The sequence below is a fragment of the Rattus rattus genome, chromosome 7 (genome assembly GCF_011064425.1).
Source record: "Rattus rattus isolate New Zealand chromosome 7, Rrattus_CSIRO_v1, whole genome shotgun sequence".
Lineage (NCBI taxonomy): Eukaryota > Metazoa > Chordata > Mammalia > Rodentia > Muridae > Rattus > Rattus rattus.
Window position 1 is genome coordinate 14,055,060 of NC_046160.1, and position 144,179 is coordinate 14,199,238.

General features: G+C 41.9%; 1 protein-coding gene and 2 pseudogenes across 1 annotated transcript; all 3 read right to left on the reverse strand.

Annotated features, from left to right (window-relative positions):
- Window positions 1–68,608: 68,608 nt before the first annotated feature.
- Window positions 68,609–70,463, reverse strand: LOC116905611 (annotated as a pseudogene).
- Window positions 70,464–70,559: 96 nt separating this feature from the next.
- LOC116905673 lies at window positions 70,560–71,533 on the reverse strand (annotated as a pseudogene).
- Window positions 71,534–86,602: 15,069 nt separating this feature from the next.
- Window positions 86,603–118,776, reverse strand: Qpct (glutaminyl-peptide cyclotransferase). The gene is made up of 7 exons (XM_032908880.1): window positions 118,445–118,776; window positions 107,212–107,358; window positions 100,444–100,722; window positions 93,845–94,021; window positions 91,945–92,044; window positions 90,400–90,516; window positions 86,603–87,200 (listed from the first exon to the last, which is right to left on the reverse strand). Exons 1-7 carry the CDS (start codon window positions 118,565–118,567, stop codon window positions 87,055–87,057), a joined length of 1,089 nt encoding a protein of 362 aa, XP_032764771.1. The 5' UTR covers window positions 118,568–118,776; the 3' UTR covers window positions 86,603–87,054.
- Window positions 118,777–144,179: the final 25,403 nt, after the last annotated feature.

The window sequence follows — 144,179 nt, forward strand, 5'->3', positions numbered from 1 at the left end:
AGACACTAGGTGTGACCTTTCTCCTCCATGTGTATATATACATACAAATGCAATTCTCTCTCTCTCTCTCTCTCTCTCTCTCTCTCTCTCTCTCTCTCTCTCTCTCTCTCTCTCCTCTTTACTATGCCACAATCAGAAAGCAAAGTTCCTGCTACCAAATGGCTTTTTATCCCAAAATCGATTCAGGCAAATACATGCAGTCTATCCCGTACAATCTGTTGTCTCCATACAGTGTGTCCAAATGCAATATTACCCTGAAAGTAACCCAAAGGGCCAGATACTGTTTGGACTTCAGGATCATGTTTCTAGGATGATGGGAACATAAGTGGATCCCAACCCCCAAACACATACCATGGTCTACACACTATAAAAAATTTATTAGGTGAGCCCACTTTAGGGTCATGCTCCATTCTTGAGCTGGCAGTGATCTTGGTCTCCATCAGGAACAAGTTGACTTAAAATACAGTCCTTGAAAGGACTTACCCCAGACCCCCAGGAAAAAGAGCTTGTTGGCTGCCAAGCCATTTCAAGAGAGAACTCAGTTGCTCTGGAAACAGGTCTTGACAATGGCTGTGTGTGCCAAAGGGCTGAGCTTGCAGAGGGCACCGGGTTCCCGCCTCTTGAGTGATCTGAGGGCTTTGCTCTCCAAACAGATGACTTCATTCTGACAACAATGCTTATTTTCTGAGGAGCTGCCAGCTCATGCACATTATAAAATAAATTCTTTCATTGACATTGGAGGGACAGGAAATACAAACACTGCCTTTATTAAAAGTATGTGAATTGGAAAAGGTAAGCTGGAAAAGAAACAAGATTTCTCCAAAAAAAAAAAAAAAAAAAAAAAAAAAAAGAACGGCGGTAACTATGGAAACTACCCAATCAGCAACTATTTCATCAGCTTCAGTATTAAGAAAGTGTGTGTAGCTACGCACAAATGCGTTATCATAGGGAATCTTACCTCAGTTAGAACAAGGTGTCTTGAAGAGTAGGCTCCAGTTGTCCACACTTTCTCCTCCTTTATCCCTGTAGCTCTAGCTCCACTAAAGGAAGAAGAGACAGTGATCCTCACCAAAGGCTCACAGTGCTTTTGAACCCCGTGTCACCATCCTACAAGGGATACCAAGGACACTGTGAAAGAGTAGGCAAGGAAGAGTCTTGTAGAGCTTCTCTCTCCCCTCAGAGCAACCAGGGACACAATGGATGACCTCTTCTCCCCAGTGATGCTTGGCATAACACCCACCTGTTAACACATTTGCAAAATGTAGAGAAGATGGTTTTGCACATTGTTAACTCTAAACACATATGACATCATATAAATTCCAAACACATGCACCACTTTGGATGACTTCCTTTGTGTCAGAAGACTTCACGCGTCTTCTGGGGAATGTCCAGACAGTTTATATCCAGTCTTTCCTTGGCTCCTGTGTTTACTATCCCTCCATCTTCCCTTCCTTCATCTTCCTACTCCCCTCTCCTCTTCCCCCCTCACAATGATATCAGAATGATAAAAGTCACTATTAACTCGCAGATTTGACCCATGGATTTGCTGACCTCTACTCTACATTACGTCACAGAGGTTCTGACACCTCACACTTAAAGGATGTAGGCCAACGCATGCCATCCAAACTTCAGTCAAGCAATAACAAACATTCAGAGTCACTTCCAATTAGGCTAACACAGTGCATCCAGAATCATTGTTAAATCCACCTACATCACTGAACACAAGCTGATCCCTAACTATTCTATTCCATGCTATTTTAACTGATTCACTTGGGATTTCTTCCAACTATACCCTGTACTCCTAAGTAGGAAGTGAGCAACTGGGGTCTACCTGTGCAGGGTACCTGCCCCTGGACCTTTCTTATTTCTCTGTACCACTTCATACTTGTCACAAAGTAAGCATTTATATTCTACTTTCCCTTACGCCATAAAGCTCTACCTCACTGACAGGCCCAGAAACATATGCCAGCTTAGCATACACTGAAACCAGGTGCAAAAACAAACCCTTCCTCCTTTGAACTGTTTTCCTCAGGTGTTAGCCATGGTGATGAAAAAGCTAACAGCCAGTTTCCACACTAGTCAATCATTCAGTTTTCCTGGATTCTCTGTGGTATCTTTCCAGGCCACATTTGTGTTCAAACTCCTGCCCCTAAGAGAACCTGACTTCACCTAACTTCTGAGGCAATGAAGAGGGAGTCTAATAGGGAAGATGGGAGGATAAATTACTTTTGCATGATAAAAGGCATAAGGCAGGATTCAAATGTTAACCAATCTTGAGACCAGAATTTGGGATATAGAAAGGTCTATCTGTAGAAGTGCACCTCTTTATAAGCTAATTCAAAAATGTGATTTTTTTTTAAAGTATTTGGGACAGAAGTACATGGGTGGACAATGCTTCTCCCATAGCACATGGATTATGAAATTAAAATGTCAGTTCCAGATATCTGACACTTTCCTATGAGTTACTTACTTCCCTGTGAGTCTAGAAGGCCACAGGGAGATCACCCAAACAACAGACTATTGCCACAACTTTGAGTTGCCCACCATAGCTAAAAACTCTACTGCTGAAGAAACAACACACGTTGGTTGAATGATAGAGAGAAGTCAAGCTACAGATTGCCTGGAAACATCTGTGCCAGCTAGTTGTCCCAAAGAACGAAGCCCATCTGCCAGCCACTGGAGTGGAAAAGCCATCAGCGATATTACCTAATAATAGACCCTATATGCAAAAGTACTGATCTACCAGGCAAGATGTGCTTCCAGGTACAGTGGTGATATGACTATTAGGAGGTATCTCACTGTTTTCTGAATGAATGTAAGGAAGGCCTGGCCCTCAGAAGGAAATTCATCCCTAAAGCCCATCCCTTATGAGGGAAACCTCCTAGTGTGTGTTACTTTTTTATTTTTTAGATAAATCGGCATTTTGTTTTACTGCCTTCTAAATGTTTCTCTTTATACCCATACATTAGTGTCACCTTCACCTTAGTCAGAGAAACTTCTACAGTAGCAACAAGCACCCAAAAGACTCATAACGGGTCGAGGTGCTGGGAATAAGTGACTGTGCTCAGCCGTACATTTGCCATCCGTAGCCACCCTTCATTGGCTCAGGGAATATCACAGAAGAGGTGTCAGAAAGAATGTAAGACCCAGAGGGCAGAGAGCAGCTCCGTCTTCTGGACAAGGCATGGTGTCACACCCATGAACCTACAGTAGCCACAGTCACATGTATGCAACCAGTCTAAGATCAGTTGAGTCAACATTCCAGCACAATGAGGGAGGGTGCCATGAGGCCCCACCCCTAGGTGGGAAGTTATGGTAGATGATAGCTACCAGGGTAGGAGTAATGATTTTCTCTGAGGTAAGACTGCTTGTAGCTGGTCATGCTCTGGTGGATGGTCTCACACCCATGGCCATGCAGAAAGCACTAAATAGACTCTGAATTATAAAATTTTTAAATTTTCTTAATAAAGGAAAAGATACAAAGTTTGGTGCAGGAAGTTTGGGGGGTATTAGGGTTGGATTTTATCATAATTGGTTGTCTATACATGCATGAAATTGTCAGAGAATAAATAAAAATATTCCAAAATATTATGTTTCACTAGTTCTATCTCGATATTAAACCATCACATAATTTATAAGTTATACACACACACACACACACACACACACACACACACACACACACAGAAACACATCTCAGAACCCAGAAGGCAAAGGCCAGTGAATTTCTATGATTTTGATGCTAGCCTGATCTACGCGGTCAGTTCCAGACCAGCCAGGGCTACATGTTGAAACTCTATAAAAATAAGAAGAAAAAAATAAATATACCTTTAAAAAGCTAAGATGGACAGATAGATAGATAGATAGATAGATAGATAGATAGATAGATAGATAGATAGATAGATAGATAGATAGATAGATATAGATAGATATATAATAGATGATTAGTAGATGGGTAGATAGATCTTCCCAAGCCCACCCAGCTAAAGACTCTGATCTCTCAGCAAACAGTCTTGCAATGCATGATGGGAGTTGGGCCGAGTCAAGAGACTTCAGGCTGTTCTTTGGTCTATTTCCAGTGCAAACAGGAAGCAATGGACTTGCTCCAGTTCCAAACTGCAGCGCTTTCAGAGGGCGGAGATAGTGGTGATGGGTCTGTGAGGCCTGTCTGTGTATCACTTAGAAGCCAGCCAGCATAGCCGACCACCTGCCAGGACGTGGTTAGCACACTGATGTGGGCTGGTTCGTCAGCCAGGTACCACGGCTCTTTCTAAGTCCAAGCTTCCAAACCCTAGGAACACAAAACCACAGGGCTGGCCAGGAGACTCTTCTCCGAGTGCCACACGAATGGCTCTGCACAAAGTGGTCGCTGGCAGTTCAGCGTAGCATAATCCCTTCTAACCAGAGATGTCTCTCCTCCAGCTGTTTCGGGTTTACCCTCCGTAGACAGGAGTAGAGTGAGTTCAAAATTTCAGGTTATTTTGATGTTTGTTTTAAAAAAAAAAAAAACCACTTCAGCCAAGGGAAAAATACGTCAAAGTAACTCTAAAAATCTAATTCTCTTCTTGAAAATTCTTAATTTCTCAACGCTGAGTTAAAATAGTTTTGTTAGCTCATCAGTCGTCAGATCATACAGGACTAGGAAGAGTAACAGAAAAAGATTGTTTTACTTTGGCTAAAAATAGAATTTTATAAGGTCTATTGAGTATATAATATAGTGATGAGTACTAGATTCGTGTTCTTGCTGGAAACTGCTTTTTTTCAATGGAGCAATGTATATGAGAAAAAAAACGTATTGCCGGGCGTGATGACACATGCTCGTAATCAACACTAAGGAGGTAGAGGCAGGAGGATCAATAGTTCTGCTTTATCCTCAGCTACACAGAAAATCCAAGGTCAGCCTGGGCTACATCGAAGTGTGTAGAAAGAAAGAGAGGAGGGAGAGAAAGGAAAAAGACAAAGAAAGGAGGGGAGAGGAGGGAAGGAATTACTTTCAAAATGGGCTTCAACAGTACACACAATTCAGGAAAGAAAGGAAATAAATTGTGTTATGTGCTACAACATCCTGCTTCATACCTGTATGCTAAATAAGGAACAAGAAAATGAAATCCAAGTAGACCACAGAGTCTCTGGGAATTGAAAAGACAATGAACTGTTTGGAGAAACTGAGGCAGCTTCAACATGCCAGGCAGAGCACCAGAAAGAGAAATTTTATATTGGAAGCAAGCTCCAGAAATCTATGTAGGGGGCTCTAGGGTCTGTGGCAGGATTTCCACTTCTGCATCTGTGTGGTTAGAAACTGTGAACCAGGCAGAAAAGAGCTGTATGTGAAAAACATGACCAAGGATCTGTGGGCTGAGTAATTTCTGTGAGGCATGCAGATTCTAACCCACAGTGCTAAAGACACCGCACGGAACAAGCAGAGCATTCAGAAGGCACCCAGCAGTGCTAGGGCTAAGCTAGGCCACAATGAGGCGTCTGTGGGCCTACACTAAAACAAGCCTCCAAGAGAACAAGCAATCTACACACGACTTGACTGTCCGGCAAAACCCGCAGAGGAAAGTTCCAATAATTGATATCACAAAGGGATGCTCCTTGTCATGTATCTTATACAGAAAGAAAGTAGTCGATTAAAAAAAATAGGAGAGTAAAATGGGACCTAGAGCCAGGGGAGAGCCGGTCAACAGAAATGTACACATAAACTACAAAGGTGATGATTCGCAAGTACTGTGAGAGTCATATTACACACATCCAAGGACTTAAAACACACCTAGTAGAAATGGAGACATTGGAGACAGCAAACAGACATAGGAACAACATGTAACAGGACCTGAGCCTTTTCAAGTTTTAATGAAAATGGAAAAACCTTTCGGATCTGAAAGCAGCACTGCTCATGAAGTGTAAGTATAAAGAAAAATATTAGGGCACATCATAGGAAAATTGCTCAGATCTAGAAACAGAATAGTGGAAGGGGGCATTACAATACAGAAGGACGAAGTAAACTGTGACATCACAATGGAGACACAGTGACACTGACAATGACCATGGCAGTGACATCATGGCAGAGACACTGACAACTATAGTGACATCACAGCAGAGACACAGTGACACTGACACTGACAACCACAGTGAAATCACAGCAGAGACACAGTGACACTGACAATGACAACCACAGTGACATCACAGCAGAGACACAGTGACACTGACACTGACAACCACAGTGACATCACAGCAGAGACACAGTGACACTGACAATGACAACCACAGTGACATCACAGCAGAGACACAGTGACATCACAGCAGAGACACAATGACATCACAGCAGAGACACAGTGACACTGACGATGACAACCACAGTGACATCACAGCAGAGACACAGTGACATCACAGCAGAGACACAGTGACACTGACAACAGGAGTGACATCACAGTAGAGACACAGTGACATCACAGTAGAGACACAATGACATCACAGCAGAGACATAGTGACATCACAGCAGAAACACAGTGATATCACAGTAGAGACTCAGTGACACTGACAATGACAAGAGTGGACACAGGTGACATCCTAAAGTGCTACAGGAAAAGAAAGAAAACATGAACATCCATATGCATCAAAACTATTTTTTAAAATAGAAGCGGGGGATGGGGAGAGAATAGGTTTAACAGGGAAGGGGGATGACATTTGAAATGTAAATAAATAAAATAACCAATATTTTTTTAAACAAAAGCAAAATAAAAATATTTTTAGACAAAAGTTGAGAGAATCTCCAATGGTCAAACCTTCACTATAACAAAGCACACACACACACACACACATGCACACAGGGACACACACACACACACACACACACACACACACACACACAAACACTGTAGCAACGCCCCCAAAGAAAATGTTACCTCATGGATCCTCAGATCCACAAAAGTAATCAAGAAGCCCAAGAACGGAAAGCGTGGGAACCTGTACAGAGATTTCTTCAAAACATCCATGCAGCAGCTTCAGAGACGGCTCGGCACTTTAAGAGTGCACGCAGCCTTGTCTGAGGACCGAGCACAGAAAGAGGAAGGCTGAAGCCATATTGTTAACCTATCAGCTTTTAGTTTCATATAGGCTTAGGCTTTTAAATTAGATTACTTAGGATTTAATAGTATTTATTTTATCTTTATTTATATGTGTGTGTCCTCCATGCATGTGTGGGTCATGAGAGCCAGAGAGGACATCTGATCTCTTAGGGTTAAAGTTACAGACAGTTAGGAGCTCGCCAGTGTGGTAGATGTGGTGCTGGGAACCAAATTCAGGTCCAGCATGGTGCTGGATTCTACAACTATTTGAAAGGTTGCTCAGAGATCTGAGGGGAAAAAAATAGAACACATTGTTTTTACCATCCAAAAAATTAATAAGACTGTTAAAGACTTGCAAATATTAAGAAAGTCACATGACTGCTGGACACATTTTATGATCTGCAAGTAACATGTGCATGCCTTGTGTGTACAAACACGACAGCCACCAGGAAGACCTGAGAGAAGTCCTGATGGATTTTTAAAAATTGAAGTCATACAAGGCACAAATGTTGGCGCATAAATATTCATGTCAGCTTTACTCATAATTGCAGAAATAATACGAACAACCTAAATGTCAGCCGACTGGAGAATGGATACATAAATTATAGCATGTCCAGATATTGGATCATTATCATACACAATAAAAGACCTGTGCTACAATAGGACCTTAAATTTTCTCCCCCGAGAAAGCGAGTCTGTGACTCGGATCGACAGAAAGGCAGTGAAGATAATGTGTTATTGCTGAGTGAACTTAGAAAAGGGAAGTTCCCTTGGCCTCTCCGATAAACACTAGGGCTTCAAACAACCTTTCAAACAGCCCCAGAATTGGGCACCATGTTGGAAGGAAGATCAGATTTGCCAAATGACAACATTTGACACGACACGGTTTGGGGGGTTGGGAGAACCCACCAGTCAGTCTCTACCAGCCATGGGCACTTGCTTTTCTAGACTACAGCCATCTCCTTACTACAAGCCGTAAAGAAGCCTTTCAGCCACTGTAGCTTTTCCCAAATGCCTGACCGACAAAACCATTGGCTGGGTTGGCATGCAGTAATACCTTAAGCATTGCAGTGTCACATTTGAGGCCAGCCCTAAAGTCAACAGAAGCAGGAAGTGGACGGTCACTGTCCTTTTTAATAAGTGGAGGCCTGCTCTAGTCTGGTCTGACTGATCCATGGAGCACTCGACACCCCTTTCCCTGGAACACATCGTTGGTGTACATCAGCTCCCTCCTAGACGAGTAACATTGTATTCATCTCCACCAAGACAGCCCGTTCCTTTACAGGAGTGGTTAGATTCAGGAGTAAAAGACATTTCTCTTTTTCTGGGACTTAGTCTTTTTCTGGGGCTACTGGGGAAAAAAAATATTTTACTAAAAGACTATGGTTAAACAATGACCTAAGCGGGAGGTACATCTGAAACATGGGCTTCTTTCTTTCTCAGTGGAGACTTGTGATATTCCTGTAAGAGGTGGCTCTAGACCAGGCACTGGTCCAAACAGATCTGAAAAATAATTCCAGAGCAAAATACATCAATCTCATTGCATCGGCATGTTGACGGTGCAGGCTGAGCTCCAGAGGGAACTACTCGCTGGTAGGAATAAGTCCTTCCACGGCAGAAAATGGGCAGAGTGCCTTTCCCCGATCAAACGCCATCCAAAAAATACAACCACAGGGACACACACACACACACACACACACACACACACACACACACACACACACACTCCCCTTTCTAGTCAGGAAAAGAGTACAAATAGAGAAGTAAGCGTGTGCCTGTGTTTACTTCACAGTGGGTGTTTATTTTCCAGTTTCCATAGGAAATAATTGAGCTAGTATTATCTTCCAAAGGTAAATACTTTCACACAAACCTCCCTGAAACTAATCCCTAGGCCAAGATTCCTGCTTCGGCCTCCTAGTGCCCTCATGCCACATCGTGGTCCACAGCATAAGAGCATTAACCCAGAGGAATGACCTGGCTTCTTCCCCAGACTTCCTGAAAGTTCACTCATTGTGTGTAATGTTCAGTCCCACTCTGGCCAGGTCCTACTGCTTGACAGGAGAGATAAAAATCAAACGGGAAGCCAGAAACATGAGGAGTCCAGAGATTTGACCTCGGTTTCCCTTGACCCCGGTCACTCCATGTAAAGTTTAACTGGATCTTTTCTGGAAAGTTCATTAAGTCCTGGACCGGGGGCGGGGAACAGGGGGTGTTTTGTGATATATTTCTGGGGACCCTGTGAGCTTTGTGGTTCTGGGGCTTTCGGTAGTAATTTTCCCAGTGTTGTTTATTGGGTTTTCTTCACAGCCCCAGTAAGTTTTCCCTTTAGCAAAAACACCACCTTTTAACATCTTCTCACTACTCCTGGAAGTACAGATATCTCAAGTGTGAACATAATAGTCACTATAAGGTTTAGGTTTTGTTTTTCAACACAAAAGCCTTCACTTTCTAAGCACTATCCTTTCTGGCAACACAGCAAACTGCTAACATTTTTTGAAGGGACAGGTCTAGAACCTTCTCTCATCTCCAAATCTCCAACAGAGGGATGTTTATATAGGCCTCTGGCTTAGAGCCTAGAGGCCTGGACTTCCTTTATCTGCCACCACTTCAACCACATTTTCGCCTGGATAAATGCATAGAAACAGAGAGAAATGTGGCCAGCTATAGACTCACACTTGTAAAAGAATAAGTCATTCAAGGTAGGATGAAAATGGACCTGAAAGGGATTCATCTTCCTGTTCTCAACAGGAAGTAAATCATGTGGTCATTAAAGGTCAAGGAGGTAAAATTGTTAAGCCAGTTAGAGAAAAGCTAGCGAGTGCTGTTTCCATCCTATGAAGCACACATTCTGATTTTTCTCAGTGTATTTACTAGAGAGGAATTATAATAAGTCATAATAAGTCTTCAAGCCCTTGTGTGTCATTACAACATAAGTGTCAAAAGCCAGCAGACCCACCAAAAACATAAACGGTATTCAGGAAACTATTCGGAAGATAATAAAGAAAAGCTATGCTCCACCAAAATGTCCAACAAAGACAAAACCAATGAATGAAACAATCTATTTAATAAAATATAGGGCAATTATTCTAATTCTAACTATAAAAATCACATTGTACCTGCCACAGACCCAAAGCATCCTGAGTTTTTAGCATACTCTATTCCACTCATTTGTCTCAAGGTCCTGTTCAGGAAGTATCCCTATATCCTCCTTGGAGAGTTAAACATTCACAACTATTCATTAATTCAACAAGTTTCCAGTATATCAGTGCCATATGTTGTTAATAATAACAATAACAACAACAACAACAACAATAATAATAATAATAATAATAATAATAATAATAATAATAAAAATTGTTTTGAGACAGGGCCTCCTCTCTTATATAGCTCTGGCTGTCTAGGAACTCAAAATATAGACCCCTCTGCCTCTGCCTCTGCCTCTGCCTCTGCCTCTGCCTCTGCCTCTGCCTCTGCCTCTGCCTCTGCCTCTGCCTCTGCCTCTGCCTCTGCCTCTGCCTCTGCCTCTGCCTCTGCCTCTGTCTCTGCCTCTGCCTCCCAAGGGCTGGGATGAAAGGTGTGCACAGCCACAACCAGCAATATTCTTAATATAACAGCATCTATCATCTGTAATTTACTAATAACCCTTGACTCGCAGTCCCAACTCTGCCACTGGATGTGACTGTGGAATGACAGTTGGCCTCTCCATTCATCAGTTTCCTTGTTTGTGGGAAATGCTGCTAACTTTTCTGAGAAAATTGTGCAGAAAGAACAAGACGTCACAAGCTAAGTGCCCGACACAGAGCTTGGGCCTTGGGGACAAGTATTGCTTTTCATTTCTCTTCAGCGTAACACTATAAAGGGTCTGCCTGCACTCACCTATTCACAAACGCACAAAATCAGACACGATTTGCATGCCTACAGTACCCTAGTCTCTTCTTTCTGTATTTATAATATGTGACAGAAATTATGAAGCCTCCTTTTCCACTGAGACCTTTTGCATACAGTCCACCTCCTTATACTGGACTGGCAAATGCACAGTATGACCTGAAGAAGAAGGGCTATTCATCAAGAACCGATTGCCTACTTGCCACTGACCACATTGCTATCCCCATTTAAAGGTGAAGAGAGACTTGGAATGGTTAAGTAACTTGAACTGGATCTCAACTAAGTAAATGACAGAACCAGAATATTTGGGCCTGCTCAGGTCTAAAGGCCACACGCTTTCCCTTTTGTTCAGGCACCAAGTTTAGTTTCTTACCACAATGTCATGAACTATGGTTATAAGAAAATGAGACCACTGTTTACTATCTGTCATGGCTAGACTTTAAATCAAGCCTGAGGATCTAAAACTCATGACCTCTAAGTCTTAAATAAAATCCCACTTGAATTAAAACAAAACAGTGGAAAAATGCCTTAGTCCTAATATTTGAAAAATCCCCAGAATGTGAGTTAGCAGCTTGATTCTCTTGATGGAATGTCCCTGTGCTGAAATGGACGGAGCTCTGTGGTTATCAGAACAGTCAGTTTCCCTGTAGTGGAATTCAGGATTCTAAAAGCCGTGTACTATCTCTTCCCAGTAACCAACCATAGTTTTTTTTTTCTGATATAATTATCCCTGGAGAGAGTTTATAAACCTTTTTCCCAACAGGACGACCAATCCATACTGGGGTCAATTTTTAAATGGAAAAACAAATTTGTTTCACTCTCTTCCGTTTGTGAGTTGTGCAAAGCACAGAAAAACTACTTTGCTGTGCCTTTCCTGGTCTCATGGACGCTTTTCCAAAGAGTCATTTGCCAAGGCCAAGCTCCTTTGCTCTTTGGTAGAATGAGCAGCTCCTGTCTCATGTCAAGCACTACTGCTTAATGCACAACACACCTGGCACGGCGCCAGGCACAGTGCCTGGCATACAGTGACCCCCTCCACAAAAATGTGTCCAATGAATTAGTAAATAAAGTCTGTCTGCCTAAAACAACAAGGAATCAAACACATCTCATCTTAACTCTTCACCCTAAGCCTGGTCTTTCTTTGTCCAGAGCCTACTACTGCTACTACTGCCTGACACCTCCCAATCTAAGAGCCAAATGTAGTCTTGGGTTTCCATTTGAACATGACAGATACATGGTATCTGTCTACCCCATAGGCCCTAAAATGATCAAATTGGTGAGAGGGCCAGAAACTGACAAGTCACAGTAGATGTCCTGTGCCCTTGAAAATGGGACAGAGAATGTATCAAATTTCCACCCCTGCCCACAAGCCAATCACATGGGGAGCTTTAAAAAATTAACTTTCCATCTCACTCAATTTAAATTGCAATTTCTAGGACATAGAAAGGAGCATGTTATTTAAATATCTCCCTAGTAATTTGAAAGCATAGCAAAGGCAGCTAGGACATGCCAGAAAGGAGACACACAGACCCATATAAGCAAGACAGAGGATGAACTTTGTCCTCCTGATAGAAAAGTAAGAGAAACAGAAAGCCCACTCTGGAAAAGCAACTGATGCTTTCCAGCCACAATGCCCTTCTCAACTCTAGTTCTCAATGCTATGTAGGCCCCGCCTTCCCTTCCCTCCTTCCATAAAGAAGGTTGGGTCTTCCTGTTGGTGAGGTAATGGGGACTTGCCCCGGGTGCCCTTTACGGACCATGCTACTCACCAAACATCCCAGCTCCAATCTCCACAGGATTGTGCTGTTTCCAACCTCCTATCTTGTCCTTGAAACTGGAGATTCCAAGCAGTAAGTCCCAAAGAGCCCTGGTGGATTGTTCACAAGCATGCATTTTAGAGTACTAAAGGCAGACTGGGAACAGAGTAACTAGAGATCCAATCATCAGAACTGCTCCATCCTCCGTGTTGTGAGAGTCATTAAATACGAAACAAAACAACATGTCTCTTAGATCCAACATGGTACAGAAAATACATTCAAACACAAATATACGTTCAAATGCATGTTGCAAAAAGGAAGGTAGGACTCTTCTGACCTATTTTGCTTTCTATGGCTGTGATGAAACACTCTGACTATAAGCAACTTAGAAGGAATATTTATTTGACTTGTACAGTCAAGTCGCAGTCTACCTTTGAGGACTGTCAGGGCAGGAATTCAAGCAGAAACCATGGAGGGACAGTCTTTGCTGGTTCACTCAACTACCTTCCTTACAATAGCACAAATCCACCTGCCCAGGAGAGGGTACCCCTCTCCCCAAAAGAGTGGACTGGGCTCTTCTTTATTCATTATCAAGATAATCCCTCACAGATGTGCCATAAACCAACCTGATAAAGACAATTACTTAACTGAGACCCCCCTTTACAGACAATTCCAGCCTGTGTCAGGTTGATAAATGAAAACTAGGACTAAACCTCAAGTCGCAGCCTCATTGCTGTGCACTGAACGTTTATGTTCCTCTACAGTTCCTCTGCTATAAACCAAACTGCTTTAGACTTGGATGTTAGGTATCCGAGAAAAGTAAAGAAGGTTACGTACGGGCCTAAGAATGGGGTTTGCACAGATACAAGTAGAGGTCTACAAGCTCCCTTTCTCAGCTGCTACCCTAGTCATGCTAGGGCACATCGGGAAAGCAGCCGTCTACAAAACGGGAAGGAGGCCCTCACAGAATCAATGCTGCCTGAGTTTAATGTTCCACTGCTAGCATCCAGATCTGGGGTCAGGGGTGGGTGACAAATAGCTATTGTTTAAGCCACCAGTCCAGGGCATTTTGTTATAACAGACCACGAAGGTTCAGACACCAACCTGAAACAAATCCCAATACCCCCAACCCTCAGTTTCTGATGACAACCTCTTCACCAACATCAAATGAGGCAACATAATGTGTTTGTTTGGTTTTGCTATTGTTTGGGGTGTTTTTTGTCTTATCTCATTAGGTAGCTGGTCTTGATCTCCTTCTATAAACCAGACATCAATCCACTGGGCTGTGACCCCATATTTTCATGCTTGCAGGAACCAACCACTTACAACACATATTTTTATTGACTTGTTTACATCTGTCTCTACTGTCAGACTCCAAACTTCTGCAGCCAAGGGCCAAAGCTCACTCATTCGTCCTTGCACCCCTGATGCCAAGGCACAGTTAGTGGCCAGGAACTAACCACAGAGCGTTCCTCAGGTGGCGTTAGATAGCCATTCTCTGTGTAACACCTCTGTACCTACTTCCGTTCCTGAGCATGGGGCCGAGCTAGCTTTCGTGTTTTTCTAACCTGCTAGGGTGTAGGCCCTCAGATGGTAGAGACGGCATATTATCTTTACTGTATCCCTACTGGGTGGTTCAATGCCTAACACCTAGTAGGAATTCTTTGAAAACTGATAAGAGGGAGAAAATTAACCATTTCCTAAGGAATTCACGTTGTCGAATTTCTCCGCTCACAGCTATACTGTATTTAGCCCGCCATCTCCAGTGGAGCAAACTGAACATGACTTGTCCTACGTGTTGTATTTTCGCAAAGCTCCTAAAAGGTCCCAGTCATGCAGCTCTTTATTCTGTTGGAACCACAAAAGTATCTGAATGTACCATTTGATTGTACAAATCAATATCACTCCCCAGAGAACCAAGACTAGTCATTTATACCAATGGTAGTTGCTATGCAACCACCATCCCCACCCCCACATCCCCACCCCCAGGCTTAGTTATTAGATCCAGGACTAAGGCAATGACTTTTCCCACCTGGGAAGGACAATAGTTTCTAAGGGGAAAAATACACCATTATGCAGTTTCTCTCTCTTCTTTGGAAAAGAAATCTAACCATATTATAAAATGGTATGCATATAAACATTTGTATAAATAAGTGTATTTAGCTACTGGACTCTAAACACACATTTATAAGCATTTATATTATATAATTTTATATAAACTATGTAATTGCTATACATGTATTTATGCTTATTAGAGAGGAAGTATTTTTTTTTCATTCCAAAGAAGTTGCAGAAAGATAACTTGTTTTGTTTGATTTTGCTGTGTTCCTGGTTCTGGGGATCAAACTCCAGGCCCCAAGTACACAAGACAATCATCCTTCCTTTATCGTCTTTTGTCTCTCTTCACAAACACAAACTTTTAAAGTAAATTACTACTTTTCTGGATGCAAAAGAAAGCCTCAGAACGAGATAAAATTTAAGAGAAAAGATAAGGCCACATCAAGTGGCCCTTAGAAGCCATGGTTAGCTTTTACTGTGTGGGCTTCCAGATGTTTATACATAAGAACATTTACATGTATAAAACACCAGAGTGGAAACGTGTACATACATACTACCACTCTTTTACTTCGAAACTTCCCAGCATTCCATGGATGTCTTTCTGGATCAACATATGCTATCATTTTTGACACTTTTTGATAGGAGTGTGTTTGAATGTATCACAATGCGATTGCTTTTTTGTGGCTAAATTCTTTCATTCTGATGAACAGTTGTGAAAACGTTGCAATGCATATTTCTCTAAACTTCATCTGACTGTTTTAATCAGATTTATTTTACATTCTAGATCAAAGACTATACACTTTTATTTGAATTAGTGCAATTTAGAGCACTTCCAAAATTTTTTAAGCTAGTAGTGTGCATTTGCTCCCCAGAGAAAGATAACACAAGTTTAGTCAAATTTTGGCATAACTTAAAATTGTTTTAAAATAGTAATTAACAGCTTTTGAGGAACCAGTATGATAATTTTGGTTTTCCCTTCGTTTTGCTGTATAACAATACAGTTTACATCCCCCGGTCTGGGCATGCCGCCAGCACTCCTCTTCCCACTATAACGCTTCCCCACCCCCCCACCCCCTTTGCCTACTTGACTGTTTCATCAAGCACAAGAGGTGGTAACCAACTTCCTTGTGACCCAAACTCTAGTTCAACAACTTCTGCTTTTGCTTTTTCTCAGTGGGGCGATTATCAGTGTGTTTCCACAATCCCAACCCATGCCCAATGCTAAGAGGATATTCACTTCAGTTTTCTCACAAGTACACAGTAGTTTTGTTTGTTTGTTTGTTTCTAATTTAACCTACAGCGAGCAAACCGTTGCAACTAATTGTTAGTCATTTTTCATTGAAGAGGTGATGGGCGGCCCACGGAATTCACGCAACAGCCCAGAAGGTTCTCAGTCAGAGCTGGACCTGACTGGAAGAGTCCTGACCTGGCTCAGCTCTTAGTTTGCTTTATAATTTCAGGTATAAGATCTTGGATATTTCTTTTCCAGTCCCTCCTCTTCAATATGGGGATAAATCCTATACCACACATAGGCGTCATATACAAATAGACAACACAATGGACCGCTGTGCTTCGACGTGGCTCCCAATGGTGATAATGGAAGATGTTATCTTGAACATGTGCAGCCCTTTTTATTCCCCCCCCCCAGCAACCCTTAGTGCCTCAGTCATGGGAGGGATCAACTAGGGATAAAGAAGGAAGGAGAAAGAAAATTGGCTCAAGGTGCGTTATTATCTGGATGAAGTAAGGAAGCCTGAACTGCCCAAGCACTAGAGCTGGTTCCTGGTCGTGTTATTCTATGCTTTTAAACTCCCACACACACTCGATCGGCTGCCAAAGCACATAAACCTCTTTGAATTACACTCCTTCTCTTACAGGAGCAATTGACTGCAGTTGGATGTGATTTTCCTTTGTTTGTTTTAATTTATAGATGACCAGGAATGCTGGCTTGCCTCCTTTTATTTAAACACCCACTGTTCTTCTATTAGGGTTGCTCACTCTTCTGGGGTCTTAGTCTTCTGGTATTTTTTAACCCCTCGAAGAATAGTTGTGGTTAGAAGTTGCTCCAAGAACAGCCCAAGATCTCTGGGCTCATTAAAGACATCCACTAAGCCTCAGACTGTAGCAATAAATCACTGATCCAGGAAGGGTGACTGGGGTGTGGAGGGCAGTTCGAGAGCCTACCGTTGGCTCCAGAAGGGCTTCATGGGTCTCCTTCTAGGATGACAGCCCCTATAAAGGAAAAGGGGTTGGGACATGCAAAAGAAAGGGACGCACCTGTTCTGTTGCAGACCTTGGTGGCAGGGTAGTGAGAGAAACAACTGTACTCAAAGAAAAGCATGCAGGCTATGTGTGTCACCTAAGAATCCCTAAGAGTGGCTTCTCCCCATCAGACAGGAGCTCTCAACTGAAGTCAATCAATATGGCTACATCACAGCACTGAGCAGAAGGATGGAGCGGAATGTGGATCTTTTCCTGACGTCACTATCGGCAGGAGGACTATAGGTCTAAGGCTGGCATTTCCCAAAGTTGTCAAGGTCTGTGTACCACAAACTGAAAGAATGTGTAAGAGAAAATGACTGTTCTTTCTCTTGAAAACTGGCATGTATTAGTGCCCTGAAGTCCTGTGATCCAAAAAATGTGTTGATCTACAATATACCATTTCTCAACTTTGCTTGGCCACCATTGTGGATGATCATGTACAACACCTACTAATTAATGTGCACCAGAAAGCCCTGACTCATGGAGAGAGAACAACCTTGGGCCCTTTCCATCCTGTTTGGTCTGAAGAGAAAGACCAAGTCACTTCCACAGAAAATCTTGCTCTGCTTCCTAACTAGAATAAGACCGATGTCCCACGAACTTTTAGTCCCTGGGTTGGGGACAATCTTATTTATCTCAGCTATTTCCTTGCCTCCCAAGGCCACATTCCACTGCCTCTCAGCTTTCTCCTGCCACATCCTCTGAGGGAAGGCTAGCCGAGGGCTTCACACAGACTCGTGGCAGAGAGCAAAACAATTAAAGTGGAGATCAGCCAAAGAAATCTGCAAAGCAGATGATAATATCAAATATACATTCAGCGCATTTTTCTGTGGTTCTTAAATGGAAAAAAAGACTTCTCCACTTTTAAACCTTCTGTTCATAATTTTTAACAAATGGACTTCTTGGAATAAGCGCATCTAGAGACGGCAAGGGAAAAGAGTTGTACATAAAAAAAAATAATAATAAGTTTTAATTAAAGAGAATATCCTAAAGAAAAAGTACCAGGCAACTTGCAAGTCTCAACGAAGAAATGGCCCTAAGTCTATTTGGGAATTTTTTCATAGTGTATTACTAAGTTATTAAGCAAATCACAAAACAATATGAACATTTTGTGACTGCAGTAGACTTGGTGTTTGTTGAGAGAATAACTGTGCATAAAAGGAGAACGTAGGACTGTACCAAAGGGGCTGGACAAAGGGCTCAGCATTTAAGAGTAGCAGCTACTCTTCCAGGGGACACTGGTTTGATTTCCAACGCATACACGCTGACTCACAAGCATCTGTAACTCAGTTCCAACTCCTTCTTCTGGCCTCTACAGACACCAGGCATGCATGTGGTGCACATATAGACATGCAGGCAAAACATCCATGCACATAAAATAAAATAATAAATATTTAAGAAATTTAAAGAATCGAATCAAGAGATCTTTTTCCTTCTTCTCCTCCCCTCCTTCTTTTTGTATTGTCTAGTGGTTCTCAAATAAAAAATGGCATTTACAAAATGAAAGTAATCTTCTCGTGTCCATGTGTGAACTCATGTGTGTTCACATGTGTGTAGACCCAGATGCATGTGGAAATGTTTGTGTGTGCATGTGTGTAGGAAGGTCAGAGGTTGCTGTTAGGAATTTTCTTTGAATGCCCTTTCACCTTGTACTTTTGGTGAGGGGGCCTCTTAGTCCAACCCAGGGCTCATTGATACAGCTAGTCTTCCTAGCCAGCTTACTCTACAGAACCTCTGTCCCTACCTCCAGTGTGCTCCTTAGTGGCTCTGGGAATCCAAACTGTGGTCCTTTAACTCACATGGCAAATGCGTTATCTGCTAAACCATCTCTCGGGCCCCTGTGTTAGCTAAGAGTTCTATAGGGGAACAGAATTGATAGAATATATATAATATATATATATATATATAAAATTTGTTAGAGGAGCTTACAAACTGTCGTCTGGCTACTCCAACAATGGGTATCTCCCCCAGGAAAAGGCCAAGACTCCAATAACTATTCAGTCCACAAGACTGGGTGTCTCAGCTGGTCTTCAGTCTATGTTGGAATCCCAAAGATGTAGGGTCTAGTACCACGAATGTCTCAGCAACAGAAAGATGAACTTGCCAGGGAGAGTGAAGGCAAGCAAACAAAAAGCAAAGGATTCCTCCATGTCCTTTCCTGTCGCTGCCACCAGAAGGTACAGCTTAGATTCAGGCTTGGTCTTCTGACCGCAAATGTTCCAATCAGGAAAATCCTTAATGTGCATGCACTGCTGCTTGGGTTTTAGTTCATTCCCAATGTAGTCAAGTGCATCCAAGACCACCCACCAAGTGTTCCAGTCTACCACCCATGTTATCTGTGTAAAAATATTCAAGCACTGTGGAAGCAGTCCTCATATACAAGATGAATCATGACAGCAGCTGTAGGGACCAGGAGTCTTAAAGGGAGGGACAATGGCCTCCATAACACTTAGTGTATGATACACATAGTAGGATGCAATATTTGCCATAGATAAGATAAACAAAAAAGGGTCAACAGCAAATCATGATTCTAAAGACTGAAGACAACCAGTATGTCCTAGGCCAGAATAAAAAAAAATTTACAGTAAGTTTCTAATCTTTATACCCAGTACAAAGCCACCATTGCATCTTCCTGGCATACATCCCTACTTACCAGCTAGAAGCCCAGACTCTTTTTTAAAAAAAAAAAAAAAAGTCGGGTTGGGATTTAACTCAGTGGTAGAGCACTTGCCTAGCGCAAAGGCCCTGGGTTGGTCCCCAGCTCCGGAAAAAAAAAAAAAAGACAAAAAAAAAAAAGTCCTTTCTTAACCAGCTCTAAAAACTCTCAGGACTGTAATTTAAGTGTCTACTATGTGGTAGGTCTTTGGAATGAATTCCCAAATGGGGTCGTAAATAAGGAGGTGGGAAGTTGTCACATCTACATGACTGGGATTTGACATGACTGGGGGAACCAAGGAATGAAGAAAAGAAAGACACAGAAAAGCTGGGGTTGCGTGGGATGTACTAACTCTGTACAACAACCCAGAACCTCAGCTTGTTGTGGGGAGATAGGGTGGTAGCTAATTTCAGGAGGGGTCTCTGTTGTGGGAAATACTCTTAGGGTGCAGCCATAAGGGTAGAGGAAGCTGGGGTAGCTTCTTTGTGTACACTGTCAAACTAAGTTCACACTTAGACAAGAGGAAGACTTTGCCATCCTTCTGAGCCTCACACAGGCTTTGCCACTGTCTGTGGGTGTGATGCATTGATGTCCTTGGCATGGCCCACGTCAACAATATACATCCCCTCAGGACATCACCCACTCCTTATACATCCACTCAGGGCTTCCTTGACTCCTGCAGAAAGTCACGCACATGATGACAGCCTCCACTTGCCCTCTACTCTCCTGCACTACTAAACACTTTCACTTTGTCACCCTCAAGCCTTGAAGCTCCCCAGTTCACCCACTCCATTTCCTAACCCCACAACAACTACTTCTTGTAGTTCCCAATTAATCTCTGCTCAAATCATCCCCGCAGTGGTGACGTATCTTCCTCACTATCCACCCCAATGTTCTGGGTTCCCGAATGAAAGACCACACACACACAAACAAACACACACACACACACACACACACACACACACACACACACACACACACACACAGCCCTATATCTTAATATTCATTAAGCAGCTTAATGGCCAGGCCACTTCTTAAGCTCCACACAGCTAACACACTCCCCTCTGATATTCCTGAGTTATTACTTATCTAATCTATAGACCATTCTTGCTGCCCTAGACCCAGTCCTGCAGCCCTCCTCCGCCACAGTCCCTGACTCTTACATGATTGCTACCCTCTCTCTTCTGAATTTCTCAGGTCTGGTCTTTACTCCTTTCCCAACATGGTGGCATGGCAGCTCAATCTACTTCCTCCTCTCTCGGTCCCTGGCCCGGGAATCCTGAAGTCCAGCCTCTGTATCCCTGCCCAGCCATTGGGCACAGCAACTTAATGTACCAATCAAAACCAACTGGGGACAGGAACGCTCAGCCTCTTATTGAGGATTCTCATGCAATTTGGGGGACCCAGTTAACAAAACACAAGCATTAGACCAAATCCACGACACCACACGGGTCATTTGCAAATGTCTGCCCTTGCTCTTCCCATGTCTCACCCCACAGTAGAAACAAGCCAGTGAGTCCCTCTGGTTCTCGCGCTGTATCACATCCCCCTCTGTTAGTATATGGAGTCGGATGCTTCAGGGACCAGGGGATTATAAAGAAATCCTCATGGCAGTGTAAGGGGGCTTGGAGGGCCAGGTCCTGACTCTAGGAAGGACAAGTTCACCTCATCTCTGAACTCCAATATCATGCTCAACCCTGAAACAGGGCCCAACATGCCAAAATTCTTCACACAAAATGATGTCTTAAATCAGATTTTGCTCATTCTGGCTCCCTTCAGACCACCCCCCCCAAGTATCTCAGAAAGTTAATACATGTCAAAATTCCAAAGAAATAGACAACGTTCACATGTTTTTCCCACAAGACCCTTAAGCTCCAAGCAAAATGAAAACTATAGTTACATCTTGTTCCCTGAAGGTGTACAAACACGCCCGACTTCCTAAGACAGAAGTGTCAGTGTTGGACACAGACACAGAGGAAAATGTTCCCAATTCTGACCTCCTCTCAGCCCTACAGAGGCAAAAATCCCTGTCATAAAAATCCAAGTAAGGGTTTTTGCCCCAAATTCACACTGAAGATTGGGAGATAACTTAGTAATCTCCTTTACAACACACACACACACACACACACACACACACACACACACACACACACACACACACACACACCATGTCACAGATAAAAGGAAAGGGAGGGGGCTCATTGTCAATAGCCAGCCACAAAAAAAATAGTACTTAAGCTGATTTTTCAACCTCTGAATTCTAATTCAGCCAAACGAGAGACCAAAAAATGGTGCTGAAATGATGTAGTATAGACAGTTGACCAACTTGGTCTAAGCTCTATGCTGGGTTTTCTTTTATAAATGCCACTCACTTTAGTGTCCACACTGCACAGATAAATTAGCTGAGTCTAAGGGGCCTGGAGAGGTGTCAGAAGGGCTGGCTGTGCAAAACACGAGGATCTGAGCTCAAATCCCATGCATGTAAAAATGTGAGACACCACACACACACACACACACACACACACACCTGTAACACTAAATTTGGGGAGGCAGAGACAGAAGTTTCCTTGGGACTTTATGGAGAGCCTTCCTATACACTCAATGGGTCCCAGGTTCAGTGATTCTTTCTCAAACAGCAAGTTAGAAAGCAATAGAGGAGAGCACACAGCATCAGATGCTCAAGCCAGGCCCAGTGGCGCTCTCTCTCTCTCCCTGCTGCCTGCAGATTTAGAGGTAGAATTCGGCTCCTCCCGCACCATGTCTGCCCTCACGCTGCCATGGTTCCCACCATGACAGCAATGGACTAAACCTCTGAGCCTGTAAGCCAGCTTCAATGAAACGCTTTCCTTTATAAGAGTTGCAGTAGTCATGGTGTCTCTTCACAGCAAAAGGAACCCCAACAAGACCTTGAGTTGAGCTCTGAAACTGAGAGCCAAATGAAACTCCTCCTTCCAAACTTAGGTTGTTACTGTGAGGTATTTGTTGCAGCCAGGAAACAAGGAAGGAGTACCAGGATGTAGCCAGGATTCCAATAAGCCAGTTTGGCTTTACAGCCATGTTTTTGCACTCTAATTTTTCTGGGAGCCAGAGAAGGAGGAGGGGATAAAAACTCTTATATTAAAACATAAACAGTTATTTAACTGATGAGTTTCTAAAACTCTAGACTGAGGGAATAATTGAGGTCATTCAGTGGCTAAGAGTGCTTGCTGCCTTTCCATATCAAGTCTGTAACTCCATCTCTGGGGATCTGATCTCTGGCCTCTGAAAGCATCTGCATTCGTGTGCACACACACACACACACACACACACACACACACACACACACACAGAGAGAGAGAGAGAGAGAGAGAGAGAGAGAGAATTTAAAAAAGATAAAATATTCTAAAATCAACATTTTTAAAATCCTGAACAAAGGCGCTAAAAGACATGCTATGAGGGGAAGCCCAAGAGTCTTCAGCCCTACACAAAGAACTACAGGCAACTAAGGAATGCTGAGAGCGGGAGACATAGTCTTCCCCTGGGAACAGCACACCACAGTTGGGTATCCAATACAAAATGGTCATCTCCAACACAGGTAACTTTATACAGACCTAGCAGGTTGTACCTATATGCTTAGGAGTGTGTATATGCATATGTGTGTGCACATGTGCACATGTGTAAACATGCATATGTAATAATTAAAGAACAAGGGGCCTTGAATTTGAATGAGAGAAAAGGAGATGCATGCATTGGTAGCACGGAGGAAACGGGGATGGAAAAATGATGTAATTATAATCTAAAAAGATGAAAAGAAGTGCAAGAGGGAGGATGAATTACCAGGATTCCTGGAGCGGGATCAGATTACCAGGAACATAGAAACGAATTCCTTCCTGCCCCAACCAAACTGCATTCATGTATTTTTTTTTCTATTCAACCTATTTGTCTATTCCAAAGAATATTGTTTTTCTGGTTTTGATGATTGGAGCCCTTGAGATGCACGATGAAATTATGTTTCCCATTTTTTGGTAAAAGGAGCAAAGCAAGGACCTGGAGATATACGCTGGAGCAATCTCCTTGGAAGGAGTCAGCACGAGTAGATGGTAAACATTTAAAGGGGAAGGGGGGTTGTTTTAAATAGTAAATCAGTGAGTCACTTCTAAATTTAAAGAAAACAAAATTGGAGTTGAAGAATAAGTAGGTTTCCAATTGGCTGTTGCCATTTTTCTTTGAAAAATAAACATTTTAAAGAAAATGATTCCAAATAAAGTAATGTTCTAATTTCTCAAAATAGCTGCAATATTTCACCGGTCACATAGAAGGATGACAGAGGGAGGTCCCGTTACAGTTTGAATGTGTATGTCCACCATGCAAGTGTCTGTTCCCAGCTACTGATGTTACTCATCCAAGGGCAGGCCTTTGAAGGTTAGCGCTCAGCCAGATTTTGGCCTGAGCTCACTACATCCTGGCTGACCATGATGTGAATAACCTACAAGCTCCCACGATCACCATGGTCTCACTGCCATGAGAGACTGTGTCTCCTAAAACTGTAAGCCAAAACCTCTCCTTCCTCAAGTTGCCTTTGCTAAGTTCTCTCTCGCTGTGAAGAGAGAAGTAATCACACAGAGCCTCTGAGGTAGAAAATGGTTCTAGTTGGATAACTCTTGAGGAAAAAAGATACTATGCCTACAGGTTATGAGAATATTTCAAATACCAAATAGCAATTTCTAAAGAATGGACAAAATGCCTTTTAGTCATAGGTAAAGAATCTTCTTTGATTCAAGAATGGAAGAAAGCACCAATTAATTCATCTCTTACATAGACTATTAAAAGATAAGATACTTTTGTGAAAATGCATTGGTACTCATACTTTGTAACATGCCACATATTTTTTAATGAAGAAAGATTTAAAGTTCTCTAACCTATTTTGGCTGAAAAACACACATATAGATTTAGGGTCCTGCGTCTATCTGTGATGGGAGATGATTATGTGCTGAAATGGCAGGCGTGTGCCACTATGTCTGTTGCCCTGAGTATAGTTGTAATTCTATCCTCATCGCTTCCTGTATCTTAAATGCTTTCTTCATGTTTAGAGAAGAAGGCCAACATGACTTTAAGTAGCACAATAGCATGTCATCGTGTGAACATTTGGTAATTTACTAATCCTCGAATTTAATATTTGGGTTATCTCTATTATGCCACTGGTATAAATATATATGTATTAATATTATAAGCTACACATTTTCCTCACCTAGGTTTTTTGATAATTACCAAAAAATAAAATTACCCAAAAAATACTTTTAAAGTATTTGTTTTATTTCCTATGTGTCTGCATGTATGCGTATGTATCACAAGCGTGTCTGGTGCTCATGGTGGTGAAAACAGGTTGTTGGGAATTGAACTGAAGACCCCTGTAAGTGCTCTTAACCATCCCTCTGGCCCCAAGAAATTTTAAAATAATTAATAAAAGTAGAATTATTGAAGTAGTTTTCAAGTTTTCTCTTTTGTTTTTGTTCAATCCATACTTTATTTTTAAAAAATGCAGACAGTCTAAAAATAAATAGAATAAAAAGAAAATTCTTCCTACCTAACCTCCTTGACACCCCAGAACTGCTACTTCAGTTTTGAGTTCAATTCCATTCTTTCACTTATTGCTTCTGTTAAAATTTGGCTTTGGCAATCATATTTTCAATTTTCAAAAACAATGTCATATTCTCTGAATGATTCACAGAACTTAGGAATTACAATAGTTAGAGTTTTATTATATCAAAAGCAGACAAATGAGAGCTAGCCAAAAGAAGAAACACACTGGACTAAGTCTGAGGAAGAAATACTAACTATAAAACATAAAATACACTCTCTCAACAAATGAACTTTTAAATGACATTGGACTAAGTCTGGAAAGGATCCCGGTGTGAGGCTTCTGCTGTCCTCAGGGATGCATTAGCCTCTTGTCACTTGAAGCATATTGCCCACCAGAGAAGCTAAGCCTCACTTCAGTGTCTAGGCTTTTACTAAGGTTCTATTGCATAGGCATGGCTGATTGAATTATTGGCCGTGTGATGTGATATCTAGTCCTCTCATTCTCAAGGATACGAGTGAGATGGGGGTTAGGTGGCTCAAAACACAACCCTCTAGTCCTGTGGTTGGTCTGTTTGGTGTGGCAAGCCCCCATCCTAAGTTAGCTCATTAGCATACACTGCAGCCTTTGGCCAGAGGAGTCTGCCATGAGCAACAGCAGACGTGTCCACCACTTGGGAAATTCCTATGATATAGAGGTTGTCTCCCAGTAACTAGGGATAAAGTCTAGCCAAACCCTTTATTACACACATAAATTAAATATCATATCAGTATATTACAAAGTTGTACACATTAGATTATTTTATTGTAATCTCTGATATTTATAATCTATCATGAAAGCATCCATCTATTTAACAAGTAACATAAAATGTTTAATTTACTTTAGAAAAACTATAAAACATAAAATATACTCTCTCAACAGATGAACTTTTAAATGACATGTATTTGAATAGGGCCCAAGTGTTTATGAAACTATACACTACATTTAACTGAGTGTCATGGTGGTTTTTGTTTTCTTAAAGTTGTTGCAACCCAGTCTTAAAAACCCTATGCTTTATATTTAAAAATTAAAGAAGTTATTGTTATGCTTTTATACTTTAAGAGTTATAACAAGAGTGAAGGGATTTTCATATTGTTTGGAAGTGTTTCTCTAAAATAATCCATCTCAGGGTCTTTAATATTTATATATCCAAATACACAAAAAGTTAGTTTGTTATAATCATCAATCTATTTCTTCTTTGGAAACACTAGCATTATAAAACTAATACTCATGTTTCTATTATCCTGTTGGCAGTGATGGAAACTCATGAGAGTAATAAACTGTCTCAACACAACACTCCACTCTACCAACAGTGGAAATGTAGTTGAAGTATTAAAGGGCTATCACGCGGATCCATTTATTAGTTCTTCATAAATTAAATGAACTATATCTACATCCTGCCAATGTCTTCTTGTTCTTGCTTATAGAGATTTCCTTATTAATCAACTTTATTTATATATAATTAGGGTACAAGAAGCTTGAAGTGTGTTGTAGCTGATACTGGCAAAGCCTACAGGAGCCTTCATATGCTAATGTGTTCCTGATATATCTCCCACTCTCAAGCTATGTACAACATTTTATTCAAATGGCAACTCGACTCTATCTATGCTGACAATCCCTGCCTCTTCGCGCAGCATTTAGGGCACTGACATCGCTGATATGCACTTAGCTTTGCAGTGACCTCAGAGACACCGAGCTGAGACCTCCAACGATGCTGGCAAAGGGAGATGCTGTGAATGTTAGCACTGAAAATAACTGCAAAGACAAACACATGAGCATGCACACTTAGGAAAACAAATGAGGGAGATTCCAATAAAATTTAACAGAATGTTTGAAACCTCAATAAATTTGGGGAGAAGAAAACAGCCATGAGCTCTCAAGAGGACAAAATCCACTTTGTGTTGTGGCCATCTGTGCATGTTTCACTCCCGCGTCACCACCATCATCCCATCGGCTTGATGGGTTTACTGGGTTCAGGAACCTTTCACTAGTAAAATATTTTTGTTTTACAATTGCTTGATAAAACTAGGCAAATAAATTTCTCATGAAAATCCTCCGAGCTAGAAATTCTAAAGGGACAAGAAAAAAAAAAAAAAGATCAAAAGCCCATTTTTATTCTTGAATTAAAGTTGCACAAAACCATAAATCAGGCAAAGTTCTCCTCCTGAAACCACCAGAGCTCACACTTTTACAGTTCTGTTAAATATATAGCCCAAATATTTCCTGTTAAAAGATTCATATAAATGGATAACTGATTCATTGAAACAGAATTTCCTAGTTCGTTTTCTTGCTAATATGCATTTTCCAAGATAATTTGATGGCTAGGATATGAATGGCATTTTTAAAATGACTTAACAGTCTATTTTTACTTTTGTTCAAAAAATTCTATCCATTTTTGAAGGCCTTAGTTCAGACTCACAACTTTCTTGGGCTCTCAGATTGTTCTAGCCCACAGTCACCCCTTAGTTTGTTCAGTTTTAATACTGTCTCACCTAACCCATGTGTTTGATATTGTTTGGACACCTACACTTGTAGTTCACTGTAAGAGATGGGTATAAACAAAGTGATGGGTTGTCTATGACTCTCAAGCAATCATATGGGTTGGCTGATACATTTCATCAACAGGTCAAGAGCAATTTGAGTGGGATTGTTGTAATAGCAAGAGTTATCTGTATCATATAGGACAAATTTCTCAACAGGGCATTGTCAGTTATCTCAAAGGACACAAATAGCATATAAATATAAATGCAGACTGGCCATGGAGGGGGCTTTTCCACCTGTGCCCCAGTTCCCCAATAATGACTCAAAAGCTTATGATTTATTAATAAATGCCCAGGCCTTTAGCTAGGCCTGTTCCCTGACTAGCTCATAACTCAGTGATCCCTTTTGTACTAGTCTATGTCTGCCGCATGACTGGTCCCCTCTCCTCAATTTCATACTACCAACTTCCTCTGGGTCCATACGGTGAATCACCCATGCCTATTTCCCCGAGTTCCTCTGCCAGATTTCTCGCCTTCTGATCCTGCCTCAGCTTACTGGCCATCTGCTTTTTTTTGACCAATCAGAATGTGCTTTAGTCAGAGCAAGAAGGACAGAGGTACATCTTTCCACAGTGGTTATAAACATCCTTACAGGATAGAGCTTGAAGGACAGCCTCCTAATAAACCCAACACGCTTTCGTTTAACTCGGTGCCATATAATAGCCTTTAGATCGGTTATGTGGGACCTTGAGTATAACTCCCCAGTCTTAGTGCTGAAGTCAATACAAACAAGAAAAAGAGCTATGAGTTTGAATGTTTAGTCTCAGTAAATTCAATGGTCTGGTTGGTTTTTTTTACAAATCTACCCTGCCCTGCTCCACTGAAAAGCCTTTATTCTGTTATAGAATGTGTATAGCCTCCGGGGTGAACACCCTTGTGAGAACCAGCATAGGAAATGCAGCCATCGAGCATATGAGATGCAAGACATAAACTCTAATCTCTGAAGAGGAACTCTCTGTAGGCCCTAACGTCACCGACACCTCAAAGGAACCAGGAGAGGGGGTAAGAATAAATGGTAAAACTTAAGTTCCCTCTCAGCTCCATGCCTAGTTACTATTTTCAGACATTATGGCTCTGGAGGGATTACTAGCTGAGAGCATGCAGTCCTTTAATAAATAGGAGATCTCACTTAATATACGAGTAGAACCTCCATCCTTTCTATGAATCAGATGGAACACGCGCGCGCGCGCGCGCACACACACACACACACACACACACACACACACACACACACACACACCACACACACACACACACACACACGCCACCTCTGTACTTTGGAGTCATCAAAACACTCACTGGCAGAAATGTCTCTTGGCTTCAGCCTAACTCCCCCAGTAACATGGTTCTACTTGAAATGGTGTATAATATCCTATCCAGTTCTGTCATTCTGAACTTAACTATCCATCTCTCCAGGTAGATAGTCGAATTATTCTGTGTGTCCCCTCCCATGGTCTTCCACATCTGGAGTGAAGGTTGGGCCTCTGAACAATGTTAACACCCTTTCTCTGTTTGCACTCACCAGATTGTTGACCCTAAGTTTGTGCCAGGAAATATTTCTTATCTCCATCAAAGCATGATTTATCTTTAGCTCAGACCCACCCTTTGAACTCCAGACTTGCACAAAGTAGCCAACTCCATTTGGATATCTAGTGGACCTCACACACTTGTTCCTTTGAGGTGTGAGTGCTTGCTGACCTCATGCAGAATAAGTCTTAAGCTTATTTTGACCTTCAGCCTCTATCTGTCTCAACCTCAGAAAACTCACTGTCGTCTAACTTCTGCCCTCATCACCCTGGAACCTTTTCTAAACAAAGCAGACAGAATCGTCCTTTCAAATAAAATTCAGGTCGTGTCTCTCGCATGTCCAGACCTTGTGCTTGTATGATTTTCTCACCTGATCCATCTTCTACCCCTTTCAGAGGAAAATCCCAGGCCAGTCTCGCAGTGAATCACTCCCTCACCTCCTTTCTCAACTTCATTTCCTCCTTCACTGTATCCCTATACAGTATTCTCTGGCAAGCTTCGTGAACTTAGTAAGCATGCTTTACTTCAGGAACTTTGCACTTTCCCTGCTGCCTTAAACAGTCTTTCCCCAGATAGCCATGTCCCCACTTAGACATCCACATTAGACACTATCAAAAATTGTTGGCCAGTGAGATGACAGGGTAGATAAAAGTGCTTGCCTTGCAAACCTGACAACATAAGTTTGATCCCAAAAACTCCACGAGAAAACTGTGTTGCATGTAGCTTTTCCTACCCTCTCTAAGGTCCGGCAATGGACCATGCTACCAACCCCCACCCACATTCCTTAGAATTCAAGGATAAAAAACAGACACACATGTTGCTCAATTTCAATTTGCTTTATTGGCTCAATTGTTGGGCAGTATAAATCTCCCACAGCTAATGTACTCTCCCCAATGCTCTTAATTTAGCACCCTAAATATATCCTCAACTGTTGTTGCTAAGTTACCTTTAGTCCCAGTTCAACATCCCCAACTGACCACCTGTAGAAGCTGCCTGTGGTCACTCCACCTGAGATCTCTCACATGGCTGATTGACTTTTCTCCATCCCAACAACGGCGAACTCTCTTCCCATTTCTCTGCCAGCTTGCCTGTGGGGACCCGGAAGTCCTGACTATCCTTCCATCCAGCAGTTGGCCCATGGCATTTTTACTGACAGATCAAGAACCAATTGGGGAACAGGACCTTAGCATCAGAACCACCCCTACAAAACTGGGCGTGATGGTGCAACTATAATTCCAAAACTCATATGTCAAGATTCAAAGCAGAGATAGGGAAGTCAACTGGAAGCTCATGATTAGGTTCACATTTCATACATGAGAGCAGAACAGTCACAAGAGAGACTCTGCCGCGCTAAGGTGTAATGAGAGAACCAGCTCCCAAAAGTTGTCCTTTGACCTCCACATGCACATCATGGTATGTGCAGCCCTACATCCACACATACTGATCACATACAAACACATGTACATACTCACAATGAAAACTAAGTAATTTTCTAATGAAAGTTGAATCTCCTAGTCCCCTAGAAATCCCATTTCCCTCTTGCCCTTTTCTCAGCATGTGTAACCATTTAACATACTATATATATACTGTTATTTATTATTTATTTATAATAGTGTCCTCTTATCTACAGTCTCACTTTCCATTATTTCAATTTATCTGAGCCAACCACAGACCAAAAATATTAAATGGAAAATTCCAGGAACAAATATTCATAGTTTTAAATTGTACACTGGCTTGAGTAGCATGGTGAAGGCTCATATCATCCTGTCACACCTGGGACCATTACCCCCTTGTCCACTGTGTCCATCCTGCCATACCCTCACTACCTATCTATTCATCTCCAAGCATTCATCTCAGTCATCAAATTAAGTTGTCCCAGCACTGCAGAAGGCAGTACTCAGTACTTGCTGTAGGCAAGAACTCCTAACTTCGTTCAATAATGGCCCCAACATACAACAGTAATGTGATGCCAACTCACATGTTCCAAAGAAAAGGGACAACTCAGAGATACACAAATACACTACAAATAAAGAAAGGGTGAAGTGATGGGGAGGAAAGCAGGATAAAAACCACATTATTTAACTTTTATTATAATATATTGTTAGGGTTGCTCTATTTCAGTATTGCTATTGTTATTTTCTTGTTGTGATTAATTTATAAGTTAAACTTTTTTCACCAGTATGTTTGTATAGGAAAAATACAGCATATGTAAAGTTGTGTATTATCATGATTTTAGGTGTCTTGCTGTGGCTGTTTTGGTGTGAATCCCCTATAAAGAATAGAAAGCTACTGTGAATATTTGCTTATTCTTTCTCTCTACCCCATCTCTCTATCTCTCTGTCTATCTATCTTTCTGTCTCACTGTGTGTTTCTGTCTCTCACACACATGCACACACAGTAATTCTAGGTGACTTAGATGTTTGCTCACTGTTGTGTCCCTAGTACCTAGATTTTGCCTAAGCACACAGTAATCACCTAATACTTGCCAAAGAAACCAATGAATTATCTCAGTTGGGATCATGTTTGTGAGTTATTGATGAGAACTGAGAAGGAAACTAATCACAGTTTATATGTTTGGTGTGCACTACTCACATCTTGTTTTCACAGCCATGTGACTATCACTAAGTACACATTGATAGATGCCACATAATTCAGCTTCCCAGGAGACGGGCATTGTACATGGCAAAAGGAAGTTTGTATTTATTCTCATTACACTGTCTTTTGGACACCAAAAGTTTCTGAGAGTTCATTTGAGCTTCTCTGGAAGGCATGATGGGCAAACCAACTTTGAGCAGTTTAGGAATTCTATACTGGGTAGGCCAAGTCTTCTCAGCACCCCAAGGACCCAGCCTGTCATCACCATATCTGGCACAAAGCAAAGAACTCCAGAGCCAGAGTTACTTGGAGTTAAATTCATCCGTGATTGAGCACCTTCCTTGTCCATGTCTCTCCAGGACCAGAGGAAGCCAAGAATGTGCTGTCAGCTTTGTGTGGTACTAGGAGAATATGTGAGTCTGTCCTCACATGCAGCTTTGGTTTCCTCATTGAACCATCTTCACATGGTGTACAGACACTGACAGGATATTGGCTTAGATTAAGACTCAGCTGTTGAGATTTTGTATTACAGTGTTTTCTAAAGGAAATGTTCCCCCAGGCCTGTGAGTTCTCTGGAGAAGTCTGCATGAGATGTGTGCCTTAGGCAGAGTTTATAGTTTGTTCCACACATGTGGCACAGCTATCTGTTTGTGTAGTCATGTTCTCCTTCACAATAAGGACAGCACTGGCTTTACCTTTCCTTCTCCAGGATCTGATCCAGAGCACAGGACTCTGCTCAGAAAGCCTGTTGCTCTTCACCCCACTTCAGACAGCTCTCAGAGGGATTCCTGTTCCTTTTTTGAAATGAAATGATAATGGTATGTATTTATTTATGAATATTCATGAATAAGTGATGATTAGTAGATTATTTTGTTTTAACAGAAGAAGAAGGAAGCTATTACCCTGCATTTTTCTTACTCAAGTTCTCTGATAGCATAGCTCAACTTCTGGTTTTCACCATCACATGGTAAACAAGTATCCCCCTACAACTCAAGTCCTTGAGGTGAAAAAAGGAGACAGAAATATAGTGGACATTAATCTTAAAGACAAAGTATTAAAAACACAATTTCATGGTGCTTAAGTAAGAATTTTAGTTACAAAGTTTGAAAGTTATAAGAAACTATTAAGCAACTGAGTCATGGGGAATTATGCACAGTAGTCAAAAGTCAGCATATAGCAATAGAATCACATTGGTTTCCAAATACTGGCCCTGATACTGCACACTTAGTGTTCCAGACCAAGTCATTTGACCTCCCTAAGTCTCAGTTTCTTTATCCAAGAAGTGGAAATAAAAACATAGCCTACAATTGTTGCTTGTCATCAAGAGCAAATGAAATAAAATCTATGAAGAGCTTACTTAGCACAGTGCCTGTGTGCTGTAAGAGCTCAGCGAGGCATGGTGATTGCTGACACTGTTAGTTGCCTTCTTGTTAATCAAGCCCTCCTGAATCTACCATTCAGTCTTTGCCCCAGGTCTAGCTTCCATCTAAGCTCAGAGTATCTCCATCTTTTATGCTATGGCTACACTCTCTTCTCTAAGGACATCTGTTAATCTTGTGCTTCCATTGACCCAAGGAAATCCTAAAAGGTAACATCTTCTCTCATGGCTTTAGGGGCAGGTGCTTCTCTCTCCAGTGGATTTTGACCATCCCTCCTATATTCTACCTTAAACTCTGCCATGTGCTGAACTTGTTAGTTCTAGCATCAAGGCTTATGCCCAGCTTAACCACAACATTTTCCCTCACTTTTTAAAAAGAGAAAGTTTCTTTATTCATTTTTGGTGGGTAGGGGTTACAGGAAACATGAATAAGAATCATAAAGAATCTCCACACATCCTATGAAAAACCCGTTTCTAGCTTCCCCATTGTTAACTTCTTGGAGGGCATCTGCTATAACGTGTGCCAATATTAACACATTGTTTATATTACAGCTGTTTTGTTGAACATTCCTTCATGCCTATTTTGGTCCATTCTTTCCATGGATAGCCCTACTTCCTCACTTAGCATCCCTTTCATTTGATGGCCCTTCCTTCTAATATTTGCTCATATTCCATCCAAGTTATTAAGCCTGTGCAGTCTCCTCACTAGCTTCACTGTACAATATGTTCTCAAGGCCATCTCCACATTTGAAAACAATACAGTCTCCATGTGTGTACATTTAACACACTACTTGCCTGGCTTAACCTACACTGTATCTCTCTTAAAGAAGCCAACCAATATATGTTCCTCAACAAATCTAACCTAGGGAAGAATTCATAAGGAAAGCAAGTTGCTGCCTTTCTCACCCTCTCCTGAGAACTGTTCCACCTTATTCCATATTCGCTGTTTCTCTTGGCCCCAACATATCGAAAGGACTAGAAACTAAGATCCTATGGCTCCCATAGCCCCTTTTCTTTTCAAGACCCCCATTAATTGATTAGCCCATTAGTCAATGATACAACATCTGAAAAATGCTCTAAATGGGCAAAGAAAGGTCTATTGGTGTAAGGAGATAATGGAAGTGTCATCATCAGAAGTTGACATTTCACTCTTCTATTTCCCTGTTACACATGCAATTGATATTGCATGGAATCTCAGCCCAGAGTCGTCCTCCTAGCAGTCAACCATCCCCTTACTGATGCTTTGCTTGGATTGATCACCAACAATCAACAAAACTGGGAAGCTAAGGCCTGCCAAGATCATAAAGTTAGAAAGCTGATGTTCAGGGACTCTGTTGCTTTATTTAAAACTTTCATATCCAATTTACTGATCATGAGTTTCAGGCCAATGACACATTTAGGCTACAGCAATATGAATCAGTGTGACTAGTTTTAGTAAAATATTTGTGAGTATAGACCAATTCAATGACTACATTTTGCTTATTTACATGACAATGGCGATAAACTTTTCAGCCATCCATCAGATGCTTGGACGAATGTGTTCCTATATCAAACTATCATTTTATTTTTCTGATTCATAGGAACTGGGTTAGAAAAAAGAATCTCTGGCACAATTTTTCAAATCACAGAGGGGATTTACTATTTCCTCCCAAGTTAAAATGCCTCTAGGATGTATGTTTAACTGCATTCTCACCCCATCCCACACTGCACAGAACTTACAAGCCCCGGTGGAGAACTCCAGGCCAATTTTATCGTTAAATAAACTCTGGAATGCCCCAGGCAAGGTCGTTAACTTGTCTCCACTACAGACTACACATCCAAATAGCCACCTCCCTTCAATGGGTTCCCACAAGGGCCAGGGTGTGCTCCATACACAACCCCTAGCATATGGGACAATTAGACCATTATATGTGTATCAAGAGCAAGCAGCCAGCTCAATTCAGTTGTGTACATAGAGATGAAAAAATAGGCCACCAAATATAGACTCCTGAGACAATTTATTTGTCTTAAAAGTGTTTAAGACATACAAACAAGCCCCATCAGGTCATAAATGGTTGGCTTTGTACAATTATTACCACACAAGTCTGGAGTGTATTCTATGTACATGAAGTTTAAAGACCTTATCATAGGTCACACCACCCAGGTGGCCTGAAAAGAGCCTTGCTCATTGTATCCATGACAACCCAAGAGGTTAAAAACCCACCCAATACTCTCCTACTCATTGTGCATTTAATAATTCCAATCTTATTCTTACTCAAAACATCATTTGAAATTCCCATCCCCCCAATAAGATATGGGAATTAATAAAACTTCTCAAGGTTCTTCTTATCCAATTCTGATTGATAAAGGAGAATGGTTGCCCAGAGGGGTTCACTTTCCAACTTAAAGAACTCTATTTTGACTCTATCTTTACAGTCACCTTGCAATCCACTATACCTTCACCAAAATAAATGGCTCCGCAAACCTATAGGGGTGGGTGGGAAATGGGGATAATGAAAGAGGGGAATGAGAGAAAGACGAAAAGAAGAGATAGAAGAAAGAGGGAGAGTTGGTTTAGAACCTAACTTATATTCATTTGCTTATAGCCTGTCTTTTGGTGGTGGGAGAATCTCCTTTCCCCACCCCCATGTGCCTACCCCCACCCCACTAAGAACCTTCTCCTGTCTGTCAGGGATCATCTATCCATCCTTAACTCCTGCAGGCTTCACATGACGTGTCTTGCCCCTCACCCTCTCCAGATAAACATAATACCTCTACCTGTTATTCAGCACTCCTGAGGACTGGGTCTTAACCCATAGCAGAATAGGGGCTCCACTGCTCTGTTGAACTCAGAAATCCAAGGCAGCTCCCAATGATGAGAATGATAAAGTGGGGTATGCACAAGTACAAAGGCCATCTGAGTGACAACTGTGAACCTCTCTCAGTGATAAAAACAGCAAATATATAGAACCATGGAAAGGAAATGGAGGATTTAAAAACATGCATGCATAGGAATAAGATTGAAAAATCAACTAACTTTCTATTAGGGCAAATTGGTGTAGGTGGCTGGAAGGAGTTGAATGCACCTGCCCTCTACCTCAGAAGATAGTCCAGCTGCCAGACAGCTCCAAAGCCAGAATAAGGCAAAGTGAGACATACAATGCTTTTGTTCAATCTCCCACAATGCTGGCAACCTCCAAGGGCCCAGTGGAAGCAGTATTCCTGTTATCAGTCTTCTACTATTTCTTCTGTGTTGAGAATCCGATTCAATCCACCTCCTCCTCTTCTTCGCCTTGGCAGTTTGCAGATGCTATACCTTCATGGTAAAGAAAGAGAAGAAATGTGTACTCCACTTCTCCCAAGGCAAGCTAAGACTCAGGAAAAGTCCTTGAGCTGGTCTGACTTCTGTTCCATAGATTCTCATCTGGTTTGTTGAGGTGATAACCAGGAAGCAGTTATACTTAACTGATTAAGAGACCCAGTCTTTAGTTTACATGCTCTCCAACATACTAGGAAGGCAAGCTCGGATCCAATTCTTCTTTTTTTTTTTCCCCCATCTTAATTAACTTGGGCATTTCTTATTTACATTTCTATTGTTATTCCCTTTCCCTGTTTCCGGGCCAACATCCCCCAACCCCTCCCCTTCCCCTTCTATATGGGTGTTCCCTTCCCCATCCTCCCCCCATTACCGCCCTCCCCCCAACAATCACGTTCACTGGGGGTTCAGTCTTGGCAGGACCAAGGCATCCACCCCTTCCACTGGTGCTCTTACTAGGATATTCATTGCTACCTATGAGGTCAGAGTCCAAGGTCAGTCCATGTATAGTCTTTAGGTAGTGGCTTAGTCCCTGGAAGCTCTGGTTGGTTGGCATTGTTGTTCATATGGGGTCTCAAGCCCCTTCAAGCTCTTTCAGTCCTTTCTCTGATTCCTTCAACGGGGGTCTCATTCTCAGTTCAGTGGTTAAACCACTGAACTCGGATCCAATTCTTAACCTGTCAATGCTTCAGCCTCCTCAGAGTACAGGTAACAGCATTTTTGTGTCAGTAAATTGAGATAGAAGAGAAACTACCATAGTTTTGGGTGCTAAGTAGATCACAAGAAAGATAGCCATCTGAATTGTAATCATTACCACTTTTACTGCTGTGGTGACAGCACTGACCTTCACCCTAAACTCTCTTGTCACCTGAGTCTGGTTTATCCTTTCCTTCAGTTTCTGTCACTAGATGAAAAGGCAAATGTATCTATCTATCACTTTGGGGAGCTTTGGGGAAGATGTTCTGTCCTCAGTTCTCAATGGATTTAGAACAAAAGAAACTTGCAAAGCTTGAGAAAATATGGAAAAGCAACAAAAGGAAGAAAGAAAGAGGGGGGAGGGAGGGAAGGAGGGAGGGAGGGAGGAGGGAGGGAGGAGGGAGGGAGGGAGGGAAGAAAAACAAGTCAAGCACAGATTGTTCTAAGGTCTCTGAAGCTTGTGCATCTCCTAGTGGCCACCTTTCAAAATAACTGAAAGTTTATTCTAAACAGTAAAGAGTTAGAAAAATAAATGCATCATGAAACTCACAGGCAAATGAATAGAGCTAGAAAAGATCATCCTGAGTGAGGTAACCCAGGCCCAGAAAGACATACATGGCATGTAATCACTTATAAATGAACCTTAGCCATAAAGTATGAAATAGCCATACTCCAGTCCACAGACCCAAAGAAACTAAGTAATAAGGAGGGCCCAAGGGAGGCGGCTTGAATCTCACTCAGAAAGGGAAATAAAATAGAGATAGGAGATGGATGGAGGAAGGGAACTGAGTGGGAGAGTGGGATGAGGAGGGGAAGGGGTTGGGAATCAATTGTGAGGAGAGGTGCAGAAGAGAGACTAGAAATTGATGAGGGGCACTTATGGGACTTGCCTGAGACCTGGGATGTGGGAGATGAGGAGGAGTCTATGTGGATGACTTTAGCTGAGACTCCTAGCAGTAGGGAATATGGAGCATGAACTGGCCACCTCCTATAGCCAGTTCTGACTTCCAATGGAAGGAGGGGGACATCAACCCATTCACAAAACCTTCAACCCAAAAACTGCCCTATCCACAAGATGCACAGGGATAAAGATGGAGCAGAGACTAAGGGAACAACCAACCCATGACTGCTCCATCTCATGTGAGGGAGCCAACCTGACACTATTGATGATATTGATGATTGTCTGCTGTGCTTGCAGACAGGAACCTAGCACAACTGTCTCCTGAAAGCCTCTATCAAACAGCCAGAAGATGGAAACAGTTGCAGAGACCCACAGCCAAACATCAGGCAGAGCTCAGGGAGTCTTGTAGAAGACTAGGGGATAGAAGTGAGCAAGTTGGACGGGTCAATGATACCCCAAGAAGACCCACAGAGTCAACTGTGCTGGAACCATGGGGGCTCACAGAGCCTGGGACACCAATCAGAGACCATTAAGGATCTCCTACACATTTGTGGCAAATTTACAACTTGGTCTTCATGCGGACCCTAACAAATGGAGTGGGGCTGTCTCTGACTCTGTTGCCTGCCATTGGATTCCCTTCCCTTAGCTGAACTGCTTGGTCAGGCCTCAGTGGGAGAGGATGCACTTAGTCCTGCTGGGACTTGATGTCCCAGGAGATATGGTACCCAAGGACTTCCCCTTCTCTGACAGAAGGCCAATGCCATCTTGGCCCTAGTGCATCAGACCATCTGAGGTTCCGAAGCACCCATTATGGAAAAAAGAATTGTCTTGCTGGGACACTTTAATTTTGTTCAGGTGTTCCTTTGTGTCACATCAAGATTATTCTGTTTCTAACATCCCTAAAGCATCATTAAGGAAATTGAGAGCAAACCAATTCTCAACTCCAGCCTTTGGGTATGTCTTAGTTCAGGCTTTTACTGCTCCAAAGAAACACCATGATCAAAAATCAAGTTTGAGGAGGGCAGGGTTTATTCAACTTACGCTTCCATAGTGCAGTTTGTTTACTGTCTAAGAAAGTCAGCACAAGAACTCAAGCAGGGCAAGGAGGAACTGATGCAGAAGCCGTGGAGGGCTGGTGCTTACTGGCTTGCTTCCCATGGCTTGCTTAGCCTGCTTTCTTATAAAATCCAGCACCCAGGGGTAGCACCACCCATCATTAGCTGGGCCCTCCCGGATTGATCAGTAATTGAGAAAATGCCTTACAGCTGGATCTCAGAGAGACATTTTCACAATGGAGACTCCTCTGTGATGATTCAAACTATGTCAAAACCAGCCAGGATAGGGTGCAAGAGTCCACAAGGCACATGGTTTTTGTAATCCTATATTAGTCCTGAACTAATTTTAGTGTGTCCATGTCATTTGAGGCCAAGTATTGACTATTTCACTTGAAGCAACATTTCAGTACTCAAAAAATGGACTTTGGAGCACTTAGGGGGTTTAGGTTTGGGGTTAGGAATGTGCAAAGTCTATTAAAGGACTTTGAAAGGCAGAGTCTGCAATCCTCCAGGGGTCTGTCTGAGTCTAAAGTTCAAATTCAAGTCAACATCTGAGTTGACATATTTGGGGAAATTGTATTTTAGCCCACATTTTAAAGCTTCAGGATCATAACAGACTGGCCTCAGTGCTGTGGACCACTGATGACGCTATACACCATCGTCAAAAAGCTGTTCCCCTCATTGCTGAGCATAAACAGAAGAAGGAACTGGTGCCCCACTATCTCATTAAAGTCTGAAGAGTGGACAAGCCTTCAGAAATCTAAAACTTCTACTAAGGCCTACCTTTTAGAGTTTCCACTGTGCTCTAACAACACTACCCCAGGAAGCAACCCTTTAGTGTACATGATTATTAGGCAACATCCAAGACCCAAACAAGAGCAGGTCCCAAGCAAACCTAAAAGAAAGTGTCTTGAGTGGCCTTTTCAATGTCTTGCCATAATCTACCTTCTCCCCAGCCCCAGGAAGAGGAGGCAGCAGATAGGACTGTATTCTCCCCCAGGATTCCTTAGCTTTGGAAGTGTGCCCCATGAGGCAAAAGGGTAACTGAACAGAGTAAGGGTTGTGCAAAGAACTTGGACTTTAGACTCAGGCAGACCCCTGGAGAACTCCATCCAGACTGTCTTGCGAAAACCTTTAAGAAAGATTACACTCCTAATCCCCAAACCTAAACACACTAAGTACTCCAAAAGTTTATCCTCATTAGTTTTTCTCCCTTCTTCCCCTGATATGGGAGAGAGGCAGGTGAGTTTGTTCTGCCTGGTTACCTTAGCTGTCTAACCTTCCTGGAAGCTTGTACCTGCAAGCTGCCTCCCTTGTGGAACTCAAGCTCACCTCAAGTGAGAAGCTCCCCACTCCATCATCTCTCACCCCATCTTGACGGTACGCTGTGAGATTTTACTCTTGGAACGTGCTGTCCTGAAATACAACCATATAACTGGATAAATACCTGTCTTCAGATTCAACATGTATTTGCCTACCAAAGAGCCAGGCTCCTGTTTGAGCAGAGATGGAGACAATGACAAGAGACTGTGTAGTGAAGACAGATGAGTCATAGTAGGGCTACCTGGATGCCTACACTTCATTGGTCAAGGATTCCGGGCCTAAAAGAGATCCAACTGGGTAAGGCGATCTGGATCTTCCTGGGTTCCTATAGGCAGGATTAGTGATCTCTGCTTTCCTTATTTGACTCTAGACTCTGCAAGGAGGAAGCCAATGTCTGATCCCTCTTCTCCAGGAGTCTAGCAGCTTTGTGGTTCACCTAATCTCTCATCTGCATTGATAGTTATCAAAGACCTGACTAATTCACTATTCTGTGATGCAAAGAAGATAGGGGAAATTCAACAATATTTAACCGCTTGATCCAGGTCATTGAATTAAACTTTTAAGATGTCCGTAAGACAGAAGTGCCCTATCAGACTTTCATACTTGTCATTCATTTTTATATGTGTCATATTTAAGTCAATTATATGAACTGAGAAACGTACAGATCTTAGATGGAATTTTACTGGTTAAAAAAAACAGTATGAAGGCAAATGAATGAATGGATCTTTGTTTCCTCAGAAACTAGGTCAGTTGGCCACTAACACATAGAAGGTGGAAAAAAAAAGAGACAGAAATTAAAAACTGGCTCAGACCTCTCCTGAGTCACTCGCCTCTGGCAATGATATGTTCATGTGTGACAAAGTGCCACTGTCCCCATGAGGAGGAAACAGCTATACCCACTCCTGCCAGATGGCCAAGACAAAGTCCAAACTAGGAAAGCATCCATGATTTAGGGCACGCATCCATCCCAGGTGCCCTGACTAGAGTCTAGAGGACATTTGGGATAAAGGACATGTGGAATGAAATAATTCCCAGCAGAAATATTTTATTTTTCTTTTAGTATTGACCCAGTACTAGTGTGCCTGGTCCCAAACTCTCCAACCCACAGAAGGACATTGATCCCTCCTGTTTAACAGCAAATGCATTCAAACCACACCTTACCCTTTAAAAAGTAAAAAAAGAAGGGTGGGGGGAGTCTTAATTTTACACTCCCATCAAGCTTTTCTTTACCACCAAATTTAAAAGAAAATTTGCCTGTCTCTGACTAAATTAGAACTAAGGTTCATTTAAGTCATTATTCCCAGGGATGACATTCACAAGAGTTAACAGCTAAAATATCATTAACCCAGATGGAGTACGCACGGCCCAGAGTGGCAGCATCCAGGCAGGGCCAGTGAGGCTGTGCAGGGGGCTCCAATGAGCAGCAGCGCCTCACCAGCTCTACAGGGTTGATCAGTGAAGCATCCAGCCTAAGCTCAGGACATGAGAGCTTCCTGCTTCCCCGTTGCCTTACAGTTCTTGTCTCAAGTCTTCAGTCTCTTGTTCTGACTTTAAAAACCTAAGAAAAGTCATCCTTACTCCGTTCTCCTGGCTCCCACTAACAGTCCTGAAATCCAGGGTCACCATGGAGCACTCCCCCTCTCTCCTCAGAAGCCTCAGACCACTCGAGACTGGGATTGTTGAATCATGTGTTCTAAAAAGACATATGGAAGTCCTGCCCCATGGACTTCCAAATGTAGCTCTGTCTGTAGGACCGTTGCATGTAGTGCGTAACGACGAGCCTGTACTGGAGTAGATCGGGCTTCTAATGGAAGTGGTTCCTTCTAAGAAAAGAGAAACTGGGGTACACACGTAAGATGGTTCCAGAACAGGAGCGGGGAACTAGGGCACTGCCGTAAGACACAGAACGCATGGGCTACAAGAGCTGCGAGATGAAAGAGAAGGCCTTCCTCTCTCTGCATTCACTCTCTTCTCCACCTCTGCACATGAACAGAATTCATTCACATAACTGTAAAACCCTTTACAATTGAACAGGAAAAGCTAGATCTCTCTTCTTTCTTTCACCTGCTTCTAATGGTTCCTTGTTTTACCCCCTCAGAATCTCCTCAGACTCCCTTGGACCATCACCTCTCAACCTAAAACACACCTCTCTTGTATTTTGAGATGCATGAGAAACATCCCCATGGGCTTATGCACTTGTCCCCAAGTTGTTGGTACTCTGCGAGGAGGTATCGTCTTACTGAAGGAAGTCCAGGAACGTCACTAGGCATGGTTTAGGGGAGCTTACGGCCTCACCCCCTCTTCCTGTCCACTCTGTTTTCTGCATGTGGGTGAAAATGTTATAGCTAAATTTCCTGATCCAGCTGCCTACTGCCATGCCTCCACTGACCTGATTGGTCCCCTTCCTGAACCATAAGCAAAAATAAACTACTCCATAATTCACTTTTGGTCATGGTGTTTTATCACAACAACAAAAAGTAACTGGTACCAAGCTAAAAAGGAAAGTCTGTTTTTATTTTTTAATTAGAATATGACACATTTGACAGCTCCATGTGATCCTCTTAGAAATGCATTGCATCTTTCTTTAGAATACTTTACTTGAGGGAACAAGAGGTAACAAGCCAAATGCTATAATTCTGCTGTAGACACTCAACACTAACGTTTCTGGAGAAATTTAGCCCTATCTGACCTCTGCTCATATTTCATTCAGCACTGCAACCACACCATTTAGACATGTTCTAGTCATTATTTTATAAAATTAACAATTTTTAACTAGTGGCCATAGGTAGGTGTGAGTGATATGTAATCTATAGATAATGTTCCTACTAAAAGTTACTTTGTACACTTATTCACAGCATGCCAGGCCTGAAAGTTTAATCTGCATGTATAACCTATTCCAGTGATCTTGTTATTCCCACCCGGTGAGAATAAGACCACTACCACAATTGTTGAACCAAATTTAAAGCAAGCTTTACTGAATACTACCCCAGATGATGGAGAGTGGCCAGGTTCATACCCAGGATTCCCAGAAAATGGTCACAAATTACATTAGTCTGGTGCTTATAAAGGCAAAACCCACAAGACTATGTACTTTCTGCTTTTGTCCAACCAGGAGCAAGCACACATCCTGATGTACTTCTGGCCTACTTACCACATACACGATCAAACACACCCTGTGCACTTGGATCAACCAACCTTATTTGCAGAAGTGGAAACACAAGGTTTGTTTGGTTACCTTCCGTGAACAACAGTCCTCAGCATTCCAGGAAGTTACCCATCTCTTAAGTACAGTAACTAAAATTTAAAACATTACTTTAGCCCTCATAATCTCCAGATTAATTTACTTACTTTCTTACTAACAAAAAGAGAGCATGTTTTCACACTATGCAATTATACGTGCATGTCTATTGACCATTAAAGAATAGTAAGCTTAAAATTTTAATGAATGAAACTGAAACTAAATATAAATACTAGCTCTCTTTTACTTTGCAAGGATCATTTTTGAAAACCCCTCTTTAGGTTCCATTAGCTTACATAAATATTGAATGTTGATAAAGAATAAAATATTGAGTTACTTTGACAATTAATACATGGAAGTATTCAAAAAGTGTAATCGTATATAATATTATGTATATAATCCATGAGAGTAGAAGCGAAACCATTTGGGGGAACACTGGACTAAAGGACAGGGAGGAAGGAGAGAGTGGACGGGTACTGTGGAATATTCTCAAAATACAAAGCAGACTTGTATGTACGTGTCCTAATGTAACCCAGTGCTATGTGCCTTGAACATACACTAGTGATAACATCTGCATATAAAGATAAACAGCCTTACTTACGAAACTAAACTTTATGTTATGGAACTGGATGAAGGGAATGCTCTCCAGCCTTTCAGGCCCTAGGCCTAGGACTCTTCTCTCTCTAGTACAAACACTCTCCTGCCACCATCTCTTGTGTTCACACATCCCCAAACCACAAAATTAACAAAATAGAGACCGTATCCATACCAGCTTCAAAAGAAACTCAACTGGCTAACTGTGGTGCCTATTAGCACACCAAGGCACCTGCTGGCCTCCGGGCTTTCTCGTCAGGCTCTCTCAGTATCACAGACACCTGTTATAGAGTTCATGCTAGCATCCTGACTCTTCCCACCCTTACCTCCACCCTAAATTTCTCCAGCACATCCCCTTCCCTTCTCCTAGCTTCTCATTTCTATATAACCCTGCCATTTCAGCCACAAGCTTTCTTGGCACTTTCTTTTTGTCTTGGTCTTTCACTCTCCCTGTCTCTCTTCTTGTGGTCCAGTTCAGTCTGATGGCCATGTTCAACGTAGTATTTTCTCTGTCTGCTCTGGGCTCTTTCAGATGTACCTCCCTCATATCTACAATAAAAACCTTCCCCTCAACCATACCTTGGAGTAGTCATATCCTTACTTTATAGAGCCAACAGATCATAGCTTCAACAAGAGCTATGTAGAATACCATCAAATTTTAAATTTCAAAACCCTATGGATTTTCAACAAATAGAAACAGTAGTCAAATACTTAAAGATTGGAGAAAATATAGTATAATAGGTAAGGTTACAGGCTTAACCTACCTTGAGACAAAAGGGATGATTCAAAATGTTGAGTCATTTCTTAATATGCACACACAAGCAGAACACTCATAATTTGACATATGTCATACATACCTATGTAAATTTCATAAGGTCATTTGTAGTCTACACACAGTAGGAGTTGAGTCATTTCTTAGCTTACGCACACAACTAATGGGCTCGTATGTTTAGGATATGCCATATAAACCTTATGTAAATATCTCTGTGTCTAATTTTCTGCATTTACTATGTGCCTTTTCCAGATATTAGTAAGGCCTTTGATTAGAGACTTTGATGATGACAGGTCACACACTAGGATTATAGGCTTTGATGGCAGCTCTCATTTTCTGAGTGTTTGATAAGCACCTTGCAGACATTATCTCACCCAGGTTTCCAGGCTTGTGTTTCCTCACCCATGAACAGTAATTATAATAACTACCCCCACAGAACGGTTATTACCACCAAGCGGCTCGCCCAGGATCATGCAAGAATCGTGTGTCAGAGACAAGACAGTCAAACTGCTTCGGACTTCACCACTCCTGTACCATCAGGAACAAAGACTTTGCTTCCCTTGAATACAAAAATGGCCTCCATTTGTCTTTTCAACAACTCCAGTCATTTTATTACATCTTCTTTCATCGTGGCACAGCAGATAGGAAGAAAGGATGCTGAGTAGTGATCCACTCTGCTCTGGTCCCTTTTTCTCTCAGCATCGTCAAATGGTCTTTATCAGGGCTGAAAAAACCGAATAAATCACACTGGTTCTTCTGGCGGAATTCGGAGTGTATCGAGAGAAACAAAACAGTGAAGCGGATGGGGTGCCCGTTAGCACTTCCATTCTTAATAAGGCTGTGATGAATGAAGAATGAGAGAATGAGAGTGTGGCCTCCAGAAGCCTCTAAGACCTAAGGGTCCACTAAGGAAATTATTCCCAACACCACTCTCCATCTAGGACCGAAAATTGCTGCCCTACTCTCTTTCCAGGAAATGAGTCCACATTATTCCAAATATCAATGATTCTACGAATAGTAAAACACAATACAACAAAACATTAATAATAGACTAGCTATCATTTATATTAATTTAAGTCTACTCACTGTGAAGTTTCTAGAGAAAAACTAAAGTCCTCCAGTTAAATTCCATTATAAATTAAAGTCGTAAACAGTGAAAAGTCCAAAGAGATTCCAGACTAGACCCAATTTATCTTATTCTATATACTAAATAACAAAGGAACCCTCCAAACCTTAGCTTCATGGCAAATATGAGGTTTTTGCCATAAAGATAATAGAAATATATATTTGCCATATATATATATATAAAGGTAATATATGTGGCAAATATAGATATATGTATATGCAATATATTTTGCCAAAAAGGTATGCATATATATGTAAATATACATATATAAACACGTACACATATACACACCTTTTGTGGAAATATATATATACCATTTGTGGCCTAAAGAAAGTATATGGGACAAAGCTGAAAAGAATACATTAAGCATTTCTTCAACTACATAAAAGCTGAGCTGGCAAGAGAGTAACAAAAATTTTTCATGGTCAAAGGTATTTTTGGAAGATGTAGAAATCTGCAAGAGAGCTAAACTTTGAAGCCACCAGCTGATCCTTAGACACATATTGCCCTGTAGTCACCTAGGACTTCAGCTTTGACAACTAATGAAAGCAGCAAGGCTAAACTCTGAGGCAAATGAGGTGTCAGGTGGAGGAGTCCTCTAAAGAGAGAATTCTGCGAAGTCTCACAAGGATCTCCCAGAAAGGAACATAACTATTACTTGTAGACAAGAAGGATAACCAAAAAGCGTCACAAATTGAGTCTTCAGCTGGAAATTTTACTGTGGATATGGCCCAAGAAAACCCCAGGTTGGGATTTTAGTTTAAAGTAGTCCCAAGTTGGTAGTGTCACAAGTTGCACAGAAGGACCAAATGCAAACTCACTCTTAAGGAAGGCAGTGGCATGACCAAGGCCTGAAAGAATTTCCATGGATAAAAGTTCTCAAGAGTATGAGCTCATGCTTTTTCTTAAAAAAAAAAATCACAAATATATATATATATATATATGCATTAAAATAAAACCAAGGAAAAACTATGACTAAAAGACGTGACTAATAGTCGATTAAAAAAACACTGTGCTAACTTGATCGTGTAGTTATCATAGGTATTGGAGCTATCTTATACAAAACATAAACTATATGAAACGTGTTTATGGAGTGATCATGCTTAAAATTATAGTAAAGTAAAAATCCGGTTGAGATTTAGAAATTAGAATTTAAGTTTCTAAAAATTAAAACCAGTGCTAATTAGAGACGTGTGATTTAATCATTAAGACTATTAAACCAGGCATGATAGTGTATGTCTGGAATCCCAGAATTCTCGAGGCTGAGAGGAAGATAAAAAAGTTCAGGGTTCCCCTGGGAAACAGTGAGTTCAAAAGCAACACATCAGATCAAACATGAGCTCCAAAGAATAGCCGTACACTGGTAAACCTGGAAAATGTATCCACAGTGCTCACAGCCAGATGAAGACATGTAAGTGTACAAGCCCAAGAGATATGGGGGATAAGAAATAGATCCGGGGCAATAAGATGGTCCTCAGGTCACGTGCTTGATACACAAAACGGATGAGCTGAGCTTGATGCCTGGAAAAGTGAAAGGAAAGAACAGACTCCACAAGGCAGTCCTCTGACCTCCACACACATTACACACACACCCCTACACTCACGTGTGTGCACGCACACATCACATACATGGCATACACATGCAATAATCACAATGAATGAGAATTTTTAAGACTAGTTCTTTTGTATTTTGAGATGATGTAATTGCCTCATTTCCCCCTTCCCTTCCTCTTTCCAGACGCTTCCATGAACCTTCCCCTGATAACTTTCAATTTAATGGCCTTTTCTCTTCAATTGTTGTTGTGTATCCTAAATGTATAACTACAACTTCAGTCCTTATATTTGTATGAATGTTTTCAGGGCTGATCGCTAGGTATCAGATACCTAATTGTGCTCTTCTCTGGAGAAGACTATTTATTTCTCCTACTCCTCTTTACACCCCCTGGTTGCCTGGAATTCTCTGTGAGGCGTCCTGAGCTTCCCATACACGCAGGTCAGCGTGTCTATTCCTGTTGTTCTTGCTCAGCTCCTGCTCGGGCAGTCGAGTTGGTGAGACGTGGGTGTGGCTTCTGACATTCCTAGGAAGCACAGTCTCACAGCAAACTCCCTGATTCTCCAGATCTTCCTTCTTTTTTTTCTCCTTTCCTACTTTCTTCCTTCCCTTTTTTCTTTCTTAATTCTAATACCGATTAGTGCTGCTCGTTTATACGTGGGTGTGGCGCCATCCACTGAAACATAGAAAACTTACCAATAAGAGTACACCAAACAACAACAACAACAAAAAAAAACAAAAAAAAACATGATTCTCTGTCCCCTCAGAGCATGTGCCTACAGCTCCCCATTAAAGGCTGGTGCCTAGATAATGCCTTCCTCACCTAAGCCAGAATTTTGGCTGGCTAGATCTGGTGCAGATCTTGTGCGTGTACCATCGCTGTGAGTTCATGAATCTAACAGTCATGTCGTGTTCAGAAGACAGGATTTCAAAGCACTCTTTCCTCTCTTCTGGCTTTTTCATTCTTTCTCCTCTCCCGGGATGTTCCTTGAGCCCTGGCCAGGGGTGAGGGAGCTCGTGGTTCCGTGTTTAGCATCACTGCTGGGGTGTGTGAGAACTCAGCCTAAAATGGGGTCCCAACCAAGGTGAGAAAGGACCCCCGCTGAGGCTGAAGCAGGTTTTCCCTAATTCCTGAGAACCCAAACTCCACTGGGAAGTGTAAGTTGGGAAGAGGGGTGTGAGGGCCAGCAACGATGAGTGTCCAAGAATGCAGAGGGGTCTTTGCAGAAACTTAGACGGTAGGACTCTGTAGGACAAAAAGCCCAACCCCCGGCCATTGCACACACGCGCGCGCCCACCATAGCAGTTCTTGATGAAAGAGACAGACCTTGCTTGTCCAAATTGTTTATTGATTGTGAAAATGAATGCATGACACAACTTACTCAGGGTGGACCAGAGATTAAATACCTTTTGCAGAAAGGAATGTTCAGAAAGGGAAGCCTTTTGACTGGGCTGGCCCACCTAAATACCTCACTGGCATGGAACACTGAGTGCTACTTGACTAGTGGTCACGATCTTCACGTGGGGTGTCATGGTCTAGGACAGGAAGTGGGTCAGAAGCAGATGAAACACCTGCCTGTCTCAGACATGAGAATACCGGGTTTCTGAATCTGTTCAACCTTTCCAGTTTTTGTCTGTTGACACGGTTCCACTTGCCCCACAGGAGCTGGTATCAGTATTCTACTTTGGAATGAACACTCAGCTTCCTCTACGTACTCTGATCAGTTCAGCATCTATGCACTGATCGGTGTCCACTGAAAAAACAAACTTCCCTAACCAAGGTTGAGAACATCGCAGCTCTCTGAGTATAAATGTGAAATATTAAGGCAGCAATTTAACAACATAAACCTTCAGATAATAACAACAGCAGGTTCTACTCTGGGGCCTATGAGTTCCCTAGCCATGGGCTTTTGGCCAGGACTTCAATACCGAGGAATGAAATTCCTTCTTGTAGAGAAGGCCTCCAATCCAATCAGAAAGTGGTTACGCCCTCCATGTGGTGTTTTGAATAAAAAATGTCTCTCGTAGTCATGGTCATTTGAACCCCTGGTTCCCAGTTGGTGGCGCTATTGAGAGCGGGTTAAGTGGTTCCACTTTGCTAGAGGAAGTATGTCATGTGGTTTAAAAGTTAAACTTCTCCCTCTACTTCCGGTTATCTCTTTCACATTCTGTGTGTACTTCCTGATCCAGCCACCAGGCTTGCTGCCCCGCTGTCTTTGCTGCGTCATTGTGGATGCTAACCTTCTGAAACTGTAAGGCAAAATCAACTCTTCCTTCTATTCGTTACTTGCCCATGTGTTACCACAAAACCAGAAAAGAAGCTAGGACACTCCCTAACAGATATACCCATTACACTGAGAGGCAGATATTGCCTGGCCAGTAAATTCTGTGGAAGGCAGAGTCAAGCTCGGGGTGAAACCACTGATGTCTTTTAATCCCCCGGTGTCCTATAGAGAACCTTCCAGCACTATGAAAGGTAGCCAGGGGAGGGGAGTTTCCCAATCCATTTAAGAGTAATTTCTTTGTCTCTGGCAGATAGATATGGTGTCTTCATAAATAAGATCTTACCACATTAGACAATACAGCATACTTACATAATCAATAACTGGTACCTGGAGAGATATTTTGGTATGGTCAGGAAAGATGACATAGGAGATATAAAATATATGATAAGAAAGGTTGAAAACATTGACAAGCCTTTAATTAAGGCAGAACTGGATCCAGATGTAAGGAATTGTGGGTCAGTGGGGTTGAAATTGCAGTATGGTAGGGCTTGGGTGTAACTTTCCGCTAACCAAGAATCATGGACGCGCAGGGGTTGACTTCACAGCAGAGGAGATCCTCAGTAAAGAGTTTAAAAATGCCTTAAACTGCAGTATGGCCAATACCACAACAAAGCTGAGGGCTTTTCTTTTTTAATGGAGGATATAATTTTATTCCCACTATTGTGAGTTCTCTTGCTTAGGCGAAGTCCCATACAAACCAACAAAGCTAACACATGTCAAGGAAAATTATCCGAAACTTAGCAACGAGCCAAGAAAGAGAGCATGCTCTCTTTATACTGGTCAGGGATTATCTAGAGAAATACATCTGTATTTAACTTTCTATTTACTCCCAGTCAAAAGCCCATACCTTGTTATATGCTAATTTCCAGCAGTGAAGAGAATTTTAAAAATTATAGTTTTATCATTCTATGGGTCATACATCATTTTCAACTCTAATCCAGAAATCTCATTATAACATTCTGTTAAGAAATGCTGGTTAATACCTAGTTTCTCCGTTATGTTAAAAACCATTGTACATGCTATCCTGTCCTACATTTGCCCTACATCTTTGTGAGCTGTGTTTTTAAAATTTTGGAAAATTATCCTTTGATAAGATGAACTCTTGGGAAGTTGTTAGGGTTTTCTTTACATAAGTAGAGTTTTAACCATGCTTTAAAAATAGAGAGAGGTGTGTTGGTTATTCATTATAACGTCATGGTAAGATCTTACTTATGGAGACACTACATGCCATCTGCAGGAGACAGAAATCAATCTCAAACTGGTAGGCAACTTCTTCCCTCTAGCCAGCTTTCCTAGTGCTAGAAGGTTCTATGCGGGCTGCTGGGTGTGTGTGTGTGTGTGTGTGTGTGTGTGTGTGTGTGTGTGTGTGTATTGAGATATACTCCAAACAATGTTTTTCCCATAGACCCTAGTATTTATTGTGTAGTGTTTAAGTGTGTAATGTTTATGGTATTCAAGGTGCAGGAACATATATCACATTAAAGGAAAATGTCTTTATTATGTAAGGTGCCAGAAAGAGAAGAAGGCATTTTTAAGATAGTGGCAAAAAAAATGTACAAGGGACCCCCTCAAGACTCAGTGAATGTTACAGAAGAATGGACAGGAAGAATATAAGGACCAAAGGAGGGGAGCATGCAGGATGAAACACCATCTTCAGGACACAATGCAACCAATAGACTCATTAACTCACAGCTGCTATGGTTACCTAGACAAGCACTGACAAGCACTGGACAAGACTGGACCATTAGCATTCCAGCATGGCTCACAAACCTCATCACTAACAGAGAAGCCATGGACACATGATGGGTTGCTAGGGGAAGAAGTGATTTTTCTTAGGCAAATGTGGCCACTGGCAGATTACCTATGCTTTGATGGCCTCAAACGCATGTGTATATGGGAAGAATTAATTTTGGACTCTACATTACAAGAACTTTTTTAAAGAAAAAGACATTCTGGCATAGCAGTGCATACCTTTAATTCCAGAGGCAAGTTGATCTCTGTGAGATTGAGGCCAGCATGGTCTACATAGCAGTAACAGCCAGGGCTCCATAGTGAAACCCTATATCAGGAAGGGAGGAAGGAAGGAAGGGAAGAAGGAAGGAAAGAAAGAAGGAAAGAAAGAGGGAGGGAGGAGAGGAAAGGAAAGAAAAAAGAAAGCAAGCAAAAAGAAAAGAACACGAGGATGGGAATGAGATATATTGGTAGGGTTCAAATAGAGTGGGAAGACTGAACCGAAAAAGGGAGGCATGTAATCAAGATACATTGTATAAAGTTGTTATTTTTAAAATTATGAGATGTAAGACATATACCTAATAGAAAAACATGACAAACCTTGTAAATAACTGGTCTACTATTAAAGAAAAGACTGTGATAAGGCGTGGTAAAGAATGTTTAAGAGTATAACTTCTAATAGATTATTTCCATATCGGGGTTGGACATACCTGTTAGACAAGAGGCTCCTTTGGTGAGACCTGAGACCTGCATTGTCTGTGGTTGAAAGGGTGTGTATTTATAATACAGTTGGAGGGTTTCATTTGGAAAAGCAGCAGTAGGACATTCTCCTCTAGAGCCTCTGACTGCTACAAGTTAGATTTACAGTACTAGGCATGACCCTGCCTATTAAGCAGGTCTTAAATCTAAAAGGCACCTGTCAGTTACCCCAAGATCTAAGGGCTACAACTTCATCATTGGGGATATCATCATATCTTGCCACTGTTATGGATTTATACTTTTAGCTGGGTGTAATGGTTGCCTTCCTTAGACAATTTCTTCCAGTACTGAGAGATAGTCCTCAGGAGACAGCCTCTGGATCAGATATAGCCAGATTCCTCCAGGTCCTGTTTCCAAAGTGTGCAGTGGTCTTACCTTCAAGTTCTAAGAAGCGACCAAGGGCAGTAGCAATAGCCTGTATTATTTTGGAGGTCTCTTAGACCCTCTCAAACAATAGCACAAAGGGAGATCTCCCTTTCTGCCACAGGGGGCGGGGAGAGTAAAACTATATTTCATATGTAGAAAGTGGTAAGGAACTAACATCCGTTTGAAATGTTCTCTACATACTCCCATTTTAAACAGTTCGTTCTCCAGCACGTGGCAATATTTTGAAGACTGTGGTCTAGGTGATAGAAATAGCTTGGTAGTAACAGACCTTCAATGCCTCTACCACAAGCTCCTTCTGCCATAGACTGAATTACAGCCATGGCTTCACCACTATAAGGGTGGAAATCTCTCTGAAATTATGAGTTATGATCAATGTTTCTTCCATACATTGTTCTATTAGGGACTATCATAGCAATGCAAAAGTAACCGATCAAAAAGTTTGCGCCAGAGAAATGGCGTCATTGGTAGACTTGACCTATGCATTTCTTGAGCTTTGGGTACTGCTTTGTGGGAAGACTGCCAGATTTATAAGGAGAATCCAGAGCAAAAAGTTAAGCAGAAGGGAGAACGTGAAGAAGACAGGGAAATCTGAGTGTGGTTGAAGTTGCAGACAACGTCCTAACCTGAGAAAGTAGTAGATAAAGTGGCCCGGGACTGTCACCCAGATACTTGGAAGACAGTGTTTGAATGCTTACATGGCATCCATGAAGCCTTTGGCTCTGTCTCCAGAACTGTAAGACTTGTTTTTTAAATAAATAAATCTTAAGTTGTAGAGTGAGTGCTAGAGACAAAACAGAGCTTGTTGTTAAGAGATTGACGCTGTCGAGGAGTGGCCCAGCACTGTACCCTGGGGTAGTAATAGAGGACAAGACCATTTCCATCAACAGTTGAAGGATGTAAAACTGTAAACTCATTTTCAAGACTTTCGTCTGAAATGAAAGTCCCAGGGAAAGAAAGCCTGACACAAGAGAGTCTTCCATGTTCCCGGTTTTACAAGGACGCAGAATGCCAGAGTTACATGGAGACTTATCCCAAGGATCATGGGGGGAAAGCCAATGAGGCCAGACAATATGTAATGGGATCAGATTCTCTGACCTTCCAAGAGTCTCTGAAGGCCTGGATCGAGCAATGGAAGTGAATCCTAAGTTTGAAGTGGACACCCAGAATGTAGGAGATGCCAAGAGCATGGAATAGCGACTGAAGAATGCTGCTCCCCAAGTGAATCTGCTCAAGAAAGAGGTCGTGTGTGCTGCAAATAACAGAAATGTAAGAGCGGCGCTGGGATAGGAATGTTTGCTCTGTGCTACTGTAGATTAGATTTATATAACCATAGGAAATAAAATAATAAAACACTCAAAATAAAGTATAGAGATAATGTTTACAACCTTGTTGTAAGTTGGCAATAGATTCTTAGGGCACTGTGTGAGTTACTTTTTGTTGTGATAAACTGCCATGCCCAAGGCAACTTATATAAGGAGTTTATTTGGGGTTTTGGTTCCAGAGGATTAACACTGTATTGTAGCAGGAAGGTGGACCAGTAAGTGGCAGCCATGACAGCAGGGACGGGAAACAGCGTTTCCATCTTTGAATGCAGTCCTAAAGCAGACAGAGAAAACTGGAACTAGAACAAGGCTTTAAGCTCTCAGAGCCTACCCCCAGCGACATACCCTCCAACAAGGCTTCAACCTCCTAAACCACTCTAAGCAATGCTACTAGGTGGGCACCGAGTATTCAAATACGGAGCCTATAGGGGTCATTCCTCATTTAAACACCATGGACATTAGAATCAAAAGAAGAAAAATAGGTGTCAGCCTTAATTCAAATTCCGAAAACTTTCTCTTTCAAGTATTGTCAATAAGGTGAAAGGAGGCTGGGAAGATGACTTTGTTGGTAAAGCGCTTAGCATGCATGCCTGAAAACTGAGTTCAAGTCCCATCACCCACATCAAAAATGCTGGGGCTCAGTAATATATGCCCACATTCCCAGTACTGGGGGAGGAGAGTCAGGAAGATCCCTAGGGCTTGCTGACTAGATAGTCTATCCAACCCCACGTTCCAGCTTCCGTGAGAGAGCCTATCTCAAACACTGCAGTGACACTGATACAGAAAAGCATGCACGTCAACCTCTGACCCCCATTCACATGACACATACACATACACTGCCCAGAAACAATTCACTGTAATTGGGGAAGCACCCTCAAAGATGGGCGGGGCATTTGCAACTCATCAACTTCAGAAAATATATTCAGAGTAAGTAAGGACACATTACTGGACAATGAAGAAAACACATAGCCCAATTAAAACTAGGGCAAATAGGGCGTGGTGGTGAACACCCTTAATCCCAGCACTCAGGAGGCAGAGGCAGGAGGACCTGTGAGTTTGAGGCCAGACTGTGTGTATATGGAAAGCCAGGGCTACATAGTAAGATTTTGTGTGTGTAGGGGATGTGTGTGTGGTGTGTGTGGTGTGTGTGTCTGTGTGTCTGTGTGTATGGGTGTGTGTGTGTGTATGTAAAAGCAGGCAAATATAATAGGCAGTTTTATACATGATAATCACATGATGATGCCAACCTCACAGGGTAATACTATTTCCGATCTATTAGAACAGCTGTCATTAAAGTGATAGGTAGTAATGGGTGTTGGTAAAAGCGCAGAGAAACTAAAATGGTGTGTTTTTTAGAAAACAATCTGATAGTTTCTCTGAAACTCTCAGCTGTTAAACACATTATCCAGCAGTTTTATTTCTAGGTATACCCAAAAAACAAAACTGAAAACATGTATGTATAGAAAAACTCAGAACAAGTGTTCAAGATGATAAATGGACAAAAATAATCCAACATCCATCAACTGATGAGTATTGCGTAGCCGTACAATGAGATACTGTTCAACAATGAAAAGCAAAGCCACTGATGCATACTACATACTGTATTATATAATAGTACACACTACACACTGTACTATATAATAGTACACACTACATACTGTACTATATAATAGTACACACTACACACTGTACTATATAATAGTACACACTACACACTGTACTATATAATAGTACACACTACACACTGTACTATATAATAGTACACACTACACACTGTACTATATAATAGTACACACTACACACTGTACTATATAATAGTACACACTACACACTGTACTATATAATAGTACACACTACACACTGTACTATATAATAGTACACACTACATACTGTACTATATAATAGTACACACTACACACTGTACTATATAATAGTACACACTACACACTGTACTATATAATAGTACACACTACATCCTGTATATATAATAGTACACACTACACACTGTACTATATAATAGTACACACTACATCCTGTACTATATAATAGTACACACTACATCCTGTACTATATAATAGTACACACTACATACTGTACTATATAATAGTACACACTACACACATGTATAGCTATGTGCTTAGTAAAGAAGCCAGACAGTAAAGATTACATATTTTACCATCCTGTGTCAATTTCATGCTTATTGCATGTATAACATTTATACTGTTAAAAATGGAATATCTCTAGAGATAGAAAAATATGTTATGTAAGAGATGACCCTAAGTAATGACTGCCAGCAAACAGGCAAAAGAGAACTCTTTGAGACGATAGAAATGTCTCTAAAACAGGAATTGGTCTTCTTCTAGTGGCTTGTTTCCACCAGCCAGGCCCTACCTTGTACCTTCACAGCCTTCAAAACAGGAGCCTGAGGGACTTCTCAGAGTTAAACCACAACATTCCACCTCAGGGACCCAAACCTCATGACTACCACAGAATGGAAAATACCTTCAGTCTAGCTTTAAACGTGTTAACAGTCCCAACATTGTTCAAAAAGTCCAAAGTCTCTTCTGAGACTCAAGGCAGTGTTTTAGCTATGAGTCCCTGTAAAGTCAAGGAGAGAGTTACGTGTTCCAAACCTACAAAGCACAGAGTAAACAGTTCCATTCTAAAGGCAGGAATGGGAGGCAGCAAGGAAAGGTCAGACCACACGGGTTGCACAAATGAACAGATAGACTAAGAAATCATAAACTGAGCAACTGCAATGGGCAGACTTCTGCTGTTTATATGAATAGGCTATTTATGGATAATTAAAAAGAGAGACATACAATAACATTACTTGGTTGAATATTATTCCTTTTTGTCACCAATTTTGACACAAGATATGACACTTAATACTGTTAATATCTCAGAGAGTCACCTCCATTCTGTGAGGCAGGTATAGTTATACCCACTCTTTGGAGGTAGAAACTGAGGCACAGAGCTTAAGTAACCTGGTCAGTCTCAGAGACCATCTGTAAGTAGCAGGAGTACAAGTCAATTTCAGGTCTGACTAACTCTAAAGCACAGAACCAGCCTAAATGCTGCACTGCTAGGCTAAAGAATGAACCAGGTATCAGCTAATAATATTTTTCTGGCAAAAGAAAGGAGTGGTTGCCTAGCAACAAAGCTCACAGTTTCAAAACACACCGTCTGGTCTCTGTAAGGCTAGACCCAGAGTTTGAAGACCTTTGTTGCTGTCCTAAGACAAGTGATTTGAACACTCAATCCACACAGGTCAACCTATCCTCCCTAGCCATGACTTCCAGTTGGTCCAGTCAATCCCGATGCAAATGAAATGGGCATCTACAGTTGGTATGCCCACATGAATATCCCAGGAAGGTCTTCTAAACACAGGTCTTAGGGACCCATGCCCAGATGGTTAATAGAGAGCTTCGGTATTGTTTGTTTGTTTGTTTATTAACAAACATGGGGAAATTATTAAAGTCGTAGATTTCGAAGATAAGTGTGCCTGGGGCTGGAGAGATGGTTCAGCAGTTAAGAGCACTGACTTCTCTTCCAGAGGTCCTGAGTTCAACCCCTGCAACCAGCTGGTGGCTCACAGCCATCTATAATATGATCTGATGCCCTCTTCTGGTATGCAGATGTACATACAGATAGAGCGTGTGTGTCTGTGTGTGTGTGTGTGAGAGAGAGATCTTTTAAAAAAGTAAGTGTGCCTGGATCTAAATTCTGCTTCAGTGTAGTGTGCGCTCGTCAACTTACTCATCATTGTGACAAAACACCATAAAGAAACAACTTAAGGGAGAAAAGACGTGCTGGACTCTAGATTTCAGAGGTATTGGTTCTCTGTGGCTGGGAAGGCATGGCAAAAGCTGAGTAGACACCTTGGCAGGCCAGGAAAGCCAGCAATAGCTCGGCTTGCTTTCTCTCTTCTCTTCTTATTCCACCTGGTTCTCCAGCCCATGGGACAATGTCACCCACACTCCGGTCCATCATTCCCTCTCAGTTAAGCCACCCTGGAGACACCCTTACAGGCGCACTCAAACGTGTGCCCCAGTGACTCTAAATCTAACCCCGTCAACAACGATTAACCATCTCAGTAGTTGTACCATGTTAACAAGTTACCTCTCCTTATTTAGGAAAGGGGGCTAAAACAAATATCTCTATAAGTTATTATGAATTTTTAATTATAGGATGCTTCCAGAACGCATCCATTACGCAATAGCAAAAGTCTTTCCCCTCTCTGCGCATGCGGGCCGGCGAGTGTATGCGTGTGTGCTGCGTGCGTGCTGCGTGCTGCGTGCGTGCTGCGTGCGTGTGCGTGCGTGTGCGTGCGAGTGCGTGCGTGTGCGTGTTCGTGTGTGGTGTGATACATGTGTACACATTTCCTAGAGAGTCTTGCTGGCTGTGCTGATTATATTTCTCTCAGTAGCAGTTCAATAGCACATAAGCTTCTGGGTTGGATAAAATCAGCAACACATAGGAAAGAAAAAATAGCCAGGCCCTCGGGCACGCAGGGCTGTGACCCTTGGGAGAGACTTCAACATTCAGGTTTTAATTCTATTAACTAACAACACATTCTTTCACAGTCCTTCAAAGATGATCCTGAGAATAAATGGGTAAGAAGCTGCGAGAAGAAACATGAGGCAAAGACGACACCTACTGGCAGCCTGAGGTCCATGCAGAAAGTAGTCATCTCATAGTTCAGTTGCCCTAAACCCAGATAAATCCCAGAAGTACCATAAGACAACTGTCATCCTCTTACATGTGAAGTCTACTGTCAAGGAAACAGATATCTGGACAAAGATATATATGCAAAATTTTATCATGTATTGTCTACTTAAAAAGTAAAATATTAGAAATACAGAGGAATCACTTCTCAGCCTTTTGGCTAAGATCAAGTGTAGAAATACAGAGGGAAATTAAAATAAATGCACTTGGATTTATTCATACAATGGACCTTCATGGAGCCATTAAAAACTGTTTTCAAATCACTTCATTAGCATAAAATGTTCTTTAAAATAATTAAAGCATATTATATGAGGAGAGTGTGGATAGGATAGTGGCTGACGATAAAAATCTCTATAAATACTAAAGGATGATTCATGGAAGGAAATCTAAGGCCAAGAGCTTGGTGGCAGAGTGCTTGCCTGGTGTGCACAAGGTCTGGGTCCAATGCCCACCTCTACAAAAGAAAAGGAAAAGAGGGAAGGGGAGGGAAATATTACTGTTTTCTTATTTCTACACGTCTACACTTTTCAACTTTACTGTAACAGGTACATTGCTTTAGAAAACCTTAAAAGGTCATATGAACTTTTGTGAAGCAAATGACTTCGATGACTTTTTTTTTAAAGAACAATATCTATAAACTAAGAATGAAGGATCAGTGTTGAAGATCCGGGGTGGACTACTACAGCTCGGCCTCTGGAGCCCCATCAGAGGCCAAACCAAAGCAGAGTCTGGTCTTCATGGAGGTGCTAACAGCAGGCAAAGTTAGGACGAACTGACGGTGAGAGCAGACAGATGAGGCAGCATCAGCATCGTTCCTAGGAAGCAGGTCCCCGGGGAAGTCCTCACATGCCAGAAGCTGCCCCTATTTGTATCATCTGTGTAGAGGCTTTTCTTCCACGTGGCTGTGATTAAAAAGCGTGCTCCCTGGAGTAAACGAATCCAACTCTGTCTCTTCCGTGAATATCTGACTCATTTCTCCCATGGAGTGTGTCAAGGTCCTGACTCTTACACACACCAGCAAGTCACTCCATCCCCTGATCTCTACCAGTCTCACTGTTAAACGTGACAAAAGCCTTTCAGCTGACCTTCAGTGAGTACCACCTTTACCTGAAATACCATCCCTTGAGAGTAACCCCAACCAATTCTAGACTAACCCTGTCAGAATGGTTATCACTAAAATAACAACCAAAAAAGCTGGGAGGCATGGTATACAAGGAAAATGCTAAGTTCTGTGACTGTTATAGAAAGCGGGATGGTGTCCTTTGCCTTACAGAAGCTTTGCAGTTTTATGAGATCCCATTTGTCGATTCTTGATCTTAGAGCATAAGCCATTGGTGTTTTGTTCAGGAAATTTTTTCCAGTACCCATGTGTTCCAGATGCTTCCCTAGTTTTTCTTCTATTAGTTTGAGTGTATCTGGTTTGATGTGGAGGTCCTTTATCCACTTGGACTTAAGCTTTGTACAGGGTGATAAGCATGGATCGATCTGCATTTTTCTACATGTTGACCTCCAGTTGAACCAGCACCATTTGCTGAAAATGCTATCTTTTTTCCATTTGATGGTTTTGGCTCCTTTGTCAAAAATCAAGTGCCCAGAGGAATGGATACAGAAAATGTGGTACATCTACACAATGGAATATTACTCAGCTATCAAAAACAATGACTTTATGAAATTCATAGGCAAATGGTTGGAACTGGAAAATATCATCCTGAGTGAGGTAACCCAATCACAGAAAAACACACATGGTATGCACTCATTGATAAGTGGCTATTAGCCCAAATGCTTGAATTACCCTAGATGCCTAGAACAAATGAAACTCAAGACGGATGATCAAAATGTGAATGCTTCACTCCTTCTTTAAAAGGGGAACAAGAATACCCTTGGCAGGGAATAGATAGGCAAAGATTAAAACAGACACAGAAGGAACACCCATTCAGAGACTGCCCCACATGTGGCCCTTACATATACAGCCATCCAATTAGACAAGATGGATGAAGCAAAGAAGTGCAGGCCGACAGGATCCGGATGTAGATCGCTCCTGAGAGACACAGCCAGAATACAGCAAATACAGAGGCGAATGCCAGCAGCAAACCACTGAACTGAGAATAGGACTCCCATTGAAGGAATCAGAGAAAGAGCTTGAAGGAGCTCGAGACCCCTTATGAACAACTATGCCAAGCAACCAGAGCTTCCAGGGACTAAGCCACTACCTAAAGACTATACATGGACTGACCCTGGACTCTGACCTCATAGGTAGCAATGAATATCCTAGTAAGATCACCAGTGGAAGGGGAAGCCCTTGGTCCTGCTAAGACTGAACCCCAGTGAACGCGTGATTGTTGGGGGAGGGCGGCAATGGGGGAGGATGGGAAGGGGAACACCCATAAAGAAGGGGAGAGGGAGGGATTAGGGGGATGTTTGCCCGGAAACCGGGAAAGGGAATAACACTCGAAATGTAAATAAGAAATACTCAAGTTAATAATAAAAAAAAAAAGAAAGAAAGAAAAAGAAAACGGGATGGTGGTTTCTCAATAATTGCTAATATAGAATTACTATATGATTGATCCCAGCTATGTTTTTTCTAGAAATGTACCCAAAGAAGTCTAAATCAGCATACTACAGAAGCACTTATCCATCCATGTTTATCGAAACACTATTTACTATCACAAGTTATGGGACCAGATTACATGTTCATCAACCAATGAATAGTAAAGGAAATGGGTGTTGTGCACATATACAATTTTATTCAGCCATAAAGAATGAAGCCATGACATTTTCAGAAAAATGGATGGAAGTAGAGATGATTGGAGAAATAGGTTAGAGACAGATTTATTATAAATAGTGTGTGTGTGTGTGTGTGTGAGTGTGTGTGTGTGTAGGAAATAGACTAGAAGAGGAAAGGGGAAAGAGATAAATAAGAAAGGACAGAAGAATACAGGAGACATGAAAGAGGAAGGAACAAGTGTTGAGGGGAGAAGGGGGAGACAGTTGTGGATAAATGAAAACAAAGGGTGCAATGTGTTTATGAAATTCACATTGAAACCCGGTCCTTCGTTACCACATGAAAATTAACAAATAGGAAAGAAAGCGCCTCGCGCAAGGTCGTACTCATGAGCATCTTTCATGAATAATTCAGTGGCAGATACTTATACACACTGTTTTTAAAAGTGTTATTCACCCCATTAAAATCCTGTGAGTGAAAACCCAATATCCACGTGAGAGAAACGAAATGTAGCCTGATCGATTTTGAATGTGTTATTTTTTAAGATGTTTTTATTTATTATACAGCACTGTAGCTGTCCTCAGACACACCAGAAGAGGGCATTGGATCCCATTACAGATGGCTGTGAACCACCATGTGGTTGCTGGGATTTGAACTCAGGACCTCTGGAAGAGCAGTCAGTGCTCTTAACCGCTGAGCCGTCTCTCCAGCCCTTGAATGTGTTTTATATTGGAGAACCAGGATTTGAATTCATCCGCAAGTCCAAAGGTAAAGCCCTTGAACACTACTCTGAATGGCTGCACAGGTTTTAGGCAGAGCATGAAGTTTTGCAGCTGAGTATATCAAGGTCCAGAAAAGCACTGTGACTGGCCCAGACAAGTAACAAGAAATGCCACCGACTTCACTTCCAAGGACAGTGAGGCCCACTGTCTAGTCTTAAGCCGCTGCAGTTCCTTGTTCCAGGACCTGCACTGGGGTTTCTGTTTTCATTTAGCACCACTTCCCTTGTCTGGTAACCAGAAACTTGAAGTCCACCCTGTTATTCAATGGTCAAATTACATATTCTATGTACTTGGTGAACCTTTGAACTTCTGTGGAAACCGAAGGTCTACACAATTGAGTTTCCACCACTGTAGGAAGCAGAGAGTGGGAGGCAGGACATCTCATGTAGGAAGGGACCACAGTCATGAGATAGGAAGTCCCTCCAAGACACTGGAGGTTCCCAGCTGCATCATCGTAATAAGGACGCCTGGTGCCCTTTCCTCTCTACCATATCCATAAGGTCAAGTTCTAACTGAGACACTGAACCGGGGAAGTCAGCAAGGCACAGGGCAGTGAGAATTTAATCAAGGGGTCTGAGTCCAGAAGCAGGAGGATGGAGGCAATTTGAGCATTCCTGATGGCTGTGGTCTTGAAAAGGCTGATGTACTCTTCATCCACAACGAAATGTCATGTCACCACTGCCGTGTGTCTACAGTACATCCAAGACCAGAAATAATTCGCCTACACATTTTCTCCTGGAACGTCTCACTTTTCCTTCCATTTTTTTAATATCTACATAGGGGAAATGATTTTAAGTATCTCTTCCATTATGAAATATTATTAGCCTCTTGATAACTAAGGCAAAAAAAAAACCCACCAGAGTACTCTAAGTCATATCTGTTCATAAGATCTACATAAGAGGGTGACCAACTGTCCTTTAGTGAGTGCCTTTTTGCCAATGACAACAGCCCCCAGAAGGCTACTGAATCACCGTCATGGTCTACAGTGTCCATTCCAGTCTCAAACGCCCACACGACTCTACTGTCCACCTTTCATTTGTGAGAAAACCCTTGTGAGAACGTCCCTGATTGCACTGCAGTTGACTCACTCATCTGGCAAAGCTCTCAAATCAGCAAAGCAAAGGCCTCTACTCCAGGAGTGTCAACATATATTTTACAAAAAGGCAGATGGTTTAAGTTTAAATTTTAAAATGAAGCTTTGTTTTCATTAGTAATTAATAAAACTTAATTTAATTTTTAAATTAAAAATAAAAATAATTAAATCACGCAGTCCGTTAGCATGGGAGATAGGATAAAGAAAGGATGGGAGACGGAGAAATCAAGGTCTCGGTTTTAAATACGGGCCTCAAGGAAGTTTGAACAGCAAGATTACATTTTCTGATAAGGCTCAGAAGTAAATAAATAAGTCAAGAAGTATCTTGCTGAGGCAGAGGAAATAGCTTGTGCAGAGGGTTGGGTCATGAGGGATTGAGTCATTTTAGCAGAAACGTCTAGCAAAGCTTTTAAAGACATCACTTAGAGGGTCTGAATAAACACCCAAAACCGTGGGCACTATGACGGAGTGTCTTGCCATCTCCTATAATCATGGAACATGGGTGGTTAAGGTATGAACCTAGAATTAACTTCTGCTAAGAGGAAGAATTGAACTCAGGGTAAAGGGCCTGGCCAATCGAACTAGCGTGTGCAGCCCATACCAGTTGCAGGGTTGGCTTAGATACAAGATGTTTATAGCATCCTCAAAAGTCAGTTCGGGAACTGCTGAGGACACAGTAACTGTTCTTCACCCCTCTGTTGTTTGAGACATTTGGGATATAAATGTAGACTCCTCCACAGGGCAAGAGAATCCATTCCCCTGTCATGTAAGACGTGAGGAGTAATTTGCCTTCCCTGTAGATGCGAAGGAGAGTTTCTTTTCTGGTTTGGTCTGTAGAGTCAGAGTGAGTCAGGTCTACACAGCCAGCAACAGGAGCATCAGACTTGGGGCAGGTCTTATCTTCCCATGCATCCTTATCCTGAGACGAGACTAGCATACAGCTTACTCTGGTGGCATTGTTCCCGTTAAAGGGAACTACTTGAGCGTGTGGCCATCCTGCCAACTAGGTAGATTGTATTTTTAACCCATTTTACACAAGTATTTATTTTTCATAATCAGTTTTTTGTTTTGTTTTGTTTTTTGTTTGTTTGTTTGTTTTTTAGTGTACCTGTAATGGTTTGCACATGCTTGGCATCCAGGGAGTGTCACTATTAGAAGGTGTGGCCTTGTTGGAGGAAGTGTGTCACTGTAGGGTGGGTTTGGAGACCCTCCTCCTAGCTGCCTGGGGATGCTTAGTCTGGCTTCCTTTGAATGAAGATGTAGAACTCAGCTCCTCCTGCACCATGCCTGACTGGATGCAGCCATGCTCCCACCTTGATGATAATGGACTGAACCTCTGAACCTGTAAGCCAGCCCTAATTAAATGTTGTCTTTTATAAACCTCTCATTGGTCATGGTGTCTGTTCACAGCAGTAAAATCCTAACTAAGACAGTACCTGATTTTAAATATTAGTTTACATTAAATAAGCTTTAAGTTTACTTAAAACTTGTTTTGAGTTACTTGGATCAGGCTTAACTTAGACAATATATACAGACTATTTAATGAGCGGAATAAATTGGTTCTCCCTCTAAGCTTGTCTCTGTACTTAGGATGATGACAAACATAGTTTTTAGTCCATTAAGGAATTTGATTATTTATAAAGGGACTGATCATTAATTTCTGTGTCTTATTTTAACAGATTAACAAGTAATTTTTATAAAATTAGAATTTTGTAATTTTTACCTCTGTTGAGTCTTAACATTTATAACTTTGACAGGGTGGTGGCAGTGCATTCGGGAGGCAGAGGCAGAGGGATATCTGAGTTTGAGGCCAGCCTGGTCTACAGAGTAAATTTCAGGACAGGCAGGGATACACAGAGAAACCCTGTTTCCAAAACCATAGAAGGCTTCTGTGAGAATCTTTCCCCAACACCTACAAAAAAGAATCAGTCTAAGCGGAAGTGTAGTATGTAGTTTTAAGCTCTACCCACCTTTACTCCAGGAGGTGATTGTGCTACCTGCCCCCATCCAACTTCCCTTGAATCCTCGGACAAAAGACACACACAGTTTGTTCCTTTTCCAAATGCTCCTTGGCACAATTGCTGGGCACTGCTCTCTCCCACTGGAAAAAGCGTACTCTTACCAATTTCTTTTCTCCAACTCTTCACCTGCCCTTAATTTTAGTCGGTAAACTCCCCTGACCACCTACCTGTATGAGCAGCCTGTGTGTCCACTCCATTTTAAGATCTCACATGGTTGGCATATTCTTCTCCCTCCAAAGCATCGCAAAAATTCTTCTCCCTTGCATCTCTCTCCTCCTCCAGGAGCCTGGAGGTCCCACCTGTTCCCTCCAGCCAGCAACTGACCCACGGCTTTCTTTACTGACAGATCAAGAACCAATTGGTAAATAGGACTTTACCATCAGAACCACTCCCTACACTTCACCTTTTCTGTTCAGTAAGAAATAAAAAAAGTCTCCCAGACATAAATTGAGCAAAATCATAACAATCATGTAAGTTATACAGTATGATACACAAATGACATTCAGTCCATCATGTTGGACAATTATATAAAGTATTCTACCATCATTCCTAACTGAAAGAGTTATCATTTTATCCCTAGATTATGTTTAGATTTTAGCCTGTAATGTCACCTGGAAACCTTGTTATCCATTCTATAAACTCTCTCTCTCTCTCTCTCTCTCAATGTTAAACAACTTGAGTTTGAATATCAGACTAAAATTAGTCTTCAACTTTCCCCATTGGAAATCTGAGAAGGGCTTAAACATTACCTGGGTATATAGGAACCACAAAACATAGTTTCTCAAACAATTGTAGAGACGGTTAACTACCTGGACAGCCCCATGTTACAGCATAGTTTTCAGCCTTCTGGCCAAGGATCATCTGACAGACCCCTGCAAAACAGAATTATTGAGGACTGCTTACCCTGTGCTGGCAGAGCCAACAGTTGACTATTCTACAAAATGTGTTCTTTTCCTGGACAGTATTTAGTCTGCAAATGAAATAGGCCATTTCTGCCCAGTGGCTACTTTGCCACGATAAGCAACCACACTTGGAGGTGAAAATGCTCAATTCTTTGAAGCAAAAAGGGGGGTGCTGTCAGAAGCAGCTATATATCATTGTCAAATGATTAAATAACATTAAATGTTACATTTTGTGGATTAAGCATACGTTTGCTCTCTGGCCCTTGACTCATATTGCTTAATCATACAAAACCAGTTTGTAATAGCAGTTGTAGAAGGACTGGACCTACACTTTGTAGTCTTAAATGAGTTGCATAAGCACAATGCCTATCTAATAGTAACAATATTAATCCCAAATTTTGTCTCCATATAAGAAATTCATACCAATAAAAACCTTAAATCAGTATCAAAATAAATGCTGTACCAATGTAAAAAATTATAACTTCAACCTTGCATCAACTATAAAGATTTCTACCAATTAAGATTGTGGCTACACAATCAATTCCTCCTATTTCCTCCCTGTTCAAAATGATGACCATTTCCAAATTACCACTTAAATGACAACTTTTCTATATTTTGTAAAATAACCCAAACCCAGGGAATTGGGTTGATGATTTTCCATAAATTCTTTCATCTGAATAGGGGTGACAAAAATTCTTTAAAGGGGAAGAAAGGGGTAGGAAAATTAGAAACTTTGGTTAGACTTTTAAAATGCTAACTTTAGTATCTGTTCTCCAGTCTCTGTATGCTTAGAAGGCTCGGGGCTTGACTGAAGTTCTGACAAGATCTATTTGAAAGGTTGAATGTATGAGGCAAGATGACCTAGAATCTGTGACACAGGTGGTCCAAGCAGGTCAGCTCAGCATCTCTGAGGATAAATCATGCCAAAGCTGTACATTCTGTAATATATAAATCTCACAACCAAAATTTTAGTACCATTCAGATATCTACATGGATTGTGCAGGGTGCACAAATTAGTTAAGAATGAAATTCTGCTCCTTGTTTGAGCAGGTGAAAGACAGCTGTCCTTTTTGCAAGTCAATTTTATTAATAACTAATTATAGTAAGCCTTCATTCACGTGAAGGATGGCATGAAGAATCTCTACCTGTCCTGTTTGATTCTCTTGAAATTCTCTAGTTTTTCAAGGGTCTCCCCTCGTCATATCTGATCCATATCACTCTGGAAGGGCTCCAGAACCTATTCTCCTTTCCTGTCACCACAAATGCAGAGCCTTTCCCCCAAAATAGCACTACCTTGGTCCCGTAACTTGAAATCATTAAACCTTTAGCTTGACCTCTCTCCCACAGGAATTTAATATAACCAAACTCAAAATTGCACTCATTGTGATAATTAAAACAAGTCAAAGCAAATAAAGCAATCTAAACTGATATCATCTGTTGAGACAGTGCTTCTACTGTCCCCTGCCCCAACCGTCTATGAAATCAAAACCTCAATCACTTATTTAATATCTCTGTCTACTTACTGTATGAGTCTATTTCTAGGCTCACTCTTTATTTAATTCCCAAGGCGTAAATCCCTACTGTCTGCGATAAGTTAGGCAGTTTATCCCCTGCTGTCTATATAAGCCTATTCTTAGGCTTCTAATCTGTCATGCCAGAAATATTGATCCCAGAATTCCTGTGGAGCCCACATTCGCAGAATTTGAGTATATTCTGGCAAGGCCCTTTCAAGTCTTCCCTAAAGCATGTTTCCTTTCAATCTCGCTTCTATCCTTAAAAACAATTAAATTTCATTTATCTCTATCCTTTATCTGCTTGTTGGGGGTCAGCAGCCTCTCTCTGCCTTCCTCTAGTAAATCCTGTCTCTTTTCACAGCAGGGGATTCCAGCTGAGGCTCCTCCTGTGTTTTTTTTCCCACAACTAGTATTTTATTCAGATAGCAATACCATTACACATGATTCAAGAACATTCATATAAGAACTCAAACTGGAAGTTAAAGATTGACCTTCAAACATCATAGCCAACAACGCCACGTTTGCCTATGATCTCTCCGATATAAAACCACATCCACACCTCAGTGGCCACCAAACCATTCAGCATAGCTTCCTTAACTGTAAGGTGTTGGAAGCCACCAGTTTTGGCACTTTGAATTATTTTTTCATGCTCTGAATAGCTGTAGGGATTTCACCAGGGGTTGGGGGAACCAGCTCAACCTTGGCGTAGTGCCAAAATGTGGCCAATCGAGGCTTCAAGTAAGTCACGGCAGTGGGCAGCACTGACGGTGCCTTCTCCACGAAGTTACAGATGAACTTGGCCGTTCATCACTTAGAGAGAGAGAGAGAGAGAGAGAGATCCAGCTGAGAATTCCTAATTAGTAGTAGATTCTTGCCTTCCACGTTATGCAACCTCTGTAGCATGTTCTTTCTGTAGCTTTTACTCTAGGGGGCTACCAGCACCCATCCAGTTTCCCTTGAATCCTCTGACAAAAGACACACACACACAGTCTGTTCCTGTTCCAGTTGCCTTCTTGGCACAATTGCTGGATACTGTTATCTCCCACCTGGAAAAGCACACCCTTACCAATTTTTTTCCTCTGTCTCTCCACCTGCCCTAAACTTTAGTTGCTAAGTTCCCCTGACCACCCGCCTATAGGAGCAGCATATGGGGTCAGTCCATTTTGAGATCCTACATGGTTGACCCATTCTTTTCCCTCCAAAGCATGGCAAACACTCTTTTTCCTCCCTTGCTTCTCTCTCCTCCCCAAGGGACCCAGAAATTCTGCCTGTCCCTTCCACCCAGTAATTGGCCCATGGTTTTCTTTACTGACAGATCAAGAACCCATTAGGGAACAGAAACATCCCCTACACCAAGTCATTGACAAGAACCCTTTAAAAATGTAATCAAGATGCTAAAGTATAACTCTCCACAGTTGGCTTCTGGCAGGTGTGGGGGAGGGGAAGGACTCAGTTTTCTTTAAGGGGCTGGCCTTGGAAGTTTGACCATGCTCTATGGTCACCCAAAACGAATTCTCTCTCTCTCTCTCTCTCTCTCTCTCTCTCTCTCTCTCTCTCTCTCTCTCTCTCTCTCTCTCTCTCAGAGAGTGATGAAGGTTACAAGTTGGGGTTGGATCTAGGAGGACTGGGAAGTGAGTGTGATTGGGGTGAGTTATGTGAATTTCTCAAATAATCAATAAAAATAATAGTTGGGGGAAAAAAGAAAAACATTGAAGCTCTCTTAGTATCAAAATAAACTTTAAACCATAGATACAGCTCATAGAGAGACTAGAAATCTCCTTTTTTAATTTAAAGGAAAAATTTATTGAATATCTGAAAAACAACTCCTAAGATTGATTTTTCTATAAAACTGTAGCTACACAATGAATTGCATCTATTGTGTTAAAACATGCATTAGACACAAATACAAAAACCATGAAAACAAGCTGCCATTCTTTAACAACTGAGCAAAGATAAAACGCCTAAGGAACAACATGGATGTCTTGCGGAGGTTGGACTCTTTAAGCACCATTAAAGAAGAAGAGCACAGATGGATGAGTGCTCAGTTATGCGCACTGAAGGGAAGCTTTGGCACTAGGAGTCAGAGCGTTTTGTCATAGAGCATTAACACATATTATAAAAGTGTGCAGTGTCAAAGGAACAGAACCGCCAGCATGCAAAAGCAGCTTTGTCCACTAGGCAAACACTCTACAGCGTGTCTCTCCGTTGTCCATCATGGATACACTGGTAGAAACTTTGAAATGAAAACAGGAAAGAAAAAAGGAGCAGTTAACCCCTTTTATTTTCTCAGTTTAAAATCAAACAGGAAACAAACATCAACTCTGTTATACACTGTCTTCAATTGCATCATTTGAACAAGAGAAGGACTAAGAACCAAACTGTTTACCGAGATCCAAGCACGAGCGAGGGGGGGAGGGGGGGAGAGAGAGAGCGCTCGCGCACCTCACACGGCTTTCCAATGGTACTCGGGAGAAGCCACTTCATAATCACTGGCACTGAACAGAGTTGCAGAATTCTTTGCCAAGTACTTGAGGAAATCATGCAGATAGATCAGTAATAAAGCAAGGCTTTTCCCATCTAGAGGTGTACAGGCCAACATCGCTCCAGTTCACACAGTCTCAGTAAATGTGGCGCTCCATACACCTGGGACATCGGAGCATCAGGGTGATCAGCCAGAATTTCATCAGAATGTGGTCTCTCATATTTATAGAGTACCCGAGTGCCCACCATTGCACTGAAGTACTCATGTATCCCTGCCACACACTCATTAACAGCATATTCCTTATTATCTGTATTTACTCCTCAAGACTTCTAATAATTTGCAAAATCCTCCAAAATGGAGTCCACATTCTTCTTGGCAGGAAGATAAAATAAGCTGCTTTTGTCTGGTGATCGAGTCCCAGTCATCCACAAGCCATGGTTCCAGCTCCTCGGGAATCTTCACTTTAACCTCAACTCTGTTCATGAATGTTTCTTCATTTTCAACGGTCGGATCTACCCAGGCTCTCTTCTTCCTAGGAGGCTCAGGTGTCTCACTGGTACTGCCACCATCGCTGTTCCCAGGTGTTTTCTGCTTGTTCTTTTCTGTTTTCACGTCAACATTTTTCTGTTGCAGACCGGATGTCTTCTTCCCTGGAGCAGCCCCTCTCATCTTTCCCTCTGCGTATTGTTCCTGATTGGTCTTTTGAAGTCCTCGCTGTTTCTGCAAATCGGTGTCCACATATTTCATTACTGTGCTTTCGGGCACCCATTCATCCCAATTTTTATTCCAATCGCTGTAATGGATAAAATACTTCACTTGTTTGTCCTTTATGGCAACCTTTACACACTTTGCTTCATAAATACAAGGCCCATGAAAGAGCACAGCATTCGCTTGCTCTCCTGGAATTTAGGCTTCAGGTCCTTCTTGGGCACCATTTATATGTGATTTGCTGCCTCTGACTACCTAGAAATCTCATTTTTAAAAATCCTTTTGTAGTGTACATTTATAAAATATTATACTTTTTATATAATTTAGTTTTTCTAAGTAGATAAAGCTTAACAACATTAACATAGACATGTGATTAGACCTATATCTGTAAATCAGATTTTATTAACATGAATGGACTATTATAACTTTAAGAATTTACACATGACATGGTAGAGCAAATTAAGATTGCCTATATATTAACTTTTTGTTGTAGGTTTTAGAACAAGAACCAAGAAGTTAGGGAAGAGTTTATATTTATATTATTATATTTAGCAATTTTAACAATTCTCTTGATTAAAAAATATAATACCATAAGATATAACAGTAACAAATAAGTGTATTATTTGTTGTAAGCAATTTTCTAAAGGGGGGGTGTTAGGCAATATTTGGGGCTTTGCTCCTATATCAACAGTTTTTTTATTGTTGTATAAGTGATCCTCTTCCCCATTTTAGTTTTTAGCCTGTATTCCTAGAAAACCTTAATGACTCATATAATTAATACTCCCAGAAACCCTGGGTGTCTGATATAATTGGGCCCTAATCACATACCAGGAGTAACTGGATACTCGGGTGATGGGCCAGTGAGCTTGGCCACCTCCTTGCTCGAAGTACACTATTAACACTTAGCAAGTTCAGCTGCCATTGTTTTAAGTAGGCACATTTGGAGCTTTGACATCGGCAGCTGTTTAGCTGAGATCATAGTGGGTAACATCACTTGGTTGAATCCAAATTACACATATGAAGTGATGCAGCAAATTAGCACTGCCCGTGTGCATACTGTAAAACTATTAGGACTTGTAAGTTTCCAGGTAAACCTTATAGAAAACATAAGACAGCTTTTATGACTTGTGTAGCATGGCGAGGTAGATTGTTTTATCATAATCATCATTAAATTTATGTTCACATTCCCTAACAAAATTTAACTGGGCAAGGCCCTACTAAAACTATGAAGTTGGAGTTCTTGTTGAAAGACTTTGGACAGAGGGTTCCTCTTGTCTTTTCCATGTATGAGCATCCTGTTAGGTTTTGTTATAGAAACCTTTAGACTGTGAGCTAATAGTAGCCTCTGTGGAAAACAGTTTTTATTTTAGCTGTCTTTTAGTACCTAGTGTCTTTTTCATGGGCTTCTCAGTCAAATTAAAACAGGCCATTTTTAAATATTATCCATAGTCAAAAGACATATGAATCTCTGTAAAACCGAATCCAGGGATCTCTACATCATTAGTCAGTGTGTGTGTGTGTGTGTGTGTGTGTGTGTGTGTGTGTGTGTGCAGATGGAGAAAGACAACCTGAAAATCCTAACAAGTAACTGAAAAGTCAAAATAAAAGCAAGAGTACCTAGTATTGATAGGGCAGAAACAAAGATGTGCCAAAGGCATGAGGTTAAAAGGTCCCCAAAACAAAAAGAACTATCCTGTCTTATTCAGGGGAAGCAGGCTTGGAGACCTAGTAGAAGCACAGGCACTGAGCTTGAGATGCCTAAGTAATGTCAAATAGTCCAGTGTAGCTAGTGCAGAGGGGACAGTAAGAAAGACTTAGATGAAGTCAGAACATTTGAATGGACAGATCACAAAGAGTCACTGTAGAAACACTGGCAAATACTCAACTCAAATAAGCAACTGTGGCAGGACTTTGAATTTAAAACTGGCATGATCTCACATACTCTCCCAACGGGTCACTCTGTTCTATGAAGTGAGGTCTAAGGTGGCAGGATAGAAGCAGGAAGTGTTCATAAGATGTTCTTACAGTAACTCGAGCCTAAGGTGATGGAGCATTGGACCAGGATATAGCAGAGAAGGCATCGAGAGGGTAGACCAGACTCTAGTTGTGCTTTGAAGATAGACCTGAACTGCCCATTTGCTGAGTAGTTGTGTGTGGGGTGTGGGAGAGAAGTCAACGATGGCTTTAACGGTATGCTGAGGTGCAGGAAGAACAAATCCAGACAACCAAGATGGAGAAGATCAGGAGTTGGCTGAGTTTCCCAAGTGACCCTGTTCTACCAGTAGAAGGTCAGTATGAACCTAGAGGCAGTTGGGGAGTTGCAGTTGTCTTTGAATCCAAGAATACTGTTTCAAAACTTGAAGTCTGGTGACTTTGATCATGGACTGAGACCAGTAATAAGGAGGACCAAGTGCTAGGCTGTACAGTCTTTCAACACCCTCAAGTCTGGAGATGAGGAGAAATAGCAAAAGAGACAGGAGACTGCTGGGCCCAGCCCCCATCCCTGTGGGATGAATTGCTCCAACAGCTTGTTGCCCAAGGCTGTAGCACACAATGTAGCAGCTATTGTTAAAATGGCCAAACAATAAAGTCCTGAGTTATTTCTGTGTTCCTGTTTTTATCCTAAGAACATAAACTTGTTTTTCCACTGTGCTTCTGGGGTTTTTCCACCAAGGGCTAAGACTATATATATTGTGTGAACCTCAGTAAAGCTTCGGCATTTTCTTAGCATAAATGACCTGAGTCCATGTCTTCTGTTAAATCCCCCAGGCCTATACCTGGTTCTCGGTACCATGGAGGCACAGGCACTGTCAAGTGGAGGTCCCACCGAGATCAGGAAATTGAGGAGCCCCTAATGGGATTGTTCCAGGAAGCCAGCTGGCAAAGAGAAAGAAACATATTGGGTGAGTGATGCAGCAACAAATAGAAAGGAAGCTTAGTTCGCAGTAAGTAAAAGGATCATGTCATGGGAACCTCAAGTTCCACATTACAGATAACAGATCAGATAGTAGCTCTGCTCAAATGGCAGAGAACAGGGATAAAGGTAAAAACCAGCTAAAGAATGTATTAAAACTTTAGAAAAGACTAGTCCCTGGTTTGTTCATTCAGGAAGACTTAATATTCCTGACTGGGAACATGTTAAGATAGATTTGCCAAAACCACTGAAGAGAGATGACCCTGAGAGCATTCCTGTTGCCATGTTCCCTTTGTGGAGATTAGTCAAGAATGCTGTCTTGAGGGGTTGGGGATTTAGCTCAGTGATAGAGCGCTTGCCTAGGAAGCGCAAGGCCCTGGGTTTGGTCCCCAGCTCCAGAAAAAAAAAAAAAAAAGAAAAAAAGAATGCTGTCTTGAGTACTAACGCTAAAATAAAGGAACAAATGTCAGAGATAGAGAGAATATTCAGAACGGCACAGGATGATGCCTCTCACAAGTCTTTACAAACCTCTGATTCAGATCAGGATTCAATCTCAGAGGAGGGTGAAGAATAGACATTAGAAAAAGAAATAGAGGAGATTAAAAGAAGATTAATGAGTGCAGGGTTGCTAAAAAATCAGAATCTCATCCTCCTAGTAAAAATCCCTTCTTTAAAGAAGAGGGAGCTACCGCTCCTCTTGCCTATGAACCCTATCCTTCCTTGGAGTGGTGTTATGGAAAGAAGGCTCCAAGGAGAGGGGTAATTTTTCCTGATCCTTCCCCTGGACAGGGAGCAGTGTATCCTGTTGTTGAGGTCCCGGACCCCAACAATGCTTATTAGGCAACATGTTCCTCTGAGTTCTAATGAGTTAAAAAGCCTGAAAGAAGCAGTCTCTGCTTATGGTTCCCTTGCTCCCTTTACTTCTGCTATTTTTGAATCTTACATTATGTCCAATTTGAACCCTGGAGATTGGCAACAATTATGTAGGGCAGTGCTGTCTGGAGAGGGGTTTCTCGTATGGAAAGGAGAATGACAGAAGCAGTACACCCAACCAGCTTGGAGAGATGCTGCTGCAGGATGGGGGAGGGACATCTTGCATGATATGGGAGCAGTGGTTACCACCCAATCAGTGCAGAGGATGCTGCATGAACACGGATTTGCCCCCAGTGGGGGTTTGGGGAGGTACCTACAGGGGGAATCCTCAACCTGTGTCTGATGGGGACCTGGTTGTTCGAGCCCATGCAGAATGGGACAGGATTGGAGGTTTATCATGGGGGCCACTGCTAAGTTGCTTCCTATCCTGAGTGGGTGGAGCAGTGGCCCCTTTTCTCTGAAAAATTGGAGTCAACACATGGACTTCTGCAGGAGCAGTTGCAGGCAGGGCAAATTGTTCCCTCCACTTCCCTCTGGAATGTTTCTTTGTGGTCCTCTTACATGCCTGGATGCTGCTCCTCTGATGTCAAGACAAGGGGTAGCTTTTGGAATATGCCCCCTTAGAATATGTCTATCACCTTTGAAGTTTCCCTTAAATTTGAAAAGAGTAGGTTTAGTAAAAATTTTAATATCTTTTCCTTCACCTGTGTAATTCCTCCATTTTTCTTTGTGGTTTGCAATGGTACTAATGCTGGAGATAGTCTTGACTATTTTTTGCAGGAATGTGTGAAGCTGCTGAGGACCAGAGGACTCTGCCCTGGTTGTGCAGATCCCAGGCATAGTTCCACTGCCTGTCAATCATCTGGGAAAAAATCAATTGGCACCTTCTCCTTGGACATCATTGCTGTTGGAGCTTGTAACTTGGAAGTTCAACATTATCAAACTTTAATCTCTTAATTAAAAAGTGGTTGGGGTTGGTTGGTTGTTTGGTTGGTTGGTTGGTTGGTTGGTTGGTTGTTTTTGTTTGGTTTTTGTTCTGTTGCTTAGATGGTGGTTGGGGGTGGTTGGTTGTTTGGTTATTTGGTTTGGTTTGGTTTTTCTAAATAGGCTTTCTCTGTGTAAGTAGATCTGGCTACCCTGGAACTCCCTTTATAGTCCAAGCTGACCTCTAACTGAGAAATCTGTGTGTGTCTGCATCCTAAGTGCTAGGATTAGTCATACACCAACACTACCTACCTCCAAAGCGTTTTCTGCATCTGTCTATAATCCCAGTTCTTGGGAAGCTAAAACAGGAGATTATGTGAAGGCACACTGGATTACACAGAGTGGTGCAAGCCAGTCTGGGTTACATAATGAGGTCCTAGGGTTTTAATTTTTAGGTTGGGGACTTTTTGTAAAATGTATGGAATGTTTTATCTGCATGTGTGTCTGTGTACTTCATGCATTCTTGGTGCCTAGAGAGGCCAGAAGAGAGAATAAGGTCATCTGGAACTGGAGTTATAAACAGCTGAGAGCCATCATGTGGGTGCTAGGGACTGAATTCAAGTCCCTTGGAGGAGCAGCAAGTCATCTCTCCAGTCTAGAGATCCTGCATTTTTAAAATGTTTTGAATAAGGCCTGCTATCCTTCCATTTTAACTCCAAATAGAGCTTGCTGGAAAAGGGAAGAAGGGCTATGAAAGGGGATGATGAGGGCCGAAAACCCACTTCCGCTACATCCCCCTCACAGGAAGGAAAATGGTCCAGAACCAGAAGGCAAGAAACATTGACTCCACCCAGGGAGTTTCCTTCCGGAGAGCTAGCTGTGAGACCGAGGTATGAAGATGAGTCAGAAAGCCTCCCCTTGAGGTTTTAACAATGCCCACGCAAATTTTCTTAGACTGAGTTCTTGGCTACCAGAGGAAACAGCCTACACCAAAGGCTATGCTGATACACAGAAGCCAAAATGAGAGCAAGTAAGCCTATGTTAGGGAGCTGACAGCAAGTTGCTTGCTTGAAGCCTGAAGGTGCTTCAACTTCCCCTCCTACCTCTCCCTCCTCTGACCTTTTTTTTCTACCCAAGTGAAGGGACACAGGCCAGCTTGAGTGAGTTGGGCTTGGCTCTGACAGGTCTTTCCCTTCTGCCTTATTCCCTCTGCCTTGCTAAAAACCACTGGATTGCATTCTTAAAGCTAGCCACCAGGTTTATTCCCTTATTCAGCTAATTCCTCCTCCAGAGGCTGACTATCAAGATCCAGCTATCAAACTATTGAAGTCCAGCAATCAAAAGCTCCCTTTGACTCATCTAACTCATGCCCAATTAAAATGAAATACTTCATCCTAACATGGGATTTCCCACTTTACTTTATAAAACCTCCATTTTTCTATGAGCCACTTCTATCGGCAAGGTCTATCTAAAGGCAATCCTTTATCCCACTCTGGAAAATGTCCTACCCTCTCTCCCTTGTTTCCTTCCTCTCTCCCTCTTCCTCTGTCTCCTGTATTCATCTCTTACTCCATGCCCTCTGTCCCTCTCTAGTGAAGAAATCTCCTTTGTACATAGAACTTAGTCTTGGGAGTCCTGGTCCAGTACCATTTCTGACACCAAGTGTGTCTCATCCAGAAACTTCTCCAGTGCTGAGGAGTATTCAGAACTCTGTTCTTCTTCACACTTTATCATTTTTTAAGACAGTGTCCTATGTAGCCCAGGCTAGCCACAAAGTCAGTGTGTAGCTAAGAATGACTTTGAACCCCTGTTTCTCCTGACTCCACATCTCAAGTTCAGGACATACAGGTATGTACGACCATGCCCAATTCTACATTATTTCACAGAGATCTTTCTTAATCTCTCTTCTCTGGCATTTTCTTAACTGGCATCCTCCTAAAAGAGAAAGCGAGTCAGGTAGTTTTGCTACAGGACTCCCAGACTCAGCTGGAAACTGAAGGCCAAATCTAAAGCATTGAGCTTAGAGTGAGGAGGTCAAAGCCATCTAACAATCTAACACTCTCTGGTGGGTAGAAGCCTTGCCTTGTGGCTGCATCCCCTGGTACCTAGTTTCAACCATGTTGTAGATTTGACCTCAGTAGTTATCAAATTCTTCAAGTTTTATCTGTCTGACTAGAGGCCAAGATCTTGGTTTGTTTCTTTTGTTTTGTTTTGCTTTGCTTCTTCTAATAACTATGTCCTCTATGACCTTTGGGGCACCAATTTGAAGTCCCAAAATCAGTCAGGTGATGTGAAATGGAGATGCAGATAGGAGAAGGCACTGGACTGGATGACCTCTCAAAGTCTGATGCAGGTCCCAAGTCATCATAGTTTATACATTTATTTGAGTTTTCATGGCTCAATTAGGGCACAGGACAAGCCTCCATTGGGGACAGGGGCTATGATCACTGGAGCTTGGTCAGGTAGTTGCCCAAGGCAGCCGGTGGACCACAATAGCACAGAAAAAGACATCTTCTGACATAACAGCAAAGGCCCAGGTTAATGATGGTGACTTTCTCAGCAAGAGTTCAAAACCAGAAAATAAAAGGCTATATTTTCCATAAGGTGACTTCTGATGATGGCTTTTAAATGCCTTGAAGGCAACAAATTAGCAGTATGGTAAATACCTAAATATTTAATAAACATCTTCTAAAAATTTGTGCAAGTTACTGGGAATAAAATAATGAACATACACATGACCTGCCCTCCTTGCTCAAATAATATGATGGTTCTTGAGAAAGGTTTCCACAAAAGTGAGAGTAACTTCTAATAATAAAATGAATGCCAAGAGGTGTGTCTGTGTGTGTGTGTGTGTGTGTGTGTGTGTGTGTGTGTGTGTGTGTGAAAGAGAGAGAGAGAGAGAGAGAGAGAGAGAGAGAGAGAGAGAGAGAGAAGGGGTTATGAAGGGAGACTTCTGTGAAAAGACAAAGAAACTGAGTTGAGAGTAAAGGAGAATTGAGAGTAGAGGAGAACACTGTCCAGAAACCTCTCTGCATCAAGAGCTGAGCAAGTTCAAGGACAGCAAAGAAGCTTGTGGAGCCGCAATGGACAGAGGAAGGGGAGAAAGTGATTTTTTTTTTAGTGAAATTATATTACAGAATCCCTATTAATTCTTAGCTCAGTTTAATGGTACTAGGAATGTCAGGCAATATAGCGCTGAGGTCCTATGGTACTCGTGACTTTAAAAGATTTCTCTGATTATTACAAGGAGTGCAGATTAAAGAGGGAAGAGTGTCCGCAAGTCCAACTGGGAGGATCTTCTTGCTGCAGGTAACAGATGAGAAAAAAGAAGACAATTATTAAGGGCAGATCAAAAGCCAGACATGCCAAGATGATGGAATCTAATGAGACAGAAGATTAGTTTGTACTGCTTATGTGAGTTACAGGTGAGTCATAGTGGCTAAAGGTCCAGGATTAGGACAGACATATTTCCTCATGTTTAAAATTCATACAGCGTGTGTTTAATATAAGTATCTATTATGTGCCAAGTGCTACACTGGTCACCGAGGCTTCAGAAGGCTATGAAGCAAAGCCCTAGCTCTTCTTGTGAGCTCACATTCTAGAGAAGAAAGAAATGCTAAATGAAAAGAGAAATAATAGCATCCATATGTGTTAAAAAGAACTGACTTGACATGAGAAACCTCCATTTCAGTTGTTGATTAGGGTTGTCCAAGTGACTCCCCAAACAAGAGGTTATCGCTGTTACAGTTAGTTGCCTCTCAGGGGTTGAAGATAAGTCCTTATTGTTGAAGACACAACGTACATCAGACGTAGGATTCCGAAGACCCAAGCTGGATTTATCCTGAAAGCCTCCCTCCTGTGCTCTAGCTTTCACAGTACCTGGATGTGCTGTGTCTGCTGCCATGGAAGGAAGGCAATGTTCTATCCAGCAATGGCGCCTATGAATCACAGCAGTGCCCAGCACGGAGCTATCCCTGAGTGTGCAATAGTGACACTCATAGCTAGACTTAAGGCCCACTCGGCAGTAGGAAAATTCTTCCCGACAATAGAAACTTTGCCAACTATATGGGATTAACGAGGTGATGAATCTTAAAAAAGAATCTACCACTACCAATCTAGTCAGCCAGAAAAAATCCTAACTTCATTCTACACCTTAACATTACACCCATAGACAAATGTAACTCGCTCCTCATCAAAAAGTTCCTCTTCACAGCAAGCAGACATCACCTCAGAAAACCACAACTGTTCAGAATGCAAACATCAATAGACTGTACAGACACAACTCCTGGACCTAAGGCTCAGGGAACATCCCAGAATATGGGGATGGGAGAGTGTAGAATGTGAGAGATAAAAGATCAGGAGATCTGCTGTGAGATTTTTGTCTGCTAGAAATGACAGAAAAGATATACCCATGACACCTCAACATTGCAACTGCTTAAATGAGACCTGAACAATGACAATATTGACAGACGTGCTAACAAAAGGGGGAATCTCACAGGCTCTCACTTCTGCACAAAGAACTACAGAACTACTAGTGACTGCTGACAGAGCAAGAGTTAGCCTCTCCCAGGGATGAGACCCCTAACTGGTTAACCAGTACGAGGTGGTCAACCCCGAAATTATAGACACACAAGCAACAAAGATGGACTCGTCAGGCTGTATGCATTGACATATATATGTATGTATGTGTGTGTATGTGTGTGTCTGTGTGTGTGCATACATGTATATGTATATGTGTGTATATGTATATATGTGTATGTGTATATGTATATGTATAAAATCAAAAGGGCCATCATTTTGAAAAGTAGTGAAAGAGATTATGGGAGAGATTAGAGAAGGAAAGGGAAAGAAGGAAGTGATCTAATTATATTTTAGTTTTTAAAAACAGGAACTAGCTAACAGGTTTGGGCGCCCTAGAAACCAAAGTATAGGAAGAAAGCTTATGACTAATGCCTGAAAGAGAAGGTCCAGTTTCAGAGAAGTGAAAGAGAAAGGAATAGGAAGCAGAGGAGGAAGAAGAGGAAAGCCAATGCGAGGGATGTTCCCAAGGTGTCCAGCTTTGCATCAAGTGACAACTGGTTCTCCATATCTGTCTCTTCTAGAAACACCACTTCTCAGAGCAGACTGTTGGAGGGAGGTCAGCAGCTAAGCCTTTGTCTCCCCGTAGAGCTCGTGTATTTAAGTGCTTTATAAAAGGCCTGTATTTCCGAGTTGTGTCACCTGGACCCTTTGGGCAGCCTCTGGAGAAACCAGATCCTTCTTCAGTCCAGTTATGTCAAATTTGACTGAAAGAAAGGTAATAATGTAGAACAAAAAAAGTCCAAAAGCTGAAGACAAAATTTATGGTGTTGTTGATTTCTAAGGCCAGTTTTCAGCTTCAACAAAGTTAGATTCGGTCTGTGACTAATGGTATCAATTCAGCTCTGCCCCTGCAGTGGTTTGATAATGACCTTAATGACATCGCTCATCCATCTACATCAGTTGATAACATTTATGGGCATCTGGAGAGTGCTGTAAAATGTAGGTATTTTCGAAGTTAAGAGGTAAAATACTGACTGAACTAAAATTTTGAACAGAACTTCTGGACTAAAACACTCATAGTCAACAAGTCTTTCCCTCCTGAGCTGACTGACCCCAGTCTTCAGCTTTCTAGACTTCCAGGTGTCAATGGTGTCTGGAACAGGTCTCCTCCGTCACTGTCAGCTTCCTGTGGCAGGGAAGTTCACCTTTCTTGGTGCATTCTTCAGGGTCCTAAATTTTTGAACCTCTACAAATTGGGATGTTGAAAACTAGTCAACATTCCTTATTGATGATGTTATGGGCATAGAGGTAGAAAAATTCCTTGTTGTATATTGTCCTATGTAGTCAAGTACCCTCATGCTCCAACACAAACACACGCACGCGCACGCACACACACACACGAGAGAGAGAGAGAGAGAGAGAGACAGAGACAGAGACAGAGACAGAGACAGAGACAGAGACAGACAGAGAGGAGGTGGAGGGGGGAATGCTCCCGAGCCAAGGACTTCTATCTCTAGATGAAAACAAACACATCAGAACCTTTTTCCGATGCCTTTATAACCAACATAAAAGTAGCTATGCCATATATGGGGAAATTGAAGTCCTTAAAATCCAATCATAGCATCAACAGAGAAGGATCCAGTTTCTGTTTCTTTAGAAAAGGAGGACACTAATATCAACATCATGGGTAAGACTCTCAAAAAGTACGGCAATAAGTTACTTGACACAACTCTAACGATCTAAAATAGATTGTTGACATTCTTGAAAGAACTAGTTAAATACTTAATAACCTTTGTTTTATACAATTTGCCCCCCTAAAAGAAGTCAAACCCGTAGTCTTCGTTGAGTTCTTCCGTCAGCGGAAGATGGAAGTGAGAGACAGACCTCATGCATGCATCCATCATCATTCTATACTTCTGGTCTCCAGCAAGAACAGCTAACTTGGGGGAGAGATGTGGGATTCATTTTAACAAGGAAATGGGACCAAATGCTCCTGTGGCCATTATAGGAACTGCAATGAAATTGATGGTTGGGAGCCAGTCACAGCTCTACATGGATTGGTCCAGTAACATAACTCACAACATGTCAGTCAGTCTTGCTTAGCCAAACCCACAACTATTAAATCCACACATGCTAAGGACATTTTTGTGCCCGCAGTGTTAAGTAGGTGAGAGGCAGAAACATTTCCTGGGTTATTCATAAGTGATGTTGTCTATATTTTATCAGTTTTAATGTAACATTACTTTTGCTACCTCTGTAGTGTTCGTAATGTTGAGGGGTTTTTGGGGGGGAGGGGAGGTTGCTTTAAGCTACTTCGCTTTCTCTTCTTGTCTAGTATATGGTCTTAATATTGATTGTCAAATAATCTAAACTCTCCACTGGCAAATTTGAATATATTGGGAAGTTGGGCCATGTTCCATGTGTGGCCTTTGAAATATGAGCCCAGTGCAGTGACCTCACATTGCGTGAGTAGGCCAACCAAGTTGAAGCTGAGGGATCCAGCCACGACAGGCAGTCCTTTCATCCAGCATGCTTTAAAACCATCATAAATTATTGCTGTTGGATGTTTTGCCAGGATTCTGGAGCCAGTTTTCATGGGTAAGAGGATTTGAGGAGTATCCACTACGACCCTACTAGTTAGCAAACCAATATCTCTCCTCTCTGTGACCGTGGATTTATATCGTGGCTTCTGCCTCATGCACAGAGCAATCATTTTACTTTTTGAAGACTGGAAAGGATTAACTGTGGGTGTCAGAGCAGTAAAGCTAACGGCGGAAATAAGTCAAACCACTTCAAAACTACTTCTAGAGTTTCAGGCTATATAGATGGTAGCCCCGAAACTGAGAGAAACCTCAGTCTTCTTACTTTCAGTTTGGAAGCCGAAAGTAGGCAAGAAGCCTGACTATGAAGAATACCTATGCCTTTGTGGATAGCAAATGCAAGTAATATCCCACATTAGCTTGGCTTTAAGTTACTGAATAGTTTCCCTTGATTCCTGTGATCCCCGTACCGTCAGTCCCCATCTTCCAATGAGACTCAGATGTTCTCTTCATCAGAACAGAATAGCACCAGTCCTCACATTACAGGGTAGAAGAATCGAGAGCCCTGTCCTCTGCCCCTTTAAGTAAACACATCTCAAACAGTTGGTTTGATGGGGCCAACGTTCAGCTTTTCACGTGATTTTTGCTGGAGCACCATGATCAGTGCATTTCTTTGATGCATCAAAGAAGCTTCACAAAATGCACTCATTGAGGAGCTGGGGCCCAGGCTGCAAACATGGTCTGCTTTGTTCTTCTGGCAACTGGTTCCTGTCTAAAACATTTCTCCATTGTAAGGATCTGTCTTTTCTCCTCCAGCCACAGCCCTCAAGCTACCGAAGTTATGAATACACTTCTATGAATATTTCCCTTTGAACTCACTTCTCTTGAAGCAGAAAAAGAGCCGTATGTATGGCGAGGTTATCACTCATAGGCAAAACATACAAACTGTTCCCTTAGGGGCTGTCAGATGCTCCAAAATGCACATTGAAAAATCCCAAACGAGGGAGAGTGTGTATACCTCTCCAGCTGCAGTTCTCAAAAAGTAATGTTTCTGACTGGCATGAATTACACAAAACATATTTCAGCGATTGCTATCAAAATCCATGCCCCAAATGTCTCTCTTTATGACATCATGGTTGCTTCCCTTTGATCCACGCAGACTCTTGGTGAAATAAAAGGGTGACTCCCGCAAAGCAAGGAAGCAAGCCTTTGCTGCGTTAACCTGCTTATGTGTTTGCTCTCCCCGTATCCCATTTCAACACATCCTCCAACCCCCTCTAAAATAATTCTATGAATGCCAACTCAACAGATTATAGTAGATCTCCTATTAATTTCACTCTGCCTCAAAAGGAGCTTAATCATTTCGAGGTAGAATTCTGCATGCAGCAATGCCAGCTCCTGTTCAGACTCCTGACTAGACTTATTTTCCCGCTGCCTATTAATTGCTTAAACCATGAACCATCCATGCAACGATTTATTTTCTGATGTAAAAAAAAGTATCTTCCACAAAGTCCTTTTAACTATTTTTCTGTCATATTAAAAAGAATTAATCTGGAAAACTCAGCTGCCTTTAATCCTGCTTTGTGGCTTAGATTCCATAGTCCTGGAGCTGCTCGCATTGATATCAGTCTGTGTTCAGGCTGATGCAAAAATAGCTTTCGTGAGGCCGGGAAATAAATCTGCACAGAGATGACATGCCTTTGATGGCTAACACTGTGAAGTGAATCTTAGCAACAAAGCGTTTGAGAACTGTGACCTGGGCTGAGGGAATGCCCTGTGAAATGTTCAACAGGCAACTGTCACTTTGTCTAACATGAACAATGTTGTGGAAAGTTCTAGACCACAGAGTATGTGTGAGCTTTAAGGCCAGATACTAAATGTCTGGGTTCAGATTCCACTGTGGCTATATACTGGTTCCATGACTTTGAAGAATATACTTAGCTGTTCTATGCATAAAATAATGGTAATGATACCACCCACCTCTTGAGGTGATGTGAGGATTGCATTGGCAAGCACATGTGAGGTACTTTTAGCATTTTCTGTCACACGGAATCATGTCACTCTGTAACTATCTGCTCTTGATGGGGAGGTAGCTCGGTTGACAGAGTACTTGCCTAACATACCCTTGATGTTCCATCCCCAGCACTTCATAAACTACATGCAAAGAGGCATATCTGTAACCTCTGCTTGTAATCTCAGTTGGAAATAGGATAGCCAGAAGTCCAAAGAAAGTTATCTCACCTACATAGTGAGTTCGAGGCCAGCCTCACATACATGAGACTGTCTCAAAAAAAAAAAAAAAAAGGAAGGGAGGGAGGGAGGGAAGGAGGGGGGAGGGAGGGAGGGAGGGAGGGAGAGAGAGAGGGGGGATTAGGTGGGGCTGGATTGCTCAGTGGTTAAGAACACTTGTTGTTCTTGTTGAGGACCCAGGTTTTGTTTCCAGCACCAACATGGTAGCTCGCAAACATGTGTAACAGTTCCAGAAATACGATGCCTTCTTCTGACCTCTAGGAGCATCAGGCACATACATAGTGCACACGTACACATGACAGGCAAAGAGTTGTACACATAAAATAAAATAAGTAAACTAAGAAAAAAAAACAAATTTAAAGTTAAGTTACAGAGGCACAGTATCTCTTATAACCTTAGAAACAGCATTGCAAGAGAAACTCTAGAAAAATTTAATGGTGTAAAATATGAAATTACAATGTTTTATATAGCCTAGTAATCATATCACTGTGAATAATTATGTAGTCACATAGCTAAAATTATATACTTTCCTCTCCTGCCTAGAACTTACATTTTAGCAAGTAAATTACTTTCCATTACTTCTACTGTTATTAAACTTAAAACCAAAAATATTTCCAAACTTATCCTATTCCTGACACTCTCTACCCACCCTTAGAAGAACAACTATTCACTCCATTTCCGCCCTGAACATAGGGAACAGTGGCCCCCAACTAACTTCATTTTTATGAAATGATCGATTTCCCTAAGTGTTCACTTACTCAAGATTGATACTTAATAGATAATTGTTTTCTGTCTCTGAAGATAACTCAGGATGCCTATGTGTCTCCAGGAAAAAAATGCTATTATCTACCAAACTAGAACAACAGAAAAACACACACAAAAAAGTTTCATAGCTTATGTGCTATTGTTATGATTTCTTAATATTAACTCTTGAGGGTATACTCTGTGGTCTTTTTCTGTTTTTATCTTAACCCAAGATACAAACAGGAAATACATGTCTTATAATTACATTAGTGGGGGAACCCCCCAAATTAGAGATATGGCTTGATTCTACCTAAGAAATGTGTGCAGTAAAGCATGAGACTAACCAAAAAGGCAATAGTTATTCTGTTAATGCAATGGGATTATACCTTGTGTCCTTTTCTAATGGATTTTGTCACCAACTATATCATCTTTACAAAAGTAAATTAAAGGTGCAAAAGTCTAGAAAACTGGACCATGCACTAAAACGTACACTTTTCTCATTTATGCACAAGAAAAACAAATTCACAATATACAATTTAATTCAGACTTTAATTCCCAAGAAATAAACTCCACAAAGCTTTTTTAAAAGAAACTTTAGGACTGTCAAAGTACATGTCTGTGTTTCATTACATATTATATAACACACTATATAATGTCACATATAAAACTACCACTATACGGTACAATGTCATTGTACTTAAGAATTGTTTGCAATTCTATGGCACTGGTAAGTCAATCTAACGTCATTTTAAAGCTTTCATCCAAAAGAGTTTCAAAAATTATTTTTTATTTCTTTACATGTCTCTTGTCTCTAGAGGAAACTTAGTGAGGGCATCATAGAATTCTACAATTCGCTGATCGCATATTCAAAGACACCTACAGAATGAATCTATAGGACATACAACATTTATCTGGCGTCAGATGGTTTAAACGATGTCTTGAAGTTGCTGCAGAAGCAATTACCAGAAACTAAATTCACATATTACAAGTGAAGATATTCCAACACAAAGACCTGAATGATTTTGTTGAGATTGTCAATGGTTGACGAGTGCAGATTTTCTTCATTGTCATCCATGGTGTGCCAGACTTCAGGGAAAGGAGAAGCTATCAGGTGAAGAACTGGGACACCTGTAGGAGAGAAGCAACTCATGAGTAAGAATTCCCAGGGGGTGAACTAGAAAGTGACATTTGCCGGCAAAGAAAGATTCATAAGCCACTCGGTAATTCATTGCTTCACAAGCACATCAAGGCTTGTCAAACAAAGGTCAATTAATCCAGTAAGGGAATGATAAGGCACTCATTGCCTGCAAAGCTCTTGGTTCAGGAGTGGAAGGCAAGACCTTGCCTATGTGGAGTTTATATTCTAGTGGAGAAAAAAATGGACACATACAAGACATAGTCATAGGCAATGCTAAAGCTTTTAAAAAATCACAGAACAGGGTATGAGGATAAGGATGGAGGTCAGGCAGGGGGACTAGATGAATAAGGAGCTATTTAAAACCAGGGAAGAGCCTCTCCAGAAGCTAACATTTGGATAGAGGCACAAACCCAAAAGAAAGCAGGCCAGGCACAGATCTAGGAATGTTAAGATCCCGAGGTTACCCTGAGCAGGGAAAGAGCACAACAATCAATATGGCCAAATCACAAAAAGAAGTGAGACACAAATGAGAGATGATTTTGAAACAGAATCAGAAAATGGAAGTCTTTATTAGGCCATGATAAAGCTTTCCATCTTACTCTATATGACAGCAAGCCAGGAGAATTAAAACAGTTAAGTATTAATATAATCTGATTTAATATGTTAAAAGATAATTCTATTTTATGTGAGAAAAAATGAGAAGCAATAGTAAATTTTAGAGACCAGTAGGGAGGCTACTTAAAAGTCACTAACTTAATTTAGACTTTCTCATTGTGACACAGGATATCTTTCTCTTTTTTTAATAATTTATTTGGTTTTGTCTCATGTGCGTTGGTGTTCTTCTTCCATGTGTGTCTGTGCAAGGTGTTAAATCCCCTGGAACTGGAAGTACAGACATTTGTGAGCTGTCACATGGGTGCTGGGAATTGAACCCAGGTCCTTTGGAAAAACAGTCAGTGCCTTTAACCACTGAGCCATCTCTCTAACCCCCCAGAATATCTTCTTACCAACCAGGCCACATCAAAGTTGAATAAAGGGCAAGAATATAGCTTAACTTTATGCAAGGCAAGGCAGGATGCCAGAGGATTCTGGGGTTTCCTAACTATGTTACGGTTATGAAGAAACAAAGATGCTGTCAAGATTTCAGAATGTCTCTCATGAGAAAAGAGAAGCCATGATGGCATCGTGGCCAAACTAACCAATTCATTATATTTAATGATTCCTATCACTCCTAGATTGCTGCAGATTGGGAGAAATGGGAATTATTGTGTAAGTTTAGCATTGTATATAAGATTCAACCTAAGCGACCATCATTAAGACTTAAACACCCATGAGTGCACGATTCAGAAGTGGAACTCAGAGAAATTCAGTGGAATTTAAGACAGCTCCCAGCACGCTGACTTGAGCAGCCGGATAAATGTAGATCATTTACTGAAAAGGGCAAGATGAGGAAAGGGACATTCCATGACACATATTCTTCCATATCAATGAACAATAATGGGCTCTATCATTTCATCTGATAATCCAAAGAAAGGAGCTGATAAAGGAATGGTCTTTTGTTTCATTTTATTTCATTTGTACTTATTAGCTTTAATTTTTCATAAGATATATTTTGATCATTTTTCTCCCTTTCTCAGCATCTCCAAGATCTCCCCCACGTCCCTACCCTCCCAATTTCATTCTCTCTCTCTCTCTCTCTCTCTCTCTCTCTCTCTCTCTCTCTCTCTCTCTCTCACACACCCACACACACACACACACATGAAATGGAGTACATTTTTTATCTTGGTCAATGGTTAACATACCCAGGGTCACTCCACTGGGGAAAAGAAATCCCCTCTCTCAGTGGGTATAAATTGCAAATAGCTTCTTGGCTAGGGATGGGACTTTTTAGTTAGGGGCATGTCCAAGTACCTGGCAAGAAGATGTTAATGAACTGCAAGCTGCATTTGAATAGTACCTTCCATCAACAAAGACCAGGTGAGGGTGTATTTAGATGTCTCCTTATCACTTAATTTGTTTAATTATCTAACATTTATCTTATAGATATAAATTCATAAGGCACATGTTGGTCAAAACTTATTTATAGCAAAATAAGTATATTTCCTTTTAAAGATAGGCTTTCATTCAAATTAATTTAGTGTCTATTTTAGATCTTTTAAAATACTTTTATATGGGTCAAAACATTAACATATAAATTTAATTCATTCAACCTTAAGGAACATGGGCTTAGTGATTCAAAGTATACCAATATTATTCATGATTAATTTGTTTCTCAACTATATGCAGCAGTTGGAGACCTGGAACCTTTCACCATTAAAGAACACTATCTAATGGCACCAGGTTGCTAAATAGTTTGGGGAATAGGAAGATTCTTTATACATTAGGCAATGGTGACTGCAAAGACTCATAACTGGTTAAAGTGAGGAAAATAAATGACTGTTGAATGGTAAGCCATGATATAAATTAGGCATTTATATTCTGTATGTCTCGGTAAGCATCAAGGAAAAGGGATGATAAAGATGGAAGGAAGGGGAAGGACGGGAGAATGGTATGAAATGCTAGCATGACGGGAGAATGGTATGAAATGCTAGCATGACGGGAGAATGGTATGAAATGCTAGCATGACAAGGCTACTGCACTCTTGAACTCACGACAGCTGTGACCTTTACAGGATCTTTGTAAGACTGGGCCCACAACATCATGTCATGGAGAGTAGAAGATCTCACGAGGCCTCACCCCTCCCTGAGCATTTGTACACAGTTATAATGGTTGGTGTGGGAGGGAGAGACATAGAGTGGTGAACGTACTAGTAAGGTGCCCATACTTCCATAAATAAACTCTCATCCACCCCCCCCGTAAGGAACCCTAACAAAACCCACTGGCTCATTAAAAAAACACATGAAAGGGGAGGGGTCAAGAGGGCAAAGGGAGAGGAATATGATCAAAGTACATTATATACATCTATACAAAATGTCATAATAAAACACTATATACAATTAACACAAAATAAAAATAAAAGATAAAAAAGAATGTGAAAATAATATTGTTTTAAAATTTCAAAATGCACATAAAATATACAATAAATACAGTAGCCACAGTAGAGAAAACACAATGCACAACAATACACACATACACACACACACACACACACACACACACACACACACACAAACACACACACACGGTTACCTTTTCTTAAAAATGGAATGTGGTCATCCTGGATAATATTTCCATAACCAAAATTCTGAAAATATTTCCTCTCCAAAGAATGATCCTTGAGTAAACCCAACTCAGAGAGCTGCTGTTCTGTAGACAGAAGTCAGACGTTAGATGAGCATCTCATTGTCTCTGTTCAAGACTCAGAATACGACCTTATTTAGGGAGCTTGAAATCTTATCACGCGTGGAATTTTTCTCTAGATATGTATCAGCAAACATAGCCACATCTATGACAGTAAGAGTCTACACTGCACCCATGACAGTAAGAGTCTATTCTGCACCTATACATCACTTTGGAGTAGAGGAGAATAGAGACAAAGAGTCACACATGACACTGGCGGTGCTGGTGAAAACCTCTTTAAGAGTTGATGCTCAATAGAAAAATGGAGATTGAGAATGAGAAAGTAAGAGTCAAAGGTGTTGGGAAAACTCAGGTGCAGATGTTCATAGAACCAGGTAGTGCATGGGGAATGCCTATGGAGGGATGTGGGGCCTAAAGTGGACTATGCAAATGGAGTAAGATGAAGTCTATCATCCTGGCCACTCTGTGGAGAGAAGACTACTGTGACGTCTGTCAGTGATTCTCAAGGTGTGGTTCCTTATTGGCAGCTTCAGTATCACCAGAGAATAATGGAAAGATGCAAATTAGCCACTATGACCTCTGACCTAATGAATCAGAAATCCAGGGTACAGTCCAGTAATCCATGCATTCGCATGAACTCGGGGATTCTGATGTGTGCTGAGATCTGAGAACCACTGACCTGCCCTCACAACCCATCACTCCTGTCTTGTTGTATATAACTCATGTACATAACCCATGTGCTGATTGCTACAAAATGGTCAGATATCATGAGATGATAAAACAAGGAAATAATTCCAGGGATCACTGTTCATTTTTGTGATAGTTAAATTTCAAGGGTAAAACAGTATCAACTAGGAAGCAAGTACAATGGGAGTTTAAGAAAACTGAGGAAGCCCCAACTACCACCAAATAATAGTATTCTTATCTATCAATACTTATATTTCCTTATCCATGGGTTACATTTTTCTTATACAATTAAAGAAATAGTTAAAATGTAAATTCCACAAACAAGGACAGCGCAATAGATTTTAATCACACTTAGGTACAATTTATTGATGTGTGCGTTTCAGAAAAGGAATTAAGGGAGGCACACGGACTCCTTGGTAGGGAAAGACAAAGGAAGAAAATAGAAGGAGATGAATTTGAGATGGAAAATTAAATTAAATTCCAGAGTATCTTTTGGCATCATTTCTAAGAATCTATAAATGGAGTGTTTTGACGTTTGCATTTCAAAATAGAATTCCACCTAAGAAACTAAACTGGGCCTGCTGAAGAATTAGGAATAATAAACTAATTGGTAGGGCAAGACAAATGCCAGCGAGGTAGGTTAAATATTTAAATAACACATTTAAATCATAAACTGTGAGTTTTAAGGTGTGGTGCTTGCCAGTAGGAAGAAACGGCGCTTTGCTCTTTAGTAAGTGTGATGCTTACCAATTGCTTGAAGTCTAGTAAACCATCTGGTAGTCTTGGGGAAAAAATTAGGAAATGTTGGATTTGCTGCTCCAATTAAATCCAGTAAGACCAACAGATCCTAAGAGAGAAAAATACTGCTGTCATAGTCACCCAAGCATATTTCAAACCCATCGGCAGAGAAAAACAGTCAAAACTAAACACATTTTAATAATCAAGAATCACACAGAGAGCTTTTTTTAATGAAAAGGGGGGTTAGTAACACTATTTGCTAACCATTTTAGAGAACACTGCAGATCTTGCTTTTGCAACATGGTTAAATGGGGACGTATTATGCATCGAAAGAGCATAAGTAAAATAAACTAAAAAGGGAGATTTGAGGCATATTTTACGGTTTGAGAAAAGGATACGGTTGCTCTGTGTTCGCGTGGGAGTTCAAACCTGTCTAATTTACGCCATTATCATTGGGCATTTTTAACTTTAATCTGTAATGATAGGTGAGTATGACAGAAACTATGACTCATACAGGGATGTAAGAATTCCTTTAAAGGAAACTGTATACATCATGCTACCGGATCGCTATTTCCTTGTGTAGCAAACAAGGAGATCCATCCGGCTACTCTCCGAAGTCTCCTAGCTCTAGCCTGCCAAATTAAGCCAATTTCTCTTAGCTCATTTTAGCCATAAAACATCAGCAGGCAGGAGGACTCACTTCCTGAAGACCACCACCTAGAATAAGGCCTCCTGAATTAGCAAAATAAGCGAAATACTGTGTGGGTGACTGCCTACTGTGAAACCTGACATATACTAGATCAATGTTTTCAGGTTTGAAGATTCCAAAGACATGGTAGACATGAATGATATACACATACATGTATGTGCAACTGAAATATATATTCATTCATTTGGGAAAACGCTTGTTTGAAATAGGAACAAGTTCATGAGATTGGCTAGGTCTCTGTTTGAGAAATGGATGGTTCTTTCCATCACTGTGGATGGTTTATCTGGGCTGATAGGTAACTATTAACTTTCTGCATCAACTCTTATTTGTCTGAACCCCTTTGAGCGGCTCAGGCACAAGTAAACAAGTGATGACCATTTGCCTTTGACTCACAGTGAGCTGTCCGCATACCCCAGAAAGTCATGCTCACATAAGGAGCGTTAAAGAACCTAGAGGACACCGGTTGCTCATTTGGTTCATAGGATGACAATCAGCAGGCATGTGTGAAGGCAGGGTTGGGGGTTTAGGAAGTGTGTCAGAGACAGATAGAGAACACTGGGAGGAATGACTTCCCGAGAGTAGCATAAGCAGGGTGGGGTATGGACTTGGTGACGGAGTGAAGATCGATCGAGTACGGGAAGAGAGTCACAGGAGGACATTTACAGAAGGAGAATCATGGAGGTTAGAGGCTGGACCCATATTTAGTAATTGCAGCAGAATTTTAAAGCAACCTCAAAATGTCTCTACCCTCACATCATAAATGCTACATTAATCTACCACATCAAATTAAACATCCACACTGCAGCCACTGTAGTGCTTTAAACACAAGGGAAATTCCTCTCTGTCCTCTTTCCTCCCCTTGCCGGGGTTCCCAGCCTCCTCTGTCTGGAAAGAGCCTTTCTCTCTCTCCATACTGCATACTGGTGGGGCGGCCGCTCTCTCTAAACCATACTGAATCTAATGGCTCCTTAATCTCGTTTCCACATCCTTTTAATTAAGCTCAGCCAAACACAGCTTCTAACACAGAATCATTCTTTCTAGGTCTGGGATTCCTCAAAAATCCAGTGCTGGCCAAGGAATGTTCCACAATAAACAGTGCTCTGAGGATTTCGTGGCTCTTTAAGTCTTTACTTGGTCTCAGCAGCCTTTGCTCTGGAGACAGGGACTGAGCTACAGAGCCAAGGAATTACTCAGACTGACCATGCCATCCAGTTGGTTGGTGCCTCTTGATCCAGGAGGGTGAGGGCTTGATGCCATCTTCTGAGCTAAGTGCCGAGACCCATACAGAGAATCTTGAGGAGACCAGTGAAGAAAGGCCTCTTCCCCATCAAAGAAAATTAGCCGGAGCGAGAGATCCGGCCTGGAACCGGAGACATCCTGGTTAAAAAAAAAGAACAATTCGAAAAAAATAAAATAAAACCAATGGAAACTAGCTTCGACCAATCACAGACTCCCAGACTGTATATTCAAAAGCACTTAGTGAGGACATATTGACCTGGGATTGTCTTCAGAGAACTCTATGAACAGTACATCCTGAAAGATGGGTTCATGACGATCGTCAGTGGAAACGAAGGGCAAAAAAATGCTCCGGTCGATTAAAAAGGAACATTCTTTCCTAGTAACTGGGCAGAAAGACAGATGTTCCATGAAGAGAAGAGGTCTGAGCAAATGAAGATGGGCCAGAAGTTGCTTGACACCACTTCCAACGCAAGCATCATCCTCTTGCATGTGCCCTCACTCCCTAGCAAGCTGTTACACTGTGGGGTTGCTGTGATGAGCATGGTGACTTGCCACTGAATCTCCCCCTCCGGTGGATATGTTGCCCCAGCTGCAGCCTCTCCTGGAATGCACCTTCTGGGAGCATCCTTTATCCCATGACTGCATATTCAGACACCTGAGCCTCGCTATGGGCCACCACCTCCATGGCTTCCCAGAAGTTAGCTGAGGCTGTGGTAAAACCTGCTCTGCAGCTCCACGGCTTGCTCCTCCTAATCCCGTCTCATCCCTCTCCCTGCTGCCAGTGGTGATCCAAGGCCACTCCCTACTCACTGACCTGGATGCTCCTCCTCAGGTGAGGTTCCGCCTCGGAACGCGCTTCCTGGGAACCCAACCTAAAACAACTGGGTGCCTTCTCACCTCACTGGAGTCTGAAATTTGTGATTGGATCTAAGTTCAAGAGTCTGCCCTAGGAACACTGTAGGGACAGGCAGAATAATTCTAGTGTTTCTCTTGAGAGATCCTATGCATTTGGCGTGTGAGGAGAGAGAGAAAACAAATACATAGGTATGGTATGCAATGTGCCAAGGGGCTCAAGTGTGAAACATACATTCATTGTTAGGAAAACTACCAAGGTTTACCTTTTTTAATTGGGCTATGACTCTCCTATACAGATCAGTCCGTTTGGTATTCAAATCCCCAAGCCCACTTAATCTCACCTCTTCACTGCCACACTCCTCTAATGACCCTGTTTACTCCATTTTGGGCCAGATTTCTGGCAATCACTCCAGTCCCTCCCTTAAGTACACTGTCATTTCCCCTGTCTCCCTTCATAGTCACGCTTTCATGGGACAAAGTAATAATAAAATGGAGTACTATCCTCTACCTATTCTGTGACTATTCTCCAGATGCTGAACCTGGCTAAAAAAAAAAATGAACCACCATGCCATTTCCTAGCTCAAAACCCATGAGCCTGGGGCTGGAGAGATGGCTCAGCGATTAAGAGCACTGACTAACTACTCTTCCACAGGTCCTGAGTTCAAATCCCAACAACCACATGGTGGCTCACAGCCATCTGTAATGAGATCTGATGCCCTGTTCTGGTGCATCTGAACACAACTACAGTGTATTCATATAAATAAGTAAATAAATAAAATTTCTTTAAAAAAAAAATCCATGAGCACAAATTTTGATACAGCCTTTCTGTACTGTGCTGTACACACGCAAATACAGTCATTCACTCACCCTGAGCATTTCACACTTTTCCTTCCCTAACCTGCAGCTCCCCAGCTCAACCATCCTTACTCCCAAGTGATGGCCTTGATTCCTTCCTGCCAGTCTCCTTAGACACCAATCTCCCCACATATGCACTAAACGCCATCTCCTCAAGGGCATTGCTTTAGCAAACGCCATTTCTCCTACATCAGGTTTTCTGTCTCTGCTGGATAGTTCTATGGGTTCGCTATCTTTGTTAGCTGTTGGCCTTTTTTTCCCATTTGTAGAAAAACCCACCGGAAGAGTTTTATATGTGCAGTGTTCCTGAGCCTTATTCTTCAGCACCATTTTTTTTTAGTCCTGGGTGTTGAACCAGGAACCCCAAACATGCAAAGCAATTGCTCTACCAAATGAATCATGTCTCCCTGAAGTGGTAATAAATTAATCCGATCTAAACTCCTGAAGGGTGTGTGCATGCTTCTCCTACTGCCCTAATGTTGTGGATTTGTAAATGAAAGACACACACACAGCCTTTTATTTTAATATGTCTTAAACAACTCAATGGTTGGGCACTTCCAAACCTTCCTAACACACTCTCCCTTCCAATATTCCTGAATTATTAATTACTAAAACCTATATTTTATCTTGGAAGCCATAGACCCAGGCCTGTAGCCTCCTGGGCCATGATTCCCAACTCTTACATGTTGGCAGTTTCTCTGTCTCTCCGTCCTACACTTCTCAGGCTGGGACTTTCTCTTTCCTCAGCAATGGTGAGTCTCCTTCTCCCTCTCATTCCTTGTCTGGGAACCTCAAAGTCCTGCCTCTGTCTCCCTGCCCAGCCACTGGCTGTAGACAAGCAAATGTCCGTGTAATTTGGGAACCCATAATGTGAGCTTTAAATCAAATCCACATCTCACCCTTTTTGTCCATTAAAAAGGCCTTTTCTCTTAGATATACATTGAACATAGTTATAACAGTTCCGTAAACCATAAGGTATGATATACACTAATAACATCTAGTTTATCAATTTCGTCAACTTAGGTACATTACTGTAACATCGATCCAAACCTCCCCCAGGATTTCCATGAAGTCTGTTCTTAAGTCTATCCCTCCAGGCTTCATCTCCTCCATCTACTGAAAGCTGTGCCAAGAACACCTATGACCTACACATCGCTAAATTCAAAGGTCAGCCCTCGGTCTTCATCACCCCTGACTTACTGACAGCATCCAGCAGAACTGATGCTCTATCCTGGGTAAAATCCCTCCATCTGACGCCTAGAAGAACACGTTCTGCCTACCTCCTTCAGGAGATGGAATTTAGTGCATGAGTGGGGAGCTTGGCATCTAATGAGACGGGCAAGAAGAGATTGAGGCTATAACTTGGGAGTGGGGGTGGGCAAGGTAAGGAACTGCAGGTTAGGGAGAGGTGGAGTATGAAATAGCCACTGTGAGAGTGAATGGACAAAGACTCCTTCATGTCTCCTCCCTCTGAATGTCAAAGAGCACCAGGACTTGCTCCCTAGTTGTCTTCTCATCCCTGCTGGCATCTATTCGTGGATACCTATTCTGAAGTGTGTGTGTGTGTGTGTGTGTGTGTGTGTGTGTGTGTGTGTGTGTGTTCTCACATCTAATCTCCAGACCAACCACATATCAGCTGGTAAATTAACATCTCCACACAAATGTTTAATAGACAACTCCCACACATGTGAGCACGCACGTACATAACAGACGCTACAATTTTTCAGGCACGACCTCATTGTTTTCTAGTTTCTAGGGTTTCTACTGAGAAGTCCAGCATCACTTTCAGCTGTTTATATGACCTGGAATGGTCCTGCGAAGAAACATTGATTTATTCGGGATTTTTTCCTTCTTTCTAGAAAAGATATTTCCTCTACTTCAGAGTCCTATGCCCTTTGTGCCTTTCTTGAAAGTAGTACTTTTAATTTCAAATTTTCCAAGACTTTTTTGCTATGACGTGATTACTATGTTATTGAAGACGTTTATGAATATAAATTCTCTCATCTCTAAGGATGTTTAAATAGCATCTAGCTATCTTCTGCTGCCCCTTGTAGCATCTATCCTATTCCCTCCAATTTAATGTTCCAATTTGCATAATTAGTTTTTTTTTTTTGTTTTCTTCCACAGTGGAAACTGTTCTCCAACATCTGGCCACGCCTGGTGTGTGTTTGTCCTGAAGAACAAGGTACTAAAATGTTCACTGGAGACACAAATTGGTTGGCTCTACTGTAGTCACTTTAGAGTAATCTGGTGTCTATTCAGTGTTCTCATTTAAGATGGCCAAATGTCCCCCTTGGCATCCTTGTCTGTGGCATCTGCATTCTCTGGAGACAGCTTCTCCAGTCCTCTGTCTGCTGCTGGCTTTCTGGTGCTAGGAATGGAAGAAAAGCCTGAAGACCTCGCTGTTCAATCTGATAGTTACCTAATAATCTGCTTGGTCTCCCTAGGGTTCCTCATTACTGCCCTTCTTTAAAGCTTGTCCTCCCAAGTCCAAAATACCCTTGGTTTAAGTTCTTAGACATTTTCTGAGAGCTAAGAGAACATTCACCTCCCCTGCCTGGCACGAATTTGGAATCTATACATCTGTATGTTTCTTATACTCACACACACACACACACACACACACACACACACACACACACACACACACACGCACACACACCCTGCCTCACATCTGCCTTCCTAAGTGTACCAGACCTCTAACTACCTCCCCTTAGGGTTTTGGTACTTTCTGAAGCTTTCCCATTTCCACAAGGAGTGTGGCTTCTCCCCATTCTGTTGTGACATCCACTTGTCTCCATATTGTGGTTCCTACTAACACACGTTCCCTAGTTTCTTCAAAAACAGTTTCCCTGGTTGCTTTAGAGTGGTACCAGATAAAAGAAAAAATAAGGGTTTGGGAGGTTTGTTTCTTCGTGGATTGTTTTCTTTTGTATCCCTGGCTGACTTGGAACTCTGACCTAAATTAGGCTAGCCTTGAATGCCTCCCAAATAGATTAGGAAATTTGATGCTTTGTATTCCATAATAGTTGAGCCTTTATAATATCATCACCAAAACCTTCAAAGCCATGTTGGTAGCACATTCCCATAATCCCAGCTACTCAGAAGGCTGAAGGAAGACTGCAAGTCTTATTTGACTTCCGAGAGGGCCAGGCCAGCCTGAACAATTTACTTAGATACTGTCTTAAAATACAAAAGCAATCTAGGACTGGGTCTGTAGAATGGGCACATTTACCCACATGCAGGAGACCTTGGCTTCAACCCAATTACTGAAAAAGAAAAAATACTAAAACGTCAGGCCACAAAGATCTTCCTGGTATCCAGGCATAAAGCTAAATTAGTAGAAGTTGCAGGCCATGATTCTTTTCCCACCACTTGTAAAAAGAAACAAAAGAACAGCTTGCCTCAAGGGACTTTGAATCAGCACTCACTAGAGTCTACTCCTGTCTAAGTAAACTAATGCTGAGAACGGAATGAATCAATGTAAGTCATTCCACTGCTTTTAAGTGTCATCTGGCTGTTGACTTTCCAGGGAGGCCCGTGGGCCCTTACGCCTGAAGAAAATGAAAACTACCTCTTATTGGACAGAACATCTCTGGCTGGGCTTGGCCAGAAGGCCTCTGCTTTGGGCGTGCACAGAATGCTTTGGTACCAAGCAGTCTGGTTCCACCCTCTTGCTCCATGGCTATGCTGTTTTATTTGGAGCATTAAATTTATTTGTGACAAGAAGGAATGTGTCTTTAAGTCTCACCTCACTCATTCCATGTCTTTCTTTTAGAAAGTATAAAAAAAATGGCATGCCTGCCTATGAATTCCCTCAGGAATGGTTACCAGTTCAAATGAGGGCAGGTCCTGGGACAAAGGCATTACAGAAGGCCCAGAAAAATGAAACAGAACTGTGAAAAGGATATGAAGAGGGTATAAACAATCCTTGCTTTCTTCAAATTCAGCATATCCAGCAAAAACAAAACCAAATATCTCTATTACTTCCATTACAAGATAAACCCTTCATTTCTTTACCTTCATTGTATCAAAAGCTAAAGCCTAGGGTAGTGGGGAAGCATTGGTTGCCTGTGAACCAAGCTTTTGTATTCGCTTTGTCATGTTTACTGAGCAGTATCAGAATAATCCATCCTCATCTAGGTCAGCGCCCCCCAATGCCCCCCACCCTGTGCACCCTTAAGAACACAGTCGGAAATCAAACCTGAGTTTCCCAAAAGCATTCTGAGCTGCAGGCATAACAAAAACTCTGCTACGCTGTGTAAAACTGAGCCCTGATTCACAGGTACAACCACAACACACTTCTGCCATGTGCTTTTCATCTTGGTATGCCTGATTTAGCCACACACTGGAGATCTCCCATAACTCTACCCCCCAAACTCCAGAGTCCCCCTCTCTCCCAGCAGAAGGTGATGATGTTTCTCGGCTATGTAAACAAGAAGACTCACTAGAAAACATAATCCACACTTCAGCCAGCACCATTTTCTTCCTTATTTCATTATTTGAAAAAAATTATGTTCAGTTTGCTCAGTTTAATATATATTCAAGTCTGATATATATTATATATGTGTGTGTGTGTATGTATGCATATACGGAATCAGTTGATGAACCCATTATCATCTATCTGTGAATTAATGCCCATGATAGACACTTCAAGTCATGTATGTGATCTTCCAAATAATACCTCTTCCATTTCATATTTTTTTAACAAATTATTTTAAAATGTACCCCAAAGTTTCCAAATGACCTTCTCACCCCAAGGAGTCTAGAATTCATGGAGTTGGTGCTGACTTTGTTTGTTTGTTTGTTTGTTGTTTTATCCTAGGAGTCAGCAAAAAGAAAGCAGATACCTTCAAGGAATGGAGTTTCTTGTCTAAGGCACGAGCGAGTTCCAACATCATTGCGCAAGGCACGGCTGAATCAGTGGCTCCCACAAACACTCTGCTGTCCCATTGAGGAAAGTATTTGGAGTCATAGTGGCAGGCAAGGACCAGGTGTCGTTTCGCTTCCGGATTAAGGGTGCTGATGATATTTGAGAAGGACCGATATCCGTAGGGCGTCCTACTGAGGAAGGTGTCGACTTCCACGACCCACTCAGCCTGAAGTCTCTGAATTCGCTGCATGATGTGCTGAGCAAAACAAATGGTTCCCATTGGTTAGCTGTGTCTCTACAATCAGATGTGATGCTTTCTTTTGTTGCTGTTGGAACAACAGCCAGCCCAGGCTAGACTGAAAATGAGGATATGGTGAGGCCCTAGGCTAGAATTGAATTTGTGGTAATCCTTCTTCCTCATCATTCCAAGTGCTAGTAGTAATGGCATGCATGCCTTGCATGTTTATTGATAGTAATAGCATTACTACATAGTTGTTATTTTAGTTAATAGCAATTCCTCCTTGAAAGAAGAGGTCGTCTCCCTCTCTCCTAACCTTTAGCCTACTTATCCACCCTGTTCAGTTGTCAATATTTACCAACACTAGCAGTCAGATGTGGATCTTTCTATGTACTTCTCTTGGATTGCACAAACCCTCCAGCATACAAGCACATATATTTGAAAGAGGAGTGTGTTCTTTTGTAGGAAAAGCAGAATACTTTTTATACCATTCTACCCTTGTTTTGTCCACTTAACAATCTATCGTTGTGGCCACATCTACGACTCAGGGAACAAACTCAGCTCTGCACTCCTGAAGACTACTGTTAACATTTGTAAGAAGCCAAGATGCTCTGTTTGAGAAATCAAGCATATCGGATCTATGAACTTCCAGTCTAAGCTTTCAAGGAATTACAAATGGCCTCTGTGCTCATGTGCCAAATTACAAATGGCCGCTGCGGGTGTATGTGCGCATGAGCATATGTGGTCCAAGTCCCGAAATGCTTCATGAGTATTGAACACTGGGAGAATATACTAGCACTCGCCTGCTGAGAGCTTTAGAGAAAGTTCTCATAGCAACTGATGGATGGGCATATGGTCAGACCCTACCTACAGTAAGAATCAATGAGCAACTCGAATCTCAGATTTCTTTCTGTATCCAAGGTAGGTCCAGATCTGTAGACCAGAGGAATCGCTCAGCACTGCCTCAAGGCCACTTTGGGCCTCCCGGGCAGCATGGTGACTGGCAGGAAGTAGGAAGTAAAGAAAGGACTACCATGCCAGAGACTGAAAGCGAGCTCACTGCTGTCTCATTCTGCTCTTTCCCTGTCCTTATTTTTCCTTGGACTTGTTTCTCTCACTCTATCTCTTCCTTTCCCTCTGGTGTTGTTTCCATCTTTGTAAGGTACCTTAATAAAAAACATTCCTAAACCTCCGACCACAAATGAGCCATTATAATCACTGACAGTTTGTCCCACAATTAACATCTAGACAGGAGAGACCTTGAGATAAATGAACAAATAACTCATAATAGCTGGAAACAAACAGGAGGGTTTCTTTTTCCCTCCCAAAGAAATACAGGATTTTCTATTCTGGCCAAGTCTTGTGTGGCCTGCAGCCTGCTGATGTAACATGACACACAGGCACAAAGAGCTTTGCACAGATTCCAGGAGGAAGCTTCCAAGAAGAGGGGAACTTAAACAGAGTGGGTGGAGGTTCTGTGGTACATCATCGATCTTGAAAAAGGCAAATAGACAAATTCCTTTGGTGTGAGTTGATAGACTTTCACCTAAACAGTGCTCTGCATCCTTCACCTTGCTTTTCAGCTGCTGCTCTGTAGACTCGCTTTTTCCATTCATCAAAAGAAACGCTTAGAGTCTTTTCACAACCTGCTCTCATATGTCCTTTACTTCGTTATGCCCCCACAAGTCCTATACTACATTTTGTTCACAGTAGTCTATCATAGGGAACTTGAATTGATGTGAGTTAATGTAATGAGGACATATAAAATCACGTGGTATAGAACGTTCATTGTTTCACTAGAGAAAGAGAGCACTGTGATCCAAGATGAGTTTTTCTGAAGAGGATAAAAATGAGTTATCCCTAGACTTTGTTTAACTCCAGCACATCTGGTGTCCAGATGACAAACCACTCCATAAAATGGCTTCTTAACACCGATAGTAGCCTGAGAGGTGCATTGGGATTTTAAAGGATCTGTTAAAGGTTATCTGTTAGCATTGTTCAGAAGCTTCACCCAGAACCTCATTCTTCAACTCAATTTCCCCACGCTTGGCCATGATCCTAACATCTATATGCATACCAACTTCCACAAAAAACAATCAGCAAGAGCCCCAAATAGCTGTCGCTGAAGTAACCTTTTTGTATGCAAAATAAATATTTTCATTTATCTTAGTAACTAGGATGAAATTAGGACACCAATGTCCAGTGGTGTTTTTAGCTTCCAGATTTATTTAGTCTCCAAATCTCCACCAGAAGTCTCTGAAGGAGGTTCCCCAAACCACTGCCTTTATCACAATATTTCTGAGGTCTAAACAGCAGTTCACACTTGACTCTGAGGGATCAAAGGCTGGGCCCTACAGAATGATGAGGGGTCGAGGTAGAAAGACTATCATTTGGCATACTGATTCTGGGTGAGGCCGTAGAGGAAGCTATTCTAGGTTAAGATTAATATATGGTCCTAGGTCTAATGGGATTAAATGTAAATTCTAATTTTGAGAACCTGAGGAACTGTGCTACCAGCAGCAGATCAGGATTGTTCTGAGGAAGTAGAGGAGTCTCCCTCCAGTACTTGCACTAAGTCTGCAAGTGTACTATTGTGAGAATTCCGACCCCGCCAGTGTGAACTCCCAGTTAACTCTCTTCTAGGCTATCCCCTGCACAAGGCTCTGGGGATCGAAGCAGAAGATACCCCACACAGAGTTCTCCATTGATGACTGTGCACCAGCAATAAACATGCCTACACACCTTTCCGTGAAATTCAGTTTTGACTTTAGTTTACTTTCTGTGTCTACACTGAAAATCACTGACATGCCCACAATTTAATGCCTTCGATTTATTTTTTATGAATAAGCTATATCTTTAAACTTAAATTTAAATTCAATAGTCAGTTTGGGCCTCGCTGATCAAAGGTCATAAATGCAAGTTTTAAGACACAACTCTCCGAAATATATTCCCTCCAAAAGAACTCATAGAGATGTGCATCTATCCTGTAACTATAAGAGTTAACCCACAAATCACTTTGTATCTAGTCCTCAGGGTTCGAAAGCTGAGAATCTTCTTAAATCAAAACTGTGTGTCTCTATGAACTACAGAGACCTGACCTACTTCCCAAGAGGCCTAAAGGGAACAATTTTTCTTATCATGGCTGCTTAAATTTGGCTCTGAATGAAAGGCTGTGACCCTACTCGATATAAGATTCTTAACAAGGTCCCCTCACAATAATTGTCTCTTTTTCAATTTCAAATGAAGAAGCTTTTTCTCTTCCACAACTTAAGAGACATCATAGATTACTGATAGCAATTTTCTTAGTGAAAGTAATAAGACTTAGGTAAAATTTCTTTTGTATTGTTTAATTGATTATTTGGAAATCTCACATTGTGTATCCAGATAACACTCACTTCCCTATCTTCCCATTCCCAACCCGCTCCTCAGTGGTCTCCCCATTAAAAAGAGGAAAAAACAAGTCCATTTTGTGTTACCCATATACTCCCTGGGAAATGGTCAAATTCCTAGTGGCCAGCACCCTAGAAGAGGATGAGTCTTTCTCTGCCTGTATCCCTCACCAGAAGCCATCAACTGAGGAGAGCCAAGGTGGCTGGGGAGGGGCAGGGCCAGCTCTTCCGTAAGGGGCAAGGTAAAGTAAAATTTCTAAAATGATCATCCTGTTATCATCTACTGCTATGTCAGTCAGGCCACATACAGGCAGTCCTGCCTACTGCCCAACACATTCTAAAAATGCTACCAATTCATTTGCTTCTACCCCTTCAAAACAGTGGTCAATGCTACTGTAGACTCGGGAACACTTAGATGGATATCTATCTTTCTTTCTTTAAACTTTTTATTTTTTTTATGCATGTGTCTGTGTGTAGTTATGTGCATGTGAGATCAAGGCTGTTGAGTTTCCCTGGAGTTGGAGTTACAAGCAGTTCTGAACCACTCAATGTGAGTGCTAGGAAGCATACTATGGTCCTCCGCAAGAGCAGTATACTCTCTTAACTGCTGAGCCATCTCTCCAGCCCCTGAATCTTTTAAATCATAACAATACCTATGCGTACTGTCTATGCTACATATCCATAGAAGACACAGTTTCAACAATGTTCACTATGTTTATGGCCTTCTAGGAATAAGGAACTTGGGCCTCCAGTATACATATGTGTATCTGCATGTACATAGCCTTCTGAGTCAACAGAGTTTAAAAATGGGAAAGGTTAGATCAAGTGAGTATCATAGACCCAGATTGTTTCCAGATGAAGAGCTGAGGACTTTGAGAAGCAAACATTCTGACACGTTCAAGAAAATTCTTAGGACACGAGGCCTTGAGAAAACGTGAGATAAATAATGTGTACCTCGCTCTCCAGTATGCTATGGGAAGACCCAGAGCTGAAGTTATTGGGTTCATTTATCATTGATCTAATTCCTCCCAAATCTCTAGTGATAGAAAAATCAAGCAGATCTGAGTTCAAGTTGCTAGCATACACATAGCTGCAGATAGCTAAGCCTCGGATCTTTTTAAATAGGTATATTGGGATAGGAATGTAGCATTGTTGTGGGAACTAAATGTGCTGTTCGAAAGTTAGCCATCATCCATCCAGGCATGGTAGCTCACAAATGCAATCCTACATCCTGAGAGAATCAGACAGAAAGACTACCTCAAATTTCAGGCCAGCCCGGGATACATGGTAAGTTCTAGGCCAGCCTGGATTATAAAGTGATACTGTGTATCAAAAAATATATATTAATGAAAAGAAAGAAAAGGAGTTAAGAAAGGACAGAAGTTGGCCATCATTATCTTCCTCCTTCTCTTTCTCTTCCTCCTCCCCCTCCTTCTTCTCCTGATCCCTTACCTCCTACTCCTCCTTCTCCTTCCCCTCCTCCTTCTCCTTCCCCTCCTCCTCCTCCTTCCCCTCCTCCTTTTCCTCCATTACCACTACCACCACCACCACCACCACCACCACCACCACCACCACCACCACTGCCATCATCATCACCATTCCTCAGTGTTTCTGAAGGCTAAAATAACCAAGTCTGTTAGGGTTTTGTTGGGGATTGGTTCTAATGATGACCGCCCCCTCCAAAAAATGGAGAATCTGCATGTCCAAATGCTGAAGGTCCTTGTCCCCAGTTGGTTTTTTTTTCCCAGTTGGTTTTTGATTGATCAGTAAAGAGCCAATGGTCGGGCAGGTAGACTGAGGAGGGACCTTTAGATTTGTGCAGGCTAGGGACTGAGAGAAAGGAAAGGGCAGAGATAGCCATTACAGAGAAGAAGAAAGACCAGACCCAAAGGCCTGCTGACATGTGAGACTCAGGGAACGTGGCCACACAGGCCATTTCCCTAATTGTGTTGGGGTAGCAGAGAAGAAATACAGATTTGAAAAGATGTTAATTCAGGAGTAGAAACATCCAGCCATTGAGCTAGTCAAGGTATATTAAAATTAACTGGTGTGGGGGGGCATATCTTTCATTCAGGAATCCAAGCTAACTCTTGGGTGGGTGCACGTGTGTGACCATCTATTCAAATGAAAAGAAGGGGGTTAAAAAAAGCCAATACATACATCTGTCAGGGGTACACTCGGGAGGCAGAAGCTACACAGAAGAAAAGGAAGAGCTAGGAGCCGGGTAGATAAAGCATGCTGGTCTCTAGACATAGTAGTCGTTGCCAAGGTTTTTGTCTAAGAAGTTGAGCAAGTAGAATGTTTAGTAAGAGGCATTGAGAGGCCAGTCCCATTCCTTCCCAAGCTGCTGTCCCCTCGATGAGATGAGTTCAGAAAAAGCAAACATTGAGAGGTAGGATTTCATGTGGTTCAGGCAGATTGACAAAGAGAAATTCAAGGTCTAGCCCCGCTTATGGCTTATTCTTCCCTCTACAGCACTGCCCTTCAAGCAGCAGTGGTAAAAATCAATGAGCCTAGAAATAAAGTGGAATTTACAATATCTAAGTAAATTATGGACAGTAACATGAACAGTTTTCCAAAAACATTTATTACAGCTAAATATATTGTTAAACATCCTTGTCTGAAAAAATACAGCATATGTTTTTACTGTGGGCAAAGTAAATGTTTGAGAAGCTCAACTGTAGACAGAATCTAACCATTGGCCTCAGCCAAGAAAAAAATTTCCCTCAAGAGGAAAAAGGCCGGCAACTCAATGACTCACTCTTGCCCTGGAACTGCTAAGCAAGCACGTGAAAAGCTGCTGAAGTCTGAATTTTAGAGTCCACAAAAATTGGTTAGTAAGCTAGGAATGTGTCCTTGAAGTGACCAAGAGCAGGGACCTTAGTGTCCTGAACTATTGTTGCTGTGGCCAAGACATTGATTTCACACATAGAGTGATTTTGAATAAATGTGTATCACTCAATTCAGAGTAGACACTCTCAGGTGTTGGCCTTTCTTGGTTACCTCTGATAGTGAGTAATGAGATAACGTCATACGTGACTCAGAACTTAAGCCGCCATCTTATCCCTCACGGGAAAGCAAAGTATTTAAAACCTTTTGGTGTGCATTGTGTTCTCACCTGACGAGCAGAATAGCTTCCGGGCGATCCAGGATATCGTTCTATCAGCAGTGGTCTCAAGTCGTTTTGCCACATCTCAGAAATGCTGGTGGCTTCTGCCACTTGCCGAAGAGATGACGAATTCAGATGTGCTGGTTGGTGGTAGTTCTGCGGTCAAATAAAAAGCACTTAGCTCTGATTGCATGTGTTTAAGGCTTAGCACTGTACGTTTGTGATTAGTAGCTTTAAAAAAAAACTCAAAATAAGGGAGTAAGGTTTATGTCGTAGGAGGTTAAGGATGCAATTGTAAAACTGTCCCCTTCAAACATCAAGATTTTGGCAGCATGTTTTAAAAACAAAATTGAAAGGCATGCTTTCGTGGTAAGACACACTTACAACTGGTGTGACTTCAGATGACCTTTCTGAATAATTGCATTGTAAAGCTGAGGTTTAAAAATAACAGTTATGGGCTGGTGAAATGGATCAGGGGATCAGCATTTGCCAACAAGCTCGGAGAGCTCAGTTCTATCTCTGGGACCCACATGGTGTAAGAAGGGTAATGATTCCAGCAAGTTATCCTCTGACCTCCCTACATACACCATGGTGTACACACACGTACACAAACACACACACGCGCGCGCGCACGCGCACACAATTTAAAAAATTAATAACAACTGTACAGAGTATCAACACTAAGGAGGCAGAGGCATGAAGATTACAAGTTCAATGCCAGCCTGGACTACACAGAGGAAACCTATATCAATGTATCAATGTAACAACAACAAAAAAGGAACAATCTTGAGACTATCATCTGGAGAAAATTTAATACTAAGAAAGCTGGAGACAGCAAAGAAATGCCCTGTTAGGAGGGCTGCTTTATAACAGGCAGTGAGGTACTTCAGAACTACAAGCAGGGAAGCTAGAGCAAGAGCTCCAGCTGCCATCTGCAGACTCAGTTCTCGTCATTTCTCACTTCCCAGGAAAAAAACCCAGTAAATAGAGTTGTTCTAGACCTGCCCTATCCAATACAGGAGGCTACGAGTCATTCGTGACTATTAAGACTTGAAAGGTAGCTAGAAAATTGAGGTGTACTTCAAGGCTTGGGGGGGTTGGAATTTTTATTTCTTGCTCTTGTTTTTGTTTTTGAGACAGTGTCTCACTGTCTGTTCTTGGCTGATCTGGAGTGCATTATGTAGACCAGGCTGGCCTGCAACCACCAAGCTCTGAGATTAAAGGCATGCGCTACCACACCTGGAAAATATTTCACTTTCTAAGACGTTTTTATAAAAAGAAGAAATTACATCATTCGTATATTTCTGGTTACGTGATGAAAAAATTTTTATTATGCTATAGGTGAAATATTTGTTAAAATTAGTTTCACTTTTAACCTCTCAATATAGTTACTAGACTATTTTAAATTATATCCCTTGGGGCTGAGGAGGACTGACTGCTCTTAAACAAGACACAGTTTTAATTCCCGGTGTCTATATGGCGGCTTACAACCATCTAAACCTTCAGCCTTGGGGAATCCAGTGCCCTCTTCTGGTTTCTGTAGGCATCAGGCACACATAATTTATAGGCACTCGCACACATACACATTGTGCTGACTGGTTTTATGTCAACTTGACACAAGCTGGAGTCATCTGAGAGGAGGAAACCCCAACTGAGAAAACCCTTCCTAAGATAGGGCTGGAGGCAAGCCTGTAGAACATTTTCGTAATCAGTGATTGATGGAGGACGGCCCAGCCCATTGTAGGAAGTGCCACCCTTTTGCCGGTGATACTGGCTTCTATAAGAAAGCAGGCTGAGCAAGCTACAAGGAGCAAACCAGTAAGCAGCACCCCTCCAAGGGATCAGCTCCTGCCATGTTTGAGTTCCTGCCCTGACTTCCCTCAGCGATGGACTATCACCTGAAAGTGTAAGCTGAAATAAACCCTCTCCTCCCTCCCCAAGCTGCTTTGGCCACGATGTTTCATCAGCCAACAGTAACCCTAAGCAGGACATACAAAATATAAAACAAAAAAAAAATGTTTTAAAAATAAAATGATATACATGCATTTCTTTATCTATCGCATTTTAAATCTCAGTGTGTGCACGCACTGTGTGACATCATGTTTCTATGGAGGTAAGAAGACAACTTCAGGTCTTGGTCCCCACCTTCCACCTTGTTTAGGACAGGGTCTCCCTGCTGTTTTGTCCACTGAGTGTGTACAGCAGGCTCATTGCCTACATGCTTCGGGGCTTTTGCTGTCCCATTCTCTCATCTCCCCATAGACATTAGTATTACAGAGCTCCTACACTACTCACCTCACTCTTGCATGGACTCTGAGGGTTCAGACTCGTGTCCTCATGCTTGTACAGCAAGCACTTTTACACAGTGAGCCTTCTTTCTAGCTTTCAATTGCTATCAGTGTGGACTTGGGTAATAATTCTCTCAACATGAGTTTGACAGTTGCAATACTGGCTAAATAGAAACTCTTGTAGAGCATCGACTTAATAATCTTATAATACTCTTTAGTACATTTATATATTAAAATAAAACTTTAAAAATTAAATAGACCTGGGGTTGGGGATTTAGCTCAGTGGTAGAGCGCTTGCCTAGGAAGCGCAAGGCCCTGGGTTCAGTTCCCAGCCCCGAAAAAAAAGAACCAAAAAAAAAAAAATTAAATAGACCTAATGTTCAAATGTATATCGTATGTCTTTACACAGGCTGAACTTTTCTCGTGACACCCAAAATGACGAATCAGACATTCATTACAAGTTTATCAGACACTCCAAGGGGATGTGGCACTCCTCCTCAAAGGAAAATGAATGGTTGATCAAACAAGTTCTTCCCTAATGGGAATGAGGAAACTGACACACAGGGACATTGAGTTCTTCGGAATGCAAAACAGAAACTGCCCATCCTACAGTTGCTTCCAGGATTAGTGTTAGCTGGATATGTGAAAATAATCAGGCAGGTAATTCTCTCCATATGAACCACCCACGCAGCTAATGAGACACTGTAGAAATGGAGACCACTGCTCTGCCTCGTTGCTTCTCTCCCTCTGCACTTTGGGGTGTAACTCTCCAGTGTTTACCATGCAAAGAGCACAGGCTGTTGGACCAGCTATAGCCTCTCAACTCAGCACCCACCACTAGCTGTGACTGTGGCTGTGTTGCTTAACCAACCCCATCCAGGCTCCGTTTCCTTGTCTGAAGAAATGGAGGTGATAATACCCACACCCAAAGGGACTTAGGACTAAATGAGCCTAAGTGCATGCAGATTGCCTGGTAAATATCCAAGGCGCTAGTTTTCTTCATTGTACGGTAAAGCAGTGCAGAATGTGAGACCTGGATAAGTCACTTAGTAATCTAGTCCAACCCCCTGATATCCACCAATGGAAACTGAGGTCTGTAAAGCCACGTGTAGACAGCTAAAGGTAAATCCATAAAAACAATGCGGCGGGAGGATTTCCAACCCAGTGCTCACTCTTCTGCCTCATCTCCACACTTTGCCTTTACTCTTGAATACTAATACTGTCCCCAAATATATTAAGGCCTTGGTTTTTCTTATTGGGAATAATACATTTTTAAAGCATATTTCTAGGGGACAGGGAGATGACTCAATGGGTACAGGCACCTGCTGCCCAGTCTTAGGAACCTATGTTCAATTCTCCGAACCCACATGGCGGAAGGAGAAAGCCATCTCCTGCAAGTCGTCCTCTGACCCCCACATAGGTGCAATGCTGCGCATGCGCACACACACACACACACACACACACACACACACACACACACACACACGCACGCACACAAGTTAAGAAGTGTATTTCTTTCATATGTCATTCACTGGAAGGAAAAGATTCGACTAGAAACTTTATAGACTTATAAACTCATAAGATGACTTGAGAGAGGAAACCAAACTGGGGGACAAAGGGGACTCTGCGTGTGTCTGGGAGGAATGCTTGCAGAGCACAGCATAATGCTTGAAGTGCATTGCGCACGTGTATGGAAATGGCCTTAGGTAGCTCTGTACAATAGATAAATGTATTTCTTAAACAAACTTGTTATTGAAGGCTTTAGACTCCTTAGTACCTCCGGTGTCTAAATCCTCAGGCTAGATATTAAACAGCATAGGAAGAAAGCTGAATCTAAAGGACAAAAGAAAAGTGTGAAACGGGAACCAAAGAAAATGGCGGCAGAAAGGGAGGTCTGCATGGTTGGTCCTTCCCAACAAATAGCCGTCTCTCCCACTGCCTGCAAGCCCCGGAATGTGCTGCAGGCTCCCATTCATCTTGCTTTGGTCACCCTAGCAACCAGGCACTTCGAGTTCTACTCCTTAGGGTCTTCGCATCCCAGCAATGCAGTCTGCCCTTCAAACTGTTTCCCTCCCGCTTCACCTTCAGAACTCCTGTCTTCTCCATGCTCCAGCCTGAAGGCCATCCTCAGGCGCCGTGTTTAATATCTGGATTCCACATAAGTCGTGAGCCCTGGGAGAGCTACTCTTTCCCATTTACCTGTCTCTCTCCAGAGTCACAACGGTGTGTTTCACATTGAGTGCCTGGTAACTATGGGGTAATTTCAAGTAATGGACAGATAAGGCATTTTTCTTGGCGATAAACGTGTTTATATAGTACAGAAGTAAAAGTCACGTCTCCGTCGGCATAAATGCTAAACTAGGTGAATGCGTAGGCGGGTATAAAAGACAGAAGTGACATGTGGCTGCCTGGTACAAGGGGACAAGACATGTCCTGGTTCCAGGTAGCTACCAGTTGCAAGAGAACAAGATGTCCTAGTTCCGTGCTTGCGAACTTTGCCCGTTTTAAATTTCTGCACAATGCTTCTGACAATTCACAGCTCATCAGCCCAGAACAGTAATGGTGACAAATACAAACTGTCGTGTCAAAATCTGTTTCAGGGGTCAGCAATATGTCTCGGTGGTTAAAGGTGTTTGCTGTGGAGCTTGACGACTTGAGTCCAATACCCAGAATCTATATTGTAGGAGAAAACCGACCCCACCAAGATGTCCTTTGTCATCCCTCCCGCCACACACACCTCATAAATAAATGAACCAATATCCTTATTTACACAGCTACTTTATCAATGGCTCCTTTTCTAGTCATTGCTCACTGCCCAAACCCCAGAGCCAACCTAGTCCCTGTGGGTAGAGTCCTTTACTTCATGCCCACAGTGAAAGGAAATCAAAGTCATGTTTAAATGCGTGCTCTGCAGAAGCTTGAAAAAAAATCTCAAAAGACTTAAGAAAAGCAAGAATGAAGTAAATAACCCTTTATGGTCTCTGTGTTTGCTCCTTTCCACGTCGCTGTTGCCATACAGTCACAATTTAAGGAAGGAAGGGTACAATTTGCTCAGTTTGAATGCTCTGGATACAAAGTAAATGTTCCCCGGGCTCCCGAGACAGCTGCTCACAGCACAGCCCAGAAGCAGGAGATGAATGCTGCTGCTTCGCTTCTTTTTGCCTTTTAGTCATCCTGTCTGGGATTCTAGCCTATGGGCTGGAGCCACCCACCTGGAGGATGTGTCTTCCCACCTTTTCAACCCAACCTAGAAATTCTCCCCCAGGGCATGCACAGAGGTTTGTCTCCTAGGTTCTAGAGTCTTGTCAAATTGGCGTACAGGATTTAAATATCACAGTTGCCAACTGCAAATGGTACTGTGTTATGAAAGCTGCCTGTGAGGATGACTTTTTTTTAAAAATTCTCAGTAGCTGATAGCAAGTGCAAGGGACAGACCCACGGACGCTCCTGAATAAGCACTTTTAAGTTCTCCTCCACTCTTCAACCTCCTGGGCTATACAACAAAAATGGTCAATTTCAATAAAGCGCACTTCCCCCATCTTTCTGGACCAGATGAATCTGAAAAATCACAAAAAATGACAAACTTCCTAGTTGGTGAAGAGCAATGAAAGCAAAGCGACTAGAATCAGTTGTGCAAACCTTCCCGATTCACAAATAAGTGCTTGCAGAAAAACATACAGCCTGCACAGGCCAAACAGCATATAGTCAACAAAAGCAGTGTTTCTCAATCCCCTCTGGAGGTTCAACCAACCTTTTTATAGGGATCACCTAAGTCCAACTACAAACAGATATTTACATTACAATTCATAATACTAGGAAAATTGCAGTTATGAAGTAGTGACAAAAATAATTTTATATGATTGGGAGTCACCACCACGAGGAAATGTTATCAAGGGGTCACAGTATTAGGAAGGCTGAGAACCACTGAACTAAAGGACTCTTACATTCAGAACTCACTAAGAACAAAAACCTGTTTCAAAACAAGAATGAGAAAGACAAAAGTGGGAAAGATAGGCTCAGAGGATGGGCGCTGGACCCAACACAATACTGAACCTGGACATGGGGGTGCATACCTGTGGTTCCCAGCACAAGAGCCAGAGACAGGAGACTCACTCCAAGTCTGGAATCAGTCTGACCTACACAGTGAGTTCCAGTCCTACAACAGGACAGCACAGTGATACTCTGGCCCCAAACAAACAAAACAGAACAGCATAAAGCCCAAGGGCAAGTGAAAATCCCAGGCTTACTCTAGGTACGTTTCAATTGAAAGGTACTTCAGCCTTTTCTGTTGGTGCCAACATTCTCAGAGGAGAGAGGCTCTGTTACACCCAGGGCCTTGTCTTTTCATCCAGGCAAGAAAGGACAATGAAGTCTGCTCTAGGTGACAAGCATCAGCTAAAAAACAAACCCATGAATCAGATATCCCAAAGCATCTCCCGTCTAATCACCTGGCCCCAGGCATTTCATTACATAATTCGGAAAGGCCAAAAAAATGGGTGTAAGGGAGACCATGGCAGAGACACAGCAAATTCACACTTCTTTTATGAACATTCCAGACGGTCCTCAGATTAAACTTTTGCTACCTGCAAGTTCCACTCAGCCAGCCTTTACTGAATGTGTGTGTGAACCATGGACAGCGTAGACACAGCAGGGAAAGGAGCAGGGAACTGACCGAGATTCTGCCTTTTTGTCCAGTGCAAATAGGTTTCCTTCTTAAAATCAGAGCTGAGAAGGAAACACAACAATTGAGGGACCAGCCCCAACTCCTCATTGAGTAGTTATGTCAGAGAAACATGTCCTAATGCGTAAAACGGGTGTCATGTTCCTAAACCACAAGATAGTAGAAACTCCGAGATGAAGCTGGTTTTCTCCCCGCACTAGAGGTCTTCATGGACCTCTCTGTCCCTGCATTGGACTCTCCAGTTTCCACTCACAGGTAGAAGAGTGGCTAAGTAAAGGTAGTGAGGGGGAAATCTTCTAGGTGTTTAGAGAAGCAAGTGCTTCAAAAGCAGAGAAACAGGAGGTGTGGCAGATAACCATTTACAGCTTGTGAGGGCTTCCTCTGGGCCCTTCCAAGTTTTTGCCTCTCCGCCTCTAACATGACCTGAGTTTTCCTCCTTTAGCATTGTCACTGTAAAGGGAAATTCTTCCAGTCAAAATACATCATGTCTCAGTTTTATTGGTACAGATTTGCAAGCAACCTCGACATTCAAGACAAAGAAATAAGTTATCAATTGATGATGGTTTTGCAGTCACCAGGTTATGCTTTCAGGGAGTGTTATCAGCTTACAGTAAGATTCATGACACACTATTAATCACATGGAACTGTATGCACAATACTGACTGCAAAAAATTAACATGCATGGAGCCTTTAATGTAAGCCAGACACTATGTTGTTTTACATACTCATTCAATCCCTATAACAAGCTGAAATGTCTGTAAATCTCTCGCTCTCTTTCTCTGTCTCTGTCTCTCTTTCTCTGTCTCTCTCTCTCTGTCTCTGTCTGTCTCTGTCTCCATCTCTCTGTCTGTCTCTGCCTCTCTCTCTCTGTCTGTCTCTCTGTCTCTCTCTCTGTCTGTCTCTTTTTCTCTCTGTCTCTCTGTCTCTCTCTGTCTCTACCTCTCTGTCTGTCTCTGTCTCTCTGTCTCTCTCTCTGTCTCTATCTCTCTGTCTCTCTGTCTCTCTCTGCCTCTCTCTGTCTCTCTCTCTGTCTCTCTGTCTCTATCTCTCTCTGTCTCTGTCTCTCTCTGTCTCTCTCTCTGTCTCTCTCTGTCTCTATCTCTCTCTGTCTCTGTCTCTTCCTCTCTCTGTCTGTCTCTATCTCTATGTCTCTGTCTCTCTCTGTCTGTCTCTCTCTCTCTCTCTTTCTCTCTCTCTCTCTCTCTGTCTCTCTCTCTCTCTCTGTGTGTGTGTGTGTGTGTGTATGTGTACATACATTGAGGGGGGCAATGAACACCCAAAGATTAAAAGGAATTAATTATCTGAAGAATGAGATTGTGGGTGATGCTTGTTTTCTTTTAAGAATACACTGATTTGTGTTTTTGTGTAACATGTACTCATATGTAACATGTGTAACATGAGTACATGTTACATTCACAACCAGAACATGTCAAGTGAGGCTGCACCATTTAGTTCACTGGAGCCAACATTCCTTCTAAAACGTAGGGAGCATTTCCATAGCCGGCGGTTCTCTAAAGGAGAACTAATTTAATAAGATTTAAAACAAACAAACAAACAAACCACTAAACCAAAAGAATGGGTCTGTAGCAAAGAGCCAGGACTGGGGATGAGGGAGAGTGGGATTCGGGACCAGTCATTCTAGGTCCAGATCACCCTTCAGCATAAAGATAACCTGAAAGCTGGAGGAGAGAGGTCAAGGAACTGGGAATCTAGGAATTTGGGGGAAAAAGATGCCCAAACACATGAATCCCCCACACAGATTCACACACACACACACACACACACACACACACACACACACACACACACACACACACTCTCTCTCTCTCTCTCTCTCTCTCTCTCTCTCTCTCTCTCTCTCTCTCTCTCTCTCCTGGGCTATCTAGACACTGTTCCTCTGCCAGCCAATATTTATCTACCTTAAAAAAGAGAGAGTAAAGCAGAACTGGGAAGATCAGGGTTCCTGATTTCCAGTCTGTAACAGAGATAAACACACTCTTCTCCACTACCGTGAGATTCACGTGATTCATATTATCTATCTGGCAACTTCATGTCAATATCCTTCCATATACACACACGTGGGCCCAGTCAGGACTGTGGTCATTTGTTTCTGTGGAAGGTTTCTAGGCTTCAAATCGTGGTTCTAAAGACAGCCATAAAGCAGGGTTGATGTGCTTTCCTCATCGGATGCTCCAAGGGACACGCCTCTGTTTCCAAACACAGGTAATGGATTTCAAAACCAACGCTTTCATTATCATACTTCTGTTGGCACACCAGTGCACCAAGAGCATGCCTTGTCTGATTAAACAGTCAAACGTCATAAAAGGCAGGAAGGTGTGCATTTAAGTGTAGGCTGATTCATCTCCCAGGCTGTAAAGTGTAGCTGGCCTCCCAGAAGACTTTATGGAGACTTTTAGAACGAGGAGGAAAGGAGGAGCTATTAACTGAGAAACGGTCATGGCTGACTGTCATTTGCTCCTGCCACTTGAGAGCATTTTGCTTTCCCAGTGAAACAGTTGTTAGAAGCGTCTTAAGATAAAGAAAACAAGAAATTCATATTTCAAAAGACAGTTCTCGAAAGTTAAATCTGAATTAGTTTAAAACATTTTAAGAGCACTGCAAGAACACGGCCCATGGAATCAACTGACCAGAACTCAAGTGGGCTTAGAGATCAGGGAGCCTGTCTGACCTAGGACCTCTGCTTAGAGATCAGGGAGCCTGTCTGACCTAGGACCTCTGCGTATAGGATATGGTTGTGATGCTTGGTGTTCTTGTGGGATTCCTAACAGTGAGGGCAGGAGCTATCTCTGACTCTCTTGCCTGCCTATGGGACACTTTTTCTTCTACTGGGTTGCCTCATTCTGCCTTGATGTGGGACTGTGTGTCTGGTCCTAATGTAGGTTTTTATGTCCTGTCCGTTAATGTCCCTAGGAGACCTGCTCTTTTCTGAGGAGAGGTGGACGAGGGGGTGAACCAAGAGTAAAGGGGGTGGCAGAGGGAGAGGAAATTGCCATAGAGATTAAAATATGAGATGAGAATAAATCAAAAGGAAATTTCTTTAAAAAAAAAATAATCACAGAATGTTCTCCCACCTAGAAATACCTCTGCCTCTTACGTATGCCCACAGACCCTGCGTGTACTCATTTGAAAGTGTCTTAAAAGATAAATTTGGTGGTGCCACATTCTGGTTTTAAAGTCCTTTCTCGGTGCTTGAACTCCCAGGTACCCCAAAGCCTTTCAGGAGAGGGTTTGCTCAACTTCTTGAGAAGAACTTCCTAGCCTCTGAGGAAGTGGTTTTTCTCATCCTGGAGAGACTGAAGTTGTGTGGTGTCGACTCCCCACACCCACTCCAGACTCCCCTTGTAAATGGGGATCTGTCGTGAGTCCTGAAGAGAATCTGGCTGAGCCTGCGCTCACCTGAAGTGGGCCATTCATACACAACTGCGTGAGACTAACTAGGAATGAGCATTTTGGACGTGCGGAAATGCAAAAAGCATTTAAAATACTCCTTTAGCAATGCTGTCGGAAGTTTATATCCCGAGACCGATGCTTTTCTTAAGTTTCTTTAAAGACATGCCATTTTATTCCAAAACCATCATCAGTTGCACAGCTCGTAGCAATTTCGTGATTTCAAAACTGTTGCACAAGAAAAGGGAGTAGTTGTGAATCTACTTCTTCTCACAAAAGCGACTTGGCAAATCATTTTTATTCTGAATTCCTTAAATGAGATTTCCACAACTGAATTCATTTATCTGAAAACAGTGTGTGTCTCTTTTAAATATTTAACAATACGCTGGCCCTGAGTCCACAAGGAAACTCAATTCCCCATGGAGCATCTTTGAATGCAATTGCTGGGGATCCGCGGGGACACACACCCCTAGACGCTCAGTCTAGGCACCCAGGAGCTAACGCGTGTCGCGCGTGCCTCGCGGGTCGCGATTGGGCAGTGGCGCCCCCATGTCCCTGTTCTTCCACGGCCAGTGAGACATACTTCCTGCGCCTAGCAGCACCCCCATCAGAGCGCAGCCAAAGGGAGGCGGGTGACATCACCCAGCCCCCAGGCTACTCCAGCGCAGCCCCTAGACCAGCCCTGGCGCCCAGACTTGGGAGAGAGAGCTCTGGCTTCCCAGGAGCTGAGTGAGGACTTGGCGCCTGGGCAAGGGGACAGCATCCCTAACCCACCTCCCGCTAGTGCAGGGGAAGGTGGCCGAGTCCCAGGTTCTGGCACCCTCCAAAAGCCACTCAGGTACAGAACGCAGCAGCAGCCCCTCACCTTCTCCTGCGTCCAGGCAACAGCGGAGACCGGACTCAGAATCCCGGCTGTCAGCGACAGGATGGTCGCCAGCAGCAGCAGGTGGCGGGTGCCCACGACGCGCCTGTCTTCGCCGCCTGCCATCTCTGCAAGAGTGTGTGGGCGCGGATTCCCGGGGCCGCCGGCGGTCACGAGCCCGGGAACGCGCGCCGGTCGCCCTGCCTTCCCTCTTCTCCACCCCTGGGTTGACTGTCTGCCTCCCAGTCGCCTCCTGTGGCCTCCCGCTGCGCTGCGCTACCGCAAACCAGCACTGCTCCTCTCCCAGAAGCCTGCAAGCCAGGGGACTGGGCTTCCCTTGGTGACACGAGCTTTAAAATCCAAGGAACAAAGAAAGCTACTTTCTTATTTTAGAAAGTATGGGAGGGAGGGAGGGAAGGGGGAGGGAGGGAGGGAGGGAAAGAGGGAGGGAGGGAGGGAGGAAGGAAGGAAGGACAAGGAAAAGCCTTTGTGTAGTCCCCCACGCCATAGATGCGGAAAGGTTTAACAGGCCCTGAGGGCTGTAAGTAGTTTTCTGCATCTATTCATGGATGACACTTGACAGAATCAATATTTGTGCAACGCTCTGTACCAGGCACTGTCCCAGGCTCTAGGTGGTCTAACTGAGACCTAGAGGAAGGGGGCCCTGGACTGGAAGCCCCTGGGAAAAGAGTTCCCTCCAGAACAGTGGTTCTCAACTTCCTAATGCTTTGATCCCTTAATACAGTTCCAAATGTTGTGGTGACCCTCAACTATAAAATTATTTTTGTTGCTACTTCATACTTGTAATTTTGCTATTGTTAAGAATCATAACGAGACTCTCTGATAAGCAGGATATCTGATATGCGACCTCCGTGAAAGAGTTGCTGGATCCACAGGTTGAGAACCACCTCTCCAGAAGCTACCTACCATTTTCATCTTGTGTCTCTTTTCTCACAAATAGTGACCTTTCCTTTAAGAGACAGAGCACTGTATGACCAAACTGACAAGTAAGGTCGAAATAATTCCTGAAATATATGAGATTTACAATATCGCAGTGGTCCCCAAGATAACTCTTTCTTATGGCTGTCTCTAAAAGGAAAAGCCCAAGTCACACTTTAGTGGGTCTTCTTCCACAAGCCCTTTGCACCGGGCAGTCAACGAACCACAAATCAGAAACAACGGGAATTCGTATCGGTGCTGTACCCAAACAACCCACACACATACCATATTCCTTAAAGAATTTAATACTCCTTGCATGGCATTAAGCATTATAAGCAAGCTAGGGATGATTAAAGTCTGAGGGAGGGTGTTCATTGTATATGTAAATGTTATGCCATTTGTGTATAAGGGATTGCAAGTTCATGGATTATGGTATGGATAGGGTAATACTAAAAACAATCTCCCGCAGGCAACCCTGGGGTTGGTTCTTTTTTTCTTTCTTTCTTTTGGTTTGGTTTGGTTTGGTTTTTTTGCATCATAAATCGTTATTTTCTAGACAATCCCATCTTAAAAATAAAAATGAGCAAACAAACTGGCTGGATCTGGGTCTCAATGTAAAGCACACGTCCCAGTCCCCAGCACAGCAGAGAAGGGGAGCAACCAGAGCTGGCAGGGTAGTTCAGTGGTAGGGTACTTTGAACCGTGGCTCGAGTTCTCAGCACTGAAGAAAAGAAAATTGGGGGAGGGGGTGTTTTGTTCATAGATTCCTGGCCTAAATTTTGAAGGTGGGTTTTTCGTCCACGGTGAGGATAAGAGTTTCTTCTGCCCCAAGTCAGCTCCGGGCTACACAGAATTCCTAGAAAAAATCAGAACGAAGACACATAGAACTGTTTCCTAAAAACCAAAGTTAAGAGTATTGAAATCTTTCAGAAACACACGCACCCACGCGCGCACGCACGCGCGCACGCACGCACGCGCTCATGCGCCTTCCTTGGCTTGGCTACTGAGTGTTCTTAAGGAGAGCTAAGAACACAATGTCCTGTCGCCCATCTGGACCTGCAAGGGATAACAGAATGGAAGCGTATCTCTGCTAGTCTAAAAGATTGCTATAACTCTATTCAGGTCTGGGGTTCGAGTGGCAGTTTAAATATCTAGGCCTAACTAATGTTAGTGGGGTTGGGGGACCGTGCAGGGACAGTTCTCACAATTAGACCACTTTAGGAGGTGGTGTTGGTGTTGTTGTTGCTGTTGCTGTTGTTCAGTGGTCAGAATAAACCATGATCTTCCTCTCTGTGACTAAGCCAACCTTGAATGGTTAAGAAATGAAGACGCCATCTCGTTTCTCTATTGGCCTTTTTATGTTTTCACAGTATGGCTCTGAGAGAGAGGGGGGTGGTAGAAGTTTATGTGAAAGAAAATGTTTACCACAACAGCATGCTAAGGAAAAGCCACTCAAAATACAACTGGAATGACTCGAGCTAGAAATGTTTATACATCACTTGGCAATGGTTGCTTTCCTCGGAGTTCTCTGAGCTGGGTCATATTTTTCAGTGAAGTGTTCTTGCAGCTTGGCATCCACAGGAAGCAGGCTCTGAAGCTGTTTAGAAAGTAGGATGTGTTTAGGGAGTGCCCTTGAGACAAACCCTCACGGGAGAAACAGGAGAGGGCAGAGGGGGACCCGGGCACATTAGGGAGCTGTGGAATGGAAATAGCAGTCTTGGTTGTCATGGGTCAAAATGGCCGGGGCTTTATCAGCCTGTCCCGATGGAGGGAGTTCTGCAAGAGACCCTGCTGTCAAGAAAGCTGGAGCCAGCAGCCCTCCAACAGCTGGAGCAGACCTTCCCTAAAGCGAGATCGAAGCAGTGTATCTCTATACACCCAAAGGCACTCAAGTGCATTTGAAGCAAATATTGAAACTTGTAAGCGTTAAATAATTTATGTGGTGACTGATTTTGACCAATTGAGTTTTTATTCAGGTAAAAACTTTTCTCACAACTTCCCATGACTCTACAAATCCCTACCTTCCACATTCACGTCTCTTGATTCCTATAGAGGTTGGGGTGAAGTGAACTTTACTGATGGTATTCAAGACAATAGAGCTCCCAAGCCCCCTCCCCTTCTCCTAGGTCTAGAACAGAAGCTATAAAGAGTGCTCAGTGTGTTGGGAGTTGACTTGAGACAGGCGTTCCTCAGTAATCAAGGGCCTCTCTTCTTGCTCCATTGGGGTGGATGGTCTGGGACTTCTTACTCTTTGGAAGTCGTGTGAACCATGAGGTCCAACCCTCTGTTGCTATAGCTATATCTGTTGCCATACCAGGAAATGAGCTTTGCAACACTGAGAGCAATGCCAGCCCCTACACTGGTCCTCAGTGTAACCCAGGATGCCCTTTAGTCGGCCCTCCAATGCCTGTGTTATTCTTGGCAGCTGTCACCAGATGGCACATCCATGGTGGATACACTGAGGATAGAAACATGGCGTGCTGGGGAGATGGCTCGGCAGTTAAGAGAACTGTTTGCTCTTCCAGAAGGCCTGAGTTCAATTCCCAGCAACTATATGGTGTCTCACAACATTTGCTAAGGTATAAATCTCATCTCAAGATTTGTAAGGCTATTATGTGAAATTTCCGTAATCGAGATTTGAAAGCAGGTTGGGTATGATTAAAAATCTGCAACGTCTACAGGATGTAAAGTGAATAAGTAAAAAAGAAAATAAATAAAATTTAAAAAATGAAAGAAACATGGAAGGCCATGCTGAGTTTGCTGTTCAGTTCTGGGATGACTTTGCCCATAGGTTGGCAGTGTCTGTGGATACAGGATGATCTTCTGGGCAGTTCCAGAGCCATCATCAGATCCCCAGAGGGCTCATCCATTATCTTCAGGGTGACAGCGATGACATGGACTATGGTCATGAGTCCCTCTATGATGTCAAAGTTATCATGGATAACCTTGGCAGACAGATGGGGGTGGGGGAGCTAGGCTGTTGGTGGGGCAGGAGAAAGGCTGATAATCTTGACTGTGTTGTCACATGCCTTGTGGTTGCCACTTGTCCCTTGGGGTCATCAGCAGAAGGGGTAGAGATGAATATGCTTTTGACCCCACCCTTGAATTGAGCCCTAGCCTTCTCCATGGTGGTGAAGACACCAGTAGGCTCCACAACATACACAGCACCAGCATCTGCCACACGATGTCGGTGGGATCTCACTCCTGGAAGAGGATGGTGGCCTTGCTGTTGATGGCAAGCTCCCCATTCTGTCTTAACCGTGCCTTTGAACTTGTCATACTGGTCTACATGAACATGTAGAACACGCAGCTGAGGTCAATGAAAGGGTTGTTATGGCAACTACATCCACTTTGCCAGAGATGAAGGCAGTCCTGGTGACCAGGCACCCAACATGGCCCAACCTTTATTCCAACCTTTCCCATTGTGCTTCAGTGCTCAGTCTGGTGGGGCACAAGAAAGTGTGCTGTCTCTGGAACAGGGGTGGGAGTAGAGAGCCTTTCTTGACTCTGACACAACAAATATTCTTCTTCCGCCTTTCTTCACTCATTCTTCCATTCCTATTTTATTCTAGAAGCTTCTGAAAATCCTTGACCTTTGCACTTTTTTTCTCGATGGCAATCTTTCCTATTTTCAAACTCTTCCTATGGAAAATAACTAGTAAGTTTTACATTTTAGACGTTGAAGATAATAGACGTTGTACATAATGAGACCTTTCCGCAAAAGCAGAAGTAAAAATAATAGAAGAACTACACAGGGCTGGAGCAATAGCTCAGTGGTTAAAAGCACCGACTGCGCTTCCAGAGGTTCTGAGTTCAAATCCCAGCAACCACATGGTGGCTCACAACCATCTGTAATGGAATCCGATGGCCTTTTCTGGTAGGTCTGAAGACGGCTGCAGTGTACTCATATACATAAAATAAAAAATTTAAAAGAAAGAAATACACAAATATTTAAGTATATATAATGAAAAGAGATGCTGTAGTTGCATCTTTCACTGCAGTGCACAGAGTTAGAGATGTAAGAGGAAAAAATGAAAATTAAAATAGCTGGTATTACTTGAGAATCCAGTCAAGGGACTAAGGAGACAGCTCAATGGTTAAGAGAGCCTGCTCTACAACCATGAAGACTGTAGATTGGATCCCAGTAACCACATAATAAACAGGGCCTTTCCCCAAGTGTTTAAATCTTATTTCAGATGAAATCTGAAATAGAGTCAAGGGGGCTATAAGGGCTTGTTCGAAGAGAGACAATTCCTCAACTGAATAGTAGAGTCATAGAAGAAGCTATCACAGACTCTCTCTAAGTTTCCACATACAAACAAGTACAGACACACACACACACACACACACACACACACACACACTCAAATAAATAAGTAAAAATAATTTTTTTAATTTTTATGGATGATACACTAGGAAGCACTATTTTTATTAAATCTCAACTTCTAAGTGCACATGTTTCAAATAACAGCTATAATTATGATGTATTAAACTGTACATTTTAAATATAAGCTGTGATTGGTTTTAACATACATATACACCTGAGCTCATGACCAGAAAAATGAAATCTTTACTACCTCCAAAATACCCCTTTCCTTGGTAATCTATCCCTGCATTACCTCATCCCAGACAGCTGCCCGTCAGCCACTCTGTCTCCTAGATACACAATGCAGATGCAACTTTGCATTGCATGAGAATTTCGGCTTCTCCACATTCCCACCGATGCTTCACATGGCCGGTCTCTAATTGTAACCATAAGGAAAGATGGCTGATGTCGCCGGATTTTCTCTGTTCGGCTTCTGCTTCATTTTCTATTCCATTCATTTCTGTCCTGGTCTTTATTGCCTCCGTTCTTCTTGTTTCTTTTTTATTTATGTTATGGACCGTGTAAGTTTAAGTCAGTAACCTACCACATTTCGATTCTCTAACAAAAGGTCTTTGGTTATTATAATTCGCCCTTAAATGCTACTTAGTTACTTTCCACATGTGGCATCCAATTCAATTACTTCACGGTTTTCCTCTTTACACAGTGCATGCGTGTGCATTTGCCACATGTGTGCAGGTGCCCATGGAGGCCAGAAAGCGATGTCAGATCTCCTGAAGGTGGAGCGGTGACAAGTTGCCTTGTATTGGTGCTGGCAACGAACTCTGGTCCTCTGGCAAAGCAGCAAGCCACCTCAAGCCACTAAGCCACCTCTCTAGCCTCCTACCCAGTCATCATTTAAATAGTATTACCTAAATTTCAAACAGTTAAAGGTTTTCCCTGCTGACTTCGTGTTGAATTCCATCATATTCAGAGAATAGATAAAGGGTTTTTTTTTTCTTTTCCGTTTGAGGACCGTTTCATAACAATTAAAGCTGTCTTTGTCAATGTTCCTGGTGTGGGTGAAAAGGACGGTGTGCTCTGTTGTTATAAGGAAAAGTGTTCTACTGGTGCAGTGTAGGTCAAGGTGGCTGATGTGTTGCCAAAATCTACACAATACCTGGCCCTTTGCCTACTCGTTCCATCAATTACTCAAAAAACTGGCACTGGAATGTCTAATTACAGTTGGAATTTGTCTTTTTCCCCTGCAGCTCTATAAATTGTTACAATATTCATTTCTAAGCTTTCCTAGTAAGCATATAATATTCATCTACAAGTATAATGTCCTTTTAAAAATCATCCCTTATCATCACTAAGTGACTCTGTAATTGGTAATACTTTTTGCTCTGGAACCTATTTTCTTCAAATAGTAGTATAATTCTTTGAGGTTTCTTTTGATAAATATTAATATGGTGTATTTCTCATCTTTATACTTCCTTTTAAAGACAAATTTTGTAGAAGCACAAGTTCTTTTAAAAGATTTTTTTATTATCTTTTAACGGGTTCGGCAATTAAGAGCACTGGATACCGTCCTAGGGGACACAGCTTTGATTCCCAGCACCCACATAGCAGCTCATGACCACCTGTGATGCTGGTCCCAGGGGATCAGATGCCTTCCTCTGGCCTCTGAGAGCACCCGGCATGAACATAGTACATAGATGCAGACTAAAAGATGTGTACACATTGGATAAAGTAAAATGTTATTAAATTCACTTCATTGGGAGGCAGATCATGCTGCTTTTGTGGAGGTCAAGAAATAACCTGCTGGATTCAGTTCTTTCCATCCTCCATGCGGAACCTGGGTATTAAACTAAGGTCATCAGACTTGGCAGCAAGCACCCCAGCCACTGAGCCATTTTATCCAACCCCTTTCTCCGTTAAATACAGACTTACTAGAGACAATTTATTTATATATATAATGAACATGGTTACTGACATGATCAGATCTACATGTATTACTGGCTTTTGTTCATTTTTACCACCTTTTATGATTACTGCAATTAATTGACTTTTAAAGACTTTTGTTTTATCTCTTTTATTTGCTTTGGGGTTGTTGGATTTTGGTTTTAGGTTGGGGTGTGTGTGTGTGTGTGTGTGTGTGTGTGTGTGTGTGTGTGTGTGTGTTGTAACATTTTTATTAGTCTTACCCATAGCTACCAAATATGGCTGAGGTAAAACATGCATACATCATACATATGAAGGCATCATTTTGCCATTTTAGTACATTGATGAGCTTTACTTACCATTCACAGAAGATACCACTCTTGGGCTGGAGAGATGGCTCAACAGTTAAGGGTACCTACTGCTCTTCCAGAGGTCCTGAGTTCAATTCCCAGCAACCACATGGTGGTTCACGACCATCTGTAATGAGATCTGATGCCCTCTACTGGTGTGTCTGAGGACAGCTACCGTGTACTTATATACATAAAATAAATAAATGTTTGAAGAAGGAGAAGAAGAAGGAGGAGGAGGAGGAGGAGGAGGAGAAGAGGAGGAGGAGGAGGAGGAAGAAGAAGAAGAGGAAGAAGAGGAAGAAGAAGCAGCAGAAGAAGAGGAAGAAGAGGAAGAAGAGGAAGAAGAGGAAGAAGAAGCAGCAGAAGAAGAGGAAGAAGAGGAAGAAGAGGAAGAAGAAGCAGCGCCACTACTCTTGTGCCTCTGTCTTACTCAGAATAATGCCACTCAAAGGTTGGAATTTTTTTTTTTTTTTTTTGGATATAAGGCCTCTTTCTGTTGTGGGATTGTTAAAGTTTTTTTCCCAACTGTTTTTTTCCGGTTTTTTCTTAACCCAAGGTTCTTTTCCTTTCAGGAGGCTTTGTAGTTTTTTTTTTTTTTTTTTTTTATTATTATTAACTTGAGTATTTCTTATATACATTTGGTGTTATTCCCTTTCCGGTTTCCAGGCAAACATCCCCCCCTCCTCCCCTTCTTATGGGTGTTCCCCTCCCAAACCACCCCTCCTTGCTTCCCTCTCCCCAACAGTCTAGTTCACTGGGGGTTCAGTCTTAGCAGGACCCAGGGCTTCCCCTTCCACTGGTGCTCTTACTAGGATATTCATTGCTACCTATGAGGTCAGAGTCCAGGGTCAGTCCATGTATAGTCTTTGGTTAGTGGCTTAGTCCCTGGAAGCTCTGTTTGGTTGGCATTGCTGTACATATGGGGTCTCGAGCTCCTTCAAGCTCTTCCAGTTCTTTCTCTGATTCCTTCAACAGGGGTCCTGTTCTCAGTTCAGTGGTTTCCTGCTGGCATACGCCTCTGTATTTGCTGTATTCTGGCTGTGTCTCTCAGGAGCAATATGCATTCACATTTTGATCATCCGTCTTGAGTTTCATTTGTTCTAGGCATCTAGGGTAATTCAAGCATTTGGGCTAATAGCCACTTATCAATGAGTACATACCATGTATGTCTTTCTGTGATTGGGTTAGCTCACTCAGGATGATATTTTCAGTTCAACCATTTGCCTCTGAATTTCATAAAAGTCATTGTTTTTGATAGCTGAGTAATATTCCATTGTGTAGATGTACCACATTTTCTGTATCCATTCCTCTATTGAAGGGCATCTGGGTTCTTTCCAGCTTCTGGCTATTAAAAATAAGGCTGCGATGAACATAGTGGAGCACGTGTCTTTTTTATATATTGGGGCATCTTTTGGGTATATGCCCAGGAGAGGTATAGCTGGATCCTCAGGCAGTTCAATGTCCAATTTTCTGAGGAACCTCCAGACTGATTTCCAGAATGGTTGTAACAGTCTGCAACCCACCAACAATGGAGGAGTGTTCCCTTTCTCACATCCTCGCCAGCATTTGCTGTCACCTGAGTTTTGATCTTAGCCATTCTCACTGGTGTGAGGTGAAATCTCAGGGTTGTTTTGATTTGCATTTCCTTATGACTAACGATGTTGAACATTTCTTTAGGTGTTTCTGGCCATTGGTATTCCTCAGCTGTGAATTCTTTGTTTAGCTCTGAACCCCATTTTTTAATAGGGTTATTTGTCTCCCCTGTGGTCTAACTTCTTGAGTTCTTTGTATATTTTGGATATAAGCCCTCTATCTGTTGTAGGATTGGTAAAGATCTTTTCCCAATCTGTTGGTTGTCGTTTTGTCCTAACCACAGTGTCCTTTGCCTTACAGAAGCTTTGCAGTTTTATGAGATCCCATTTGTCGATTCTTGATCGTAGAGCATAAGCCATTGGTGTTTTGTTCAGGAAATTTTTTCCAGTGCCCATGTGTTCCAAATGCTTCCCTAGTTTTTCTTCTATTAGTTTGAGTGTATCTGGTTTGATGTGGAGGTCCTTTATCCACTTGGACTTAAGCTTTGTACAGGGTGATAAGCATGGATCGATCTGCATTCTTCTACATGTTGACCTCCAGTTGAACCAGCACCATTTGCTGAAAATGCTATCTTTTTTCCATTGGATGGTTTTGGCTCCTTTGTCAAAAATCAAGTGCCCATAGGTGTGTGGGTTCATTTCTGGGTCTTCAATTCTGTTCCATTGGTCTATCTGTCTGTCTCTGTACCAATACCATGCAGTTTTTATCACTATTGCTCTGTAATACTGCTTGAGTTCTGGGATAGTGATTCCCCTGAAGTCCTTTTATTGTTGAGGATAGTTTTAGCTATCCTGGGTTTTTTGTTATTCAGATGAATTTGCAAATTGTTCTGTCTAACTCTTTGAAGAATTGGATTGGTATTTTGATGGGGATTGCATTGAATCTGTAGATCGCTTTTTGGTAGAATGGCCATTTTACTATATTAATCCTGCCAATCCATGAGCATGGGAGATCTTTCCATCTTCTGAGATCTTCTTCAATTTCTTTCTTCAGAGTCTTGAAGTTCTTATTGTACAGATCTTTCCCTTGCTTGGTTAAAGTAGGTACTTTATATTATTTGGATCTATTATGAAGGGTGTCATTTCCCTAATTTCTTTCTCGGCCTGTTTCTCTTTTTGTAGAGGAAGGCTACTGATTTATTTGAGTTAATTTTATACCCAGCCACTTTGCTGAAGTTGTTTATCAGCTTTAGTAGTTCTCTGGTGGAACTTTTGGGATCACTTAAATATACTATCATATCATCTGCAAATAGTGATATTTTGACTTCTTCTTTTCCGATCTGTATCCCTTGACCTCCTTTTGTTGTCTGATTGCTCTGGCTAGAACTTCAAGAACTATATTGAATGGTAGGAGAGAGTGGGCAGCCTTGTCTAGTCCCTGATTTTAGTGGGATTGCTTCAAGTTTCTCTCATTTAGTTTAATGTTAGCCACTGGTTTTTGCTGTATATGGCTTTTACTATGTTTAGGTATGGGCCTTGAATTCCTATTCTTTCCAGGACTTTTATCATGAAGGGGTGTTGAATTTTGTCAAATGCTTTCTCAGCATCTAATGAAATGATCATGTGGTTTTGCTCTTTCAGTTTGTTTATATAATGGATCACGTTGATGGTTTTCCGTATATTAAACCATCCCTGCATGCCTGGGATGAAGCCTACTTGATCATGGTGGATGATTGTTTTGATGTGTTCTTGGATTCGGTTTGCCAGGATTTTATTGAGTATTTTGCATCGATATTCATAAGGGAAATTGGTCTGAAGTTCTCTTTCTTTGTTGGGTCTTTGTGTGGTTTAGGTATAAGAGTAATTGTGGCTTCAAAGAAGGAATTCGGTAGTGCTCCATCTGTTTCAATTTTGTGGAATAGTTTGGATAATATTGGTACGAGGTCTTCTATGAAGGTCTGATAGAATTCTGCACTAAACTCGTCTGGACCTGGGCTCTTTTTGGTTGGGAGACCTTTAATGACTTCTTCTATTTACTTAGGAGTTATGGGGTTGTTTAACTGGTTTATCTGTTCCTGATTTAACCGGTACCTGGTATCTGTCTAGAAATTGTCCATTTCCTGCAGATTTTCAAGTTTTGTTGAATATAGGCTTTTATAGTAAGATCTGATGATTTTTGAATTTCCTCTGAATCTGTAGTTATGTCTCCTTTTCATTTCTGATTTTGTTAATTTGGACACACTCTCTGTGTCCTCTCGTTAGTCTGGCTAAGGGTTTATCTATCTTGTTGATTTTCTCAAAGAACCAACTTTTGGTTCTGTTGATTCATTCTATGGTCCTTTTTGTTTCTACTTGGTTGATTTCAGCTCTGAGTTTGATTATTTCCTGCCTTCTACTCCTCCTGGGTGTATTTGCTTCTTTTTGTTCTAGAGCTTTTAGGTGTGCTGTCAAGCTGCTGACATATGCTCTTTCCTGTTTCTTTCTACAGGCACTCAGCGCTATGAGTTTTCCTCTTAGCACAGCTTTCATTGTGTCCCATAAGTTTGGGTATGTTGTACCTTCATTTTCATTAAATTCTAAAAAGTTTTTAATTTCTTTCTTTAATTCTTCCTTGACCAGGTTATCATTGAGTAGAGCATTGTTCAATTTCCACGTATATGTGGGCATTCTTCCCTTATTGTTATTGAAGACCAGTTTTAGGCCGTGGTGGTCTGATAGCACGCATGGGATTATTTCTATCTTTCTGTACCTGTTGAGGCCCGTTTTTTGACCAATTATATGGTCAATTTTGGAGAAAGTACCATGAGGAGCTGAGAAGAAGGTATATCCTTTTACTTTAGGATAGAATGTTCTATAAATATCCGTTAAGTCCATTTGGCTCATGACTTCTCTTAGTCTGTCTACATCTCTGTTTAATTTCTGTTTCCATGATCTGTCCATTGATGAGAGTGGGGTGTTGAAATCTCCCACTATTATTGTGTGAGGTGCAATGTGTGTTTTGAGCTTTAGTAAGGTTTCTTTTACGTATGTAGGTGCCCTTGTATTTGGGGCATAGATATTTAGGATTGAGAGTTCATCTTGGTGGATTTTTCCTTTGATGAATATGAAGTGTTCTTCCTTATCTTTTTTGATGACTTTTAGTTGAAAATTGATTTTATCTGATATTAGAATGGCTACTCCAGCTTGCTTCTTCTGACCATTTGCTTGGAAAGTTGTTTTCCAGCCTTTCACTCTGAGGTAGTGTCTGTCTTTGTCTCTGAGGTGTGTTTCCTGTAGGCAGCAGAATGCAGGGTCCTCGTTGTGTATCCAGTTTGTTAATCTATGTCTTTTTATTGGGGAGTTGAGGCCATTGATGTTGAGAGATATTAAGGAATAGTGATTATTGCTTCCGGTTGTATTCATATTTGGATGTGAGGTTATGTTTGTGTGCTTTTCTTCTCTTTGTTTTGTTGCCAAGACGATTAGTTTCTTGCTTCTTCTAGGGTATAGCTTGCCTCCTTATGTTGGGCTTTACCATTTATTATCCTTTGTAGTGCTGGATTTGTAGAAAGATATTGTGTAAATTTGGTTTTGTCATGGAATATCTTGGTTTCTCCATCTATGTTGATTGAGAGTTTTGCAGGATACAGTAACCTGGGCTGGCATTTGTGTTCTCTTAGGGTCTGTATGACATCAGTCCAGGATCTTCTGGCCTTCATAGTTTCTGGCGAAAAGTCTGGTGTGATTCTGATAGGTCTGCCTTTATATGTTACTTGGCCTTTTTCCTTACTGCTTTTAATATTCTTTCTTTATTTTGTGCGTTTGGTGTTTTGACTATTATGGGACGGGAGGTGTTTCTTTTCTGGTCAATCTATTTGGAGTTCTGTAGGCTTCTTGTATGCCTATGGGTATCTCTTTTTTTAGGTTAGGAAGTTTTCTTCTATGATTTTTGTTGAAGATATTTACTGGTCCTTTGAGCTGGGAGTCTTCACTCTCTTCTATACCTATTATCCTTAGGTTTGATCTTCTCATTGAGTCCTGGATTTCCTGTATGTTTTGGACCAGTAGCTTTTTCCGCTTTACATTATCTTTGACAGTTGAGTCAATGATTTCTATGGAATCTTCTGCTCCTGAGATTCTCTCTTCCATCTCTTGTATTCTGTTGGTGAAGCTTGTATCTACAGCTCCTTGTCTCTTCTTTTGGTTTCTATATCCAGGGTTGTTTCCATGTGTTTCTTTCTTGATTGCTTCTATTTCCATTTTAATTCCTTCAACTGTTTGATTGTGTTTTCCTGGAATTCTTTCAGGGATTTTTGTGTCTCCTCTCTTTCTACTTGTTTATTTATGTTTTCCTGAATTCTTTATTTTTGTGTCTCCTCTCTGGGCTCTTGTTTATTTTTTTTTCTGGAATTCTTTCAGGCATTTTCTATTCTCTCTGTGGCTTCTACTTGTTCTCTAAAGGGAGTTCTTCCGTCTTTCTTGAAGTCCTCCAGCATCATGGTCAAATATGATTTTGAATCTAGATCTTGCTTTACTGTTGTGTTTGGATATTCCATGTTTGTTTTGATGGGAGAATTGGGCTCCGATGGTGCCAGGTAGTCTTGGTTTCTGTTGCTTGGGTTCCTGCGCTTGCCTCTCGCCATCAGATTATCTCTAGTGTTACTTTGTTCTGCTTTTTCTGACAGTGGCTAAACTGTCCTATAAGCCTGTGTGTCAGGAGTGCTGTAGACCTGTTTTCCTGTTTTCTTTCTGCCAGTTATGGGGACAGAGTGTTCTGCTTTCGGGCGTGTAGTTTTTCCTCTCTACAGGTCTTCAGCTGTTCCTGTGAGCCTGTGTCTTGAGTTCACCAGGCAAGTCGTTTGTAGCAGAAAAGTTGGTCTTACCTGTGGTCCCCAGGCTCAAGTTTGCTGTGGGGTGTTGCCTATGGCTCTCAGCCCTCAGCAACCAGGAAGATCTGCCGCCCTTTCCTGGAAGTTCCGTGCACCAGGGTTCAGATAGCTTTTTTGTTTTCCTCTGGGATCAGTACTGTGTGCAGCGTGCAGTCTCTTCTGGTTTCCCAGGCGTGTCCGCCTCTCTGAAGGTTTAGCTCTCCCTCCCAGGTTTGGGTGCAGAGAACTGTTTATCCGATTGGTCCCTTCAGGTGCGGTGTCTCAGGCCGGTGGACCTGCTGCTCCTGGGCCCTCCTCTACGGGTACCCAGAGGCCGTTAACAGTTTCCTCCTGGGCCAGGGATGTGGACAGGGGTGGGCAGCGTTGGTGGTCTCCTCCGCTCTGCTGCCTCAGGAGTGCCCGCCCGACCAGGTGGCGAGAACTCCCCTCCAGGGGGCCTGGGAGCAGAGAGCTGCTGAGGGCAGGGATCCGCCGGCCCCGGAGTCTGGCCAAAACCTGGAAATTTTCTTTACCTTGTTTACCTGTGCTGCATGGCTAGGGTGCTAACAATTGGAAGACAAAGGGATGTGAGTGATTCGTACAAGATCATCCACACGCCACATAGTTTGATACCCATGTTCACAAGTACTTATGCTCACAGAGATTCTCTAGCACTTATAAGCAGTACGAATAACAATCTTTGGATTCCAGAGTTCATGGCTCTTTTCACTTGGTACGTGCTTCACTTCTCCAAGTCATATCCTAGTACTGAGGACTAAGAATGTAGAAGCTAATTACCCACTGCTGGGATCTTTGGAAATCGGAGGGGGAAAAAAAGACCACTTGCTTTCTTGCTTGGACTCTCATTCTGTTTATAAATCAGAATCCAGGGATTTACTTTGTTGATGACAAGGGAAGTCACTGTTTTTAGGGGTTGGTTCTGATGTTAAGGTCTGTTCCCCAATTGGTTTTTGATCTCTCAGTAAAGAAATTCATGGGCCAATTGCTAGGCAGAAGGTACAGGCAGGATGTCCAGGTCCCAGAAAGAGGAGAAAACAGCAGCCATGTCAGGTCTCTTGAGGAGCTGGGCCCTGTTGCCACCATTACAGACTGGTGACCATGGATGTTTGGCAGGGGCTAGGTGGGACTAGCCACTGAAGATTAGGACTTTCATGTCTTCCAGAACTTTGACAGTGTTCCTCAATTATTGTCTTCCCAATTGTAGCCTACAGCAGTGAGGTTCCTGTAGGTCTCCAGCATCACGTTTTTGTACAGACTCTTCAACAAAGCCCATTCTTCCCGAGTGAGGCTCACAAGCACATCCTCATAAGTTACTGCATGCACGTTGAGAAGATTTGCTGAGCTTCCTCCATAGGGCCCGGCAGCAGCGATCAGAGCACATCACAGCAAATGGTCAGTTCAAGTCCCCACTCAGCTATGAAACTCAGGGGGGTTTTTTGTTTCGCTTTGTTTTGTTTTGATTTTGGTTTTTGGTTTTTGTATGTTTGGAAGAGGTTGGAGTTTGTATATATGTGTTTGAATTTATAACAAATCTTAGAATTTGTTCTATACATTGCTAGTGTGTTACAATCTTAAAGAATCACTGGTGTTGTCATATGCGAACCACAACAGACTTCCATGTTTCCATTTTTGGAATTCAGTCTTTGTATTATTTTAGTCATATGTTAGGTGACCCCCCAGTAGATTGTCTTTTTACCAAGCAATGACTTTTAGAAAGAGTGTTAAAAGGAGTGTGTCTGAGTCTCTTATAAACATATTAACAATTTCTGGTTACTGTTCTTTCTTTGTGTAGATGTGTACAGCCATCTGGAGCAGTTTTCTTTGTGCCTGAAACATATCTTCAATATTTCTTGTGTTTTAGGTATGAGAGCAACTGGTTCTCTCTCTGTGTATGCTGAAAAGGTATTTTTATCATCATTACTTTTTAGTATTTTCCTTAAGTATAGGATCTATGTTGACAGATTTTTTTCAGTGCTTTAAGTATGATGCCGCCACACCACCCTCTTGATTTGTTTTACGTTGGAGGAGAATTTTGCAACAATCCTTATCTTTTTGCTGCTGTATATAATGCCTATTTTCTAACCTAGTTTTTTATTTTCTTTCTTTCTTTTTTATATCGCTGCTGCTGCTGTTGTTGTTGATTTTTTTTTAATTATTGTTGTGACAGAATCTCTCTGTGTAGCCCTGGCTGCTCTGGAGCCCTGGAATTCTCTATGTAGAGCAAGACAGCCTTGAACTCTTAAAAAAATCTATCTGTGTCTGCCACCTGCATCCCTGGAGTTAAGGACAGATGCACAACACCATGCCCAACTTATAACACTCTCTTTTTTAAAAGATATTTTTAAAATTTATGTATGTATATTCGGTGTGTCTGCTTGTGTGTGTGCACAAAAGCACACAGGTACCTAAGAAAGTCAGGAGAGGGAGTTAGATCTCCTCGGATCTGGAATTACAAGTGGCATCCTATGTAGGTGCTGGGAACCTGAATCCAGTCCTCTGGAGGAGCAGCAAGCGTTCTCACAAGTTTTATATTTAATTATGTAATTCATTAGTAGAACTTTCTTTGTGTTCTTGTGCTTCAGATATACTGAGTTTCTTTGGTCAAGGGGTTTTAAGTTTTCATAAAATTTGGGAAATTATCAGCTATAACCTCTTCAAATATGTCTATTCTCTCCCTGTTCCTACATATTACACACTCCTTTGGGTTTATTGCATGTAGTAATATGTTTAGGGTTCTCCAGTAGGTTCTTGGGGGCTGTGTGTTGACCTGTTCTGTTCTTCTTCCTTCCTTCCTGTCTTTCTTGCCTCTTTCACTTTTATTTTCTTTCTCTTCAAGTTCACCACTCTTTTCTTTTGCACTATATAATCTGCTCCTTGTCTCTTTAATGCTATTTTTCACCTCAAACATTCCACGTTATGATTGCTGCAGATTCTCTTTATACCTCCATGGCTTGCCTTGTGTCTTCATATATTTTCTTTTGCCTTTCTAGATGCGTGGACTCTAGTTAAAAGACATGCTCATCCACCTCTGCTCACGTATCATCTGTATCATCTTCACAAGTAGTATTTTCTCTCCTTCCCATGGACTGACTAGGTCTATCCCTTTGCTTACCTAGTCATTTTTAATAGAGAATAGGCATGGCAAATTTAATTTTTTAACGCTGGAAATTTGTTTTGTACTTCCTTGAATAGTTTTCATCTTTGTCCTAGAATACAGTTGATTAAGTTGGAAGCATTTTGATCTTTCAGAAAACTGCTTTCAAACTTTGCTAGCTGATAGGAGAGCAGTGAGCAGTCTGGGGCTCATGTCAACCACCGCTGAGGCAATACTCTCTTTGACATTCTAATTCGTTATTTGGTTATGGAGGTTTTGCCAATGAATGGCAGAAACATGAAATATGCCTGACTCTATCGGCACCCAGGACTTGTTACTTCTGTTTCATTTCCACAGTTCTTCCTCCTGCTTTGAGCAGCATCTTCATATGTGTTGTTGGTCAGTACTCAGCTGAACCCCTGTAGAATTAAAAACAAACAAACGAACAAACAAACAAACCTTTGCTGACTTCCACGATGCTCCTTCTCGTCTCCTCAGCTGTCTTTTGCAAATCTAAGCCCCTGACTTCCTAGGCATTCTGTTTTCCCATCCTGTGGAGACCATTTGTCTCCGTGTAGAATCGCCCCAAGTGCACTGCCTCCTGGAAAGTCTCGATCCCCTCAGCTAGGAATGCCTCAGTCTTATTTCTCTTCATTCCTTCTCCATCACTTCCCCCATGGTGCATGTCTTCTGCTATGGAAGCATCATCTCTGGACAGGTTCTTTTTCAAGATGAGGTGATCAATCCAGGCACGTCTGACTGGCAGCATCGGTGTGCTCCCTTTTTATACGGGAAGTATAGATAAAGCATTTCTGTCACAGGCTGAAGGGGCAGTCCTTATCTCGGCTGTGCCATTGTTTGAGATGCATTGTGAACCATTTGCTTTTTTTGCATGAAGTACCACTTTCTAATTGAAAGAACAATGGCTAATAAATTATGAGTATTCAGACAGGTACTTGGCAGACATTTGGTTGAAAATGAATAAATGGTGTCTATCCCCTCAGGACAATAACTGACAGTTTTTGTTGCCAATGATAACATTGGATCTTTCAGGTAAAAATTAGACTTGGAGAACTTTTTGTTATCATTTTTGCTACCGTAAGCTCAAGAGTTTCCTTTTGCACAGTGTTTTTTCCTGATGAAACCAGTGGTTTTTAAAAGCATAATTATAATATATAATGAAAAGTTCGACATTTGAAATATCTGTATAATTCAGAGAATCAATATTTATCAGATGCCCAGCCGATTGTTTTGTGTTATAAAATCACAAAGAAAAGATCCATCCAAAGTTAATGGGACCAGGAGCTTTTACCAGAGTAAAGAAGTTCACCCACGATTCCCCATGGCAACTAACTTTTAGGTTATCTTTGTTGTATTTCAATTGAACAGTGAAGATTTTCAATAGTTATCTGAAAATTCGATTAAAAACACTTTTCCTTCTTCTTGCTACACATGTGTGTGGGGCCAGGTTTTCTTAATATACTTCAACAAGTAAGAGCTTAAACCTATCAATAAGTTTCAGAATCTTCTAGGAAGTTAGATATTAAAGATTTTTTAAATGTATTCAACAAATGCCACTGCTCTTACAAAACCTTTTTGGTTTTGGAAAAATCTAGTTTTTTTTGTTTCTTTTTTCATTAAAAAAAATGTGCTATGTAATGTGCAATGCTTTCATTATTTTTAATGAATCCATGTTTAAATATTAATAAAGTATTCACTTTTCAATGCAACAGCTACTGACAGACTATAGTCCACAAAAATAAAAGCTACTTGTGGTTCTTCATCGTGTTATTAATGTTAGGGCTCTTGAGACCAAAGCATTTACGAACCGTTATTCTCAAAGCTATTCTACTTGGGAGAGATTACGCATTAAGCCAATGGTCCCAACTGTGGATCCACATTGGAGTCGTTCGTAGCGTGTGGTCTTAGCATGAGCTGGTCTAGAAGCTCCCCCAGGTGATCCCAATGCTCAGCTAAGACTGAGGAGCACTGCTTTGAGCCACGTGCTTTGAGAGATCCATTAGCAAAAGTTCCACACGTCAGATTAACCAAAACAGCATAGTAGCTATGTAATAAGGTCTTGGGGGTAAACGTACAAAGATTAGAAATGGGACATTCATGAACAGACTATGAAATAAGCAACTTAGACCCTAAAGTCCCCACTCAGTGGCTCTGTCCCTCACCACTTGTGCCCCTGTTCCAACCCCAGCCTGAAGCATGCCTTCCTTTGTTCCTTTGAGAGTCGTGAGGAATGAAAGAAACCCATATCATATCTCTGCCCAAATCTGTCCACTGTGGCTTTCAATAATGAAAGGGAAATGAAACTATTTCCTCCTGAAGTACAGTGAGGTGTTTGGTTTGGTTTGGTTTGGTTTGGTTTGGTTTGGTTTGGTTTGTTGCTGTTCCTCGGAAATCTTAGGAATCCATGTTTCATGTGAATCCTCCCAACACCCTTCGTAAGACCAGAGATAAGCTCGAGGTAGAAACTGAAGTCAGGACAAGGGGCCCTTAGTCTCTGATTTTCCTGTGTCTTCTCTTCTCACTCTGTTAGAACGTTCACCCTTCTCTCAGAAAGGGGGAGAGTCACTCCTGTATCCTCCATTCCTTCTGTTTCCGTTTGGAGACAGGGTCTCACCTTGGAGCCCTGGCTAAGTGACCTGGAATTTGTGACCTAGACTAGGCTAGCCTCAAACTCAGACACCCACCAACCTCTGCCTCCTGAGTGCTGGGATTAAAGGAATGTATACCACATGCCCGACTTTACATGTGCAATTCTTGAGTTTCCAACAGAATTTCTTGCATCTTTTTATAACTGTTGCTTCTTTTTTTTTTTTTTTTTTTTTTTACTAAATTTTCTCTGAGGCTCTGAAAACTAAAAATATTCAAGATTAAAAAGAAACTAATCCCTAGTGAGGAATGTTTATGCACTCAAAGAAATAAGCATGGACAGAATCAAAGATGAAGAACTGAAAAACTCAATTTCTCACAGAACAGACAGCTCTGTGATGCACAATGTCAAGATGATCAAGTGAAGTTTCAATCAAGTGGTTGTCATGGGAAGAACCCATCCATATAGGGTATGTATGTATCTGGTGTGTGTATGCTTACAAATACACATATATTGACTGTTTTTTCAATTACACCATATATTTATTATCCTCAATATGAATATATGTGTGTGTTATATATTATAATATATAAGCATATAAGCATATATTTATATATTACATTTATATATGCCATATATAAATATGTATTGCATCTTGTGAGATCAATGGGATGGCAAAACACCAATTTCTACTATGTTGAAGATAATTCATAAAAGATATGGAAGTTCTAGATTAAGAACTTACCTCCAGCCATGAATAGTGGTCCACATCTGTAATTCCAGAGGGAGGAGGATTCTGCAAGTTCAAGTCCAGTTGGGGCTGCATGAAAAGTTCCGACCCAGCGAGATCTGCAAAAAAAGAATTTACTTACATTCAGTTTTATGATATAACTGAAAATATGGCCAGGGATGTTAGGTGTATCAACAACAATATACATTTAAAGACCTTTGAACTCTGAAAAACGGTATACTGGTAATACCATGGTTTTCATTTTGAATCAAAAATATTAAAGCACAGAGCAGTTACTTGTCAAAGGCCAAACAGAACTAATTAATCTACTTTAGCCTATCCTTCTCTTAGACTATTTTCTGTTGTATCAAAATCCTCGAGGCTGAGTAACTCCAAAGGAAAGGAAAGCTTCTGACAGTTCAGAAGACATCTTGACCACATCACAAAGCACATTATGACTTTCTCCCACCTGAGGGAGAAATCCCACATCAAGGCAAACCCAGAGCACAGCAAGGGCTCACTCACCAGAGGCCCATAAGAATGACAGTGAAGGCTGACACAGCACATGCTCAACAGGTGCACAGCCTTGGGTTTGATCCCCAGCATTGCACACAACAAAAACAAAGCAAAAAAAGTTATCCAAGGCTAGCAATTCCTTCCTAAGCTACTACCCTCACCAGAGCTTAATCACCTCAGACTCATCCAGTTTCTTAAAGGTCCACTCCCTCTCTTATTGTCACACTGATAGCAAATCTTCAGCACATGAGTCCTTGTAGAACAAATTACACCTCAAACAAAGCAACTCTTCAAATGAGAAAACTTGAGAAGTCATTAAAATGCAATTTTCATATGCTAAGTTAAGCTTTGACTTGGAGACATCTTTAAAATGATTTTGTTTCCAGGTTTTAAAGCAGAGTGTTTCTTGTATTGTTTTCGCTCTTTTTGATTAAGCAGCTTATATAGCAGTTAGAAGAAGGACTTAAAGAATATGTTTTTTTTTTAAATTCATACCAAAATATAACTTAGTCAAAAGTCGGGTTGACACACTTAATTCCCTTCTGCTTTGGAACAGTTTGTGAATTTTCTAAGGAATTATACTCTATTTGTCTGTGTTGTAACACTATGACATCATGAAGTTTTCCTACTTGTCAGGCTACAAACAATATAATCGGTCTTTATTGAAAAAAAAGTCCCCTCCATCTTATATTGTTGGAATAATGTTAGCTGTGATTATTAATTATCTCCTCCTACATTTTCAAAGAACAGTCTTTCCATGAGTAATTTTCAAGGTATAGGTATGAAAGTGAAAGAACCCCAAATTGGGGAGACTCTCGCTCCAGTCTCGGGATGGCGTGCCCCAGGAAACACGAGAAGCCGATCTTGATGTAACAACAAGAGGCAGCTTTATTAACGAGATCTCGGGCCGACACGCATCTCACGCAGGAGATAGAGGAACCGATCACGAGCCTCTAAAGGCAGGGATTTATATAGGGAAAGCCAGGGGATTTCGCGCGGTTACACATGATTGGCTGATTCAAATGGTGCACAGTTACTTTTGGCGAGGAGTTACATCAGCAAAGCATACGTGCAATCTAGTATCTCAGCAATGTGGGTAGGGTGACTCATCTCACTCAGCATGTATTCGATATGGCCAGGTCATGGCAAGTGAGTGAAATCTCCTTCAGGGAGACAAGCTCCCCCTCTGGCCAGTGCTTTCTACTCTCCCCAGGATCAGATTTCTCAGGGAAGTTTCCATTCCTTTGCGAGATCCATTGTTTCGGTAATCTGATACTTCGAGAGACTTAGGTGTCTCTTTATTTCTGCCACACTATTCTAATTCCCCACTTTCTGTTTTGGCACCTTAATCTTGATGTGGAAAATGTCTACATCTGAAACAAATAGAATACAAGGAGGGATCAATGTGAACTCGGGCGTAAGAACTGTTTGTCATAAGGGTTCTGGGCTTTTGGGAGAGCCGACACATGTAACTCTGTCTTGTTGGATTGATACAGGATTTCATTATGAAACCTAGACTGGTTCCAAATTTAATATCCTCCTGTTTCAGCCTCCCAAGTGTGTGGTTTCCACTTCCACGTCCAGCGTGACTTTTAGTTCTGACAACTTCCCCGTGCCTCTGAACAATATCCTCTGAAGACACTGCTGATGAACAATCAGCTGGTTTGTTCTCTGTTGTCCCACGATGCCAGGAAAAGATTTGTTGGTCTGATTTGATACAGGGTAGCGGTGGGGGAGTGAGTGAAAGATATCAAGACGTTCATGCCAACACATCCTTTAGTCCCAATTTTAAGCAGTGACTCTTAGGTCAAACCGACTTGAAGTATGTTCTGATTGTCCTTTAGGTAATGTCCTAGCATCTCAAAATTCTCAAAAACCATGAACAAAAAGTTCAGGTTCCTTTCTCAGACGCTGTTTTTCAGGAGATACACTTTCTTGAGAATCCAAAACAAAGCCCAGCATATGTCTTTGTTTCCCAAGTAGAGATAAAGCAGCTGGCTGAAGAGGAAAGACAGGAAAATGTCTCTGGAATAAAATGACTCCAGCAGTGGATGAGAGCTCCTATCTTTTTCTCTCTACCCTTGGTCTGCTCGCTGTGAATGGCAAGCCCCCCCCCAAAAAAAAAAAAAAAAAAACATGTGTCATTACACCTTCATGAACATCATGTTGCTATTGCACTGGCTAGTTTTGTGTCAACTTGACACAAACTGAAGTCATCTAAGAGGAGGGAACCACGATTGAGAAATTGTCTCCATAAATCAGGTTGTAGGCAAGTCAGTAAGGCATTTTTTTTTTACTTGTTGATTAACGTGGGAGGACTCCGCTTCTTGTGAGTAAGCCACGTTTGGGGTGATGGTCCTGGGTTTCATAGAAAAACAGGCTGAGCAAGCCATGAGGAACAAGCCAGTCAGCGGAGTCTTTCACTCCCTCTGCATCCTGTCTCCAGCTTCCTTTTTGAGTTTCTGCCTAACTGTACAGAAGTGTGAGTGAAATAAATTTTTCCTCCTCGAGTTGCTTTTGATCACAGTGTTTTGTCACAGCAATAGTAGTCTGAACTGAATCAGAAATCGGTACCAGGAATGGGGTATTGCAGTGAAGAATTGGATAATTTGTTTGGGGGAATACTGTGGAAGGAAAAAGCTCTGAATTTTGGACTAGAAAATACATTAAGAAAGTTCAACGGGCTTTTCTGTAGGAGCTTGGGAAAGAAGAATGTCGAGAGCAATGTGGATGATGGAGGACTCACTCGTGAAGTTTCAGAGGGAAGTTTGAGAGGGAAGCACTAAAGATCATTTAACTAGAAACATGTCTGCTCCTGACAGTTCTTTCTTCACAGTTCAAAGAAGAAAGTGAGCATCAAAACCTCTATATGGAGTTACTCCAGTTATGACAAGGTAGCCGCTGGACAAAAATTGCTTTAATTCATCTACAGACAAAAAAATACTGTCCAGGAAAGGACACACAATGCAGGGCAGTTGACAGCTCTGCCAAGACAGAGTAAACCAGTGCTTTATAATTCCTGCTCCATTCAAGGTCTGTCAGATGATTCTGAGCTAGAAGGCTGAAAACCAATGTTCTGACATTTTGAGGAATAGGGGACTGTCCAAGTAGTCAGCTAGCTCTACAATTTGTTTAAGTTTTAGAAGCTATGTTTTTGCTCCCCAAATATTCAGGTAATAATTTAATTCATTCTTGGGCTTCTGACAAGATCAAAGACTAGTTATAGTCTCATGATTAAACTTAAGTTGTTTAACATCGAGGAAGATGGTATAGATTTGAAAGGATGGTTTTTTCAGATGGTAATGCAAGTTAAAATCAAAACATAATCAAGTATCTTTAAGGTAAAATAGATGGTGGAGTAATTTATCTAAATGACAACTCTGGTGAACTGGATGTTAATTATATAGCGTATTTTATAATTGGCATAATAGTTATGGTTATGCTCAGATTATGTCTGAGAGAAGAGCCTGTTTTATTGGATAGATAGGGTGAGATGTTGGGGATTGGTTCTAAAGCTTTGCCTTAATACAGCTCCCAAAACCACACAGGAATCTCAATGTCCAGATGCTGAGGGTCCCTGTCCCCAATCGGTTTATGATTAATCAATAAAGAGACAACAGCCAAAGGCTGGGCAGGGTGAAAGAGGCAAGATTTTTAGGATTCTGGGGCAAGAAATGCAGAGGAAAGAAGAATCAGAATCACCATGACTGAGAAGCAGAGAGATCAGATTTAAGAGCTGCAGGAGAGAAATCATCCAGCAATGTAGGTGCAAAGGGAAAACGGCCTCATGGGAAGGATGCCCAGAAGGAAACAGGTCAGCAAAGAGAAAATGTAGATTTAGAAAGCCATGACTCAAAAATACCAGATGGGAGTGTGTGCTAGCCTAGGGAGGTTTGGAAATGCCCAGCCATTGAGCTAGTCAAGGTCTATCAAAATATAAAAGGGGGGGTGTGTGTGTGTGTGTGTGTGTGTGTGTGTGTGTGTGTGCGCGCGCGCGCGCATGTGTGTGTGTGCGTGTGCATGTGCGCGCGCGCGTGTGTGCGCGAGCACGTGGGGGTGGGCAAAGACGTGCTCCCACCCACCAGGAGCTCAGATCTGATTAAAGGTTCACTGCTAGAGGGGAGTCGAGAGTGTGTTGTAGACCCTGTCAGGACCTTTGCTATTTTAAATTAAGAATCTGATTCTGCTCAGCTAGGGATGAAGAATTGTCTGTGCTTACCAAGAGATCAAGATAACTAAGGTGACTAGATGCACAGAACACATGAAACTCAAGACGGATGATCAAAATGCGAATGCTTCACTCCTTCTTTAAAAGGGGAACAAGAATACCCTTAGCAGGGAATAGGGAGGCAAAGATTAAAACAGAGGCAGAAGGAACATCCATTCAGAGCCTGCCCCACATATGGCCCATACATATACAGCCACCCAATTAGACAAGATGGATGAAGCAAAGAAGTGCAGGCCGACAGGAGCCAGATGTAGATCGCTCCTGAGAGACACAGCCAGAATACAGCAAATACATAGGCGAATGCCAGCAGCAAACCACTGAACTGAGAACGGGACCCCCGTTGAAGGAATCAGAGAAAGGACTGGAAGAGCTTGAAGGGACTTGAGACCCCATATGTACAACAATGTCAACCAACCAGAGCTTCCAGGGACTAAGCCACTACCTAAAGACTATACATGGACTGACCCTGGGCTCCAACCTCATAGGTAGCAATGAATATCCTAGTAAGAGCACCAGTGGAAGGGGAAGCCCTGGGTCCTGCTAAGACTGAACCCCCAGTGAACTAGATTGTTGGGGGGAGGGCGGCAATGGGGGGAGGATGGGGAGGAGAACAGCCATATGGAAGG

Excerpts from the sequence above, each read along its gene's own strand:
- Qpct (XM_032908880.1), bottom strand. The coding sequence starts at position 118,567 with ATGGCAGGCGGCGAAGACAGGCGCGTCGTGGGCACCCGCCACCTGCTG. Across the intron at positions 92,045-93,844 it reads CCAACCAACTGGATGGCATG|GATCTGTTGGTCTTACTGGA; the intron begins GTCAGTCTGAGT and ends TTTCTCTCTTAG. Across the intron at positions 87,201-90,399 it reads CATTCCATTTTTAAGAAAAG|GTGTCCCAGTTCTTCACCTG; the intron begins GTAACCGTGTGT and ends TCTCTCCTACAG.